Here is a 118,939-nt window from a genome sequence, read left to right as displayed (position 1 = left end):
AGATGATCACTGGGTTGCATTGAGCAACTGATTTTGCTAAAACATAAGGTCAGAAGAGATGGAAGTGAGATCACATCCCTCTGATAATAAAATAAAAACAGCTGGCAGAAGGGAACAGATTTTATATTTACACAGCAAACAGGATGAGTAGCATCAAGAGGTCTGACTTAGTTAGTTGAAAGGCCTGAAGTTACAAGGAATAAGATTATGTAGCCAGATTAACTGCTATGAGGTTGTACCATAGACAGTATAAGAGATGGATGCAGCACCATGACAACACCCACTGATTCTGGGCTATTAATTTTGAAGTTTCAACATTATTTGAAGGCCATGTTAGTGTTTTAGAGCCAGACATGACCATATTTGGATGAAAAAGTGGAGTGCTAAGTTGTCAGTTAATGGTAGCTCTCTCACACAGTGTGTTTTGTGTCCTGTCTCCCTCCCCTCACCCTCAACTGGTCGGTCACAGCAGATGGCTGTCTGCATAAGGTTTCTTCTTGTTAAAAGGGAGTTTTTCCTTCTCACTGTCGCCAGTTTGGGGTTTTCTGTACTTTGTTGTAGAATCTACAATCTAAAGCACTTTGTGGTGCCTGTTATCGTTAAATTGAACTGAATTGAACTAGGAATCCTAGCTAGCAAGCCTCATCCTGTATGAGACATGGTATGGTATTTAGTAACAGTGTAATAAAATACTAGAATATAAATCACTGAGACTGAATGGACTATATTACAAAGAAAGCCCTAATCTTAGGCATTAGATAACTTTTAAACAAGTAGGTCATTCAGTTAGGCATCGTTCTGGATGTAAGGGAAACCCATAAATAACTTGAGCTGACAAAACTTATGGAGCAAATTTATTTGGAGTAATGAGACAAAATAATGAGAGAAAAAAAGTTTTTAGCCACAACCTTAAAAACTACGTTTGGAGAAGAGTCAAGGTTTGGTGTGATGAAAAGCACACCATCCCTGCTATGAAACTTGAAGGTGGATCACTGACAGTTTAGGGATTTGTTAGCTACACAGGGAACTTGGTTAAAACTGATGGCAAGATAAATGGAGAGTGTTATCCGAAAATACTGGAGGATAATTTACACTCATCAGCCTGGAAGCTGCGCATAGGACGTATTTGGGTGTTCCAACATGACAATGATCCAAAACACAAGGCCAAGTCGACCTTTCATTGGCTACAGAAGAAAAAAGTTCTCGAGTGGCCATCTCAGTCTCCTGACCTCAATGTCATTGAACCACTTTGAGTTAGGAACTGGAGGCATTTTGGCAAGACGAATGAGCAGCTTTACCATCTGAGAAGATAAAGTGCCTCATCCACAACTACCACAAAAGACTTCAAGCTGTCATTGATCTTGAATGAGGTAATAATAAAATATTTGGGTAGTTTCTCATTATGATTTAAAGACACACAGCTGTTTGTTTTGGGGGAACCCGATATCACGGCAAACCATGTGATAGACACGCCGCTCCACTCCAAAATGTGAAATGTACACGCATGCAGAAGTAATTTGCAGTAACAGTAGAGGGAGATATTTTATTTGAAGCACAAAATAATCTCAGGAAAGCCTTTAAACAGAAATTACTAATACATTTACATGTAAATACACATTAGCTGCCTAGCTTAATCGTTCCTGGGAATTAAGGGACGGGGAATGTACTTCATATGTTTTTTGCTCACTACCGACTTTGTGGCTTTTAATATATTATCTCCCCCTGCTAGTAAAGCATCTTTTGCATGCATGGAGATGCAAAGCGTGAAATGGACACGGTGCACCGGCATGTCTATTTTGTTGTGATATTGGGGACATTTTGTTTATGTCATATCTGCTCTCTTTCTACATTTTTCCCATAAAATGTTTCTTGTAAAAGAAAGACAAAAAAAGAAAGAAAGAAAAAAAAAACTCTTGTAAACCTTTCTCTCAGTGCTTCAAATTATAACCCAGTCCATGCATGTCTGCTTTTCTAGAAACTCAGCCTCAAGCCTTTAAAGGAAAAGTTCTTCAGTGAAGCCTCCGGAGAAAACATAAAATATGAACGAAGGGAAAATTAGGCCAAAGCAAACATAAACCAAGGGCCCTGTGGTTAGACGGTATGGGGGTATTACATGTGGTTAGCTCCGCTGCCAACCTCGTCTCCTGCACTTCCTCCATGACTGCCCTGCTGCCGCCCAGATGGGCCTGCTGGGCTCGGAAACATTTAAACTTAGCAGGGTGGCTAAATCAAGCCTGAACAACTGCCCCATCAGCACAGAGACTGGAGTTTGTAAAATCTAGCTCAGTTTATATTTCTCCTGACTAGGAGGTATCCTGTTTTCCATCTTTTTGTGTGGTTTTCTTTGATCTCCTCTCATTATCAGCAAGGCCAGCAAATAATAGGCAAACATGTGAGTCTCAACCAGCGTGGAGAAGCCATGATGCTACAGAAAGCTTCATTACGCAGGCTGCCTTCCTACTGAGGGCAGCCTGCGTTACTTGGAAGTGGCATTTTGCTCCAGTGAAGATGCTGTAATAGCTTTCCAGAAGTCTTTTTTGTCTCAGCATCCTCATCCGACCTCCCTTGTGTGTTGTGTGTACTCCACTGTGCGCGGATGGCTGCCCCCTTGCTGGAGAGTGATTGACATTGTTTGTCTGTTTGGTGAGGCGCCTGACATTTCTAAAAGTCACAGCTCACATTAAGGATGAGCCTTCTTCGGGCTTGCGTGTGCATGAATTGCCGCCTGTGTCCACCACCACAGCATATCTGTTCTCTATGACTGTAAACTTTAAGCAGAGCCAGACTCAGATGTCTAGTTTTGATTCCGACTATGAATAAATATAATTTGATATATTTGGTCTTTATTGCATCTCCTCTCCTGCAGCAGAGTGGCTACGAACCAATCAAAAAACAGCACAGGGCAAACAGTTTAATCCTGCAATGTTAGTTCTGGTGGGATGATCTTACACATGTTCAGAGCTCCCTGTAGCAGTTCCCAAAGGCATCTGCAGTAAAAACTCTCAGAGCGGTGCTTCTGCGGCTCTCTGCTCCTCCTCCTGTCATGTTTTGAGGGAATCTGAGATGCCCTGAGAGCTTGATGAATCCCCCACAGTTTAGCCCGTCTCTATTTTTCCATCAGTCTCGAAGCGCTGATGAGAACGTCGAAAGACTCGTCTATAAATGTGTCCGCTTGTAAAATAAACACACCAACTGGATCAGGAGTTTATTTTATTTTACTGGATGTGTGTAAGTGTGTTTGTGTATGCGTGTGAGTCTGACTGAAATTTCCATGCACTTTCTCCTTCTGTCTCATAAATCTTTTACAAAACACAGCATTGTGTTTGAAAGCCACCATGAGTAAAGCCAGGAACTAACACGAATGCAGCCACGTGTACACTCTAAACCAGATTAAATCTGACTGTAACACGGCTTTTTTGTGGAGATTTTGGAATTTTATTTTGTATTTTGTGCCCTCCTCGTGAAACAAACAAACAAAAACAAACGCGTGGGCATCAAGAGAGCATGACGAGGTATTCGATTGGCTGAATGAACTCACATTTGCAGGGCTTGTTGTCACGTGCAGCGCTTCTGCTGTAGAGTTCTGTGTTGACAACAAAAAGGAAAACCTTTTGCATCAGTCCGGGAAGGAGATGCAGAAAGTGCCCCTGCGTTTTAAGACTACACTGTTCAACAAAAGCAATAATTTCATGTTATTTGGAGCTCCCTTGCCTCTGTGGTACAGCCGTACTGTGTAGATCTAAAGTCGGCTCCTGTTCCAGACGATCAATTTGGGGCTGACACACACATCTCTCCTTGTACGCTCATACACCTTGTTTACAGCTCAGGCAGCTCTGAATTCCTCAGTGTTGGAAGTATAAGTGGAAACACACGGAGGCATAAACTGTAGAGTCATCTCTACGCAGGTGTGAAGTTCATTGCAAAAGCACCGCATTATATTTCAAATGACTCGTGTTTATGCATCACTACCTTACCATCTGATGTTAGGAAGCACCGCTTTCAACACATTTTATGGATGTTTAATCCCTTGACATCCAAATTTATCCCTATTTCCCTTTGAAGGTGCTCCAATTAAAATTTGATAGGAACAATAGATGAAAAGTCTTTGTGTACTTGAATCTGCAGTCCCCCCGAGCACCGTGGAGTTTTTAGCATCTTTCAGCTCACTGTTTTGGTTTACTCTGTCATTCCCAAACCTCTGATCAGTGTCATTTTCAGAAGCGGTGGTAGACGGCTGTTGTTTCTGTAAATGATAAAAATACCTAAAATGATATAAATACGGCCCCCGAGGCGAAAGACACATAAAAGCCATCTGACCCATTCATCTAACCACCTCGCCAAGTGATTACTTAGTAACCGTGATTTGGCATTACTGTATATCGCCGCTTTCATTGCCAGCAGAGTGCTTCCATTCTAGATTTAGGGGCTTTCACCCGCTCTTCCCTCTTCTTCTCCAACTCTTCTGATGAGGTCGCAGGTAACGTGTCCTTCTGATGACTCCTCGGTGTGGGTTCTGTTTGTTTGGTACAGTGAGCCAGCCAAACGTTCATCTCCTTTGGAGGCATGCTTTGTTTTGTCTTCCTGCCCAGCATACATCCAGTTTTCTCTGAAAGTTTTCTCAGGCTTCCAGATCTCGGTTTTGACTTCACAGTTCCCTTTAACCGACATTTCTCAGTGACATTTCAAACGACACTTTGATATCTTTTTATAGCGCGTCCCTTCTTTGTAGACATCAGTTAGATTCATTTTTAGATCCTCCGTCAGAGGAACCGGAGGATGTTGAGTGTTAAATAAGGTTAGAGAAGTTTATCTCAGAGTCTGGGACTGTAATCAGAGGACAGTTCCTAATGACAGGTACATTACACTCCAGTAGCTAATTCATTAAGGCATAACAAGCTCCTAAAGCCAAAACTTCACAGGCCGCAGCCGTTGCTCATGCCCACAGACTTAACATTAAAGATAGACATCACTATGATGTCAACCATTAATGGAAAACAACTTTGAAACATTGGGCTTTGCATTTATGTGCGACAGTGAAAATGAGGCATTATCAGCTAAAGCTAGAGCTTCCATAATTCATTGTGTTATTAAACACAATGCTTTTTTTTTTGGCTTAAACCAAAGAAATTAAAAATGAGTCCTTCGAACTTCTTCTTCTTGTCCTCCTTCTTCTTCTGGGAGGGGGGGGCAGCCTCCTGATTTCACATTCGGTGACCGATTGCGCTTGCAGTGACCAACAACAACACAATTGTGGTCTGACTGCAACCACTCTGAAACAGACTGACAAACGAAACTGCGTTAATGTATTTGAACCGCTTATCACAGCTCAGATTCTTTTATTTTATCTGTATAGTTTTCTTTTTTAAATCTTTTATATGACTGTTGTATTTCTCATACGCCCTTTTTTATAATTGCTGTTTAAATTGTTTTTAATTATCATTCATTTTTCTATTTTATATGTGAATTGTTTTCTTTTTGGCATCTATTGTGGACAGCAAAGAAAAAGTTTGACTGCACAGAGAAACGTGATTAATTACTGCACATATGACAATAAACTTTGAAACTTTGAAACTAAAAATACTTTGAGGTCTAATTTATAAACGCAGACAGATTTTCAGCAGGTTGCAATCAATCTGAATCAGATGAGCGCAACTCATCTGTCATACGTCTCGTTGCAGGGGGCTCGACTCCGCTGGTTGCCAACTGGTTTTATTCTGTTTATATTCTTATGAAAGTAAACCTGCTGAGCTTCTGTGGCATTTGTTACATTTTTCTGACCTGCAGCAACTACGTCACAATTTGCGGAGTTTCTGAATTTCTGCTTCACATCTATGAGGTTCTGGTTGGACTTTGAATGTAATCAGGTTTATGCCATTTCTGATTTTTACCAACTGATCACAATTAATCATCACAAACAGATTGCATGTAATTGCCAAAATGACCTCATTTGTCGCAGACTGATGGCAGACTGATTCTGTCTTATTTATTGCTGTCTTGATGCACTAAAGTCACTTTGAAGATGGCGGCTGACTGTTAGTGGTTGCAGACTTGGTCTTCATCTGTGAAGCAACCATTCTAGAGGCAGCAAGATTTCAACAGTTTTGGTTATGCTGTAGCCTCCAGTCAGTTTTACCCAGTGTGAGTGTAGCACACTGGGCACCTGTCACTCCTGCCAACCCCTTACTTATGCTTAACCTCGAGCCTTTTATTATTTCCCCCTTAATAATAAAAACCTTCATTTAGAAATGAAAAGTTGTTATCTTTATCTAATATTTAATTTAATTTCATTCCCCGTACAGTAGTCTTGAAATTTAAAAGACAGACCAAGTAAATAAAACTGCTACTTGGACAAGATTTTAAAAATGTCTATTTCTGCTGTGAAATCTGGCAGTTTTACACTGTGGGGTGAGGAACTGTGGGTTTGACTTAGTTTGGAGACGGGCCCAAGTGTAACTCTCATGAACTGCAGTTCTTGGGACTTTGAGTTGGCTTCATTTTTCTTTTTCTTCTTTTGTGATTTTTCCTTTCCTTTCCTTTTCTTTTCTTTTCTTTTCTTTTCTTAAAACTACCCCCAAACAAATAATGCAACATTTGAAAAAAAAAAATCATTTTCACATTTACTTGTGTTTGTTTGCTATCACATCAAACTTAGCCCAAGGCTAAAAACGGCTGTTGTTAAGTATTTATCAGTTACAGAGTCAGATATATTCTTCAGGAACGGGTGGAGCCCAAACCACAAATATTAAACTTGCATTCATTATGTGGTTGCTGGACTCTACATGAATGCTGATGCTGCTCCATGTCTGCTGGCTTTGCATGTTTACTTATTATTGCAATAATCTAATATTACAATACATTCATGGTGTGTTTACTGGCGTTTGCTATCCCCAAGATGCCAGAACAAAATTTGATTTATTTTAAGTAGTTTTAAGCAGGTAGCACAAACTCACAGGTGAAATATTTAAACTCAAAAATCAAAACAGTCGTTATTTCTGCACGGTCAAACTGAAACACGCTGTTTTACACAATCCCAAAAATGCATTGTCGTATCTCCACTTTAATAGGAATTTGAACAGGTCTGAGCAAACTTCAACACTATCTAGTGGCCAACAGGTGAGCCAGCTTTATTATATGAAGGTAAAAATTAACTCATATTCTTTATTACTTGCTTAATGCTCTAATTTAAGGCCTCAATTCTACGCAGATAAATCTGAAATATGAAGTTTTTGTGCGCACGCCAGCTCCGTAAATCCCCTCAGTTCTCCAAATCTTATTATAAGAATAAATGAATGAAATCAAACAGAGTACATACAGAATTTTTTCGCAGTCATCGTGATTATCGTGATTAGTGGCTCGATTAAGATTCGAAAACCAACTCCTGCCTGTATTACACAAGGGAAGATGCATAATTCAAAACCATCTTGAGCACGGAGCAACAGACTGCAGCCCTACAGTATGATGAATAACAAAGAGGAGTGAACTGCTCTTCTCACTTGATCACTGTCAGGAATCAGTGTAGGAGCTGGACCTGTGGTCAGACAGCCCCAATGGCCAAGAGCTGAAATCAGCAACAAACCGCCGACTGCTGCTGGGTTTGTGCTCACCCCGTTGCAGCAGTGAGATGTTGCCAGGTTGGGAGATGCGTCTGATGCAGCCGGTTAACAGTTAACATTGCTCAGCATTAAGGTCAAACCCTGCAAACGTTAATTAAACGGACAAGAGCCCCAGCTTGTCTATAATAGGTGGCCTGGGGGTTATACGCGTAAGCACACAAGTTCTTCCATTAAATGTGTGGAAACACGAGGTGACACGAGGGTGTTGGGGTGGGTGGGGGTTAACTGATGGTCAGACTGTCACTGTGAGCTCACGGGTAAATTTAATTCGCAGACCCCGGATCAACCTCGGAGGTTTATATAGGAATCGGATTATGGTCACATAAACTACATCCCTTCTCCTCTCTCCTCTTTTCACCCCCCACTCTCTCCTCAATCCCTCCCACCCACCCACACCACCACCCTATCCCCACTCTTTGAATGGGGGGCGCTGGAACCGTCTGCCCGTCACTGCTTGCCTCTTTGTTTAGACCGATTCCGCTTCTCTCCCTCGGCGTTGCTGCTGGCGAGGAGGGGGGACGGAGGGAGCACCTTGCTGTCTCTCTCTCGCTCTCTCTCTCGCGTTTTCTCTTTCTGTGTGAGTGCTCCTGCTCCGATCTGGCACAAATCGGCGTCTGACGGGATGACCGGCGCATAGGCTGCTGCTCAGTGAGGAGAGGATAATGTTGAAGGAGTGAAAAGTAAGATCCGGAGCGCTCGTGCAGACACTCGCCCTGGTCTCTGTTCTGCCTCTGCAAAGTGCTGTTTCACCCTTGTTCCGTCGTTCGCCGTCTCTGCACCCCTCGGGGAGCTTTGGAGAGCACCTGATCTGAGGCGCAAAGCTTTGCTTTCCCTAGGACTGCACCACTGAGGCGAACCTTGGTTCGGTAGACACGGTAAGAGAGAGAGAGAGAGAGAGAAGGCAAGAATACAATGTTTTTCGCTTGCATGCTTTATGAAATCAGTCATTTGGTCAGTGTGTCATGTCTCAAGTCGCCGGGTAGCCGGAGGCGGCTGAGACCGCTCTGCTGCTGGAAGATGCTTTGAAGTGTGCGTTTCTTGGCTTAAAAACGCACTTTTAGAGCAGCTAGAAGAAAAAAACCGAAAAAAAACATGGGTACATTTTTCTCACATTGCTCTAATTATATGCAAATGCAATACCAGAAAGTATTAAAGTATTTTTTTCTTGTGGACCAATCAATGCCTTCCTGTTCGATCACACCGTCAGCTTCTGAGAGGCGCTCAAATCGCACCCGTTTGGGATATCTTTAATTATTTACAGGTCAAAGCTTTTAATATTGGTCTATATTTACAACCCATGTATGTTCATGCATAAATCATCAACTCAGCGAGTAACCTCGTTAGCGTGCCCATTACATGGTTTCATCTCAGGAGAGCTTGTCTTCATATCACGAGAACTGGTTTACACGGGCGCAAAAAACCTTCTTAAATCTTAATCTACAGATGTCAGAAAGAAAGGAAACCAGAAGGTGAAGACGCCTTCTGCCGGTGATGCAATTGTAGAAGCGCATCCGAGCTCTTGAACAGGTGTTTGTGAAATCTATTATGTAAATCAGAGGCTTTTGGTGAGCAAACAACATGTGCTGAGTGACTGCCAAAATCAGATCTCGTGGTCCATCTCCAGAGCTGTCACCTGCGCCTGACATCAAAGATCCTCCGTGGAATCTGAGTTACTAATGATCACAGGGTCTGCTTGTCAGTATGTTATCTTTACACTGAAGTACCCTGTGCCAACTTTGCTTTGCTGAAAATATGTGAGAAGAAAAATGAAGCAACAAAAAAAAAAAAATGTCGGTAAAAAGATGGATTGCCTGGTGCCAAGTAGGTGAACAGATCTTAGAAGGTTTTATATTGATGAGTGCCCACTCTGTAAACAAACACTGGCATGTACAAATCACAGTGAAGGAGGAGAACAGTTTAAGTCACCTTGACGAATGAGCTGTATTGTCTGAGAATATGAGAGCCCCTGCAGCCCAATAAAGCCCATTCTGTTTCCATTCACCGCCTCAGCCTGGAGGAGTCCAAGTCTTTTCTTCTTTTGCCTTGTTAGTGCGCCCACCACCAGCTGTGTGTCAGTGCCATAAAGCAGGACGAGGTTAACTAGGCAACGACACGTTATAGAGGAGCTCAGGAAAATGTTTGCAAGAGGCTACAGAGAGGCAGAGAAGTGGTGCTTACAGGGCGAGAAGAGAAAAGTGAGGAATGAGGCAAAGAGGCTCAGCTGAAAGTTTACAGCATGCATTTTTCATCCTGTCCGGATCTGTGTGTGTGTGTGTGCTTGAGAGATGGTGTATGTGTGTGTGGGTCATCCATGAGCCCCGGCACGCATGCAGTAGTTGCGTGTATGTTTGCGTGTTGAAGTGTGTATGTAGATGAGTGCACTCATACGAGCAGAGGGATCAGAGAGCGGTGTTGTGAGGAAGAAAGGGGTCTGATTCTAAAATAGAGTACGAGCTCAGTTCAGCTGCCTCGCTGTCTATTTGCTGCACACTTTGCACTCATTCAGCCTCTGTATTGTTTATCGTGCATCTCTCTGTGAGCAGTCTGCAATTTAAGGAGCCACTTTGCATCAGTGGAAGATGGAAAAAAAGAGGCTCGTATGCAATGCTTTTAGAGATGCTAGAGTGTGATTAATCATTGCATAAAACTAGTTCCAGCTTTATGTGAGCATTTTTCTGCTTTTTTTGTCTTGTGTATGAACATGAGCTGAGTTTCTGTAGTTTGGCTGGAGAAAATAAACAATCTGCAGAAGCATTTCAATGTTTTTCTGCAGTTTCTGTGGAGACAAAAATGAATTATTGAAACAATCACTAAGTTATTTGTAGCTGAGTGACAAACGTCACTGTTTTTCCAGATGTTATAGAACTGCAGAGTCAATATCTTCAGGTTTCAGTGGGCAATCAATGAAACTGCTGTGTTTCTTTTTTTGTGTGTTATTTTCTGATGAAAATAATCATTAGTAAAAGCCACGCTGGTCTCAGCTCATGTGAATTTGTTTCAAGAGCCTTGCTGCTGGCATATTTGTCAGTGAAAGCCAAAGGTAATTCTCAGTCAAGGTTTGATTTTATTCTCTATGGTTAGAAAGTGCCAACTCTAATATGTCACTTAGGTGATTATGGGTTCTGTTCCCCACTAATACAGTGTTAATAGCTAACAGAATGGGACTATATAAATGCAAATGAGCACCAGCTTTGCGCTTATAGCGGCTTAGGTATGATCAAAATAAGCTTAACTTGGAGAGAGCCACGGGCTTGTTGCTGTATGATTGTGCATCTATTAAAAGGTTCTGATTTTGTTTGGCTCAGAATGTGATGGGCAGTGTTTTAAACCTCTTTTTGATGTTTTTTAAACTGGATTTTATAAGCAACGGGCTCATCTGTGATCTAAGCTGTGAACCAAAATGGGAGCTTTAACGATCTCTTTGGGCTTTGTGGTCCGTGTGGAGCCAGGAGGGGAATAGGTTTGTGGACTAACAATGACTTTACAGTGAATGTTGTAAAAACTGTCTGTGTTTTCAGCACTGGACAGCTCCCAAATCGCAGAGCTCAGGGACCTAACTGCAAACACTTGAGAAATAGTGCAAGAGAAATGAATACTCAGTGTTTTGAGGTCCTTGGATTGGGATATTGTCAAACTCCGTCACTCTGCGGAATATTGAAACCCTCTCGCAGCCTGTGCACCCAGCAGCCAAAACCCCAAGGGGGATTGGGCAAGCCAATCCATCAATCAAATTCAGTCTATAGACTGGGAGGGACTAAAGCAACCCACGAAACCAATCATTACAAGCCTAGATGGGACCACAGCTGAACAGCTCACCCACACAAAGAGAAGGGCCCTCTCTTTGTCTTTGGCCAGGGGCTCTCCTCGAAGGTCTGCTGGAAGACAAATGTTTGGTTTCACAGATGGATGAGGAGAAGGTCTTGAAGGCAGCACGGAAGTTTTAACAGCCCTGCAACACAGAGATTAGAATATTTTCCACACGTTCGCTGGTTAATGCAGTTATGTTGTGATGTGTAATGTCCCCCCTGTTTGAAATATGTCCATTCAGCAATTCTTTGCTGTTATTGTTAAGTGCTGATGTGAGAATAAGCTGATGGCTCCAGACTCTCCAGGCATTTGGCACTGGTGACAAACACTTGGAGGACAATACTCTTCCCTTCTTCTTTCCTCGCCTAGTTGATATTCCACAGACTCAGCACATCATTAAAGACGAGGAATCTTCTTGGATGATGTCCCACCAGCGTGTGGGTCTATTATTCCATTTCATTTCATAGCTACTCACTTTTCTGACCACCTCTGGCTGCAGAACTGAACTGTGGTCATACACGGCGGTCTGTTTACATCATACGATCCGATGATGCAAGGCGCACACAGAGGGCGTGAATGTGTGGAGGTTCAATATACTACAGAAGGTAGCACCTGATCCTTTGTTAGCATTGTTACTCAGAGCCAACCTCAGAGGCTTCACCTTTGACCTGTGCTCTCCTTCAGACACAGCAGGCTTCAGCATGCTAACAGCCTTTCGATGCTTATATTTGACCTTTGACCTTTAAATCATTACACATTTGACTTACAAAACATTTCCGTGTGTAAAGGTGCTTCTTTCTTTATGATAAAACGGAATAAAGGACTGTAACGTGAAAGGTGCTGTTTGCAGCCTATTTTAGCTCATTGTTTTGGTTTTGTGCCTGTGTTTTTATTTTGCTTTAATCTCAGCAACAAGCAGCAGAGAGATGGTGTTATTAATGGAGGATTAGCCTGATAATGGACAGAGATGGACAGAGACTGAATATCAGAAACATGAGGAAAAAGTAAAAAGTATCAAGTTAGCGCACTAGCAAATGTTACAAATAGCAAAAAATGATAAGATTTCAAGCTGAAACTATGATTCAGTAAGTTTTATTTGGTACAGCAAGTATCTAATTAGTACCAAGTACAGCAAAATGTAATTATTTAAACTTACTTACTTAACTGTACAAAGCCTTGAACCACCCCTCATTTCTGTGCATTTTGCTTCCAAGCATTTAGACTTTCTCGTAGTTGTATAAAGTGCTCTTGAGCAATAGTTCTGCAGGCTTTCTGAAGGTCATTCATTCAGTTATTCTTTGGCTGCTTTTTCACTCCTTTTCAGTCTTTGTACGTGACCATTTTCAGAGGAGTCAAGCATAAAAAAGGCACCTGACTCAAGGGATGAATCACTGTTGCTCTTACACATAGATATAGACAGACAACTTAGCAACAAACCAATTTAAGATTGTATCTTTAGGGACTATTTTTACTAGAAGCCTGTCACCAAACATGTAATTTGTTAACGTTTCTTAAGTTCAATCTACAAAAGATAACACAGGCTTGACACGGTACTTTTTGGAACAACAAAGTGATTTCCAAAGAGTTATTAGCTGAAAACTTGGCACTGTGTGCAACGTGCCCTTAAAAAAATATGAAAACTCCGCCATAGCAGATGAACAGTATTTCCAACAAAGACCTGACACAGAACCTGAGAGATGCATCTGGCTCTTCAGTTGATTTGTTTTCTGTTCACTGAAGCCTCATCAGCAATGGTCTCAATATAACATCCTTCAAGAATCCTGGAGAACTACTCCTGAAAACTACAGACAAATCTGTGTCGAAGAATAAAAGTAGTCAGACCAAGTATTTACTTCAGGCTTGTTACAATTATACAAACTCTGTTTTTGTCTTCTATGCTGTAGATTTGCACGTTTTAATAAATCAGCACAAATATTCCCCCTTTTTCTAACAAAACATAAAGAAATAAGAGGCGACTCCAGACTTTTGCACAGTACTGTAGCCAGAGAAAACTATGAAATATTTCACCTAGATAGTGAGACAGTGAGATTTGTACCTACAAATCTTGAGTCTCAATCTCAGGATTTTTATTCATTGTTTCATCATTTGGCCTGAAGTCTTCTGGAATCCACAAGCAAATTCTTCTCCATTATTTACAGACTTTACAGTCACAATATTTCTCCTCTGATGTTGATATATTTTGATGCATTTGCTTCAGAGCAGTGATTGACTCTACACAGAATCTGCTGTTTGCTGGTCTTTATTTTCCTCTGGAAGCTACCTTACAATGCTCCACTCTCACACACTTATAAATAATGCGTCTCCCTCGTATGTTAATCAAATGCATTTAAATGGACTTTTTTGTCCAACTCGCAGCTGGCTGACCAAATCTCTCTCTCTCTCTCTCTCTCTCTCTCTCACACACACACCAACACACATATGGCAGTGACAGAAAGAGGCTGAGAATGAAGAGGTGGAGAGAGAAAATGAGCATATCTGAGATCATCTGCTGCAGGTCTGTCGAGTGCAGCTCCACAGCAGCTTAATAACACTACAGGAAGGTAGGAAACAGATGGATGGTATAAGAGCTGTCAATCTCTCTCAGGTACCTACAAATCACTGGCGACACATACATTAAACATCACGACAGTAAATTTCCTCTTTGGTACCTGCTGCATGTTGTCTCACTGAATAATTCACACATACAGAAAGAGTAAAGTTGTTACAGCTTGTAACCTACTTACACTTGTGCAAAGCCGAGCCCTGACCTAAGTCATTACACTTCTCTGTGTCTATCTCACTGGACTTGTGCGTCAAGGATCCTTCAGATTGATCTAAATTGCCTTTTCCCACTTTACTGGATACACATCTAGTCAGATTTTACCTCGGCCTCTCCTGAGCGTGTTATCGAGCTGTTTTAAATAACCCCCGTCCCGGCACCCAGTGAGATCAATGGTGTCAGTGTGAGAGGATGGAGTGTGTAATCTTGAATCGGAGGGACCAGCAGCTTTCCAGTGTCCTCTCTGCAGCTGAAGCCCAGGCCAGAGCTGTGAGTCATTAGCTGCTCTGAGTATAATCAGTGACCACACAGGCACACTGAGTGTGAAGGCTTCTGAATACTTGATCCAGATTTTCTTTTTCTTCCTTGTCGTTGTTTTAAATTCTTGAGTAATTAATGTTCATGCTCTCTGGTTTTATTGCCTCTTTTATGGTCCGACATCAACAATGCAATTTGGATTTTTTACTCTTTTCTCTGCAGTTACTTAGGAAAAGTTGGATTCAAGTGTGCAGAGTCTCCAGGATAGACTGGCCTCAGTGTTTTTTTGTTGTTTTTTTGCACAAACATTAAATGAAAAAGACTTACAGAGTTACTGAGGCAGTTTTTAGACCTTCCACCGTGGCAGTGTGTTATTGTCATAATGCTGATAAAATGACCTTCCTCTTTCGCTCTTCTCTCCTTCGTCTTTTTCCTCTCACCACTTTGTCTGTCACTCATCCGGAGCTGTTATTCCGCTCCTCACTCGGCTGCTCTCTGGAGGTAATGGTTTTGTGAGATATGATTAAAGAAGAAGGGGAGAACAGGAATCACCTTTTGCTGTCGGTTCGCAGTAGGAGACACGCGGCAGACAGTTTGACTCGTTTCTGTAAAACTGCTTCAGTTTCTGTCCTCGGACCAATTCTTAAACTATGTTACGTTGCTAGACATTGATTGTGCTGCTTCCTCTTGTCATCTCAAGATTTTGCAGATTGCTGTAAAAAAAAAGGAAATAATATTGACGCCTGGATTTTACATCACTCAGAAAGTGAAAGAAGAGCTCAAACCCTGAAGGTTCAGTCAAATGTTAAGCATGAAGTGATTTTTTTACTGTGAAAACAAATATGAACTTCAAATTTTTCATAACACAAACACAGAAATCAATTGCATTAATTGGTTATACGGTGTATTATTGACAAGCTGCATGCAGCTAGCTCTCACCCTGCTGCAGTGGAAGAACAATACTTCTGTTTTGTTCTGGAGTTAGTGAGACATGTTCATACTTCTCCAGTCTTAAATTCTATCAACTCGGTCTCATCAATGTGAAGATAGATTGTTAAAAATATACAAAGCTATGAAACTTATCTTTACGTTACTATAATCAGAAATCAAACAGAGTTATTTCATGGAACATGTTACATTTATTATTTGCTCGTGAAACAGAAGGCAGACTTTTTGTACGGTACCCTTATTTTCGCATGCTAAATGATGGCTATTATTATAGTAAAGTACATGATGTTGCCATCAGACATATTTTGGAGTTTTACAGTTTTAAAAAAAGTGAGCTGGAAACATGAGAAAGTCTTCTGGAGACATAATTTCACCGAACTCAGTGTTCAGTGATTATAGTCCAACTATCTGTTACATCACTCGATAAAATGACTTTGTTTTTCCATTCTCTGTCAAGATGATCCCACACTGCTGTAATAATGTTGATGTCTGGGCTCTGGGGAGGCTAATCCATGACTGATAGTTTTTCACTGTGTGTTTTTCTATCCAGCTCTGCTTTTCCTGCTTTGGCAGTGTGTTTGGGATCATTGTCAAGCTGACAAATTAAGACGTTGCCATTCAGACACTTTGCAGATGGTACTGCACGGTGGGATCAAAATCTGAACATACTTTTCTAATTCCATCAAGTTTGGCAAGAGTCCCAACAACCACTGGCTGAAATACAGCCCGAAACCAAGACAGAGCCTCCACCATGTGGTACAGATGGCTGTAGACACATACTGGTGGACCTCTGTCCTCTTCTCTCCTGCACATATTGACAAAAGATTATATCAAAACCTTCAGTTTTTAATTCTTCAGTCCTGTTGCCACTGAATTTCAGACCAGTTCATATGTAATTTGTCATTTTCTCCCTGTTTCCTTTCCTAATGAAGGAACCCATGATAGCCAATCCTCCACTGAGAGCATTTGTCATGAGGCTTCAGTGAAAGGTAGATCAACTGAAGGCCGAGATACTTCTGTCAGGTCCTGTTCAGGTCTTTGCTGGCTTTTGTCCTATTTTTAAAAGTTATAACCCTTAGTTAAAAATTCCAGTTTTCTTTTGTCCCACAGTTGTTAAGTTTTTGATTAATGGCTCTTTGAGAATCACTCTTTTTTATCCTTTTTATCAAACTGCATCATCTATCTTAAGACTTTTTTTTGCAGATTTAACTAAAAGTTCATTGAGATAATATCTTCTTTATGCACAAATAAGTCAGTATTAAGTAGTTTAACAAAGAAAGAAAACAAACAAATAAATTCCTCTGAAAATGGTCGGGTACAAGGACTGGACTGAAAATGAGTGAAAGACCTTTTTAGAAAGCACGGAGAACTTTTGCTCAGATATGACAGACACTCTGGCTGCCTGGAATCATAATATAAAAAAATAAGTGCTTGCTCAAGACTTTTTTGCAAAGTACTGCACTTTGTGCAATTCGTGATGTGGCGCACATGTTCATGACCGTCACGCTGGTCCCAACCTGGCCTGATTAAGTAAACCTTTGGAGCATATGCAGCATGTAGCATGAAGGAGGTGCGGCAGGCGTAAAGTTGCCACGTTGCGCTTGCAAACATTTATATGTAACTGCAGCAGGAGCTGATATTTTCCTGCTTTTTTAACAACCAAGTGTCCTACCAACTGAAAACCTGAAGGAGATTTGGGACGGGGGGAAGGGGCCCTTCCTGCCTGCATCATGATGATCATGAGTGCAGTCAGCAGACTCACATGATGTAGGTCTGCCAGGCTCGCCTGTTAGCTCCCTTTGCATCTCTGTCACTCCCCTCGCTGGCTCTTACAATGCTCTGAGAATGCATCCTATTCAGACAACATCGGGAAAATGTGTCAGCTGGACATCCACATTGAAATCCACTGAAGCATTTTAGAGTCTTCTGGCTCTTTTCTCCTCAAGACACAACTGTGCCTGTTAAAGAAAAAAGGGGCAATTTAGAGGGAGGCGCTCACAACATCTGATGTCTCATCCTTAACAAAAGGTGGTACTGGTTAGCATTCACTGCTGTGATTGGATGACCGGTTCACTGTATGTTGTAAATCCCCTCTGGTAACACTTTGAATGGCTGCTGTCTATAGGCATACAGTGTTGTGTGTCATGTAGCACCCATACAGACTGAGCTCTGTATTCTGCTGGTGTGGGTAGTGACTGTTGGGCCCCTGCCAGTCCCAGGCCCTCAGATACAGCGCTCTCCAATGCTCTCCGTTTTCAAGTCTGGGCAATCTCCTCAGTGTCACGACCCTCTCCAAGCCTTTAGAAATCTCTTGTCACCCACCCAGCCAGCTCAACCAATGGTTCAGGCCTTAAACATGCAGAGAGCCCAACGGCTCGACCCCAATCTGTCACAGCCCGTCACGAGGGCCTAACCCACCTTTAGAGATGGGATGCCTCAAAGTGTGTGGCGCTGCGGGGTCTGTGCTTCTTTTCAGTCGTCCAAAATGGAAATGGTTGCCCACTATTAAAAAATTGCACACTCAATAGTTGTTTAATGACAGCTTAGTTTGGCAGGTGTCACTGAGTCCAAGAGGAAGGTTTTCTTTCCAAGACCTACACGCTCCGGTTTTATACATTTGAAGGTTTCACTCAGCTTTTCTCATGGTCAGGACACAGCGCAGCCATTATTCCTGTAATTTATTAAGGCCCGAACTGGTGTTACACAATCTTCTTTCTAAGCATGAGGGATGCTGTTGGCATGGGTTGCTGTTACCGTGGTAAATGCAAAAAAAGCCTTTTGATTTCTTGGATAAATAATTTACTTTAACTGAAATCAAGATGTGTTGGACAAATTTCTCAAAACAATTTCACTTTCTTCAAAGAGTCTGCTAGGAAACCTCAGTTAAAGGTGTTGGTGTAGTCAAGAATGTTTAAAGAGACAGCTTTGTCCACAAGTGAATTAATAATTTAGATTTACCCGTGCTGTTTAACCCGTCATAAAATATGTATATATTTTAAAAACACAGAGTTGCTGTGTTTTCTTCAAACTGCACGCACTTCTCTTCATCTCCATTTCATACCACATAGGTCCATCTCAGACATCTCACCATTGAGCTGAGAAGCCTCGGGCACCAAGCCAAATCCTCTGGCAAAGTCAGCAGCTCTTTTCCGATGTGTGGTAGGATTTCCTGAATGTTGTGCAGTAGGACTGCACCACAATCGCCTTTTTACTGCAGTAGTAAATGTTCACCCAGTCTAACAGCAGCTTTTGGAGCGATGCCATTGGGTTGTCAGAGAATTCAGTCCAGTTTTCTACATTAGATTTCTCTCTTACTGCGTCTGGTACATCAAACCAGACTCACAAAGCCTTAGCTGTTGCATCAAATCTGTTTGTATGTGTCAAACAGGAAGTTGACGCTCAGGTGGAAGAGAAGCTCCTGGGCAAAAAATGTAAGTTGCTGTTGGCAAAAGCATTTAGTGAAGGTATCAAATAATGCATCCATAGTGCCTCCTACCATTTCTAGGAAAGGAAGGGTTCAAAGGTCTCCTTGTCTCATCGATTGAAAGCAGTTTACAGGCTCTCACACACAATAGCGTTTCTTAGGTCATTGTCTAGACAACACGTGGATGCAAGCTCTAGTGAAGTGTGTTTGTAATGCAGTATTGCTTTTTTGTTATAAATAAAATCGATCACCTAAGGTTTTGTTTTCAGCGATTCAGTGGCTGAAGTTTTTTTTACGTTGCCACTGGTAAGCTGGAAATGCAAAGGAGTGAATAAAGGATCAGAAATTTGTACATTCAGAAACATTGTGAAGGTCAGCATTAATTTTTCTGGCCGTACTATTTGATGCTGCTCCTTGTCGGGGCTCCACAGGTTTGGTTACCTTAACTTATGGATGTATGTACAATACTGTGCAAAAATCTTAAAGAAAAAAATGAAAATCTGAAAATCTTTCTTTATATTTTGCTTCCAAAGAGTCAGACTTCTAGTTTTTTAACATTCTTTTGAGCAAAAGCACACCAGGCATTCTGAAGGTCTAGAAAAATCTTTTTTGGACATTGCCTTTCTGACTTAGTCCGGTCCTTGTACCTGACCATTTCCAAAGGAATGGGGTTTTATTTGTTTGTTTTATGATCTTTCAAGCATATAAAAGCACCTAATTCATGATTTTTTCTCATTTATGTAGTCGAATCTATGAAAAATATCAAAGATAACACAGTTTGACAGACATAAAAATATGTTCACACCAACTAGGTGTTTTGAAGAAACGGGACAATGGGTGAACAATAGATGAAGTGATATGCTTTAAAAAGCTACCTACAGCACATGAACATATCTGAAAGTCATGTCCTTACGGAACAGGGGACAAAAATCCAGCAGAGACCTGACACAGGACCTGAGAGATGGATCTACTATTCACTGAAGCCTCATGAGAAATGGACTCAGTGGAATGTCCTTCAAGACGCCTGGAGAACTCTTCCTGAAGAAAACTTAGAGACATTAGAAGAAAGCTTGCCTGGAAGAGTTGAGCCTGTGTTGAAGAATAAAGACAGTTAGACCAAATATTTAATAACAGCTTGTTACTCTGTTTTTGACACACATGTTTCTATTTCCACTGCACTCATTTCCTGTTTTCTAGCAAAATAAATGAGGGATGCCTCAAGACATTTGCACAGTACTGTACTTGTATTGGAGAGTGAATGAACAGGATGCTGCGAGTAATTTCCTTTTTGCTGTGTTGAAATGGCACAAAAGCTTTAGATTTTACATACTAGATATGCAGCCCTCTTTTGCCACAGTATTACTAATTTCACTTGGTCTGCTTAGATTTGAAGAAGGTTTTATAAACACCGTCACCTGGTTTTTATCAGGCACACAAAAGGAAACGCAAACCTTCACTTCCTCAAACAATGAAAATGACCAAAGTCTTTCACCTCATAAAAATCATATTCTAATATTTTAGGACTTTTATTCAAAGTGCTTTAAAATTGGCCTCATTTCCTGCTTCACACACTCACACTTACATGCTGGTAGCAGCAACCTGCCATACAAGGCATTACCGCTGGGCACAATTTGTGGTTGAGTGCAGCAGTAAATTGGACCCCTTCAGGGCTGTTATTTTTCTACAGCCTGAAGGGGTTGAGAAATCAAATTTTAACCAGCTTACTTTTGCTTTTCTCTAGTATATAAATATCTTTCTTCATTCTATTGACCACAGGCTCTGAAAGCATTAGAGCTTTAGAGTTTCAAGATGATAGAGAGCTCTAATAAGATCTAATTCAGCACAATTTCAACTATAAAAAAGGTGGCACGTGAAAATTTCCTTTGGTGGTTTTGATCAGAATTACATTTTAATGCCAGCAGTCTGGGAACCCGCTGTTTATTGCTTGATGGCTTTGTTTCTGGAGATGGGGGGATATTTCCTAGTGTATTTCTGGTGTTGTCAGAGGTGTTGCCTGAGGCTGAGACTTCCTCTTCTGTCCACTAATCATTGCCTATGTATGCAAATAGTTATTTAAAAGCTAATGGGTTAATTTGGCAAATGCTTTCCCTCTTTAATGCGCTACTCAAATGGCTTACTAGGATGGTGTCAAAGTCTGCTCAGAGGTGATTGGTTAATAGCACTTAAACTACAAGTGGAATCCAAAAAGTTTCCTGTATCCATAATACAGGAACATTCTGCAAACATATTAATATGCAAATATGAGTTTCTAGAAATTAAATGTCATGTACAGCATCAGGGAAAGATGTAATGTCTGACTCGACCAGCTTTGTCTTTGCTTTTGTATACATAAAGAAAATACTGGACGCAGATATATGCACAACTCTGTCATTTTTTTATGATCAAAATCATATTGGAGTCAAATAATGAGGAGACTCTAATAGTTGTGTCAAAAATCTGTGGCTAAAGTGAAACGGAGCAACTAAAAGACTTTTGCACCAAGGATAAAACCTGAAGTTTCAGTTGTACAAACACACTAACTTTCAAAACATTTTTACCTCCGATTCAGAGTGATCTTCACTCCCATATCATCGCTCTCTCTCACTACTTTCCCTCCTCCTCCTCTCTCAGCAGGTCTAGGATGGGGCTCGCTCTGTGTGCAGCTGGGCGGCAGATCCTCTTTCCTCTGATGCTGCTGCTCTCTTTAAGCTTGGGTGAGTTCTCTGTCTCCTTCCTGCACATTCTGCTCTGCAGAAACGAATCATCGCAACAACACAAATAATAATAACAATAACAACAGACAAAGTCAACATACAGTTGGGGATAGAGATACCAGAGATAACAGGAAAGAACAAAGGGAGGTGGAGTAATCGTAGCAGAATAGAAAAGAGCCAACAACACACACACACACACGCACACACACACACACACACACACACACACACACACACACACACACACACACACACACATATGTATATAGACCTTGACCTAGACAGGTCTGTAATAATTTGACTGTTTTAAGTGAGACCTGACATGTTGGGGATGTTTGCAGATATGCTCAGAGGGACTGAGCTGGAACCGCTCCAAGCCCATTTATGCAAGTTTAGCCGACCATCTGTTTCATTACAACTATGCATAAAATTCACAATTACAGAACAAAAGAGAAATCATCCCCGAGCTGCAGCTCTCTATTGGATAGTATCACAGGTTTCAGGTCCCACACGCAGCCAGCTGACTGCCCGTACTAAAGATAAGTTTCTCTCTTTAATTACTTTCACTGCAATTGGCATGCACGGCAGTGGTCAGCCTGGATTTTCATTAAAACGAAAACCTGCATTGCACATTTCCAGAATCAGAGCACTACTTTACTAGTCACTGCGCTCAGACAACATACCGTTTTATCTCGCCACATTCAATAGTGTTTTGTCTGTTTTTGTTGCACAACGAAGAGTTAAAAATAAACCTGAAAGATATTCCAAGTGTTAAAAAGAAACAACAGGATTTGAGCCTGTGATTTTTTTCAGAATTGAAGGGAGCAGATAATCATCTCTGAGTTCATCACCATAAAGTCATCCTTGTGCATATAACAGAGTGTGGGCTAAACAAGATTTAAAACTGGGAAACAGAGAGAGCTATATTAAGGTTATATAAACTGTATGAACTGAAAAAAAAATGGTAAACAGTGTACAGAGTTTAGAGTAAAAACTTCACCTCAGTAGTAATGTTTTATTTCAGCAGATCTGCAACAGATACACATGATCACATTATGAGTTGATGAAAATCACAAGCAAATGCCAAAAAACTACCTTTGGCTAGTGCAAAGTGCTTTGTTAAATACAGATTTCCTCAACGCACCTCTGCAAGGTTTAACTGCTTGCATAACACTGGAACAGCCTGGGATTATTATATACCAGCCTAATGATGGATTTCTCTATAAAGGAATAGTTGCACACTTTGGGGAAAGCATCATGTTGTTGGAGCATTAGATAACAGCGTGGTTTGGCTTAGTGTGAAGGCTGAAAACAAAGCACGCCAGGATGGAACTTTCCCCCTGATGTTGAACACATTTTAAAGATTTTGTGTTGATACAGAAAAAAACTTTTGTTTTGTTATACATGGACTTAGCACAGCTTGCTGTTTCCTGCAGTTTCCAATCTTTGAAGTTAACCTGTAGCTTCACACTGTGCAGACATGTGAAAGATGATGGGGCTGGTGAAACTAAATTCAAGTACAATATGACAAACTTTTATGATATTTGGCAATTAAATACTCCAAGAAAAGTTCACATAATTTGTGAACAATATCAAGGCGCTAAACCCAGACATTTCCCAACTGACCTCAGCGTATTGGGCACACTAGGTTTAAATTTTGGCTCATAGCATTTCCATTTGAGCTATTCCAGTAAAACAGAGTGAGGAAAAAATAAAATACAATACAGTGAGCATGCATTACTTTAATCTCGTTGATTCTGCTGTGATAGGCTCAGACTTAGGCTGTTGGCCAGATTGTGTTTTTGTACAACTGATTAGCATGAAATACAATCTTTCATTTGTAGCATGCAACATTTCAGGTGTGATTTTATGCTGTTTTGTCTACATAATGAAGGGTTTGCTTGAAATTACTAAAAATTAAATCTTTGGAAGCTGAGCACTCATTTTTTAATTGATGGATTAGCAGTTACATTTCTGGGACTGCCCTTTTCAGATTTAAGTGTATTTGTGGGAGTTTTTTTATTTTTAGAAAGCATCCCTGGTGCTGACAGATCAGCTCTGACCTGGTGGGAAATGTACATGGGACCTCTGGAGGGCTGTCAAGACAGCTGACAGCACCCATGTTGATTCTCAAATGTTGGCAGCTGAACCTTTAGATCCTGCAGGTTACAGAGTGAGTCCAGTGGGGATTTTGCTCGACCTTGGACCTCGGGCTCTTCTCTGTGGTGCGGTGTGGCTCACTGGCCCGCAGTAGAGGCTGGTGCCATTGGGGAGTGCCACTGATGGGAAGAATCAGCTTAACTAAAATAATGTGCCTGTCAAAGTAACATCCACATGGATGTCACGACCTAAGGCCTCTGGAGCATTGCAGTGTAACAAGATGAGGAGTTCAATTAACTCCTGTCTGTGGTTTTAATGCACAGATAGATGTACAGTACCTGGTGATCTGCTGCAGCTGGAATGTGCTCTGATTGGTATCCTACACACATGTGACTCTTAAGTGGTAAATGACAGCAACATAAATAATTTTAAATTACACTTTACACTTAGAGCTTTAAAGTCCATAATAGTTGGAACAATATTGACCAAGAAGAAAAATTTATTTTTGGAACTATAGATGGGTCTGTTCATGACAGAGAGCATCCTTTCATGTCACTTCCAGCTCTTTGCCTGGGGTTTTCTTTTCTCCCCTCCCATCACCTCCAGGCTACGAGGTACACTTCCTCCATTCAGTTTGTTGGATTAACTATTTTCCTTCATCCCTCTCTCATTCCTGCTCTGCCTCTTGTTTGAGCTCTCATTCTTTTCCCTCGTATTTGTGATTCTGTGATTACATCTGATTGGGGGGAAGGCAGCGGGGGCGTCCTCTGCGCGGAGTTTCTCTCAGGGGGTTCAGTCTGTGAAAGCCGTCCAATCTAAATGCAGATAGAAATATCTTTCTGGGATTCTGTTCCTCTGTGTGCACTATTCCAAATAAAGCAGTTTTTTTCTTTTTCATACATGTGCTCTTTTTATGCCCCTGATTATTTTCTATTGTACTTGACTAACTGTGAAAATTTTAATGGTGAGCGAACAGAAAAGGCTTATGAACAAACAATGAAATACAAATAGGTAAGCAGCAGTTTATTTTTTTTTAACTATATTAAAATATACCAAAAATAAATAAATGAATGAACTGAGGGTCCTTCTGGAGACTTTAGATGTATCCTAAAATCTTCACTAGTAGTGGATGGACAATGCTCAGTCATCAAGGCAAGTGTTGGCTATCATTATAATTTATCTACATAGGTTCAACCCTCTATAAATATATAGATATAATACAATAACAGAAGTCTGGGATGTTACAGTAAGGTGCATAGTGTGGCAAAAAATGTCAGACGAATGTAGGAAATAGTCATATCTGTACAGGTGATGGTGTTGTCATGGTTACATTAAACCTGTATGTCATGGCAACCAGACTGAGTTAGTTGCTGATATCAATCTGCAGAACTCTATTTTGTGCACAGAAAGTGGCATTGCTTCTTCTCCAGAAATCATTTTTTGAATTCTGATTAAAGGAGTTTGAGTGAAGGATAGGCTCATAAAAATAATATTATTGTAATAACTAATACTTATTGATTTATCTTAATTCCATCCTGTAACTTTGCTGGAACAATAAAACATGTGAGTGTGAAACAACTAATGCCATATCGCGTTAGTCAGTTTGGTTTTATAAATTTCAATACAGCCTAAACCTCCTGTGTACGTGCAACTTTTTATGCGTATAATGACCAAAATCTACCAGAAGACATCATTCATGTATGTACAGTAGTGTGCAAAAGTCTTGAGCCAACCATCATCTCTTTATATTTTGCTGGAAACATGGGAACTAGATGGAGTGGTTTATTGAAACATGTGCAGACATACATGGAAATACAGTATATGAGGCAAAAACAGAGTTTTCGCAATTCTAATGAGCATCAAAGTCAGTAATTGGTAAGAACACCTTTATTCTTCAGCACAGCCTGAACTCTCTTAGACAGCTTTCTGTTAATTTCATTGTTGGCAAAGATTTATACCAAAATGTTCAAATTTGGATTCCCTCCACAAAACCTCTCTCCCAACTTCCTCTGTAGGTGACCAAAAATTCAAATCACTCCATAAGACCTGCTGACCTGTTGCTAATTTTTCAGAACATGGCACATGGCATTTGGCATTCCTCAGCCTTTTCTCTCTGTTTCCCTTAATTAAGAATGGCTTCTTGACAGCCAGCCTTCCACTGAGACTATCTATCTATCTATCTATCTATCTATCTATCTATCTATCTATCTATCTATCTATCTATCTATCTATCTATCTATCTATCTATCTATCTATCTTTTAAATTCAGTTGAAGATTTTTTTTAGAAATCCTTTTTGTTTTGTTTTTTAATTTTGCCAGTTGCCAATCTATCTATCTAGATATAGATATAGATATATTCTTTCCATTGTTTTCATTTCTTCTAAGCTAAATTTCCTTGAACACATTGCATAATCATGTTTGTTCTCTTGTTCATCCTCTCCAGGTGCAACCTCCTCCATTGTGAACATGCGTAGGATCACTCATCCTACAGTGCAACAAATGTTGGCAGGCAAAGCCACTCTGCCTTGTGTCTTCACCCTCCAGACCAGCACCTCCACTGGGCCTCCTCACCTCCTGTGGACTCGTACTAGGCTAGCAGGGGGAGGACAAGGTGCTCCTTCGGAGCAGACTGTGCTTTCTGCTAAAGGTAAAACAACAACCTAATGTTCCTGTTTCACTGAGTCAGCAGTATTCTGACTTTATTCAGTCAGAATACCCAGTGAGACTTAAAGCTACACTAATCAATAGTTTTGTATCAACAACAGATCAAATGTGTATGTGTGAGGTGTTGTTCACAGATATTAGCTGACTCAGCTGGCCAGGCTGCAGTATTTATAGAATTTATCTTAAGGCCACAAAAGAAAAAAGGGGAAAATATCTTAACAAGCTGATGGTAACAGCTCCTGGAATAAAAGTGAAATAAACCTGCGCTTCTAAATGTCCAGATCTGCTTGAGCAGTGCTGATTAAATCCATCCACAGGGTACCATACAGCAGACAACTTAACATTTTATCGGGCACAGCTGCCAGCTGTTTTCAGTGAAAGAGCTCTTACAACGCACTGTAGAAAATTGCTAGCACATAGCATAAAGCATTCAGCAGCAAAAAAGTCACATTTACCTCAGAAATGTGCAGAGATCAGGTGGAGAAAGAAATATAACACAAAATTAATGCTAATGTTGTTCCGTATGTGTTTGATATGCAAACGTGAAACTGTTTGCTAACATGTTGTGCAGTTTATAATTTTGAGACTCACGGGGTTAACTAAGTGCTGCAACGCTCAACAAGAAGTATGCAAATACTAGGAGGGAGGCAAAGACTACATTTGCCCAGGGCAGAACAGGGGCACAGGTGCATACAGGCAGGAAATAAACAAAGGCAGGAAGTGGAGGACCTGAAATTAGAGACATAACTCCCAAAACAAAACAGGAAGCAGAGAAATCAAGGACAAAACATACTTCCTTTAAGATTGTGGATCTGTCTAAATGTCAGATCTCTGCAGCAAACAGTGACTTTCTCAAACAACTGGTGAGAAAAGACTAAAAACCAAAAACCATGTCAGGGGGGTAACTGTTCTAACTTTGTTGGACAGTTAGGTGTTAGTGGGTCGCAAACATGTAGCAAAGTTTATTTTCTACCTCTAAAATCTCTTTAATGATGAAACCTCTCTTTCTGTGCCCAAGGCGATGTAATCAAGGTGAATAAGGCTTTCAGTGGTCGCATCATGCTGCCAGGATACGCTGCCAACCCTCTGAATGCTACCATGGAGATCTCCAGCCTCCGTACCAACGACTCAGGCACTTACCACTGTCAGGTTGTCATGGGCAACGACTATGAGAAGGACACTGTTCCCCTGGTGGTGTCCGGTAAGTGCAGCAGCCGCCGCCGAGACATTTCTGTGTGAGGAAAGTTTAGGGCCCCGAAGGAAACATATAGGCTAAGCACAAGTGATGCACAGAGGTAGAAGTGCATTAACTCGAAGGGCTTTAAAATTCCTCTTCCAGCTTAATTGATTTTGGTGTTTTATTGCAGCCAAGCCTTGTTGTGCTAATGTAAAACAGATAATGGTGGCTTTTAAAACAGAAGCACCTCATGCCCGCAAACCACTTTTTTTTGCTTTTTTATTTAATTAAGCATTAATAACATTGATTCACTCTATCGATATTATAATGACTGCTTTAATTAATGTAGCGTCATGCTTTCTGTGCTTGTTTTGTTTTTGTTATCTTGTTTTCCGCTTGAACAATTGTGTTATTCGTTTAATTAAAGTGTTTGCACTGAATACCAAAACCGGTTTCTCTCGTGTCTCTTTTTTTCTTTTTCTGTGTGCTCATGTGTGAAATTTCAGGCGAAACTAGAGTACCTTTGCTTGATCTGTTTGTGGCCCCTAATAACATGTTCGCTGATTACATTCCCCCAATGTATTGATTCTGACTGTGTTGGTATATCTGTCAAATTAAAAGGAATTAAAACAGTTTGCCACCTGTCTCTGGGTCTGTCTGTGTAGGTGTGGTGTTTCACTACCGGTCTCCCAGCGCTCGTTACGCCCTCTCGTTTAGTGACGCCCAGCGAGCCTGTCAGGAAAACTCGGCTCAGATCGCCACTCCGGCCCAGCTGTGGGCAGCGTACCATGACAACTTCGGCAGCTGTGCTGCTGGCTGGTTGGATGATCAGACTGTTCGGTGAGGAGACGATCAATAAGTTCTCTTCTCTTGCTCGCTGCTTGCACTTTCTGCAACACTGTGGCGCTTTGAAGGACTGAAACTAATGACTATCCTGTTTGCTTCCTCTCTTCTTGGATCATCTGCTTTCTCTATTAATATTCCTCAGTTCTTTTTGCCGCTTCATCTACTTTAAGATCGTGTTCTTTTCTGTTGCTGTTTCTTTGCTATTAATTTTATTCTAATTTATTCTAATCCCCTACCCTTTAAAAGAGAATGCAAATAGGAATTTATTCTTTACTGATATTTAAAGTCTTAATGAAAAGAAACACTTTGATATATGATCTAACACATTTGTCACGCAGTAAAATGTCCAAGTTATTATTATTTTGAAACAAAAGCAAAAAGTTTCTTACATCACTCCCAAATGGTTTTCTCCACAGATATGCTGTCCAGGTTCCAGAGCTTGGCTGCTACGGACATAAGGAGTACTCTGCTGGAGTGAGGAATTATGGGAAGAGGGACCCAAAAGAGCTGTTTGATGTGTACTGTTTTGCAAAAGAATTGGATGGTACACAAACACACACTCACATTTATGCACACACAAACACACACAAGAGAAGATATAAAACAGCATCAAGAGCTCTCACAGCTTTTGGCTGGTTTGCATCATATTCTGCTACAACATTAAAGGGATAAGTCAGGACTTTTATTTAAGTGTTTTTACTGTTCTCACCAAATCAAGTGAAAAGACACAGACCAAACCCACATGTACACATGTGAAAGAAAGTCAGCAATCCAAAATAACAATAAAAAAACACCATTAAAGTTCATGTGCTACAAAATCATGGCTCCCTATTTTTTATTATTTGCGTTTTTTTATATGAAAATATTCACATTTTCAATACTTTCAGTAGGAATTTTGGCCTTTAAGCCACGCGTGCTGCAGAAACTTAAAAAGAAACAACAACGTAAAATGATTTTACAGATCTACAAAGAGTCCTGTGAAAAACTAAATACTGCCCTCAAAGGAGTAAAAAAAAAAAAAATTAAACAAAACAAAACACACACACACACACACACACACATATATATATATATTACTGTGCATGTGCCAGTCTTCCTTATCCACTTTCTTCTCCTCCACCTCCTCTGTAAGATATATACAGTCTTGTGAAAAACTAAGTGCACCTTACTGTTTTCATGGGAATTAAAATGGTAAGGTACAGACAGGTGCAGCTAATCAAACCAACTTGATTAACTGATCTGAAGTGTATAAACGCATAGGTTTTCTTCAGGTGTGTTCTCACAATGCCTCTATCTTCTCAGGAGTGAAGGTCCCCGCAAATTCAGCCCAAAGTCAGACCGTGCAACACTCGGAGAAACTGCAAAAACCCAAGACTCATGTCTCAGAATCTGCAAGCCTCAGTTAGCATGTTAAATGTTTGCGATAGTACAATTAGAAAAAAGACTGAGCAACTTGTTTGTGAACAAACCACGTGACTTCTTGAACAATGTCTGTTGTACAGACGAGACCAAAGTGGACATGTTTGGCCACAATAAACAAAATTCAAACGCAGCTTATTAGCTCAAACATCTCAAAAACAGGACCTGGACACCTGCAGTTACTGAGTTGAACATGAACTCATCTTTATACCAAAATGCTTTAGATTATAGAGTCAAATGAATTTGTCTGTCCAATAGCTAAAGTTGGGTCATGTGACAGTACAATGAGAAATTAAGAAAACAATCAAAGGTCAGACCTCAACTTCATTGAAATGCTCTGGTGGGACATCAAGAGAGCTGTGCATGAATGAATGCCTGCAAACCTCCATGAAACGAAGCAACATTTTATGGATGAGTGGGCTGAAATTCCTCCATAATAATGTTAGAGACTGAAAAAGTCATACAGATAACGTTATTGAGTTATTGCTGCTAACGGTGGTTCTACAAACTGTTAAATCATAGGGTGTACTTTACTTTAGAATACCACCAGCCTCATTATTTTACCTCGAGCACTATTATATAACATTATGTGGCATTTCAGTTATTTAACCTATTAGAAATTTGACAGGCATCATCTGCTGTCTCTTTTGTTTCCCTGCTCCAGGCGAGGTGTTTCACTCCTCGGTCCCAGGCAGACTGTCACTTTCTTCTGCCTCCGACCGCTGTGTGTCCCTTGGGGGCCAGCTGGCCACAGTGGGGCAGCTGTACTTGGCCTGGAGGGCCGGCCTGGACAGCTGTGCCCCAGGCTGGTTGTCTGATGGCAGCGTCCGCTACCCAGTGACCTGGCCTCGTGCTGACTGTGGAGGGACAGAGCCAGGAGTCCGCACGGTCACGCCCAATGACACCGCTGACAACACTACAGCACTATATGATGCCTACTGCTACAGAGGTATGGTGGCCTAGGGGGTCAAATGATGTTTGTTAATTAAGTATTAACACAGCAGAAAACATCAATACAGTGAATTTATAGTATGATAAGGTTATGTAACATAGAATATTGTTTTATTTCCCATACAGGAATTAATAATGACTACAGGCATGATTACATACACAGATGTGACTAACATATCATTCCCAAACAAAGCCTTGAGTGTTATTAATGCAGGAACAATGACAATAAATGTCACTGCCAATGTTGTAGCTATGGCAACACTTGTTTCTGATTCATATCTGAGAAACTGTTGGATTGACAGAAGCTGTGGGAGAGAAAGAGAGAAAGAGAGAGAGGGAAAAGACGGCGTATGCTTAAGTTTAATATCTGGATGCTCAGCTGTCAGTTCAGGCTTTTGTGCTGACTAATATCGTCAAAATTAAAACTCGGTAAAGCTTTTAGAGGCAAAAACCTTCAGTGAATGTCATACAAACAGCAAATCTCTTTGCCCTGTTTCCTAGGTAAAGTGAAGAACACAGGCTCCATCTCTCAGATCTACACCTCCCTGTGGAAGCCCTGGAGCTACCTTGCAGGCTCGAGCGATGCTGACTCTACAGGGACAGCTAGTCCCGACGTGACTTCACAACAAACCACCACGATCAGAGGTGTTACATTTATCTGCAGTAGGCACATGAACCAGTCACGCCAACCATCTGGTTAACCAGAAAATTTGCTCATCCAATCAGTCGATGTAGACAGTGAGAATTAATGTAACATAGAAGAATTAAAAGTGTATTTTTCTTTGCACAGAGTCACCAGATGACAGCGAGCTTTCACCTTCCAACTGGACAGGATTGGTTGACCTAGAAGAGGAGGACTCCTTTCACAGTGCTGATGCCTGTAAGTACAAATGCTAATACTGACTCCCGTAAGAAAGAAAACTGGGTTTGATGGGCAAAGACAGCACAAATGAACATTCACATCATTGTCTCAAGCCTCAGACCCCTGGTCCTCAGAGTCCTCGACAACATATGTAACCCTTCAGTTAATCCCGGGACAGAACTCCTTTGACTGGGGAGAGTCACTGGAGCCTGGACCCGACTCTGAGGAGTTTCTCCTGCCCCCAGTCCATTCAACTCCTCCTGAGAAGAAGGTTGGTTTTAAAATTCTGTTGGGACACTTTAAACACTGAAACAGGGACTTTGTATTGAAAAAAAAACTTTAATTTTAGGTTATTTCCAAAATCGTCAAGTCCATTTGGAAACCTTGGAACTATCTGGTGGGGACTGAAGATGAGGAGGGAACCCAATCACCGAGTGGAGAGGAAGAGAAGATTGTGACGAAAAAGGTCGACGAGGGTTCACAGGAATCCATTACAGCACCATCAGGTGAATGGATGTGTCCTGTTTAAAACCAGTGAATTAAGATTAGCCAGTGAAGTGGGATTTACTACATTAAAATGGTTTTATTACTGAATCAACTCCTCAAAATGTGTAAACAGATCTTGATGTATGTCTTACTTGGAGATTTCTATTATTCTGTATAGTTTAAGAATAACAGGACAAAGGGGACATGCTATAGCTCTACAGGCTCTATATGGCATAAGTCTATTGCACAGGGTTGGGTTTCTTCTCCCTGCACTCTCTCACAGCTTATTTGTCTACCCTCAATTGTCCTCGTATCATAATAAAAGCTAAAATGCCACCAAATACTTCAAAAAAAACATAACAAGAGAAGAAAGAAAGGACACAAATACTCAAATTATAGACCTGAATGCACACATGGTCATTGAGTCTGTCGAGAAGACTAATTTGCGATCAGGTTTTCTATTGAATTTTACTATTACATTAAAAGTATATATATTTTTTTAGACAAATAAAGATCAAAACTGTGAGAAATTGAGTATTTCAGATTCTAAATTGGGATCTAGCTGAGACAGGAGGAAGGCCATTTCTTAGGAGACACATTTTAGAACTGTGAGAAAATTGTCAAAATCTGATCAAAAGATGTTAAATCGAGCTCAGGTCTGTGTGGGAGAAATGGGAAGAGGAATAGGATGAAATAGGCCATAAGGAGACATCTTATTTAGATTTTTCCTTTTTTCTTCAGAACCGCAGCATCTGTGTTATGAAACACTGACAGGGCTTAATGCCAGTGTATATTTATGAGCATGTATTTGGAGAATATTTGTTCAGTAACTCGCACAGTGTGTGATGTTAGGGATGAGCAACTCAACAAGATGATGCATTAAGCTCCTGGAACAAAGTTTATTAAGAAACAGTGACATTGGGGGGAAGCAGACGCCTTTACTGAGGAGAGCAGAACTCCTGAAAGAAAAGCAAACTCTGAAGTCTGGAGAGAAATTAAAGTCACACTGTCATACAGTAGCTCAGCTGCCACTCCCGCAGGACTGCTTTCAAGCTGTGGTTGATACAAAGTGTGACAGCTGACGAGTTCTAGCTTTAAGCGGCGGCTTTCTTCACACTGGGATACAGTCTGTAGCAGAGGTTCTCAAACTTTCTGCGGTCAGTAGGGTCACTGAATTGTTTCTCATTTTTGTCACTCAGATTTTCCTTTGGAAAAAAATGGCAATGATAGGTGATAAAGCTTATGCTGGCCACCATTTTCACTCTAAGTAACTGTAAACTGGGCTCCATGACACCTAGACTGCCACTGAAACTAGTTTCAACTTCAACTTGTAAAGCGATGCAGTGTCTCCCAGTGACATCAGGTATTCTATTGGCCAACATGTCATCATAACAATGAATCAACATTGCAACTGATTAATGATGCCATCCATTAGCCAACAAGTTAGCTAATACTTTAAAAACTGTCACTAGCAAACCAGCATGAGTAGCCTAAATTTGGCTAATAGTAAACCTCACTTGATAATGTATTTATTATATATTATAAGTTACTAAAGAAAACACTACACATGCAGACCATTTGTTCCAGAAGAGAGTTTTATAATGGAAAACATTATTATCATGATACAGGAACGGCACCTCTGTAGCACATCTATACATATGGACATTATTATACGAATAAATGTATTATACTTTTCAGCTAACTCTTCTGGGGGACCCTTTGACATGACAGCTTTTGTTATGTACATACTGGGTACCATATGGGTTGAATGTAATGGTTTGCAGAGTAAAGGATCCAATTTCAAGACACCCGAGCTCAAAAACAAAATGTGAGCTTTAATTCTGAAATGCAAGGATATAGTTGAAACAAAAAGTCAGTCTGGAAAAGCAAAGGGCAGAAACGATTGAAGGCTGGAGACAGTAGAACAAGGCACTGAGCAAACATCAGCAGACTGAAGCAACACCACAAATATAAATACTAAAACAGAGAGGTGTCTGTGAAGGTTCTCAGTCATCCAGGTCATCGCGCTACAAGCAAGTTCAGCATAGCTGGGCTATCCTTGCATTAGTTGGCTTGAAAAAACTTAAAGCTCCAGTCAGAGATAATGGGTATCACACCAGAAAAGGTAGTGTGTGCCCACATAACATGTTCTTATGTTTGATACTTAAGAGCCAGGTAAAAACAGAACTAATTTCGTGACTCAGAATTTAAGCTGAAAATAGCTCATTAAAACCAAGAATTGCTCCAGTGTACACACACTCACTGATGGTTAAACAGGACACAAAGACACAAAGACAAAGACACACGAGAGTACTAATCATCAAAGTAGGACTGGAACTCACAACAACCGCCCCCCCCCCCCAAAAAAAAAAAAAACCAAAACAAAACAAAACAAAACAAAAAACTTACACTTAAACAAAGGAAAAAAATAGTCAAAACAGGAAAGAGAAAAGATGTGATAAACACAAATGTAAAAAGAAACACAGACCTTTAGTGTGCAGCTGGAGGAAAATAAGAAATAAGAATTTATTATTTTTTATACCTATGCTTGATTGGGCGACTCATTAGTGTTTCTTTAATGTTTGGTGGTTTTACATTAGCTACAGAGTAACAAAGACAAGCAGACACTCACTTGTATTTGTGACCACTGTGCTGCTGTACTATACTCTGAACCATTTCCTGTGTGATGCTGCTCTATTAGCACATCTCTACCAGTGTATCAGTGGAACAGGGATTTGCACCTTAGACATGGGAACCAAGTTTGGTTGCGAATGTGAGCAGACAACAGAAAAGGACTGAAATGGAAGTCATCTTTTTCCATTTCCAACATGTCAGTGTTCAGCAGGTTCACAGGTCTGTCTGTGTCCACAGTGGATGAAAGTGGTTTTGAAACAGCAGGCATCTCTGTTCAGTGTGTGTTTAAACTATGTTGGAGTTACTGATTTAATTTTGAGGCTTTTTGTCCAGAGCTTTTCAGTTTGATTCTGTTTGGATTGACTGAATCTTTGTGTGTCTGGTGTCTATTTTAGCTAACAGCGACTGTTTTTGAGGTAATGACACAGGCATCTATTTAAAGTTCTAAGTAAAGTGCAATGATTTAGTGAAACGTGTACAAACATACATGGAAATACAATATATAAGAAACAAAAACATAGTTTGCACAATTGAACTCTCTTAGACAAGCTTTCTTTTCTAAGAGACTACTCATTTCTTTAAGTAATCTTCAGGAATAGTTCTCCAGAGTTCTTGAAGGACATTCAAAGCTCTTCTTTGGATGTAATCTGCCTTTTGTTCTGTTCTGTCAATCCTATACTGCTTCAGTAATGTTCAAGTCTGGGCTCTAGGGAGGCCAGTCCATGTCATGCCAATAGTCAATGTCACTGTCAATCAGACCCTTTCCATCTGATGGTACTTTTCTGAATTCATAATTCCATTTATTTTGGCAAGGTCCCCAACACTACTGGCTGAAATGCAGCCCCCAAAACAGCACAGAGCCTACACTGTGTTTTACAGATGGCTGCAGACACTCACTGCTGTACCCCTGTCCTCACCTCTTCTGTAAATATTGACAAAGATTTATATCAGAAATCTCAAATTTAGGTTCATCACTCCATCAGGCCTGTGGTCACTGACTTCCAGTCCAGTTCTTGTGTAATTTGGCATACCTCATCCTTTCCTCCCTGTTTCCGTTTCTTAAGTATGGCTTCTTGACTGCCGTCCTTCCACTGAGACCATTTCTGGTGAGGCTTTAATGAACAGTAGGTGGATCAACTGAAGGGCCAGATGCTTCTCTCAGGTTAAAAAGCTGAAAACAAGTGAAAAAGCAGCCAATGACCAAAGAAAAACTTTGAAAGGAAGCCCCGAGACTCTTGTTCAAAATCCATGTTTGCACAGTACTGTAAATGTATTTGTCCAAAATTTCCATAGTGGATTCATCTTTGTTTTGAAGATTTTAATTATAGTTGTTTATTTTTTGAGTATTTTTGCCATGACGCAGAGGTAATGGGGCCCAAATGAAGACTCAGAGGGGAGGTGGAAGTAAACTGAAAAGGAAACTTTTATTTCAGGCTGCCACAAAGCCTCCAAATCAAACATACATAGGAAAGACAAAAACAGAATATCACTACTGGCAAGGAACATAAGGGGAGGAAAACTGCACGTAGGAAACAGACACTGAAACAAGAACTGAGGGGAAGATAACACTAGGGCTGGGTATCATCACTCATTTCTAGAATTGATTTGATTCCGATTCGATTTGATTGGATTAGATTGGATTCGATTCAATTTGAATCGGGGAAATTTTGCCTCAGACAGTCAGAAATATTATAATTCAGATCATGCAACAGTACATTTCTATATTTAAAGAAAGCTGACACTTGCGAGACATAATCAAAGGTGTAAGCATCACAGCAGATGCCTTTGTGTCAAAGTAGCTGAGGATAAAACACAGAAAAACATGAAGGTGATTATCCTGGCCTGAGATTTTATAAAAATATTCTGCAGTAGATCAAAAACGAAAGAAAACCATTAATGAACATCTGAACAATACCTGATGCTGCTGAAGTGAAGCAGAGCAAAGTTACAGAGGTTTTATTAGAGACACAGCGTTTTGCAATTTTGCAAAGATTCAAGATTTTAATGAATCGATATCACGTTATCCAAGCAAGAATCGATTTTAATCGATAAATCGATAATCAAAACCCACCCCTAGATAACACTATTTATACACATGAGGTATTCAAGTGAAGTGGACAGGATAGAGTAATAAGAAAAAGCTGAAACTAATGACAATGAGACAAAGGAAGTAAAACTAAACACAGTAACACAGGAGCAAATGAACTACCAAAATAAAACAGGACGTAAATAATAACTGGAAAAGGAAAAGACAGGAAGAGGGCAAAGGAAACACTGAGGAGAATGTTACCAACATTATTAGACTATAACCAAAACTGAAGATTCAAAACACGAGATAACCGTGACACCAAAGCCAAACAATAACACTGAAAACAGAAGACTCCTAATAACATCAGTAAACACAAACGTCCAGAATATAACCCAAAAATCCCATAACAAAACCCACAGACCGTGACAAGTTCGATATTGTTCAGCACCAGCTCAGATATTTTTCCCATAGAAAAATCTTGGTTTATTCTTTTCATGATTATGTCTTGTTGACATTTAAAAGTCAAAAAGACACAAACACCGCTTAATATTCTGAAGCTTCACTCTAGACTCAGACAAATGAACTGCATCAAGTTTGAGTAATTCTACCCAGACTTCTTACTTCTTCTTATGACATCCAATGTTTGACAGATAGAGGCAAGCACTATTGAGGCTTCTTTTTTAATGGCTTCTCTCGGTCTCCTGCTAGATAGTGTTGTTAATATTGAAGTGTAGGGAGTGCAGCTACAGTTATGGAGGAAAACAGCTGATGTAAAGCTCACACAGCTTAGAAGTGTTTGTTTTATCACCCTTGGCAAAGCTGAGAGAATCCATAAGATGAATTTCACTTTGTAACTCCCTGTCTGGAGTAATTGCACTGCTGACTTTTATTTTGCTTCTCTTTTTCTTTGCCTTATGCCCGGCACAGGTTTGCTTTCTTTGGGAACGCCATGGTTCAGCAGTCCCCCAGGAGAGAGCACCACACCAGTGAGTGAAGATTCACCCACTCATCTGGCATCTACTTTGGCTGCCTCCAGTATATCTATGACTACAGAGAGCAACAAGAGCTGGGAGAACTCGGAGACACCTACGTCCACAACCTCCAGGCCTGCACCTGAAATCCCCTCTTCCAGCGGAGACGCCTGGATCCGTGTCGATGCCGAGACCACGACTCAGCCTGTAGACAAGAGGGGGGAGACGGTGACCTCCAGAGCCAGTGGGAGAGGACGAGGAAGAGGGAAGAAGAACAGAGGGGAGGACAGGAGCAGGGGAGAAGAGAAGGGGAGAGGAGAGGAGAGAGGGAAAGCAGAGGAGGAGGGGAGTGGAGAAATCACCGGGGCAGAAGCAAAAGGAGAAATACAGGTCTCACGCCGGCCAGTCGGAACAAGCAAGCCAAGAGAAAGATCCAGAGAAAGATCCAGAGAGAGAGGTCACAGGAGAGGACACTCCACGACTACCACAACCACAACTACAACTGACACGGCCTCAACCACAGATGACACGACCACAACTACAGATGACATGATCACAACCATAGCTGACACAACCGCAGCCATAGCTGACATTAGCACAACCACCACCATCACCACTGACAGACCTCATGAGCCAACAGACATGACCACATCTGGTACACAAAGTGACTTTCCTACTTCCAAATCCTCCCCTGCTTTACCAGAAGCAGAAAAGTCATCCCTGTCAGTCTCAGATGCCCCATATCAGACACTATCTTCATCTCCATCTGCACCCCCATCCACCATGCCATCCATATCTTTCTTCGAGCCATCCCAATCTGAAGCTGAGTCTCATTTTCTCCCCTCATCTATCCCCTCTTCCTTCTCTCCAACCCGAACACCTTCCTCACCTCCACTCCATCCCCAAACCCCATCTTTTTCACCTTCAGTCCCTTCTAACATCCCATCAGAGACTCAAACTGTTGAATTGGGAGACAAAGCTACGTCACCTCATTCAAAAAATCAGGAAAGCTCCACTGACGCCCTAACGCCACTTCACTTAGTCCCAGTGGAGAAGGTGGTGGTGAACGGCTCTCTGGATAACCCTCTGTCCCTGTCGGGACCCCCAGATGAGGAGGAGCCTGCCTGGTCTCATTCTGTGGGCTCAGGGGCCCTGTTACCCGTCACTATGGAGGAAGAAAGCAGCAGCACAGGAGGAGGAATCAACATCAGCACCACAGCGCTCAGTCCGACATGTAAGCATCTTATGTCTGTTTTCAGATATTTTGTTATGCCTTTGGTTGCCTTTACCTTTCGTGCTTGCTCATGCAACTTTTGTTAGTAATCCACAACTATTTTTCTTGTATGTGATTTAAAATTAAAAGAAGGAAAATGGGGCAAAGAAAACACAAACAGTCAGACAGACACATATCAATGAAAGTTACTGTATCTGGAAGGGAAAACAAAGGCAGGCTTTAAAAGGATGAACCCAACTTTCTGAGATAGCTGTTCATCACAGTTTATGTTCTCTTTCATCTTTGACCTTTTGTTCTCACCATTACAAGCACTTTTTGTGTTCGGTGACTTATTACTGAGGATGTTGGCAGTTTGCAAATGTCTTTTTTCCCACCCACATAAAAAACCTCGGTAGGAAGCTCAAAGATTCACTTTAGAAATGGGACCAGGAAGATCTGTTCTTTAAACCTGCCATGACCATAGTCTGTATATAAAAGAAACACATAAATCAGCCAGTTGTCTGTGTACCTTTTGAAACCAGACGTAACAGTCGAGCAGTGGTTCTGAGAATATCGTATGGTAGCAACTCAATCACAAGGTGGCCAATACCCCTAAGGCTCACCCTGCTTTATCATCTACTCTAATCTGTACCATGAAACTAGTGCTTGAGTTGTCTTTATGATCATTCATTCACTTTTTGGGGGCTTACGCTAACTCCTGAGGTAAATATGAGGCTCTTTAGCAGCTAAATCCTATTCTATGTTCATCAGTTGGTCGCTGTCTTCTTAAAAAGACGTGAAAAGTAGACGTGGACATTAGAAATCTTTTTTTATGGGTGTTGAAAGCAGCTGTCTGGAAATCCAAACAATGATGCTATGAGTTAAAGGTAATCTTTTGTATGATAATCACCATGAATGGCATGCTTCACATTGCATTGTTGTAGTAAATATCATATCTGCTTTAATGGTAGCTCCAACTGGCTGGGCAGCATAAGAAAGTTAAGTAATGCATCGATACTAATTAAATTGTCTTCAGGGTCATTTGCAAAGCAAGATAATACACCGTCTATCCATTGAGAAATATAGAAGCAACTTCATCCTTCAAGTAAGTACACGCCTGTGTTATGTCCTGTTCCTTGGAGTAAAGTCTGAGGCGTTCCTGTGTAAGCTGTTGTCCCAGAGAAAACTGAAAAGTAAGACGTGAGTTGTTGGATTACAAAAAAAAAAGAGGGAATTATCTTTCAAGGCTACCTTTTCATTACTTTCCCTCTGACCTTGCCTCTGGCTTATTTATTCAAAAGATGCGGTTTGTTTTTCCTGGCAACAGAAGATGAGCCCACCATGCACAACTCATGATTAAGTCCGCAGCGCAGTGAAGCTGCTGGCTGGCCACCTGGCTTACTTCTTATTTTGTGCTTGATAATGAGAGCGCACACAGAAAGCGTCCTATCGCTGAGCATTTCAAAACCCCCTGGGCATCATGCTATCACACATTTCTATGGTGATTTATTTTTGCTCTGTGAAAGCTGCTCTTGTCTGTGGCAGGCATGGTGAGGAGTCTGCGGATGGAAAACAGCTGTAAACTGTATTGACAAGAAGCCGAGGGCAACCATCTGGGCCGCTGGTGCGCAGTATGAGGGTTGATTGATTGAGTGAGAGACCCTAGAGTCATGCAGGCAGAAGGCCATAAACACACAGTTATATTTTTTTGCTATACAAACAGTAGAGTGGATGAAGTCACTCGCAGCCGATTGGACCCGAATAATAGCGTTCAGCTTCACACGTCTTTCTCGTGTACACACCTCTGCTCGGGCTCGGTCCCTTGTGGTTGGGTTTCATGCTGGTGGTCATTATTTGCTCTCCTGACTGGATCACAGAGCACTTCATCAGTCAGCTGAATCAATGAGAGAGAGGAGGAAATAGCCTCAGGTTTGCTTTAAGGACCTTTAGTAAAAGCGCATTGTTCCTCAGAGGTGAACAAACACACATGTGGCTCCACATTCAGTGCACAAACACGCACGTCTGATCTTTTTAGGCAGATTCGTATCTTTCTGTGCCATTTAAATTGCAGCCAGCTGTCTTGTTTCCACCTTTCTATTTGCGAGTGCTTATGCACAAATCATATTTTCAAGATAACCCGTACTGTTGCTGTGCCCTTGGCTATGATTACTAGATGCAATGCATAATCTGTGGATTAACTGTCCTATCTCTGTAGACATATTTACATGAGTACAGTTTTGCTTTTGCCAGTTTATTGTTGATGTTGGTACCCGAGCTGTCAGCCTCTGTGCAGAACGAAGGGGCAGTCCACTCTGTCAGCTCCCACTACGGGCTATTGATTTTTCTGCACCACTCGCTTTAATGAACGAGCAATCGCACAAGGTTTATCTTTCACACATACATATATCTATCCACACACACACACACACACACACACACGAGGCGTAAATCTGCTTGTCAAAGCAGTTGATATTTGTCAAGATGTGCCGTGACCTTGACTGATGCAGAGGGTGCAAGTGCACGTTAGCCCACACTGATGTACATTAAATGAAATGCATGGCTGGGTTTAGCACCTGACTTCAGCGGAATTCAAAGCGTGATGCGAGAGGAGTAGCTCGCAAAATTCATCACAGAGCTGAAGCTATTGACAGTTCTTTCTCTGCGTTCGGGTCCTTGTGGTTGAAAGCTTTCAATGCTCTTTTGTCCTTTAACCTTTAGCTGGCAGCGTTAGGATCATTCAGAGGATGTGTGCTTCTGATCAGTTATTGAAGAATCTCACCCTGAGGGCTAATCATAGCCAGAGTATTGATTTTAACTCATCGTACCATGTAAATACACAAAGCCACACACCAAGACATTCACCGTCAACCTCACAAACACACACCACCCCCACCTAAGCAGCCTTCGGTGTCAGGGAGAGAGCTGGCAGAACAAAGACTCCCACAGCCGAGCTTTTGTAGCCAGGATGAACGAGTGGTGGTTTTCAAAGACCTTAACTTGCTATAACGAGCAGCTCAGGGGAGAAACACGTGGTAGTGTGTCAATTGATATGGAAATTTTTAATTGTGGAAATGGACCACACACACGCACACGTTTAGGGGGTGAATGGCAGGGACGAGGCGCTCAGCGGGAGGTCCCCTCATTTCTGTTGAGGATGGCTAATGTCTCAAGTTCTCACGCTGCCCACTATGCTCAATGGAGTGAGCGCAGGCTCGCTTTCCATATGGTAACCATGACAACTGTGGCTGTGAGTGGATGGCGAGGTTGAGGCTCTTCGGCTTCTGATCCCTTTGAAAAGAGACGGAGTGTGAAATGGATATGCATCTGTTGTAACCGCTGGTTATGACTGAGCTGCGCTGATGGAAAATTTAGAGCGCCGTGTCTTTTTGCTTCTTTTTTCTTTTCTCAGAATCATACATTGATTTTATTGAGGAAATTATGTTTAATCCGTCCATTTTAAGAGGATTAACACAGAAATCTTTTCACCGCCTGCGAGATTAGATGCACCTGCTTTTTCTTGGAAAAATAAATGATATCTACAAACACAAAAAACATTCTCTTTTACAATGTTGCCAATTAACGGTTCCATTTTTCCTCCCTTCACCTCCCTCCATCCGTCTGTCTGTTTTAGCTGAGGTGGAGCCCTGCATGACAAACCCATGTCTGCACGGAGGGAAGTGCCTTCCTCAGGGAACGGGCTACACCTGCTACTGCCCACAAGGATACACTGGGGAAAACTGTGAGATTGGTGGGTCACGGTCACACATGCACAACACACACAAACATACACAGTGATATAATGAAGTCATCCCCGTGTCTGTCTGTATTTAACAAAGTAGGGCTCTCTAACAGCCCTTTAGAAGGGTCAAAGGTCAAGCTGTCCATCACTGTGGGAGATAAGGCCAATGGGAGCCAGAGGTCAAAGGTTAAGTTCACACTGTCAGGCTGATGGTTACAGTCCCTCAAGGTCAAATTAAGTCAGCATTTGCATAAAGAACTTTTATTTTAACTAAAAAAAAATGTGAAGGAAAGAAAAGAAAAATGCTCCAGGACAGAAATGACAAATCTCTGCCAATGAAACAGACTTCCATCATTACAGCCTCTTGAATTTTGTAAGCTGAATTGATTTCTTGTCCCTTGAAGAAAAAGATTAAGGTTCTGGAGTCATGTCAAGGCCGCTTAGTTTTACCAGGAGTTAAAAAACAAAACAAAACACCCCACTAATAATATCAGAACTCACTGACTCAAATTAGCACAACAAATGAATGATTTGTTTCCCACCCGAATGGCTTCATGTGCCTTAAACTTGATTGATGAATCTTTTCATTGAATAGATTTCTGTGCTGCTGATGGACAGAAACGAAAAGCAGAGCAAAGCTAATCTACTTTGCAGAGGTATAAATAGAGTTGAAAGCTGCTGTTCTCTGTTATTTGTGACTTTGCAGTCAGTGATGCTACAGATAGAAAGAGCAAGGTCAGAAGGCCCAACCGGCTGCCGTGTTTTACAAAACCTACTGACGGTGACGCGAAAAAAACTATAAGACAGAGAAGGTGTCGGTTTCACCATTTATTTCTCAGCATGTAAATCAGTCCCTGACTTTGAGCTACTTATTATTTCAGCTTAAAAGATGAGATCTAAATATAGATTGTATTGATACCAGCGCTGGTATTGGATACTGGATATAGAATACTAGTGCAATACGCTCGATACTTTGTTTCTCTCCTCTAAGTGCAGTATGTAGCCCACTGAATTATGTTAAATAAAAGCTTTTTTTGGAAAAGAATAGTATACCACAAACATGCTGAATGAAAAATGTCTGAATCTTTTTGTGTTGACTGTCACGTCTATTTTATTTATAGCCTAGAGCACATTAAAAACAACAGATGTTGACCCAAAGTCCTTTAGAGACAGGCACATTTACATCCCAGGTCTAAAAAAAAACCCCAGTTTACATGAAAAGCTCAGGGTTGTGCTTTGTTGTGTGTATTGTCTAATTATTGTGGAAAGTCATTAAAACCTGTTCAGATTTTCCATGATTCATCTCATAAATCATGACACACAGCTCTCCCCTACATAAACTCCATCTACAGGTTAAAAGGATCACTACTGGTATTGACAATACTGGCCCTGTATTTACATGGTATCGGATCAGCACCACTGGTGGTATCAGGAAATCAGATTGTGTTTTGATACAAAAACACACATCTGTGTAGATTCAACTATGGATTGCATGTGTCTTCATAGAAAAACAATATTTAAAACTGCCAATATGAACCCCAAATACAAATGTGTCCAACACACCATTGCTAACGATCCGATTTTCACACTAAAATGATGTGTTGGATTTTTTTTGTAGCATTTTCAAAGTGTTGCAGCATATCCAGTACTGTGCCAAGTGCATAGGTTGTCCAGGAGTTTTAGAGTATGCAAGCAATAACACCAGCAAAAATATCCCACAATGCAATGCATTCATGACACACATAACAGCCACTGCCAGCTGGTGTTCAAGTCAGCTGAGGCCCATAACTCTGCAATTTAGGTGTTAAGGTATTTAAATACAGCTTTCTGGCATATTTTCTTTTTAATTTGTTACTCGGTTCTCTCAAAATGAGGTCAGGTTACCATAGAAACACTCTTTAACCGTTTATAGGTGTATACTCATGCACTAAATATCTGAAGCTGCTGTTCCCTTGCTGCATCATGTGTGTGCAGGAAAGTCTAAAACAAAGCCGAAGTCACGTTCTCTGTTAATGCATCTGTTAGTGTCAGCGTCACAGTATCATTACACCAGAATATAAGGTGTTTCCTGAAAAATGTATGCATATGAAACGTTTTCAGGAACTGTATCAATGCTGTGAATACTGATAACATCCCAACATACTGTACACATTAACTTGACTGGCTCCCTAGCATAGTAATATTTCAGAAGAAGTGCTTACAAGCCTCATTCTGTCTCTGCACGTCCCAAAGCAGACACCAGCAGCACTTTTGCTTCGGGACTGTGACCCTTTGAAACCGAGATATAAATCTGCCTTGAGGGTCCAGATTTGTTACTTAACACATGCTCTGCTTATTAAACAGCAAGTCAATCAAGGAAGCGAGTCAACAAAACAAACCGCACACACACAATTGCATGCACAGTAGCACCCTGTTCTTACTTTTTGTGCGTTCAGTCACGTAAAAATGGACGGATGGACAGGCAGACAATCAAACTGACAGCCAGCAGCCGATGCGTGGGCATGATGCAAGGCTTTGTTGTGGATTTGCAGAATTTGCAGTATTATGTCTCTGAGGAGCAGCATCCCCTCTGCATAATGGATGAGCGGGACAATCGGATCAGACTTTTTATATTGAACAACAAAGAGCTGCACTGATTTTAATGGGGGAATGAGAGAGTTAGTGGTGCGTGTTGAACTGTGTGTGGTTAACAGTGCTCCCACTGATCCCGAGGTCATTCAAAGTCAGGCTACACATAACGAGACCGGGGGGTTCGCATGCATTTGTTATATTTAGGAACAGGTGCCTGTGATTTTGATGATTTGAATCATGTAAGACTGAGTTCAACATTCAGTACATCATTTAATTTGAGTTCCAATTAAAAAAAATAATGTCAGTTTGGTGCCACAGAAGCCAAACCCTGCACATTGTGCCTTTAAGGTAGTTTTTTCTTCTCAATACAACATGTGAATTTTGATAAACTTTAGGAATTTGTGCTCTCTTGAGTTGATATTTGATTTTAGGGACAAACAACATTGTTTGGTTGATTAAAAGTTTCCACACAGAAGAGTGGGAACTCTTCCAAGAAAACACATTAGCATAAAACTCTTGATATCAGTCATTAAATCCATCCTCAAAAAACAGCCTAATTTTATTTCATTCTTCTTAAACGAGCTGCACATTTTTATAAACAGATAAACGACCTTAAACTGAAGTCATAAAAGGAAAAAAAAGACCCAGAAACAAGCTCACAGTGCATCCTGAAACACACACAACCGCAGGTTAGCCCAGATTAAAAATTAATCCTTTTGCAACATCACACTCAGGCTGAAGTGTGAAAGTCTCGCATGAGGCTAAAGGTCATTCTGGGCTGATCTGTCGCTCAGATTTAGCTCTTCACAGCCACTGGCCTTTTCACTGCTTTTCACTGGAACTAAGCAGTCATTAAGCTGAGAGGAAATACTTTGAAGTTAGGTTGAACTTGAAAGTCGCCTTCTTTCTACACTCTTGCTGTGAGTTTTAATAGATTTCTGCAGTCCTGGGGAGTATCTGTTATTCTGTGTCAAATAAAACCCCACACTGGTGAAGGAAGATTACATGCCCTCCATTTATAATGATAAAGTGATATTTTATTGATCTCTGCAGAGAAACGTTCTCTTTGTCTGATTTAAAAAAAAACCCCAGAGAGGTTAGAGAGCATAAGCAGCTGCAGAGAGCTGGAAGGGTTTCTATTGTTGCTTAAGGCCTCTTAAGGTTGGGGGCAGGATTTGCTAAAACAAGAGCTTGAACCTAGATCTTTTGGTCAGACTCTGCCTTTCTGCTGGGTTATCCATCAAATTTACGCCTGTTCTTTAACTGCATTTAAAGAAAAGCATTCCACTGTGTACCCTACTACTTCTCGCTCGTGCAGTTGTTTGTAAATGGAGACAATGCAGAGAGAGAAAAGAAGAGAATAGACACATGAAGTCAACCTTGGATTCGGTAAATGCATAAAAAGAATGTAATAACACTAGAAAGGCTTTTAGAGTGCCTTCCTCTGTGAGAGAATGAGGATAAATAAGGAATGTAAGAGGAGATTAGACTGTCTGTATTCTCCTCACACCCCGTCTGAATTATGATAATGTACTCAGCAACATGGACACATTTCAGTGTTTAAAGCAGGACTAATAACCAGCTCATCTTGTGTCAGAGCTTGAGTGGCAGCAGACGCCCACGCTGTTTTATTTTTTTTGGTTCTGAACAGCATCACTTCAGCTGAATATGTCCTATTAATTTGAACCCTAATGAGATCTGCAACCCATCTGTTCTCACTGCTTTTTCCCTTCACCGCAGACGTTGACGACTGCCAGTCCGAGCCTTGTGCAAATGGAGGCACTTGCATCGACAAGATTGATTCCTTCCTCTGCCTTTGCCTGCCCAGCTACGGAGGAGACATGTGTGAGAAAGGTGAGAGGCTGGTGCACGCACACAAAAACACATACATGATTAAATAACAGATTACTCCGAGCTGTGCGAAAGGAATTATTTTGCAGTCTGTGTTTGAAACGGTGCTGAACTGTAATTCGGCACATTGTTGTGTACTGGCCTTTTCACCGTTGTGACGCTTGCGCTGAAAGGTTTGTTGCTAACTGTGCTGGTGGAAATAATCCTGATCAGTGTGCAGCATCTGTTACTGCCGTGTGTCATACCACAATATCACAAGGGTGCGTCGCTTTGCAGATATCAGACAATGTATCTGAGCATCACAGGGCTGCAGGGTGACAGATACTGACTGAATTTGGCCATGCACGTAAATCCACAGACTATTTTCAAAGCGTCAGTTAATATTTCCACCGTTTTTCGTCAGCACCACACATCCACACTTCCACAGGTTTGTGTAGCAGGTGATAAGAATCAAAAAACCTTCTTCTACTGTGTGTGACGTGAAACTAATGTTGATTGATCATTTATGACTAGTAATTGTCATAAATGCAGTAATTGTTTTATGTATGTTTGCATAAATGCAACATTTAAAATGGGAAACTGGCATTTTTGATCTCTCTTGGTGGATATCATCTGTGCCTTACTACAGAAGATATTCAATTCAATTCAATTTTATTTATATAGCGCCAAATCACAACAATAGTCGCCTCATGGCACATTATATTGTAAGGTAGACCCTACAATAATTGCACAAGACAACTCAGTGGATAACTGTCTTGCAATATTTTTGCAGAAATATTTAGATGCTTTACACTGAAATTAGCAATACAACTGTGTAAAATATGCACAAGTTACAAGCATCATTCAAAAATCTTCTTCACGTAAAGTACAAATGTGTTAGCATCAAAAAATGTCTAAAGCAAAAGTCCTTCTATTACACATTATAAAATCATATACAGTATATTATTCATAATTATGAATACATTAATAATAATCTGGGGAGAGGAATACCATTTCCTGGTACTTTAATAGTTACACCTTGCCATGTTATGTTAAAAAGAAACCCAAACAGTTCCTGATGATTTGAGCTAACAACCAGTGTTATCCAGCTGGAAGAAGTCGTTAAAAAACAGGTACACTGTGGTCATAAAGGGATGAGCACACCCAGCAACAATACTCAGGTTGGCTGTAGTGTTTAAATGATACTCAGTTGGTAACAAGGAGCCCAAAGTGTGCTAAGAAAATATCTCCCACTCCATTTACACCATTATCCAGCAGCCTGAACTGTTGATCCAAAGCAGAATGGATCCATGCTTTCATGCTGTTTATGCCATAAACTGTAAAGTTGTTGTGTGTGAAAACTCTAGCACATCAGCAGTTTCTCAAATACTCAGACCTGCACCAACAACCACGCCAAATCAGCTTTCGTCCCCATTCTGAGGCTCAGTTTAAACTTCAGCGGGTTGTGTTGAGCACGACTACATGCTTAAATGTATTGAGTTGTTGACATGAGACATGAGACATGCCAGCCTTAACAAGCAGATGAAGATGTGTAGCTACTAAAGTACTTTTGTAGATAATAGCCCGTTTTTAATGACCCCAGGAAGAGTTGTTGTTACCTCAGAAAAAAAGATTGCTGATCTGGATGCACGCAAGAAAACCTTATTTATAAAACACCTTTGAAGCATAAGTTCAAAGTGCTTGAAAAAATGAATGTGGGAACAAAAAAGATAAAGGAGACTGAGAAGATGATATACAGTATAAAAGTAAAAAGAATAAAGTGGACAGCTGACAAAATGTTTTTCAATTCTTAAATAAAAAGTCAAAGGAAATGGAACAGCTTGTTCAGTCCAGAGGTTCTCCTTGTTTCCAAAATTTGTGTTGCAGCCTTGTGCAGGGTGGCAGATACTGAGTGAGCACACACACACAGACACACACACGCGCGATTTTCTAAGCTTCAGTTAATAATTTCATGAGCATGTGCATCATGAAACATTGGGAAAAAATCTTAGTGTTTGTGTGGTACATGGTGCTAATCACCCACATACAACTCTCTCAAACTCACACACACACACACACACACACACACACACACACAGCGCTGATTCATCTCTGCACTGGTCTCGGACACCTCCAGCTACAGATCCGTCCTCCTTGTGTGTGTGTGTGTGTGTATGTGTGTGTGTGTATGTGTGTGTGTTTGCCTGTGTTCGTGTGTGAATGTCGTGCACTAGTTGTAATGAGGATTAATGAATTTCTAACCTTTGCAGTTATAAATGATTCTACGGGCCTTGGTGTTATTAATGAATACCAATAGTGCAGAGAAAGAGCCACGTGTGCCGAGAATGGAAAAGAAGCCTGTGTATAATTACAGTTTATGTATTTTACTTCTGAAGATGCCCGAGTCATATGTTTTAGTCTTTATTTGCTAAATGGAAGGGAAAAAAATGAATTTCTGCTTCCTTATATAGACTATAGCATCTCACATAGCTTGCTGTATTTGACTATGTTTAAAGAAGAAATGATTTTAACTTCCCTTCCTCTTTACAGATGTTGAAGGTTGTGAGCACGGCTGGAGGAAGTTCCACGGCCACTGCTACAGGTAAGAATCATGGAAAACGTAACCAGCTTACTTTACTGCTCTGTGCCAGTTTACTCAGGAAAGACTGAGAAAATTAGCAGAGAGAAGTTGTAGGAATGACTGGATCCTGACAGAGTCTCGATGCTGCTGGTGATGGACCAGAGTGAGATGCCCTAGATAACATGGATGAGCTGGAGGGGAGATTCAAATCAATTTGTATCAAATGATAACAATAGTTGCCTCAATGTGCTTTATATTGTAAGATAGTAGAAAGAAAACCCAAAAATCAGATGACCGCCTGTAAGCAAGCACTTGGTGAAAGTGGGGAGGAAAAACTCCCTTTTAACAGGAAGAAACTGCTGGCAGAAGCAGGCTCAGGGAGGGGCAGCCATTTTTAGCCAAGTAATACTTTAACCATACATTAATATAATACTTCATTCTGCACCCCAGACAATTCGACATCCATGACCAGTTTAGAATCACCAGTTAACCTGCATGTCTTTGGACTTTGGGATAATCCAGAGAACGTGGAGGACACAGCTGGAAAAGAGAACATGCAAACCTCTATTAGCATTAAAAACAGAAGCCTTCTTGGTGACAGTGCTCCACTCCACAGCGCTGGTTGCACATTTTGAGCATCCTCAAAGTTTCATATAATGAGGTTAGAGCCCGATGAGTTAAAAGGACAGGTTTTGGTCACCTTCTGACACTTTTCTCCACTCTTGGCTGTTAATGGTGTCACTGAGAGCAGATAACCTTAATATGTTGATCTCAGGCATACAGCAAAACTTCTTTCTGGCAGTGACAGCTAAAACAACTCTAAAACAACTTGTTTCAGGTAAACAATGAGCAGAGGAGTCAAGTATAAGACAAACAAGGATTGTTATTTTGAACTGTGAATTATGCAATGCTACTCTGGCAGAAAATATTGTGCTGGAAATGAGCACAATAGGTAGGCAGATTAACTTGGAGCGCGTGGATCATTAGCGAGGAAATCTCCTCCAACGTGCTAACGAGTTAAAGTAGAGACTGAACACGGGAGATCAGATGTCTCGTTTTAAAGTTGAACATCATTTAAATCTTTTGGGAAGCATAACATGTGAATCAAATCTGCTTTCACCGTGTCGTCCCACAGGTACTTCACCCACAGACACACCTGGGAGGATGCAGAGAAAGACTGCAGAGAGCACAGCGCCCACCTCAGTAGTGTCGTCTCTGCTGCCGAGCAGGAGTTCATCAACGGTATGTCTGACGGGTGATTTTGATTTATTCAGTCATAATCTTTTAAAAGAAAAAGAAGGAGACAATCAAGACAAATGGCACAAATTAAACCCAACACTCTTAGGAAAAAAATATTAAAGCAGAACAAAGTATTAATATCATACATCACAAACAAGGGGCATGAAATCGAAGCTTGAGGGATAAAAACAATAAAAGGTAGAGTGTGAAAAAAAAACAAGAGAAAGCAGCAAGTCACAAAAAACATGATTCACAAATTCGATTAAACGGAAAAGAGGGAGAAGGTGGCGGTGCGATGCTATCAGATACATAAATAAAGTTCTTACAGAAGCAGTTAAATGAAAGGAAGCCATGTACTGTTCGTTCCAGGTCTCGGTCACGACAACGCCTGGATCGGTCTGAACGATCGCACAGTGGAAGAGGACTTTCAGTGGACCGACACCAACGATTTGGTCAGTGATCGCTTTTTACACTTCCTGTTTTCAGACTGTGAAAAGTCATCATAATAAACCAGCTCAATAGGAAACACACATTTAAAGCTCACAAAATCACATTTGTGTAAAAATACCACGTTTTTTTTTCTTTTCACTTAAAAATATGACAAGAATCCCAGCCTGACTACAATTACAGATGAACTCAAATCCATCTGAAATCTGGTGTTTGCTGCCGTGCAGGTTTACGAGAACTGGAGGGAGAGCCAGCCCGATAACTTCTTTGCAGGTGGCGAGGACTGCGTGGTGACCATTGCCCATGAGGACGGCAAGTGGAACGACGTGCCCTGCAACTACAACCTGCCCTACATCTGCAAGAAAGGCACAGGTACTGTAACAATGCTCAGCTCGCTAACAAAACTGAAAAAGGTCTTTTCAGATTGTCGAACAGGGAAGGACGCTCCCTATCAAAGATTCTCCTGTCTTTACATGATTGGGTTTTCTGTGTACTTACCAGCTGGTCACCAGTTCTCATGCAGAAAATCAGTAGTTGGCTACACTTCACAAGTTGCTTTTTTGCTCTATAAAAGGTCATCGCTGCAGACACTCCAAAAATTGACAAAATGCACGAGTGAAAGCTGAGATTCAGGCTAAAACCTGTATTGATTTTTGAGAGGAATATCAATCTAAATCTTCCTCTCATTGGCAGCTCTTTTTCCCCTGGCCCCACTTACACTTGTTCAGGCAGAAGAACTGAAACTGCAGTTATTGTCCTGTTCTCAAACGCCATGTGAAATTCCTACAAGCTGTTTTTTGTCAGGTTTTCTTGATATTTACTGTACCCAAGCCTTTCCTCTGGGATTCAGTCAACCTAAATGTGAAAGCAATGAGATCACATAGACTTGGGGGAAAAAAAGAAAGAAGACATGGAAGACCATCAAGAGGCCTTAGAAAAGGACGGGGAAGGATAAAGGAGGACAGGGGGAGAGGGATTAAGTCATTTGAGAGTGTTTACTTGTCTGGCTGTGGTCTCATGGCTCTGTGGTTTGGCTGTAGTCCCTGTCTACTGCAGAGACTAGCCCCTTAAAACAGCTCTTTCTGTCAGCAGATACAGCAACAAGGCTGCCATCTAGAGGCAGCGCACTCCTGCAAATGACGACCTTCATGAGTTATTGTTGTGCATATTGTGCGATGCATTCATTTACTATACATTAGCACTTACATAAAAAAATATGCGATGACTGCTATAATGGGTAATTATTAGTGTGTCTGTTCTAATTAATAACAAATAAACTCTGGATGTCTCTTCAGGAATTCAGCCTTTTTTGTATGAGTGATATGAGGCTTCTCTGTTTGTTTGTAGTGTTATGCGGGACCCCACCTGCGGTGGAGAATGCCCATTTGATAGGTCGGAGGAGATCACATTATGATATCCATTCAGTGGTGCGCTACCAGTGCTCTGAAGGCTTCTACCAGCGCCACATCCCCACCGCACGCTGCCGGGCCGATGGGAGCTGGGAGCGACCCAGGATCATCTGCACAAAGTGTGAGTGGTCGCTTTAAACTGAAAGCATCATGTATGAGGAGAAAAAAAATCCCTATAGACTGAGTAGAAGTTGAGATGTGAAACTCCTTTTTACTTTTTTATTATACCATAACATTGCAGCATTGTAGTGACTTTGGAGCTCTATAATAGTGACTGTGCCACCAATACAAGTTTTTATTGATTATTTTCACGCCTTACTCCTCACTTACAAATTCAGACGGTTCTGCCAGGTTGTTGTTTTATTGAGTTGTCATTAGTTTATGAACTGGTTGGGCAAATTTCATGAATCAATTTTGTAGTTCAGATTGATTTATATGCATATATGCAGCGAAATGTTAAAGCAGACACACAAATGAGTTTAACACATTGAAAACCTTTAATGCAGGTGTCAAAATGAGGTCATTGTGTCAGACACATTAGTGTAACTACAAAGGCAAGCCCATTCGATGGTGAGCAAAACCCAGTGGTTAGATTCACAGTGGACTCCTTATCAAAGCTTTTTTCCATATACATCAGTATATCACAGTAATGAAACATCTTCTCACACACGTCTGTTTGGTCACAGTTTCTTGTTGAATGCATATCTCTGTGTGTCTTGACTGTCCTCTGCACTTTTACGTTTTCCTATATCGCATCATTTTTCTCCCGCTACACATCCTTACTCCCCTCCGAGCGGAACGCTTCCGCCCTTATTTGTGTCTGAGCAGAGTGCTCCATGCTCACAAATCATGTCTGTGGCACTTTATAAACGCTATAAATGTGTGTGACAATACTCATAATGCCTGTGATCGTATTTTGGCAAGTAGAGCCCGTAAATGATGACTTGCACAGTGAAATCATTGAAACAGACTTTGGAGAGTGAAATTCATAGTTGTGAGGCAGAGACAGAAGATTCATTGTTAAAGTCTGAAAAGAAATGTTCTCTTTCTGTTGTGCACAAGGACACTAAGTCAAAGCAACTGTAAAAATCTTGGATGTAAATATGACCTCACACACACACACATAACAACGCAGTAAGATATGATTCATTAAAATCAGTGAAATTGCAATCCAAGCAGCTCCTTGACGATTTCATCAAACCCGATAATTAGCATCAACCAACCTCAGAGCTTTAAGTCTGTTAAGTATCATTTATTAACTCTTTCCCATCTTAACAAAGGTGACTCACTAATAAATAATGTATCAGCTCATATTAGGCTTTTGTGTAGCATTGAAGAGTCAGCTGATTAGCGATAGGAACCTTCAGCAAGGAAATATATTTTGAGTATTCGAGTATTTATGGTTCAACTACACACTTAAGGTTCTTTCAGAGCAGATCATTTAAGAGTAAGAAAATATATGCAGAGATTTAGGCAGTGAATATGGGGTTTTTGTGTACAGTGCAGTAATTGTGCACAGTGACAAGTGTGTTGTTCATCTACTGCAGCTCATATACAACGTGTCACCATTTCCTCCCCTCTGCAGCTCGACGACTGCACCGGTACCGACGCCATCACCGCAACCAGCGCCACGACCGCCACGGCCACAGGAGACACGGAGGAGAGGGACACAAGGCCAGAGAAGACGCACACAGCTACTACTGAACCAAATAATACAACATCCACAATGCCTAGGTGCTAACCATGGCCCATAAGGAAAGACAGTAGATCACAGCAATTTCCATTTGCCCTTCCCGCTTCTAACCACTAACCGTGCTCTCTGCTTAGCTTTACTCCCCCAGTGAATAAGATTATCCCCATAATCTAACTTCCATGCTTTTTGATGCTTCTTTTTATTTTCTCTCTGCTTTCTTTAACTGAGGTCCATGCGAACACTGACTTTAGCACCGCCCTAACATCCGCCCTCCCAAACAGTAACTCCTCCACTCGTCTACAAACTATAACCTTCTTTTGATCTGTCAGCCTGACAGCAGTGTGTGAACGTATGCATGTAAGACAGAAACTTAGAGGAGTGCCAAGTCACTTTTTTTGGAAAGGTTTGCTTGTTCTACATGAAAAAAGTAACTCATTTTAGTATTCTGTTTACAAAGCACAGATGTAATTGATGCAAGATAGTCCTGGTATCCCAGCTTTTTGTACGTGTACTGTAGCTGTTACTTTTCCATAGAGCACCTGAATAGCTGGTCTCTTTTATTCGACTGACGTGCTTTTTTTCTAATATCTGTTTGTGTAATGTTACTATTTATTATGAATCATTTGCTAGTGAACATGCTCTTTTTCTTACTTATCCTTTAGAAAGCTGACGTAACACCATTTTTCTATACCAATATGTAAGTCCAGCAATCAGTCGATAACAAAATTAATCATTTGATTGCCTCTAATCTCTGTACTGTAAATATTGTGATGTGTGTTATTGGCTCAAACCTGATCAATAGCTGGACCTTGTCCAATCCGATAGACTCCCCAATCCCCTTAAGCACTCTCAGCTAATGTATACGTCCCATTGACATAGTTTGTGTGGGTGGGATTACAGAATAATTTGAGATAACCGCTCGATTGTACCTAATTTGCACGGCCATATTTACACGATGGGTAGAATGTCACTCTTTTTTCGTCTCTTGTCTCTTTGATATTTGATCTGTTATCCACTTTTTTTGGTGTTATGACTTTTTGTCCTGCTGTTGTACTCCATTCTTAATAAAGCGAACAAAATGGACAAAAGTTCTGCTTTTCATTCATGCCATCAGCTGTATTTCACTTTCAAACTCAGCGTAGTTTTGCCACGAGGTCATGCTCGACCCAGAACCTGACCAGATCAGTTAATCTGAGTCAGGGGTTTTCCCCCTACTATTATCTCTCTATTTTGTTTTAGCTCCATAGTGTAGTGCGAGCTAAACCTCGGTTCCAGCTAGAGACAAAAATGCCCTGTGGGGTTAAACTAAGAAGAGCATCTGGTGTAAAACTTTGGAGCTACTCGCTGTGGTGACCCCTTGCGGCAAGGGATCATCTGACTGTAGCGTCTGGATTTTGTCAATAAGAAGTTATGCTTAATGGTTAATTTAGGCAATAGATGAACTGAGAAGCAACATCAGGACTCAGCATAAGATGAATACAGATCATTTCAAGTGAATTATGCATGCTATTGAGTTGAAAATGATCATAAGTTTTTCACTTTAAAATACTTTAGCCTGGGTAAAGTTACAGAATACTGCAAGCTACTTTGCAACCCACCTTCACAACAGCTCCCTGTCATGCTACATCTGACTTAAAGTGCCTGTTCTCTTCTGTACAGTGCTTTTGTTGATGCTCTACTCACCTGAAGCGGCAAAATATCTTCTTTGCAAAGGTGGCCTTGATTAAAGTACACATTCAGGAGCAATTTAGCATTTTGAAACACATACTATGAAGTGCCCAGCGGGAAGTTTTTGGCGTGATGTTGATGCTATAGGAGGTTTGGAGCTGTGCAGTTATTGATTCAGCAGAGCATGAAGACTTTTACATATGTGCCTCAGGACTCGGCTTGTAAACTTTATATTGTCTGCCACTATATTTGGCTGATTTGCTGCGTTTCCCAAACATTTCTGCTTTGCAGTATCATCACTTACACTGGAATGTCAGTTTCTTCCTATTACAGTACCAAGCTTTTTAAAAACGACCCACTGCTTTATTTACAGAGCCGGACGGTATGGCTCTACCCTAATGACTGAGAGTCAGTTGGTGGGTCCAACACTTTATACCACACTAAACTGTTTTTAATGGACACTCATGTTGCAATAAGATAAAGCCTAGAGGGTTAGGGTTGCGTTTATTTGCACTGTGCTTTCTAAAGTGTGTAAGTGGGTTATAAAATACAAACTTAATCTGAGTCACAAATTCAGTGATCAAACTTCTTGTACTGCATCTTACATTCAGCTCTGTGTCCTGCATATCCTATTGTATGTACACAAAAAAGGGAAATGTTCTATTTACCAAGTCAAATGACACTTTAGCAGCCAAAACATGTATTTTTTTGCTTTTTGAGCCGTTTCCTGCAGTAATCTGTGTGGCCGCTGTGTCTGACAGCTCACCTAAATCCAGGGTTCACCTCTTATCAGTCTGATAACTTGAGCAGTGCAGTAGGGCACAATGACATCACCAGCTGGAGAAAACACTGACAGCTGCGGAGACGTGACTGCTGAACCCGTAAACCACTTGGTTCAGGGAGAAGTGCGTTTAAGTTTAGAAGCTCAGACGTGATATGCGAGTCATAAATATTCTCAATATTTAGCGAAGGAAAAGGTTAATGAGAACGTAATTTAATCAAACACTGACATGCACAGCTAGCTGCAAGAAATCTGTGTCCCATTTTTATAATGCAAAAATAGCCACAGTTCAGCGCTCCAGTTCTCAAACTGTAGATAGAAAGAATGAGTGTGGTTTGAGCATTTAAGTCGTTTATTAAGCAAAAACAAATTCTGTGTGCTCCCTTTCCCCGTTTCACATGACTGTAAACTGAATATTTAACTTGAAAATGACAGTCTGGACTTGGAGTGGACTGGAACAGCGATTAGTATCTGTCTGATTTCTTTATACGCTCCAGTCACACGAAGGCTAGACCACAACGTCGATCACCAGGTGGATTTTTTCTTCTCCAAGCTGTCAGCTCGAGTGAGTCATCTCTCTTATCAGCAACTCTTAAGTTATTCAGCCTACAGAGGATTCAGCTGATATTCAACATTTAATATACAGTTAGCGTGGGGGGTGCTAAAAATCACAGGTGGGTGAAAGTTGCAATATTCAAGATCAAAAAAATGAATCTTCAAATTTTGTAGCTTTGGTTTAGATTTCTGTATAGAAAAAAAAAAAGGGACTGAATCATTCTCCGGTGCTGCTGCTGGGTGTCTGCATGAGTCACCTGAACGCTGTGCGATCTGATCACGGTCCTCACCTCCATCAACAGCCTCCTTATTAGGGTCCAGAAGTCCATACAGGAAGTGCTGGGTGAGGTGACTGATTTTTTTCTAACAGTTGACTCAGAGAGAGCAATGTTTTTTAGATTTCCTCTGGGTTTTAGGGATGAAAAATGTGTGCATTTAATTCAGTTCGTGCCCCAGTAAGCATTCCTCACCAGTCCGTGGCTTGCGTGTGGTCTAGTTTTCCTTTTTCTTGCTGTTGGATTGTCCCGCAGGAACAGGTTTCATAAAATAAGCGGGGTTTGTGTGGCAGCGCAGGGCCAGCAGCGCCGGTACAGCAGCCAGCAGCGCATTGAGAGCGATAACAGGCAACCGTTTGTCTGCTGGGACTCGGTACGTGAAGGGAGTGCGGGAATGCAGAGATGCTCCGATATGGCACCACTGGGTCTGGAGGGAACAGCGAGTGAGGGGGAGGGAAGTCAACATGAAGCTTTCCATTTTTCCTTTTGTTTAAACGAATATTAATCACAGCACAAGATGAGAAAACTAAAATTACCTGAGCCATGGCGCCAGCAAAGAAGATGGTCCAGTCCAACATCCAGCTACATCCAGGTGTTTTCAGACCGTAAATGAAGACCGTTAGCAATGGCAGTGCGTAGAATAAGTACACCAGCATCTAAAGGAATTGTGCACCAAACAGTTAAACAATAAACTACATATTATATTAGAGTTAACTCAGTTTCTGAGTCTTCGGTCTCCAGACTCACCATAACCCTGGGAAAGCCAACTGGGTCTTTGAGGTACGGCTCATACTGATAGATGTAGGTGAAACAGGTGTCCAGAGAACAGTCCAGCACTACCTGCAGCACAACACGAAGAGAGTTAAGACTGGAGCGCGAACAGAAGCGCAAGTACCGACACGCAGAAAAGGTCTTGTGATGTTTCACTTACAAAGCCTCTAAACACGGAGAAGGCCATGGATCCCAGTAACAGCAGTGAGAGAAGCAGGTCAAAGGGTCGAAACAGCAGACTTTTCTTCTGCTCTGCAGCGATCTGCTCGACACAGAAATGTTCACAGTTGATGGTGGTGCTGTTTATTTAACACCGTACAGGTTATTTTCACACGGGCACCGGAAAACTGAACGTGTCTGGAGATTACCCAGCGGAGCTGCCTGTGAGAAGACAAATGTCTAACACAGTCAAACTGGATATTAAAACAGCTCTCAAACTGCCTGCTCCCCAGTGGGAAGCCTGTGTGATGTCCCACTGAGCTCATGTGGGAATAAATAAGGTAACTGTGTGGAAAATTCACAGCAAGCAAGAGGGTATTACGTATCCTCCAGCACCTCCTGAACCTAACAGAGTTTTTCCAAGTACTAAAAATGCATTTCAGGTGGAATAAATATTATTGTGGGTACAAATTAAAAAGGCCAACTGTGAAGAAATGTCCCCAAATGATTTTTCTTACACCATCTGGAGTTCATATGCAAAAACAACAATTTTCTTCTCCCAACTTACATACATATACATACACACACTTTTTTTTAAATGTATAATTTAATGTCATTTGGATCCTTGGATCCTGTTCTATTCAAATTTAAATCAATCCAACTGCCATTTATGTAGCAACAACACTCAGCTCAAGGTGCTTTATATTGTGAGGTAAAGACCCTAGAAACCCATGAACCATAACAGAAAGAAAACCCCAACAATCAGATGACCTCACACGGTCCACAAAGGTGCATATCAGCTTAACTGATGAGTCTCAGTTGGGTGTGACCATGAGTGGGAATAGTCTGTCTCTGTGCTAGCCCTGTGTCCCGGTGTACCCTGCCTTTTGCCCTATGACAGCTGAGTTAGTCTCCAACCTTGAGCATGACTCCTAATTAGAAAGCTGGCTACAGAACTTTAAAGTTTAATGCACTACAATATATATGTATGTAGATGTATGTAGATATGTAAGCTGTAACCAGATTCTGGCTAGACTACTCTCGGAGTATATAGTGTATAATGAACACATCCTAAAAGCGAGAACTTTTTTACCTTATCTGCTGTGATGATTTGCATCTCTCTGGGTCTGCTAAAGAGCAGCGAGGCTGCCCAGAAAGGTGCCAAAAAGAAGGGGATATTCCTCCAAAACGCCGGTCGAATGTTGGACCCATACTTGCCTGAACAAATGAGAACTTCATCAATACACGTGGTCACAAACAACTGTGCCGATCTGACCAGACTGTGTTCGTGCTGCTCTCACCAATGACCACTCCTGGGATGTGAACGATCTGATGAGCGATGGAGGAGCCTGCCCACAGCAGGCCCAGGCTACGATACGACTTCCTGCACGACAGAAAGTCAGAGGTCTCACTAAAGCACAAACACGAGAGACTGTGACGGCAGCGGCAAAACCTACCCAGAGAACATGCGGTGGATGATAACGAGGAAGAGGATGAAGTGAACGATGCCCTCCCAGTAAGACATCATCAGTGCATAGGCAGTGGTTAGATGAGGCTCACCCTGAAGGGAAACAAACATCCAAACTTTAACATTTAAACTTATGAAGTAAAAAAACAACAACAAACTGATCAGTCTTGGAGAGAAAAGCAAGAGGTTACCATTTTTATGTAGAAGCCCATGAAGCCAGAGATGAACCCATCCTGCTCTAAAGCATTGGTCAGACCCACCAGGCAGGTGAAGGAAAACTCTGCGAACACTGCAAACATACAGAGAAGGAAAGAGAAATAACAACCGTCCACCTGGACTTTACTCATTTATATGAAAGCATGTATGTTTGTGTGACTGTACCATAGAACAAAGGGTCCACTTTGGCCTTGTGCCGCACAGTGAGGAAGAGGAGGAGAAGCACAGACCCCAGTATGACCGCTCCCATCCCCAAGATAACCAGAGGTCTGAGGACGAGTTCAGACACAACCAAGTTATTCTGGAGAACATTAACCAGTAAATCAGGATCGATGTAGCTAATTAATTCTCTCTAAGCTGCTTTATTATAAAACGACAAGTCTTTGAGTAAAACTTAAACTTCATTTTGTGCTTTATAAAAATTAACTTAAGATCAGTGACGATCGACGAGACTTTAAAATGATCTAATTTTGCGAAATATCGCAGCTTTCGCCACAAAAGGAGGACGTTTAGATAGAGGGTTCAAAAAGATTAACATTTCTGTTACTCGATTATTTTCAAAGCTTTCTCGGCTCTTTAATTGCCAGTTTCTCTTTGGTGAAATTCAAAAGCTCGGAGCAGTGTGGGGATGTAACACTGATTGATTAACGCTCATTATCGTGGGCGATATAGCCTTACACTCCGTTAATTTAGATTTAGGCCTACGTTTTAAGACTTTGTAACGGATCTCTTAAGTTCACAGCATTCGATTTTCCAGCCTTGGTGAATCTTCCCTTTCTCCTCTGGGTAAACACGGCCTTTTCCCTTCAGACTGTGGGCCGCTTCATAAGCCTATTAATATCGGCGGCTTTACCATGCCTCCACACAACAGGCCGAGATTAGATTGAAATGATCCGACTACACACACACTTACTCTTGAAGCGCTGGGATGTTGTTCATTGTGTATAAAACTCCAGGTGCCAGAAGAGAAAGGAGAAAAACGCTGATTTCCGTCGGTGGCCTCATTCTTGTAAACGTGTTGTTTGGCCTCTAAGGTGAACTTTAAAAATGTTCCACATAAAAAAGAAATCTGTCCCTCCTAAGCACGTTTCAGAGCTGTGCACCGAGTCATGTTAAAGCAGCGCCCTCTGCGCTGCCGCTGAACGCAGGAGATGATTTAAAGCAGCGTCACGTTGCCTTTTGATCTGTGATGAAACCTTCAGCTCCAATAAGCCTGCTGCTGTCCTGCAGGTGTCAAAGTTCACCTCGGGCAGGAGGCACCTCTAATGAGAGAACATTTAAAGGGAGAGTAATGCAAAGTTCAGATAACGGACCGCTGAATCGCCCATCATGCGCAAATATCGCTCTTTTCCTTCACGTTTTTTATTAAATTCTCTGATCTGTCATTAAATGCGTCTTTTAAAACATTGACTCAGTCTTTGTACAGACTGCCACCTGGTGGAGGATGATTCCCATGTCAGTGTTTCCTCCCCTTGAAGTCCTTTTAAGTTCAGTTTTCTGTCTTTTTGCTTTCTAATCATGCTGTTTGTAGATGTTTGTAGATACCCTGCACCAGATGAGTCTGTACAACCCAGCTATTCAAGTCACGTGATGTCAGGGCAAGTGTGGTCTTTAGGGTCCGCTTGCACATGGGGTTCATTTAAGGAGCCATCTGTGCTGTTTGGTGTAAGATTAACTCCTCCAGCTGATGTCTCCAGTCTCGATTAGATTGTGGATTAGATTTGATATCTTACAGAGAACATAAAGTTCAGAACAAAGATTATGTCTTTTAGGTCAGGTCACTGTTTAAAACTCACAATCAGTGTGACATTTTTACATAGCTTCTGTTTCTTTGTAAAGCACTGCCTCATAAAGCTCATTGTGAACAATGTCTACACCTGCGTTACACAACACCATCTCATGGATGAACAAGGGTGGGTAAAGCAGGTCTACATCCAGCGCACCCTTATCTTCTGTAACAAAGCTGCTGAAGAGGATTATGCTGCTGTTGCCTCAGAAACTTAGTCACCAGTGGAAAGAGAGCACAGATAGGGGTGGGGAGTCCACGCAGAGAGTAGAAACAGACAGGCAGGCGATACTACTGCTACAACCCTTCACACACACACACAGCACCAGCTTTTTTTTTTCTTTCTTTTTTTTTTTAAGGCTGACACAGATTTTTTCTAAAACCTGCCACCATGTGGCACCCTTTGATTATCGGCATCATGACAGTGAACACCTCTCTAACTGTCTTCTACTGGGCCTTCATCCTGGGCGATGCTTACTACAAGTGGCTGATGGAGCCAGAAGACAAGCCCAAGAAGGTGGTCGCCCCAGCTTGAGGGAGCCAGTATGGATCTACCTGAATGAGTGACTGGATGTTATTTGCTTAGGAATACTCTGCTCAGCTAGTAGTGCTTACAGTGAATTTCTGCTTCTTTTTTTATGTATTGATTTATTTATTTTTGTAACTGAAAAAGCCTTGGATTCCTGTTTTGAATTGAAAAAATAACCTAAAGCAATCTGCAAGTTGATGAGAAGAATCATTCTTACAGGTAAAGTGTCAATTTATCTTAATATTTATTTTGCATCATTTTATTGTGTGTTAGCTACATTTGTTGCTTGCAGTGTGAATCAACACACACTCTTCACACACCATCCGCAGGCAACAGGTCCTTCAGGTGACACTAAATGAACCGTTTAAGCTTTCTGCTGACTCGGTGAAAAGGTCTTGGTGGTGACACTGGCATGAGTCAAGCAAATCCTGTTAGGATTACTAAACTACTAAACACCACCTCTAAACTGGCACAGTTGGTGTTACTTTCGTAACAGCTTCATCCTGAGACACATTCAGAAACCCTCGTCTCATCTCTCGTTTGCATCTCTCCTGAAAGCTTATTTTTCACTCTTCCTCCTTTTCCTTTTTCTCTCTATTTTATTTTATTTTTTACATCTCTCCACAACATGTCGCACGTCTTCTACTGGGGTATGCACCCAGTCTCGTGGTTCATTCTTTTCGCCAATATAGCCGTAACGGTCATTGAATGGAAGTTTCTTGTCAGTCAGTTTTACAAACTTAACTGGAAAAAGGAAGAACAACAAGCCAATGCCTAAAATCCTGGCGGAAACCACATCCACATCCTGATGCTGCACTGAGAATATTTGTGAGGATAAAAATATCTCTCTCCATATATCTGTACATATCTATATATATCTATATCTATATCTATATAGACATATAGATATATATATATATATCACCTGTTTACCTGCCCACATGTACAGAACAACAAGATTGTGTAGCTTTAGGCTTGTTATCAAAGGGCAGCCACTATGCAACGCTAACCTTATGCTGTGTTTTTGTGGTTATTTCCAGAGCTGCTTCTGTACAGTTCACCCCAGAATTCAAAAACGAAAAACCAGAGGAATCGTCTCAAGTCCTTGCTGCAGGCAAGTTCATTTTGTTTCCCTGTGACACTCCAATGCAGTGCTGTCTTCCATGTCATCTGTACCATTTTCTCATCTTTTGTCATATGAATGGAGCTGCTCTCTGGCTCTTTATCATTTTTACAAGAGTCATTTATAAAGAAAAATACGTTAAGATGTGCACCTTCTCTACCTGCAATGATATCGTGCTCTGTTAGGGAGCAAGAACTCATTCATGAAAGCATTGTTTCATGTTAGTGAATTATGTGACATGTCACAAGTGCCAAATTGTGTATAAGATCATTTGAAAGTATCTATAAAGTGATGCCAGTCTGGATCTGAGTGAAAGTGGGTTCACTGTAATATACATATCATATCTTTATGCAAGGGGGACCATAAGCCTCTTTGGCATATTACTGTCCACCTCTCCTCGCTCATATCTCTAATCCCCACAGATGGAAAGCTGATATTGCTCTATGACAGACTCAATCCTATTAACTCCGTCTGTCCTACATTCACTTCTCCTCTGTCTCGCTCTCCTGGACCGAAGACCCTCTGTGCAAAAGATGAGAAGGAGGAATTCTGGGATTCAAGTCTAGACCAAAGATTAGAAGAATTGGCACATGGGTAGTATCAGGCTTTACTTGTCAGCTGAACTACATTTCTGTAGACCCATTTTGTGACAGGGAGCTGTCACTGCTGAGAAACAGTACTCTCAGTTTCAAACCATCCGCACATTTCCACCTGTCACTCATCCTTCCGACACCCAGAAGATGTTGAAAATGTTCTAATGCTTAGTTTGTTTCCCTCCTCCGCCTCCTCTTCCTCCTCCTCCTCCCCGGTGCACCTGTATCACCTGTTCTCCAAACATTCACAGTGCAGGAGTGAAGGAGCGCAGATCTGCAACAAGACAATAAATCTGTCATCACCCAAAGAAACAGCCCCGAAGCTTCAACGCTTTCTGTGAGCTGACAAAACCATAAAAAGAGTTTCAAAAACCGGCCAAGACAAAACATGAACCGGCAACCAAATGTGTCCCTGAACGCCTCAGGAGGAGCTCTGCTTTCAAACTTCACACAGTCTGCGTTTGAGCTCCGGCAACTCCTCCAGCTGTCTAGAAGGAAGGAGGAGGAGGAGCAGGAGGTGTATTTTGTGGACTACATCCCCCCTGCAAGAGATGCTATAACTCTCCCACCCAATGTAGTCTATGTAATAGTTGGGGTGGTGGTGATCATAGTGGCCACCTACGCCATAGTGGGACACCTCATTGATGACCTGTTCCATGACCTGGCAGGTAACCCCAGGTGGACACATCCTGAACTGATGCCACCGTGTCCACTCTGGCATCTGTGTTTGTGGTGTCCTTTCTGTCCCTGAGCTCTCGTGAATCAACATTTGATCTTTTCCTTGTTTTGATGACAGTTTCCTTCATGTTCACCCTCTGGTTTGTGGATAGGATAACCTTCCCAGTGGTGTCTGTTATTCCTTTAAGGTGAATGTCAATAGCTGATCAAATGGGTGCTAAAAAAAAGCCATCTTAAAGGGGCGGTCAATGTTCAATTTGTGCAATTCCACAAAGTTCCTGCTTTGGCTATTTAATAACCCCCCAAAAGAAACAGCATCCTCTATGCTGCAGTTTGTCGTGCATGACATGACAACTGAAGTGAATCTAAACCTGGTGCAATGCCCCTTTAAAGGATACACAGAGAAGACATAAAAATAAATCATTTTAATTCATTTCCAACATGTTTCCTCTTACAGACTGGATATTTGGCCCCAAACCAGTGGAGGATGATTCAGAGGGAGGGGATGCAGAAATAGAGGAAGAGAGGCGACTCAGCGTTTCCAGCAAGCTGGTGGAGAAAGATGAGATCAGAATGGAGGAAGAAAAAGAAGGCCAGCTGCCTGGTTTCCACCAGGGAGACGCAGGCCGCTGTCGTCCATCCACCCCTCCGCTGAGAAGCGCCATTGCTTCGTCATACCCTGGAGAAAAAAGGATTTCCACACATAGTGTGACCTTCGCCTGCCCCGTGGCCCCTTACGTCACTTCCCTTTGAGTTTTTTCATCTCAGCAGTTTTTATTACGTCTTAATCACAGTGCAGTGATCAGTGATGTCCTCGCTGTAGTGATGCAGAGGCTGAAGCACTTTTGTTTTATGCTGGTGTTATAGTTAGCGCGCAAAAAATGTACAGGAAAATGTTGTTAGTGAGCACGATCCATACTGTCAGTCTGTTTCTACTGCACCATGCTGAAAGTCGCTGTCCAATTGCTCGTGGTAAAAACTGTAAACAAATTAAGTTTCAAGTAAAAATATCAGATATGTTAATAACTTAACTTTACATCTAAAAATGTTCATTGGAAACACACTGTGTCCAGTTCGTCCACAAGGCTAGACAGAAAGTGTTGTGAAATTGCAAAATCAAAAAGACCTGTCATGTTACATGTGCTTGTAATGTGTTTCTGAAGAAAACGTACATCACTTCTCCTGGTGTTGGACTAAGCTTCTCCCCAATAAACAACTCGATAATACACGCTCGTTCCTCCTGTCTTGTCTGCTTTCATTAATCCATCTTACCTTCTCATAATACCTGCTTGTGTCCAGGGTGATGACCTTGTTTATAAATGCAGAGGATTATTGCACTTGAGCATATTAAATACAGCTGAGTGATGTAAGATAAATAGATAGATAGATAGATAGATAGATAGATAGATAGATAGATAGATAGATAGATAGATAGATAGATAGATAGATAGATAGATAGATAGATAGATAGATAGATAGATAGATAGATAGATAGATAGATAGAGACAAACAGGAAGTTTGTTCACATGAGATACAGCTTTGCATTTATTTTAAATCTTACTTTAGCAGTCATTAGTCATAAGGCTGAACAGCTGTGAATTAGAGGATCTTCACAGCTTCCTTGATTCATGCAAAGAGTTTCATTCACGATTTCCTGAATTTTGAGTAAGTTTGCTGTTGTTACAAAGCTGACATTGGAGAGTGTGATATTTCCTCCTGATCTCTTTGTATTTTGCACAGAACGTTCTGTGCGATTAAATCTTTGTGCCGGCTTCTTAATACAGCGATGACCCACAGATATTAACTGGACTCGCAGGCTGACAGCAGAGGCAGCCAGACAGCAATGGACAGCGTAAACGTTCGTCACAAAGAGGAAGATGGCACAGTGTTATTTGAGTCATATATCCCTCCTTCTCGGGATGCTATCCACCTGCCCACCTACGTCCTCTACCTGCTCATAGCCGTCTTCATCGTGTTTTCGGTTCTCTACGCCATCACGGGCCACCTCATCAAAGACCTCATCCATGACTGTGCAGGTTTGTTACTGTACCGCTAGCTTTTTAAAGACCAGAATAATCAAACCACAAGCTACTGGCAACGCTTCTGTCTGACATCTGTCTCCTACCCTCTCTTTCTGTACTCAAGACTGGCTGTTTGGGGAGCAGCCTGCAGAAGTGGTGGTGAACTACTGTGAGGCCAAGGATAAGTTCATGGCAGACTGGTCCCCACAAACCAGCCCTGAAGTAGAGGCAATGGCCCGGGAAGAGGAGAACAAGGTGATTGACAGAGACTTTATGAAATCTCCTGCCATCTGGATCATCTCTACAGAACCACGAGGGACAAAAACAGGACCCCGCGTGGTCTTTGGGAAAAGGACTTGAACCCATCAGAGACTTGCTGTCGTTACAGACCTTCTTTATGTGATGTGAATGTATAAATATCTAGATGGATGATGAAGGTAAAGAACCATTTCTGTGTGAGGCTCAAAATAGATTATTAGATTTAATTTCAATATTATGCAAAATAAGATTAAAAAGTAAGATTAAAGATTTTAGCATAAGCCTTTGTGTGGATTTTTTTAAAATATAAATGTTTTGTGGAACATGTGCATGTAGCACTGATCTATCATGTGGAGTAGTAAACAAGTATCTTGTGAAAATAGTAGTTCTGAAAAGTCAGGCCATGAAAGTAATGGTACAATTACATTCTTCTCAATAATAATGATGATTTTTCTGTTAACAATAATTATCATTATTATTATTTTTAGGTAGCCTCAGTCGGTCTGCTGCTGAATTTATTTATTGATTATTTATTTTCAATTTCACGTTTGGATAAGGTGTAACTTTGTAACTACTGTATAGAAATGTACACCTCGCAAAAAGGACAAGGCAGCTAATTTGGCAGCAGACATTTATGAACAGAATATAATGCTGCACAGTAAACAGGACCACCCCACTTGCATTTGAAATGCAATGGTAGACGAGAAAAGCACCTCCTGTGAGATGCATGGCACTGCATGCTGAGACAGTGACGTGGTCTTATGTTATTCCAAACTTGCAGTTTCTCATTAAGTTTCTTCATTTAAATGTGAATGTAACTGCCTTTTGTAACTTTGCAACTCTTTTTGTGTATAATGGCTGAAGGCTTCAGCGGTCCTATAAGGACATCTAGTGTCTGCTGTAGTCATTGCAGCTGAATATTATTTCAAACTGGAAAACCTCTGGAAATAAGGTAACTCATTTTTAAAAAATGAGAAAATATGAAGATGATCTTCAGAATCTTCGATTTCAACAATTAATATTTTATATCTTAAAAAGGTGGTTCTACATTTCTCCTTTACTTTCATGTATTTATTTATTTATTTGAGAAAGCTCTAAACTCACTCCACACGCTTTAGAGTTTTCAGACGTTTTCACAATCGTATTCTACATTTCATAGACTATTTAATTTCTCATAAGTCTAAAGATCAGTCGTAGATTTCAATGCAAAATCAATCAGTAAATAAATAAATAAAAGCTTTTCCCGTTGTCTGTAAACTCTCTGTGTTCCTCTTTTATGAGACTCTCGGTTCCCTGCTATAGGGATCAATGATCAATTTGAAGCTTGGCTGCACTGTTGTAGGTCACAACCAGTTTTAATGCGTCAGTGCACACAAAGATCCACCGAGCACTAAAGCCCAACCTCAGTCCAGGAGAGGGCGCTGTGGTAGAAACAGCCCTGTAAACTGCGTGCTGCCACGTGGAACTTGATGGCTGATAGAGGTGGGGTGTTCTTCTAAGTGACATGGACAGAGGCTCCTGATGAGGCAGTAAACAATAAACATCTTTACTCTCATTTTTGTTCCCCTATCAGCTGAAATTAGAGAGCATTTGTCCTTCAGCCTGGAGCTGTCTCCATCTCTTTCTGTCCTGATCATTTTTGAGAGCAAATTAGCTCCACATTAGTTCCGTGACTCCTAACAAGATTACCAAAGCTACATCCGCTCCTCACATCCACTCGCAAACAATGCCACAATCTCATTAACTCTGTCCCCCCTAATCCCTTCACCCTTTCAGAGCGCCCCTCCACCACCATTCTCCTTAAACAGATAAAAGTGTGGCCAGTCTCTGCAGCTGTGTGGAACACACAAAGTCTAAATTTGCTTTGTCACTCAGGTTGAATTAAAAAAACAAAAACAAAAAACAAAAACCCAACAATCTTATAATAAGCCGTAAAAACAGAGCTATAATCAGTCCCAGCAGACTTGAAAGCATCCTGAAATCACTTTACTGAAAATAACTGAGTCACTGATGAGATTATTGGTTCTGGGATTAATATAATCTGAAGGTTACAGTATGGTTAGTCTATAATTTAGGATTCTGATCTGGAAATCATTTGAATCTCTAACATTTATTTCATGCGTTCCTGGAAAATACATTTGAGATGGAAAAGGCCTGCGCTGTTAAATCTGATATATTACATCAGATAAGTGAGTGAAAGTAAACTCGCTTCCAGCCCATCAGTAATAAGAAATCATATCATCACTTACTGTTCCAAAACGACTTCACATCAGAACCAAAAAAGCTGTTTTATTGCTATTTATAGTGTCAAATATCTACTGTTTTCACCATTGTTCTCCAGAGTTTATTATTCGTATGACTGCATGACAAAGAGCAGGACTATAGCATAATTAATATTTAACACAACTACTGGGCAACAGTTTTGCTTTGAAAACAGGGAAACCTGCAATTTCCAATTAAATCAGTAATGTAGGCTACACATTACTGGTAAAGAAGGCAACCCAACCCTGTGGTGTCTATATCTTTAAAAGAGTGGGTATATTCCTGCCCGCAGCTGCTCTCCTGGAGGGCTGAATCAACATTAGTGGCACTCTCTTGTGTGGGCTCGTAGCATCCTTTGCTTTTCATTTTCAGGGCGCGCATCCTCTCTCTCACACACACACACGCACACACACCCCCTCCAAATCTGAGCGGTGCGCGATGCCTCGGCCGCTGCGGATAGCGTGCTCCTGTGTGGATGTGGCTCATGTACTCCAAACAAAAATGAGTGATGTACGGCTGATTTGAACGCAGCGATGCTTTCCGGCATGGATGCCCGTTAAATAACGGAATAGCCTTTATGGAGTGGAGCTCATCGTCGCCGGAGCAAGTCTGGGGAGAGTCAGAGAGGTGAGGTGGCTGATTGTGTGCGGGGGGACACCGCAGCGGAAGACGGATGCTTATTTGGCATTTTTAACAAAAACACGACTCCGGCGATACAAACCGCGGTTTCAATCAGAGCACTGACTGCTGCTACAATCAGGCCATTTCAGTTATTTTCTCTCACTTGATGTTCACCCATCATCCATCCTGGATAAAAGGCCGTTTTTCTCTCCTCACAGGGCTACTCTATCACACACAGTAGCCGCGGATCGGAGAATAAAGCTATCGGGGGCGATGCAAATGTCTCTCTGTGATTGCGCATGTGTGTGCATTTGTCCTTACACGAGCTACATTTGTAAAAGGGTTTCTGATGGAAGATGCAATTAAAGACGCGGTGGTTCTGACCTACTTTGCAGGAATAAACATAAACTGCATGCACCAACTAGGCTGCTTAAAGGGCTCATCGGTGCAGGTGGGCAGTAGGGCCCTGGAGGCGCTCAATGCAGCTGTCCTAGAAGTGATAACTAAGGCTGAATTCCTTCATGTACGCCCACCAAGTGCTTAAGAGATGAAAGCTTGACTTTCATTAATAAGGGATGGTTTTTGATAACCACTCATCACATAGCTCAAATTCTCCATGGTGACCACACCATCTGACCTATATCTGCATTAAGGGAACAGTTGTGTAAGACAGTTGTGATTTGGATGCGCTGTTTACCAAAATACTACAGCATGTATACCATTTGTCCACCTGGTGAACTTTTAAAACCCTTTGGCATGCATACAGCTGTCTTTACATTTACTGACCCAGCAGCTGTCAGGGGCATTCCCCATGAAGTGGGGGAGCACTGATGGGGCAGTAGCAGTTGGCCTAATGTTGGGCATATTTGTCTGTATACTGTTTGGGTGTTGACCCAGACTGTCTGCATCTTACTGCCGTTATTTCTAAACTGATTAGGGGTGACTGTAAAGGCAAACACCCCCTCCGTTGGTAGTGAAACTCAGTTGAACTTTGACCCCGTGGCTCCTCTCTTATCTCTTCTCTCCCCTGCTGAGACTCCAATACAAAGGTGCAAATGACATCATGCTGTTATACTGAAAGGGCTTTTAGTGGCTTTTAAATCTCAGGAAGAGCTCTTTGTTTTTAAGGGCACGCAGTAAAACGGAGAGACCGTTACTTGGCTGTTTTGTGTTGGAATGGATCTACTTGTGCAGGTTTTCACTCACTCTTGTCTTGTCTGTTTATATTCATTCAGAGCTGACTTCACTTTTTTGCCATTTCTTTCACAGTACTCAAGATCCTTCATCTAAGATCACAGGTCACATGACAGGTGTGTATCCCCCCCCCCCACACACACACACATACATAACTTAATATTTCCATATGAGTTTTCAGGTTTTTTGAACGCACCTTTTCCTCTTGTTTAGATTTGTGCAGTGATGAAACAGACAACTCTCCCCCTCTCCAGCTTCACACGCTCAAGCAGTTCGAACAGGTGAGAGCTTTTATTTTTAGATATCATGGAGTTTTATGTGAGGGACACTTCTTCATCCCCATCATGCTACATTTGAATTAATTATGTGCCAGATGAATACATGCTTCATGCTGCCATCTAGTGGCTTCATGGACTCACAGAAAAAAAAAAAAGATAAAGTCAGAGATCAGTATTGAGGAAATAAGGATAGTCTAACCCAGGACGCACATACTCCAACCATCTGGAGAGGATGTTTTAAAAATACCGTACTGAAAAGGAGAGCACCTGCGAGTGGAGAAATGTGGATGGAAAACACCCAGAACTCTCCTGGTATTTTAAAAATCTGCCTCTGGCTACTGCATGGCCCACTTTAGGTTTCCAGTGTCTGCTGCACTATTGCTGGGCATTGTAGCAGTCACATTAGAAGAGAGTATATTAAGTATTCCTTTTAATGTCTGGCAGGGTGCTGTTCAGAGCACTCAGAATATCACTGACGCAAACTCCAAGCCAAAGTCATAATTAGCATTTTAATGTTTTCTGCAGTTTTTTTTTTTTTTTTTAAAAAAGACATTACAAATAAAATGTTATTTGCAAATGAATGTTCCCTTGCCTACACAGTTAGGTTCATAAACTGCATTTTTTTTGTACTTTTCCCTCTGTACTGACATGGATAAGCAGAAGAAAATAGATATGGATTGTTTTTAATACTTGGATGCAGTCAATGACTGTCTGAAGTCTAAAACCCATGGACATCACCATATGTTGTATTTTTTCCCTGGAGATGCTCTGCTGGATCTTTACCGCTGCCATTGTCAGTTGCTGCTTGCTTGTGGGTCTTTCTGCCTTCGGCTTGTACTGAATAGCCATAAAAGCATGCTCTGCACAGTTGAGATCAGGTCACTGGCTTATCCATAGATAAATATCCCATTTCTGTGCCTTGAGAATCTGTGTTGCTTTGGGTCATTACCCTTTTGAACTATGAAGCACTGTTTGATCAGTGTTGCAGCATTTGTCTAAATCTGAGCAGAGAGTCTAATCTGATGTCCTTTAGGGGCTCATATATAAAATTACAGTGAAAAGCTATAAAATACAAATTCAGCACTGAATCAATTTCAGATATTAAGGTCGATTCATTTGTCATGAATTAACAAGGGAAGTGGCCATGAAACTGCTTGTGAGTCCAGTGTCCAATTAGTTTTGAGCCTCTGAAAATGGGCAGTTGTGTATAAAAATGGTAGCATTTCCTAAAGAGTTGTTACATACTGATTTAAAATTGATTTAAAAAGCACTGTGGTGGGGTACAGAGGCAAAACTACAAAACATGTTTCTTTTCCAACAAATTATGGCCCTAATTGTACATGTAGAACTCATTTATTTTTGCCGATGCATTACTAAAGTGAAAACTGATAATAAAGAGGGGATGAATTGCAGTATATGTTTTTCTGTCACTTTACACAAGCACAGAAAAATCGCCCCCATTTTAATGAGATAGATGGACAGTTTTGCCATGCTTACGTTCCTACAGGGATTTCATTAAAAAAAACAAAACAAACAACAACAACAACCTGAAACTAAAAAACCTATCCAGGCCACATTACTGTCAGAACTGTTGAAGCAAAACATCAATTAAATTTAACCCGTTTAGTAGGTTAAAAGATCTCAAAAAGCAGCAAATCACACCACGATCTAAGAAAACAGCTGAGAAACAAAGTCACTGACATCTATCGGTGTGGAAAGGGTTACAAAACCATTTCTAAAGCTTTGGGACTCCGTTGAACTACAGTGAGAGATATTGTCCACAAATAGAGAAAACTTGGTCGACCACCTTCCCAGGAATAGTCGGCCTACAAAAATTACTCCAAGAGCACGTCAACATCAGAAATCATCTTGATGATCCCCAAAACTTTTGGAAAAATATTCTTTGGACTGACGAGACAAAAGTTGAACTTTTTGGAAGTTTTGAGTCCCGTTAAAGCTGCATAAAACTAAAGAGCATTTCACAGAAAGAAAATCATACCAGCATTCAAACATGGATGTGTCAGTGTGATGGTTGGGGGCTGCTTTGCTGCTTCAGGACCTGGTTGACTTGCTGTAATTGATGCAACTATGAATCGCCTCTCTACCAGAAAATCCTAAAGGAGACTGTATGGGCCACCAGGTCATGCCCTGAAGCTCAAGCACACCTGGGTTATGCAGCAGGACAATGATCTGCAACACACCAGCCAGTCCACCTCTAAATGGCTTGGAAATAATCAAATGAAGTTTTTGAAGGGACCTAGTAAAAGTCTTGACTTAAATAAGATTGAGATCCTTTGGCATGACCTTAAACAGACTGTTCATGCTGGAAAACCCTCTATTGTGGCTGAATTAAAAGAATTCTGCAAGTAAGAGTGGGGCTAAAATTCCTCCACAGTATTGTGAAAGACTCATTGTCAGGTATCACAAACACTTGATTGCAATTGTTGTTGCACAACTAGTTTATTAGGGTTGGGGAGCGATTACTTTTGGATAGGACACCTTGGGTACGCTTGGATAGCTTGGATAGTGTGACAAATATGCCAAAAACTATGAAAGCAGAAAGGGGGGGAAAGGGGGGAAATACACAGCACTGTACATGCCTCCATATGCATGCTACTGCAAAGTCTTGCCCTAGAAGATAACAAATCAGCACAGGGAACCCATAATGTTTAACTGTTAGTGCATACCTGGTCTCACAGAAAATATGAAATGATATCAATTCAGTGAAGGAAAAATCAGAGAAAAATCATCGGTATTTAAAAGAAATGGGAGAAAATTCATGTCCAGCAACACAAATTATTTCATTAAACCTTGTGACTGTTTCTGAACTGCATGTTAGAGCAATCATTTGCTCTTTTTTACTTTTTATTTGGGGTGCCAGTGCAAATAATACAGTATATCGCTCATTTGCAATGTACCCAATAATAACATCAGCAACCTAAATTCTTCTACTACTATATTCAATTAAAGAGACTGTTATAGACCAATAAACTGATCCCCAGGTTCTCCACAGTATATGACATCTCCGTTCTTGTCTCTAAAAATGTGTGTTTTTGGACATGCACTTTATAAGAATAAAACCTGCTGGAGGAGCTGATAAGCCCAGTTAAAATGGGATCAGGGACCAAACAGTCACGAGAGCTGAGGTAATTTCTGAGAGAGTGTGGCTGGCACACTTACACCAAACAGCACTTCAAACAACACAGTGCAGACTTATACATACACACCATAAATCCAATTTATTTCTCTTTGATGAAGAGTGGACACATGTGTTTATTTATGAGGATGCGACTATATTGTGTGCAGAGTTTAAATGTAGAGGTAGATGATGTCATCCCTGATGTCACGTGGAGACTCTGCTTGGCGCCCAGCCTATCTTTGCTCTGAATTATTTAGCAACAGCATGTAACCTGACACTATAATGGACACACTCACTGAAAGCATCATGAACTAAAAATGATCTAATTGTCCTGTCTGTGTCTCCTTATTATCCAATCTTTTCACACTTGGTTTCAGCTTAGGCTTGTATTGTTAGGATATGTAGAACCCGTTTTTCCTTTTTCACTCTTGAGTTCAATTCTTTCAGTTTGCTAGTTTCTCTGAGGGACATTCAGGGATTCTCCACAGTAAGATTGAGGACAGCTACCTATTAATAGCACTGTGGCTCACTGCTCCCAGGTTTCCTATTTCTTTAACTTCTTTCCACTCACCTGCCTGTTTCACTCCCACCAGTGTCTCTTCTTCATTCCCAGAGCTGATTGTGTAGCTATCACAGGCTATGGTAAAATCCATCTTCAACATCATTATTAGTGTAAGAGGAGAAAAAAAATGACAGCATGTTCCAAAAGATGCGAAACAACATTAGCATCGACATATACTCATATTGCTTCCAGTCAGCCATATGTCCCATATTTGCTTTTCCTGTAGCTCACTCTTTACAAAGAGCTATTTAGCTAATTATTGTTAAGTGGCTTTAGCTGTTTGCTAACTTTGTTTGCACTTTAGTGCTGAAAGGAAGAATAGATTTTTCTGTTGTTGTTTTCTTTATCTGAAATGTCTCCTGCTTCTGCCACAAACTGACATTTCTGTCAAAACCATAAATAAAAAATACATTTTCTAATAATGCAAGAGGCTAAAATAGCTAATGCTACTGCTAATTTTCCCTACTGGCTTCTACATTTATTTAACTCACCGTTAATGTTTAGGTTAAGACAATCTGTACCCTGAGTAAGATATTGAAGACAATATTTATATTCTATTTTTAAGAAAAGGAGCTTCAGAAAACCCCCAGAATGGGATATGACAGGTACAAATTTGGTTGTGAAAGTTTAGCTACTTAAACTATAGCAAAGCTAAATAAAAAATAAAGCAGGTGTTATAGAGAAATTGTTATATCCCAAGTTAAGCAGCGACTGATTTTGACAGTTGTTTGAATCCATACTGAAAAACAATGCAGACAAAAAGAAAAGATCAGAAAGTGCCTCACATCTCATCCCCTCCCCTCCCCTCCCCTCCTTTTTTTTTTTTTTTTTTTTTTACAGAGGTGTGAGATTTCCTTTCATATCACAAGTAACTGTGAGTCTTTTTGACTCCCTCCTCCCCTCCTCTCCCTTTCCTCCCATCTCCCGTGGCAGTCTGGGATTCCAGACATGTCTCCCCCCAGTAAGATAAGCTCCTGTCCCCTTCCTGTGCAGACCACAACACACCATGGAGCTCGCACGGCTGCATCTCTGACCGCCGGGCTGCAGAGTAGCCCTCTGCACTGCAAACGCCCCTGAAAACCTCAGCGTGTGTGTGTGTGTGTGCATGTGTGTGTGAGTGTGTTAGATTTAGTATGTGTGAGTGATTTTGTAGCTTGTGTCCTTATGGCCTGTTAGATGCAAGAATGACACTTTGTAAATATTCTTCTTTTTTTTTTTGAGGAAGGCATATCTGTCAGTTCCTGGACTCTAACAAAAGGGCATGCTTAAGAGCTGCTGTCCTTTGAAATGGACTCCTTTTCTCCATGACATGGAGAAGTCGAGGACAGCTATTCATTTCTGATCTATGATGGACATCATGTCAAGCAGTGTGGATGCGCTTTGACAGTCATGTCTAACGGTTACCGTACTTTATCACAGCACCTGAATGACCTGAAGAAGGAGAACTTCAGCCTCAAGCTCCGCATCTACTTCCTGGAGGAGAGGATCCAGCAGAAGTATGAGGAGAGCAGTGAAGATGTCTACCGCACGGTGAGTGGGACAGCTCTCTAATTATTAGGAAAGTAGTGGCAAACTACTTGACTTTTGGTGATAGCTGATTATGTGTTTACAGTTAATTAAATTAATTTATTCATTTATCAGTCCCATGTGGTGACTGTCATAAACCATTGCTTTACTGAGACATGTTTGTTGATCCAGCTGTCGCACTGGTTTGGTTGAGGTGATGGGACTTTACCAAGTGCGTGTTACAAGAAATTGGCTGCTCAGCGAAACACTAACCTCCAACTACCTCTTTTTGTAGTATTTTTAATGCAGTACATGTTTCTGGCTGGTTTGGCTGGCTTCTCTTTTCCTATCCAGGGTGCTTCATACTGGCATTTGGGGTTTTGTGCCCATTGGTTGATTCACAGCACAGAAAAACTCAGAGACATCCAAGGCTGCATAAACATGTAGAACAACACCACAATGTCAGAAAATAGCTTATAATAAAAATCAAATGACTCCTGTCATGAAAAAATATTTATTGGATGTGTGTGAGCTGTAAGTAAAATGTTGAACCTTATTACTTTTTATTGCAACTCAAAATGAAAGAGTAGCACAAACGTTATCAAAAAAGATATTAAATTGGCATTGAAGCTCTAGTTGTGTCAGTAATAATACTAACAATAACTTGTTTTATACAGCGGTTTTCATGACAACCTGAATCTGGATACCTTATTTTATTTCGCAAATACATTTGCATTTGTAGATACTGTAAAGGTTTATATATAAGATACATTGTAGATCTTATAAGATTTGTCTTATACTGTAATTTAGTTATGTAAGTAACACAATTAACATTATTTTATAAAAAATGTGTATTTTATCTATAGTTAATTCTTGTAATTACATTGCTTGTAATGGCATTCATGTTTAAATCCGAGTAGGGCTGGGCCATATCATACCTTTCACGGTAATACCGGTATAATGTTGGGCAATGATAAGAAAATGAAATATCGTGATAGAATATGGGTAAAACACAACAAAGCACTATTTTTGGTAGTGCATGCTAGCGGGCCGTCGTTATTTTTTTGGAAAATACGGCACACTTAAAATCAATCCTTTGATTTTTCTGAAAATCGACAGTGCCCCTTATAATCCCGTGTGCCTTATGTATGAATTCTGGTTGTGTTTACTGACCTCGAAACGATTTTATGTCGTACACGGCGCTCGAAAATCTGTCAAATGTTTTAGTACGACTTTGCTAAGCTACGAAGCCGCACGCTTGATGGATTGTCGGAGCATTACGGCTATCGTAGGCAGGAACCTCGCGGAGTGATACGTACTGTGCTTCAACAAAATATTACCGTATTGTGTGTGTATACCCATATGGAAAAGAAATAGTAAAAACTTATATGACTTAACTCATGAAAGTGGCCACTTTCATGAGTAAATCATATAAGGCTTACATGATTTACTCATGAAAGTGGCCACTTTCTCATTACTTTCATATATTGTTTTAGTAAGTATCCAAAACATACAAGTTTCATTATATAATTTTTCAAGGGATCTTATATCTGTTTTTACTCTTGTATGCTTTTCATACAAGTTTCACACAAGACAGATACAAACTTTATAAGATTTATATATATCTTTTCCATATGGGTAACCTCTTTTTAAGTTTTGTGGATATTATACATGGTTATGCTGAGGATATGTCGGCCAATTTCCACTGGTAATGCCTTTTGGTTAAACTGTCAGCAAGGAATTTGCACTGTTAATTTTTTATATAACTTTAATGCACATAAAAAAAACAGCTGCTTGTTTAAGTGAAAATACATTGATCTTTGGGGTTTTGTGCACTAATAAAGTTATGGAGTTGTAAAGTATTTTGTCTAGTGTCAATTATATCGTCAGTTATATCGTTATCGCAAATTTTCAAATGTATATCGTGATAAATATTTTTGGGCATATCGCCCTGCTCTAAATCAGAGTATAAGATGTAAAACACATGCTTAATTTTTTTTTATTTGCCTTCCATTTGGATGCTCATATTGCATCTCATATTTATTTGCTCTGAACTGATTTGAAGTGAAGCAAAACAATATGCCTTATACATTAATTAAAATAATTGGTGCTTGGAACAGAGTAGCATTTATTTAGAAACGTGGTAAAGCTTCTGTCCTGGAATCAGTATTTTGGATACGTGAATTGATTCAAAACTTGAAAATGTCAATTTTGATTTACATTTGCAGTGATTGCGTAGATTGCATAGCCATAGTTTTATGCAAGAGCCTGAATTTTGCAAGGATCTAGCTGATTTTAATAGGAGCACAACCCCCCAAACAAATCAATTAAATTAAATTAAAAAAAATCAGCCAACACCATATCTTCAGATATTCTCGAAATATGGACTATGTTAAAAAATAAAAGGAAGATTGCTTTGACTGTATTTTCATGATCCCTGGCTTGATTAATAAAATATTAACACGACAGCACCAGTGTTATGTAATACTCCAACAGACTAGGTTATTGAAGTCTGTTAGGATTCGGTGCTGCTTTAAGGGGAGAACATCTCTGGAAATGGTTTTAACGTTGGTTTTGTCCCAACCAAAACATTTTTTATACAGAGTGAAACTGTGAGAGCACAAAATAAAAGATACAATCCACAACTAGTTAAAATATATATAGTAGGAAGTGATCCAGACAGCACATCCTCCACCAAAAACCCATAACCAGTTGTGCAGTTTTAAAGATCGTGCTCCACCTTTTAAATGTATTTACATGTAGTTTTAGTTTAATCTTGACAAACAGACAGACACAAGTGTAGCTAGAATCATAAAGCTAAATATAGTATCAGAAAAGTGGTTCTGCAGATCACCTGTTACAGTGTCATAGTTGGAGTAATGAATGCTTGACTTTAAATCAGTGCTATAATCAATAATTAATTTTAAGATCAACAAAATATAGAGAATATATTAAAATATTAGATTTTTAAATAGATTCATTCATTGACAGTGAGAATCTTCTGCTTATCTGAGCAAAGCAAGAAACTCACAGATGTAAGTAATAATTAGTTGCAGATCTAAAAACAATAGTCTTTCTCATAGAGTCTCTATGAGGATGCTGTTTCTGTGAACATGCTGCTTTGCTCTGCTTCTAAAAGTGTTTTCTGCGTCCATCTCTGCATGCAAAGTGTGCACCTACAGTAAGGTGACCCAGTTCAGCTGTTGTCTGTTTACAAAAGCCAGCCGGCGTCTCTTCATCACTTTCGTTCTCCCCTGGTTCTAATTCCTTTTTGATCACCACCGACTCTTTGATATGAGAAATTAATGGCTGCTTAATCCAGCCAAACAAGACCTGAGCGTTGGTCCTCTTATCCTCCACTATTACTGCATACCAGCAGTGATTGGGTAAACTCGATCCCATGTACAGACATGCAGCTGGAGTTTAATCCATGTGCCTCACAGGCCCCACTCTGTGTGACTAAAGGCTAATCAGTCAAAGCACTTTTTATTTGGAGACTAAATCTTTGTTCTGTGGATGCTATCTGACCTGAGCTGCTCGTGTTGAATATCATGACAGAGTGATAATGTTCCCATCTTTCCTCCGAAGCATCTCTGTGTAATACAGTACAGGCTGGCGTGTTAGTCCTGGGTACATAGTGATCTCTCTGAGAGCCCAAGAATCTCTATTTATAGAGCCGGCTTCAGTGCACTGATTTATTTATCACATGTGTCATCGTAACACGTGCTTGTATGTTTCACTTTCAGTCACATCTTAAACATATTTGAGAAACATAGTGTGGTTTAAATATGTAATTTTATATGGTAAAGTTAAGAAAAAAAGTGTTTTGTGCTTAAAGTTAAGTGAACCAAGAATGGATGAGTTTAAAGCAGCCAGAAAACCCTAAATATCTACCATTGTTTGAGAGAGCCAGGTCAGCTCTGTTAACAGCAGCACAGCATTCCCACACAGAGGTACCTATACACCTGTACATCATAGCCTGTAAAATAGCTTAGCACCGTGTAACTGTCCCAAGTACATGATGGGTACAGGATTACAATAATTAGTAGGAAAACACGGCAATATACTACAAATATACACAGCATTTCATAGTATAATATCACAAGCAGCCAGGATCTACAAACCTAATTCCAAAAAAAGTATTTTCTGAAAAAACTAAATAAAAACAAAATGCAACTTTTTTCAAATCTCATAAACTCATATTTTATGTGCAATAGGATGTAAAAAAAAAAAAAAAACCCCAAACAAATTGTATGCGTAAAGTGAAAAATTTAGCATCTTTATGAAAAATTTTGCTCGTTTGAGTTGGGACTGTGTCATCCTCTCTTCTTTTAACACCAGTCTGTAATCCGTCTGGGAACTGAGAAGACCAGCTGTCAGACGTATAGATAGGAACATTGTCCTGTGATAGTCTGATATAGGATTCTAGTTTCTCAACTGGACTGCAGGAAAGTCAGTTCAGCACCTGGAATCTTCTCCTTTGAAGCCATGCTGTTGTAATAGATGTAGTATCCAGTTTGTCTTGCTGAAATATGCAAGGCCTTCCCGAAAAAGACTTTGTCTGGATGGGAGTTCATGCGATCTAAACCTTTATAAAGATGCACGCTTTTGAATTGAGCATTGACACCAAGCCAGACGGTCCCTCTCCTCTTCAGTCCAGAGGATGCAGCATCCATTTTTTTTCAAAACAGAATTTTTGGGAAACAGAACAGTTTTCCTCCCATTAGCAGATGGCTGCCCATCCCTGGTTTCTTCCTGTTAGAAGGGAGATTTTCTTTCCTACTGTTGCCAGTGCTTGCTCAAAGGGGGTCGTTTGATTGTTGGGGTTTTCTTGGTGTTATTAAAGGATCTCTACTTTAAAATATAAACTGCCTTGATGAGAACATTTCTGGATCATGTTGACATGTGGCTTCTTCTTTGCATGATAGAGCTTTAACCAGCACTGTGGATGACACAGTGAACTGTGTTCACAGAAACTGATTTTGGAAAGTGTTCCTGAGTCTATGCAGTGACTTCCATGGCAGAATCATTTGTGTTTTTAATGCATGTCCTGACTGAAGGCCCAAAATCACAGGTATCCAGTACTGTTTTTTTGACCTTGTCCTTTGCGCACAGAGATTTCTCCAGATTCTCAGAATTGTTTGATTATATATTTTTCACAGATTGATGAACCTCTGTCCATCTTTACTTCTGAGAAACTCAGTCTTCTATACCACCACATACTTTTCTGACCTTTTGTTGTCCGTGTCCCAACTTTTTTGAAAAATGTTGCTGCTGTCAAACTCAGTTATCTGATATTTTTCATAGTAAAATATTGCACTTTAAACATGTTACATTTTTTTTTTTATCTTCTATTGTAAAGAAAATATGGGCTTAAAAATTTAGATATCGTTGTATTTTGTTTTTATTTATATTTTACAGAGATTCACAAATTTACTGGGTGGTAAAAATGTAGGTGGGTTTATAAGGTACATGTTAAAATTTGGATTTTAAAACATTTATTTCTATAGTTTTCATCAAGCTTTTTGCACTGTGATGTCAAGTATGTTCTTAAAATCCACAAAGATGTCCAGAGTCTTTAGTCTGGAAAAGTGTGGAACTTGGGGAAGTTATTGAAGGACCTTAAAATTAGAATAGAATACAATAGCATAAAATAGACTACCCCTTTATTGTCATTGTACATCTACATTGAAATTATGGATTTCTAAAGAAATTACTCATCTAAAAAGCTGTTGTCAGTATAATTAATGGTATCGATACTACCAAACCATGTAAATCTTTGGTATCAGTTAAAACAGGATGAGCAGGATAATAACTCCAAGAATTGAAGCTGAGTGATGATATGTGATAGCACATCACTATTAGTTGATCACTCCCCATGATACAGGTGTGTTCAATTTCTGTGTGGTGAGCCTGTCAAGGTTCGAAGTGCAGCCATCCCCCTACCCTTAGTTAAAAGTGGATGTGTTGCTGAGGGCCGTCAGGCCAGGAGAGGCCAAAGTAGCAGGTGCACGGTGATGGGTGACTATATATAGAGCTGTTTGCGAGACAGTTCCTGTAAACCATGTTGTTGTCTCATGCACACGCACACACAAACACAAACATGCACACACACGGGAATACATGTTTGCTATTATCAGAGTCTTTAGACAGGCTTCATATCATCAGGAATCTGGAACCCATTTATCACATATTTATTGCATATGTTACAGCTGCTGTTGCATGACTTAGTAACACAAGTTGAAAAGGATTGTTTATCATAAGACATTACGCTGAACAACGGCAAAACATCTACTGGTTTCTGAAGTTTTAAGATGAGCGTTTCCGCTGTTGCCAACTTGGTTTCAAAAAACTGGATTCAATGGGGATTGATTGACTTAATTTTGTATTTAAAATGACCCAAAACCAGTGACTGAGTCCATGAACTCATGAGTAAAGTGTTTTACAGAAGTCAGCTCAGAAACCTGTTTTCCCAAAGACTTCCAATGGCCTGGAAGCCCTCTTAAGGCTTTTTGTCAATTTTCGACCAACATTTCATTGAGTTGACCTTGAAGACTTTGATGTAACCCAAATTTTCACGAATTGTTAACATGATCTGACTCTACACCACTACAAGGTTTGAATACAAAGTTTGATCAATTCATTGAAATATTTTTGAGCTGTTTACAGACAGAATTACCCCACACATGACGTCCAGGACCGAGGTAATAATTGTTATTTTAGATATTCAATCAGTTTTCTTTTGATCAGTAATTTGATAGTCAACTAATACTTGCAGCTCTACAGCTGCAGAGCCCTGCGGATTTAAGCACTCATAGTTCATGAATATTGGTTAGTTTCAGGGTGATTGATTTTGTGAGTATTTCTGGATACTCTTAACAGGAGAGCTCTCTAACAGCAAAGAGGAAAAGGTCAACACACATGCTTGAAGGGGGAATAAAACTGAACATTTAAATTGCTCAGTACCGACCACTGAGAGCTGCATTTGTTCAGCCTGCAGTGGACAGACAGAGACAGACAGATAATCCGTCCTCTCTGGCTTTGCTGAGGTCAGAATGGAAAGAACGATCCCCACGATTAAATTGTCAGTCCTCTAACTCCGTGTGAGAGCTCCGATTGGCACCTAAAATGTCCCCTGTGGACCTCAGCAGGTAAACAAACTGTGGAGTTCAGCTTTTGGCCACAGCGAGCGAGTATCTGAGCTGCTCTGAATTCTCCAGCTCTAAATATACCAGTCGTGACAGCTCGGTCAGATACTCCGCACTGATGACACACAACACCCATGAAGCCTTGATTCACTCAGCAGAGACGGGGCAATTACAGCCTGAGATGTAGTGGTTAAGGACACTGAACAAGGACCAAGACAAATGAGTGCTAAATATGTGACAGAGATTTACACAAACAGCAAATCAAATGCAGAGAGAGTGATGAAAACTTAAAAGCTTTTCCACATTTTATCATATATATATATATATATATATATATATATATATATATATATATATATATATATATATATCCATTCTGCACAAAAGGATCAGCAATATTTATTACCTAATTTATTGTCTAACCACCTGTCGTTTGTGAACTCATAAAGTTTTGCATTTTGGCTGTAGCCATTTTCTTTGGATCCTAAAGTGACCATCTTTGGAACAGAGTGTGCTAAAGCTAGCAAGCTTGGGTAATACACATAATTTTACAGACTTAAGACAGTTAAAGCGGCTTAGAAGCCATAAAAGGGTGAATATTAGTCAAGGAACCACAACTGTTTTTTGTTTTCACCACGTCGTAAATAAGAATCTAAAAAATATCACATGTTTTCCTGTAGGTACCACGGTTACTTAGCAACTGAGGCCACATGAGGAGGGTTTTATTTATTTATTTATTGTATTAGTAGATTAACAATAATGAAGCTCAAATCAATTTTTATTACTGATGAAAGATTTCACATGATATAGTTTTTATTCTTTATGCCTCACATGTTTTGTTTTTAAGATAATGCAGAGGAGATGGTGCACCGAGGAGTGAGCTTGTTTTAAGATAACACGATGTGTTAACTGATTATCTTGATGCTCTTCATCTGTTGCAGAACATCGAGCTGAAGGTGGAAGTAGAGAGCTTGAAGCAGGAGCTTCAGGAGAAACAGGACCTTTTGGACAAAGCCCTGTAAGTCCACAAATATTCATCAGAATTAGTTGTTAAAGTACAATAAGGTAAATACTACTAACAGATTATAACAATTAGACAGATGAAATGCCAATTGGAAACTAAAGATCAATAACAATCAAGTTTAAATATTCTTCAGACATGTTCTGTGATTATTAATAATCTATATTGCATTTCTTCTTCTGTGGTCTTTTCTCTTTTCTTTCACTGATGTACATGTTACCACAGCACTTGGTTAACTTTCTTTTCTGATTTGGCTTTCATGAAGTGGTGTTTTTCTTTTGGAGTGTGTTCTTGCTCGATATTAACTGTAATGCTCTACATGGTCCTGTTTTAACTATGGTAACACTTCATATGACTAAAAGCTCATATGCCATGCAGCTTCTGTTAGACACACACACGCACACACACACACAGTAAGCCAAAGTGTAGATCATTAACCTTTAAATCTGTGTTCTCCATTTGTGACCACTTTATTTATCTTTTATCTTAAACAATTAAAGAACTGAAGGTTGGGATTTTGCTGGGATATGTTGAGATTAAATAGTGGTGTAAGAGTAACATTTAAAGCATGGGTGTCAAACATTGGGCTCAGGGACCATCAGCATGACAAAGAGCCCAATCCTGTCACGGCTGAGCAGCCATTGTGTTAGTGGAGTGGACCCAAGTGCAGACATAGAAGGAGATGGAACTGAATCTTAACAAAAAACAAGCTTTTTATTTGGCCAAAAACATGAATACAAAACAAGGCAAAAATGAACCAGGGCAAAACTAAAACCTAAACTGGGAAAAGCTAGGCTGTACAAAACTATGACAAGGAAAACATGATTCTAAGCAGGTGTATGAGAGTAACTATGACAAGAAAAACTGTGAACATGAACATAACCTGACCAGAATCATAAGGTACCTGGGATCCAACATGACATAAGGAAAGGAAAACAGATACGCTGACAGAGAGAGACAGAGGACTTAAATACACAGGAGGGAAAAGAGGGAAGTGGAAACACCTGGGGAGACACAGCTGACACCAATGATTATGACCCAACAGGGAAAAGTAAAACTGAGCACACTGAACATAGAAACAAGACTTTCAGAATAAAACAGGAAGTATGGAAAGACATGAATTGGGACACGCAAACTTGACACAAGAGAAAGAGGGAGCGAGAGAGGGACACAGAGGAGAGAGACACAAGGGGAAGCTACATAGACGAGGAAGAATAGAAAAAACATAAACCAGACTAAAACTCAACCAAGACAAATCAGTAATAATACTAAAACTCTACCTCAACTTAAGAATAGCACATGAATATTAACATAAGAAGTCAACAGTATAAAATAACACAAAATGCTGGGTCACAGACCCAGCACCTGACAAATCCAGTGTGAAAGAAAGCATACATTTTGGAATTTCAACTGCACTTCAATAGGTTTTACAGCTTTTGCTCTTGGTAAAGATTTCTCAAATGGCCTTTTATAGATAGTAATTAAGGATCAGATGAACAATTCAATGCCAGAAAAGTTTCTGTTTTTTCAGTATCTATTATAGGATTAGGATACACATTTCTTTCTTAGAGAGAACAAAAAACAATCCATTCACATCCTCCTCATCCTATGGGTCAGGTGCAGAGCCCAAAAAATGGGACTAAGGTAAAACAGAGTGCAGAACTCCAGAGTCCTAATTTATTGCATGGAACAGCTTTTCGAGCCCAGCTGCTCTTCATCAGACATGAAACACCAACCATAGTGTTGTTTGTCCTACAAAATAACTGATTTTTGATTGGATGTAATTGGTCATGTGACCATTCACAGGTGATTTACGAGGGTGCTGTTTGGTGTTTCATTGTCTGATGAAGAACAGGTGCGCTCAGTAAATAAGGACTCTGGAGTTCTGCAGCGTGTGCATTCTTTTTCTCACGCTGGCAGATTTCTTTAATTTACTGCAGTAGAAGTTTTTTATTATCATGTAGAAAAACTGAGGCATACTTGTGTATTTTTAAATCATTATTATGTCTGGTTGTACAGCATATGTTGCAACAGAATATGGTAGTTTAAATAGTTTACATTGATGACCCACCAAGATTATAAAAGAGATGTGTGGGCTGTCTGAACAGCCTGAATGTCCACTTGACATAAAGAACACTTGTCCATGAGACACTTACGTTGCTCAGATGGGTTCAGAATATCCCAGTTATCTGAGCTGCTGCATGTGGTGGATAAAGTTAAAAATGTATGTAGACAGGGTCCAGAAGAGGACTCGTGGCGTCAGGGTGGCGTGTGCCATTCTGGGAGCAGGAATTCTGGGATACCGCTGTTGACTCACTAAGTGATATAGAGAGATGCTTGCACAGCTGGAGTCCAAAGGAGTCAAACGTTGCATGACACACCAAATGTGCTGGCACAGAAATATAAAGTATCAGGGCATGTGTGAGAAATTTCAGATTAAAGTTTAAATTGTTCACGTTTGGTGGACGTTTACCTTCAGCTCAGTGTGTCAGCTAAGTATTTTATCGCACACATCTGCAGGTAACAGCAGGTACAGCAAATTGACATCCTTACGATACAAGCCTCTAGTTAACGGTGAAAGTCCAGGCTACTAATAAAAGGGATACAATTCTGCTTTTCATGCACAACCCTACAAATATCAACCCTTTTATATTATGAGATCATCCCTTCTATGACAATAAACACCACAGGTGGTGTGCTACTTAATCTCTGCTATTAGTGGAAGGGGCTAAGGAAATCCCATGAGCACTGTAGCAGACAGAAAACCTATGACATCATATTATGTCTTGGCTCTCACTAATATTTCCCTCATGCTCTAAAAATGACACCCCCCAGACAACATTTAGATCTGTGTGTAAACTGCTGCTGGGGTTTTAAATCCCTTATTAAATAAGCTGCTACTCAATTCAAAGTGTAAGATTAGATATTTTATTAGGCCTACATGTTTTTGCATAATAACATTTATAATATGTGTTGTAAGCCTGATTGTCTGACTGTGTTAGCATTGCAGGAGAGGGATGACTTGGATGTACCCTGCATTTTAGACTATGACAGTTTATTCAATTTATTTTGACCAGATCCAAATGACCTGGTTATTGGAGTCCAAACCTCATATACAGTGGGCTATCTGCTATCTGATTGATTTTGTGATTAGACTGTGATGTCCTTTTCTTCTTCAGCACAACAGCAGAGAGCCTGACCAATCACAATGAGGCAGAGCTACAGAGACGGTGTCAAGAGAGACAGCAGGAAATTGACCACATGCAGCAGGTGCTTGAGGCAAAGATTCAGCTCCTGCAGGAGGTTGGTCTGCTGCTGTAATACTGACACTTGGGGATACTCGGTGATAGTGCCCAATCTTCCCAAATCTTAACTGCTTTGGTGCATGTTTCTTTCAGGAGGCCCAGCTGGCTCGCAGCGAGGCCGAGCGAATGGCCTCGCTGGCTGGATCACAATCCCATGCTTCCCTCCTCTCCTTAGATGCCGCGATGGAGGAAATCCCAGAGGATGAAAGGCCTCCAAATATCCTGTCACCATCTAACAACAAAGACAGGTAAGAAACTACTCAGTTCTTGAGAACATGAGAAGAAATCCATCTTTCTATGTCACTGACTGGTCCTCTTTCTGCTTTCAGGTTGATAGAGGAGCTAACTAAAGAGCTTCGCACTAAGGAGGTCTGCATCACTGAGCTGTGTGGAGAGAAGACAACACTCACACTCAGGGTGGAAGAGCTGGAGGGACAAGTTCATGAGCTATCTAATTCCCTGCTGCAGAAGGACAAGGATGTTGAGGTACATATGAGTTAAATTTTACATAAAAAAAACTCCTCTGAAGCCAGGTCTTAAATTTCTTACTGAAATTAAAGGAACACTTTGAAGACACGTCTCAGATGGAAAAAAACATGCTGGACATCTATCATGACCTGGACTGGGTAATGTTTTAAGAATGAAAATATGCCATGATGGAAAAGATGATAGAAGTGAAAGTTATCAACCTGCAGAGGTCTAATTTCAAAGACACAGTGAAAAAGTGCAAAAATTATGTGACAGGTTCATCCTCGAAATTTTGCCAAATTTCATTACGACAACTCAAAGTGGTACTCAGTAGTTTGTTTGACCCCCAAATGGTTGTATGCATGCCTGACAACATCAGGACATGCTCTTAATGAGATGGCAGGTGGTGTCTGTGGGGCATCTCGACCCCAGATCAGAAGGCATCACTGAGCTCCTGGGCAGTCTGAAGTGCAACCTGGCAGCATCATATGGACCAAAGCATAATGTCCCAGAGGTGGTCTACTGTATTTAGATCACGTGAGTGTGAGGGCCAGTCAAGCGTATCAATTCCTTCATCTTCCAAGAACTGCCTGCATACCCTCACTATATGAGGCAGGGCATTGTAAGAACCCAAGACCCACTGCACCAGCGTAGGGCCTGACAATGGGTACAAGGATTTCATCAATACCTAATGGCAGTCAGGGGGCCGTTGCCTACCCTGTAGAGGCCACACTAGTGGCCTGCTAGAAGTCTTTTTCTAGCTCTGACAGTGCTCATCCCATTTCTCCTTGAACAAAGGAGCAGATACCAGTCCTGCTGATTGGTTAAAGACCTTCTACAGCCCTGTGCAGCTCTCCTAGAATAACTGTATATCTCCTGCATGCTCCTGAGACTGTGCTGAGAGACACAGCAAACTTTCCATCCTGGAGGTGTCCAGGTATCACCTTATGTTACTGACTTTAGCCAATGCAAGACTAGTGATAAACGTCAGAAAAGATGATGTCAGTAGCCTCCACCTGTAAAATCTTTTGGGGGCGGGTGTCTCATTGTTGTCCCTCTAGTTCAATTATGGTTAATTCCATTAAGACCAAAGGAATTGAAACTGCTTAACAGCCCCTCTGTTACTTAAATGACCACATCAATATCCTAGAAGCTTAACTGAGTTGATGATTTATGCTGATTAAAATGTGTTCCTTTATTTTATTACATTTTTTAAGTATTTTTGGAGCAGTATATTATATTTTATATTATAATGGACCCTGAGGTGCATGTGTGAAATGCAAAACCATGGATACTTTATATAAGCCGTCTAATGTTACTGCATTCCTCTGGACCACCATGTCTCCTCTGGCCAGACTTCTGTTCTAGAAAGACATCCTTAAAGCAGCATGTGTTCATGCCTCAGCCATATTTTACCAGCTATTCGTGTGGTCGCAAGAGCTGCTGCATGCACCAAATAACACTTAAACACATGGATATGATTAAAACAGCATCACAAATACAAAAGAATATAATATAGAAATATATTAGATGCAAAATTCTCCTTCCTTTTTTTTGTATGTGTATTCCTGAATTGGCTGGAGCTATTAGTTTTTTCTCTAGATAATTTTAACCTCTCTTTTCTTTTACACAGTTCTATCAGGAGGAACTTGGTCAAGAGAGGCTGCGCATAGAGCAGGAGATGCAGGTATGTGGATTTTAGTATTTAAAACAGTGCTGGATCATTAGCTTTCAGCTGTTATGTTCTATCCAAAGTGTGAGAGCAGTTTCACACAGCAGACTGAGTGAAGAATATTTTGATAGACTCTGCCTCCTTATGGACAAGTGACACATTGCATTGATATGACTAGCACAGACACACAGCTAAATTATTTGTAGGCAATAAGAAATGATCTATAGTATTTAAGAATTTTTACAGTGCGTACAGTGTGGGTGTGTTTGTGGTATAGGACCACATTTTACCCGATTTTTATCACTGAAAAAGGTAAAATAGCAGCAAGACATCCTCATAACCAAGCTCAAAGAGCGAGCTCTTAACAATATCATGAGTAAAAATAAGTAAAATACTCTGAAACTAAGCTGAAACTACATATGTGTAGAAGAAAGGGACCATGAGGCAGAAAAAAGAAAACTACTTTGCTTTTTGAGGCTGTAATGTATAGTGTATTGCTTAAGGATTCTAATGGTAGCGAGAGCCATCTTACTGAGGGCTTATCTCATCACGAGAAGTGCCAGAATCTCATTACATTTACAGGCTTCAGCTGCAGTGACATCCTCAAGGGCACAATTCTCTCCTGATGCATGATGAAACTACAAATGGAGAGGGACTATTACTTGAACAGCAACTCACTGTAACCTGGACAGAATCTCTACCCTGTTGAGTAGAGATCTTGTAGGGATTAATACTTAAGAACACAGTGTGCGTTTAGCTTATTGAACCTGTGCAGCGGTGCTTCTCTGTATTTGAATGTGTCAGCATTTGCTGCAAATATATTTGTTGTCAGGCGAGTTTTGTTTTCAGGGAGGCTGTGCAGGCGTTTTAACTTGTAAATCATTTCTGAATGAAGGATGCAAATGTACTTGTTAGGCAGGCTCTCTGTTCAGATTTCAGACGGGACACACGTATGGGTAAAAGCATGTGTGTATGAGTGAGTGTGTGCCTCGGTCAGTGTGCAGTGAAAGGGGGAAAAAAGCTGAGGCAGCAATGGCAGCTGCGCTACGGCACAGCATTTAGTTACTAGGGTAACAGTGGAATTTGCATATGATCAGCAACCCTCTGAGTGTGGCACGTGGTACATATGAAAATTGTTGGCTGGATTCAGACTGCTCATGTGTTTAAAAGCTGATATTCAAATTTTCATGAGGCTGTTTGACTTTGTAAAATCAGAAGAAGATGATTGTTTTTGAAGTATAAGTACAGTATATATGTGCAACTGTATATAATACATTCTATATATATTATATGCCTCTTCCGTATTGCTGAATTGGTTTCTAAATCAGTGGAAGAAACTGTTGTTGTGTGTTCTTACCACAGCTTTGTTTACATGTCCTCACAAACATCAGAAGAGAGCATGTCAGAATGAATTTAACTGGGTTTGTGTGTGCGCACGTTTCCATGAGGAGTCATCCTTCACGTGCGTGTGTGCATGCAGGCGTCTCACTGGTTAGCAGTTTAGCAGTTCTGGTTTCAGCCAAACTATCGATAGGTCAGATTGACCTTTGAGTGCTCGGTGACCCCCGACACTGATATCAGGTTGTGTTGTTTCAGACAGACACCCGCCATAAGAGCTCATAATTAGCTCCCCAGCCACCACAGGCACTTAGCCAATAATTGTCTGCAGAGAAGAGCAGGCTGGACATGAATATAATCTGAAACCTTGAAACATATTTATTTCCAGGATCTCTTTGTCTGGAATAACATGCATCAGTGTAGACCTCTGAAGCAGTTAAAAAGCGAGACGTTTCATGGTAGTTATGAGCATTCGAGTTCTCATTAAATCTGAAAGAAAAAAATCTTCGGTTGCATCCTTCCCACATATGGCTCTCTGCAGCTAAACCTAATTTTAGAGAAAATGACTCAGGTTCAGCACTTAGTCTTCACAAAATCAGCAATCAAAGACTTTGAAGCACACATTAGTGAGGATTTCCAGTCTCATTCTCTGCTCTGATGCAGTACGGCTGCTTTCAGAGAGAAAAATGGTACACGGCAGGCTTCACACTGCATATATCTGCTTGGAACTCACAGTGTGACCATCTGTTTGTGCACCCTCGGGCAAACAAAAATCATAGCCGCTGCAGAGCTGAACTTACACAGTCAAATGCGGGATAAAGCTCTGGTTGTTTGGTCATTACAGTCCAACCATTGTTAAAATATCAGCACCATGGCAACAGAAAATAATTGTAATAATATTGTGCTGGTCTAACAGGACACTATTTACAGACTAAAGCCACCATGTCAATCGTGTTATAATCATATAATGATGTTTGATACCTTTGTTAATAGCACGGCAGTTAATTGTGTTTTTAAGTGTGTCAGTGTATCTATTATTATTATTATTATTTTATTATTAATTAATAAATTATTAATTTAGTTAATGACAAACAATTTGATTTCTGACAAGAAACTCTATTAAGAGTTTATTTTCATATGCAGCCTCGCTGGCTCATTGCAACACAGGTGTTTTTTTGTTAACTGTATTTATTGATTAGTATGTGATATCTTCTATTTTTACTCTGCAAAGCATCTGCCTGACGACTGAAGGAATAAAGGTCAGGAAGGGGACTCTGGAAGAAACAGAGCATACATTTATTAACCTCGGAGGTCTTTTCTGTAGTTTATAATTGCGTGTAGTGGTCTTGTTAATTCTAAATTATTAATGCTTAAAGAAATGTAGGCTACAATAGTTTTACGCGCGCCCGTGTGTGTGTGAGAGAGAGAGAGAAAGAGAGAGAGAGAGAGAGAGAGAGAGAGAGAGAGATGGGCTGTGTCATAATATTTATGAATGTGTGGAGTGATTTGAGTCCCCAGGTTGACTTGCCTTCGCTGATAATTCAACTGGTTATTAGATAATATTACATTTTATTTTATAAAATGCAGCTGTTTAATATAAATGTGTGCACTGTTGTTCTTTTTCATTCATCCTCAATAAAAGCCCACTTTAAGGGTTAGCATGCGACCATGCTAATACAGCTAATGTGAATTGTATAAAACAAATATAACTTGGAGACGTTTAATTTTATAGATTAGCGTCATGCTACTAGGCTTTTCACCTGTTCAGTCAGGCGGACGGAGCTTAGCAAACCGGGTAGGAGGAAGTAGCAGACACCCGGGGGAGCGACTCTCTTTCCTGTTTACAAATAAACCCAAAATAGAGGAGATGTTATTTAGGGATGAATTTAAATATGCGTTTTAAAACGAAAGTGTCTATGTTTTGAACCGGTATCTCAGCGGGAGTTAAACTGCGAGCATCCCTGAACATCTTAACCGGGCTTCTCAACTCCCCCTCGTTTTCCCTGAATGGTGCGCTCCGACGCTGCAGGTCTGGTTCGGGCAGGCGCTTCGTTATCTGACTGGAGGACATCCGACTGGAGTCCGGTGTGTCGTATCTCTGCCTGTAGCTGCTGTAACAGCTCTGAGATGAACAGACAGCCTTTGTTTGGGACACAGACGCCTCCGGAAGAGTCAGAGGATCGTCCTCGGACGGCTGTTACTGCTCGGTGTCCGCGTACTGGGCAGTAGATCCCGTCGCTTCCCGGTCACGATGAACCTGTCGTCGTTCGGAGCGGCTCGCGCCTCCGTGATGGTGCAGAGGCACGTGCGGCTGTGTTGGGAAATGCGAGATACGATGATTGTTTTTTTGACAGCGTGAGGACACTTTAAAGATAAATACTGCGTCTGATTCACGAGACATTACCTGACCAGTGTGCGCCATTGCGATTCACCTGCCCCTCCATCAGATGAACGGGGATCCTGGATGTCTTTGGATCACAGCTACAGTATAAACTGATCTTACAAGCTCTTTTTTTGTCTACCTCCTTTAATTTATCATGGACTTAAAAGTCATCGCATGGACTCGGGGAATGAGGAGCATTACACTGTCTTGTTTATGTTATTGACATCAGTGCTTGCTCTGAAGCTGGACATGGTGCTCTTCTTGCTGTTTATAAAGCAGCACAGTCATTCTGAGGATCCATGTATCCTCACATCCTCATGTTAGAGTAAATAAGATGTTCTGCTCCTCCCTGATAACTATAATACTGTGTAATGTTTGATCTCAAGATGAAGGAGGTGTGTCGTATTTGTGGAAGGGAGCTCTGTGGTAACCAGCGAAAATGGATCTTCCATCCTGCTGCCAAACTCAACCTGCACGTGCTGCTCTCTTATGCTGTGGGGCGGGAGCTGACCCGGGATGGCAGAGGAGAGTTTGTCTGCTCCAAGTGCACCTTCATGCTGGACCGCATGTACCGCTTCGACACAGTCATCGCTCGTGTGGAGGCCCTGTCCATCGAGAGGTTGCAGCGGCTTCTGCAGGAGAAGCATCGACTGAGGCAGTGCATCAGCGGGCTCTATCGGAAAACCAATTCAGATGAAGGGGCTGTAACATTAAGTGGAAGTGATGACAGACCAGGGGATGGGATGGTGGATATTTCAGGGCTAACTCATGCAAAGTATTGCGCCCTGCTCCAGGAGGATTTAGTCTACTCTTTGTATGAGTCCTGGGCAGATGACAGCCTGGACTGCCAACATCACCACCATCCTCAATGTCCTGCTGCTAAAGGGTCAGAGGTTGCAGTTGAAGGCTCACAACGGTGTACGCCCAGCACTCCCAGAAGGTGCCGGGGATGTTCTTATTGGCGGGTGGCAGACTCTGATTATGAAGCTGTCTGTAAGGTGCCCAGAAAGTTGGCCCGGAGTATTTCTTGTGGGCCATCAACCAGATATTCAGCCAGTGTGGTTGGGGGAAGTGTGACTGGAGGTGGTGCAGGTGGAGAAGGAGAGAGGAAAAATGTGGAAGATTCAGAAGACATCACCTCCTCTCAGACTCTAGTTCCTGGATCTCAGGACCCCTCGAGGACCTCAGATAGTGATCGCACTTTAGCTGGGCGAGCCAGCTCAAGCCCCTCTATAGCATCCTTGGAGGCAGCTGAGGAATATATTCAGCCTGGAGCCATAACAGATGGATCCCTGGGCTCCCCAGTGGATGCAATAGAAGACCAGATATCTGACTCCCTCTCTGAGGAGCACATGGGAGCTCCACTTGGCCAAGCCTCTCCTAGACGCACTTTCTCTCTAGCCCTCTCTTTGCTGCAAAGCTGTGCTGTCTACCGGCCAGTCCGGAGCACAAAAGGGAGCAAGCTCCCAGTCTTTCTCAGACGAAGTTCCAGCAACGGGGGCACAAGGTTGTCCTTTACCGATCCCGTTATGGGAATGCCTTATGGAAGCCCAAACGGAGAGAGATACAATCACACGCCAACACCTGAGCTGGATACCCCTCTGATCAGAGTGGACACTGGACTGGATCAGGATCTGAACCTGGCAGACTTGGAGAAATTGTTTGAAGATTTGTACAAAGAGTATCCTCCTCCTCCTCCCCACCAGGTACAAAACCTTGATCGGAATGGGGATGTCGGCGAAAAGACGAATTTCGTTAGTGCAGAGTGACGGCGCTTGGTACAGTAATGAAGTTGGCCTTTGATGAGCAAACTTGCTACATCTGCAGTAATCTGCCTGAACCAGCCTGACAGGCTTTGATGTTTGACACCGCGGCCTGCCCACAAAACCATTATCACCACATTTTAGCTTAACTATCCACATAACCCAGCTACACACAGCCTCTGCAGTTAGCTCTCACCCCAAAGGACCTGAGCTTCAGTAGCGTGCAGCCATGTTTAGTTGTGTGGTAACACTATACATTACACAAGCAGTCAGGTGTGGGTAGCATGGCCTAATTAGCTAGTCTGTGTGCGTGAGTGTGCACACATAAAGAACTAATGACGAAGCAAAGCATGGCACATTAGCGTATTTTAGTATTAATATCTGTGTTCTTCCAGCCTTTAATTTGTTACTCCTTATCTAATTTAGTCTTTATGATAAAGCCGAGTGTTTGCAGTGATGATACATGAACACAGCCTTTAGACAGATGAGTCTTGCAGTTTTTCCAGCCTTGCAAAACAAGATTTTCCGCTCCAATATGTAAAGATAAATGTGTGTGGATGAGTTTTTGTGTGTGCTGTAGTTAAAAAAAGTCTAATTTCTCTTACTCATTTGTAATACCTTGTAGGGGGTATGGATTTGTCTGAAGCCTGTGTTTTTCCCTTACTATGAGCATGTGATCGCCGAGCGGGGAGTGCTCAGTGAATTAGGTTAGATATGGGGAGACGTTAAGACAAAGTGACTCCACTACTGCCCTATTTTCACTCAGAGCCCTTGAGGCAAAGTGATCCACGCGATGTCAGACCACTCTGTCATCTCAATACTGGTTGGCTACTAAAGTCACACTATTTCATCATAATACCACCTTCTATCTTAATGTGAAAACTCTGAACTGCATCACCCAAACGACAAACACATAGTGATATTCTTCCTGTAGTGAAAGTTAAAATCATTTATATGCTGGTTATGTATGTATGTATGTAGCAGGAGCACAGAGCACTTTGGGTAAACTCACTCATGCATGCAGATGCTCATGAACCACTCGAGTGGTTCTTTCCTTGTCATAGCACACACACACACGAATGAACAGAGTTTATGTATCTTGTGCACAAAAAGTATTACGTAATATGCTGTGGTGGTTATGAAGGCTTTCTATTTTTTATGAATTTGAGAAAAATGTGTTTTCTAAAAATAATTCAGCTAAAAGATATTGTGAATAGATTTTATAAGGTTAAACTCTGACGTCTTAACCTTTTCCAGAGTCTTGTTGAAGAGCAGCAGAGCCAGCTCAACCAGTATGAGTGTGCGGCCGGTCAGTGTGTCAGCGAGCTGCAGAAGGCCCAGCTCCAGGTCCAATCCCTGCAGGCCAAAATCCAGGAGAGCGAGGCCAACAACATGGTGATCCTCATTAAAACACATAACAGCAGCTGGATATGTTCTTTTATTGTGCATCGGGCTGATGGCAGCCTAACCTAACCTTTCTGCCTCCGTCTGTAGAAGCTGCAGGAGAAGCTGAGTGAGATGGAGTGCGAGCTACGTTCGCTTCGCCAGGCCTCTCAGAGTCAGGAAAGAACCATTCAGGGCCTCACAGAGTCTCTCAGCACCAAAGACAGCGAGGTGTGTGTCTGTTTGTACCTAAACAAGGATCGCTGTGACGTGATTTGTAAACCTGTTGTAAATTTGCTGATTCTGCTCTAAGGCCCAGGAGCTGTACCAGCTGATTGAAGGGCAGAACACCACACTTTGCAAGCTGCAGGAAATAGCCCATCACAGCCAGCTTGCTCAAAGCAAGGTGAAGATTTTGACCTGTTTTTTAATCAAAAAATGTAAATGTTGTCCTCAGTGTGAAAACATGTTGTCTTTTTGTCTTTTTGTCTTTTTGACCTTGGTCTGTGGTCGTTCCTTTCTTCAGGCTCCGGCAGGAGTTAGCGAGTCCTTGGCGCTCGCTCAGCTGCAGGGCGAGCTGGTCGGGGTGCAGAGCTCCCTGTTCTCTCTTGGACTGGAGCTGGAGGCCAGCCAGAGGAGTCTGAGACAGAGCCAGAGGCAAGCCGATGACCTGATGAGGTTCAAGGAGAGACTAAACTCAGATCTACAGGAGGCACTGCAGCACAGAGAGGTCACCGAAAAACACAATCAGGTCAGTCTGGTTGTGACAGTGTGAGTAAACCAAACATGTTACACAGCACGTTTAACATACTTTCTTTCTACTGCAGGACCTGCGCTGCGCCCTTCACAAACTTCGCACTGAGCTTCAGGCCAAAGAAGCAGCTTTAAAGGAGAGCGAAGCAGAGAAACACGCTCTGACGCAGGAGAAAGACCGGAGCGTCGCACAGCTCAAAAGCGCTCTGCAGGACAAGGAGCAACAGTTGCAGGTGACGTGCACAATCCCAGTCTGCTTACATAATATATATACTGTGTATATTCATACAGTATAGATATATATATATATTAGGCACACACACACTTCTTTTTTAGCCCATCTAAAAATATATTAATCTGTAGGAGTACTCAGAGATGGTGGAATCAACGGGAAGCTCCAAACCAAATCCAAGAGACGCCCTGCTGGAGAAACTGAGGGAGCGCATTAAAGAAAGAGACAGAGCTCTGGAGGTAAACAAGCACACAGATTCACAGCAGGGATTGAAACTTGTGGCAGATACTGAAAACAACTCATTTTAGCCACGGCTACATTCGCCCCAAATACACCATGTGATTCATGAACAAACTGATGTGCATTCATTGTCGGGACAGTGGAAAGGCTTTTAGTCACAAAAGAGTGTCAGTCAAGAGTCATGGGCACACAGCAATACAGACTCACAAACCAAAAGGTCAGTGTGCAGTAATGTTTTAGTGCAGTGGGAAGAAATATATGAATTAAAAAGGTGACGATGAAAAGCATGTGTTAAATCTCTCGGTGTTAGCTACTGCATAGCTAAACATTTTATGTAGTAAACTACAAAACTATGAAGTGCAAAGAACACGGTGAAGGTTGAGGATGCTTTTCCATCGCTGCCTGCAGCAATCTATCGATGACAAGTTCCACTGTGTGGAGGAGCGTGAGGGCCAGGTGAGGAGGCTGCAGCTGGCTGTGAGAGAGAAGGAGCGAGACCTGGAGAGACTCCGCTGCATTCTGTCCAACAACGAGGAGACCATCACGGTACGCTCGCGACACGCAGCATCATCATGTCCGAACTGTTTGGTGTGGAAACACTAGAACATACGTATTATGCAGATTAAAGCTCACAGTTTAAAACAAGCTTGAACCAACAAACCAATAAGCCAAGTGCATCATATTTAATATGATCAGGTTTTTCAGGTTTTATAGCATTAAACATATTACTCAGTATCTAAAGTTATGCACTGATATATTTTTGGTGATCGTGACCACCAGAGTCTTGACGGTTTGGTGCGGGGTAAAGAGCTGGAGCTGGAGCAGGCAGCAGAGGCCTACAGGAACCTCCAGTGGTTGAAGCAGCAGAGCGACGAGAAGGAGAGAAACTCCCTGAGAGAGAAAGACACCATCATAACCCAGCTGCAAGCAGCACTACAGACACGCAGCCAGGAGGCTCAGGTACACACTGACATTTACAACAGGTTTCTGTTTCAATTATTCTCAGTTGTTTGCGATGTAAATGTTCAAAGCTTTGAAAAACCACCCCATGTTGACAAACCTGTCTCACCAGTTTCTTACTAATTGCTCTGTTTGTTGTGTTGTGCGTGTGCAGGATCTCACAGCTGCCCTCGTCGCCAGAGTTCAGGCCGGTCCCACTGAGGTTGTGGAGGAGCTGAAGGCTCGGTTGGCTCTGAAAGAGAAACTCTTCCAGGAGCTTCTGGGAGACCGCAGCCGGCAGTCTAAGGAACACCAAGCACAGATCCAGGATCTGCTCAGCACTCTCAGCTCCAAAGACCAGTATCTGCAGGTGGGCGACATCGTGGCATCGAAGTGCAGCTGGTAGATTACAGGTTTGGGCCGTACAAAAAGGCGGTTCAGGAAGATAAAGTGTAACCTGATCTTTCTCTCTCTCAGGACTACTCCTACAGGCTTTCCTTAGTGATCAGTGAGCGGACTGGCCAGCTACAGGAGCTTCGCAAGCAGCTGTCAGAAAGAGAGCAGGAGCTGCATGAACTGAGATGGGACAAGGAGAGAGACACGGGAGGAGAGACGGAGCATCTGCAGAGTCTCCTTAAAGAGAAGGAGGCTTTTATCAAGGTACTTGCTCCGACATTTTGCCTTGGCTGTTTGTCTTTCTATAGATCCTGTACACCTGGTGTTCACAGGCTACTTTATCACACTGTCAGGAGCTGATGAAGGCCCAGGAAGAGGCCATGCAGCCGTTTTCCAAGGAGAGCGAGGCAGAGATTAAGGCTCTGAAGGAAGACATGCAGCTGGTGCTGAAAAAGGAGGCAGAGGCTCAGGTATCAGTGAAGCTGATCAGTGAATCAGTGATGCACTAAAATTTCATGTTTTTTAATCTTTTAGTGACATCTTTTGGTTCTTTTTCTGCAGAAGGAGATCTCTGCTCTACGTTCGTCTTTAGCTCACCAGCAGTCAGAAGGAGATGCCACAAAAGACAACACTGATCACAAAGTATGATTATTGCTTCATTTCGAGTCGCTTAGACAGTGTTTAGACATTTATATTCCTTAGGAAATAACCACTTTACTCCTTTTTAACCCTCCCCGCCACTGTGATTCAGCATGTGCTGGAGCAGCTGGTATCAGAGTACAGCAAGCTGAATGACGCCTTGAGGGCAGAGAAGAGGTTATACCAAAATCTCACTCACATTCATAAGAGTGACAGGTAGGAAAATTCCACGCAGGTCTTGTGACACTCTGGATTCCTGCAAAGCTTTTTTTTTTGTCCTTTCTTCTTTTTTTTTTTCAAAAACACCATTTTGTTCTGGTCTTTTTGATTTTGCAGCAGCTCAGAGAAGATCCAGGCCCTCCACATGGAGTTGGATTCAGTTCAGGCACTCCGCAGACAGCTGGAGGAGGTCCTGTCTCGGACCCGTAACACGGCCCTGCTACTGGACAGGGCAGCTAAAAGGCAGCCTGACTTTGGAGGTGGGAACGGGCAGGGTCCAGCCTCCAAGGCTGCAAGCACCATTGTCACCTGATGCTCTGTGTGACCACAGCACCACTCAGTGACACTCTAAATGTGAGATGGAGCTGTCTCCAACCACTGACGGTCAGGTTTATGAAACATTGCGTTCCTGAAGTAAGAGAAAGAGATCTATATTAAAAAAAAAAAAAAGCCAAAATCTGACCCTCAGTGTGCAGGCAGCTTTGTCCAAATAACACAAACACCCCTCTTAATGGTATGAAGTGAAAATGTGCAACTCAGAGTTTAATTTATTAATATATTTTGTGAGTGTGGTGTGAATCTGTTGGGTTTTTTTATATTGTTTTTTTGAGGATTGCCTGCATATTGCTTTGTAGCTCGATTGTTCTCTATTGCCATTTCTGTGTACTGTCTCTCACCGGTGTCGCTCTTCCAGCCTTACTGTCACAGTGAAGTCACGTCTTGTGGAGAAATTCAAGCTCATGCCTTACAGTGAAACGTCTCACCATCCATCATTTGTTTTATATCATCTGTTTGTCAGCAGGATTGTGCACGCTTAGCAAAGGCCCAGGAAACAAATCCAAAAAAGATGGCCTCGTACTTTCCTTTAGTTCTGTGTTAGCTCTGATTGATATGATATGATAGAGTAGGCTAGTCATTTTAGATATAAGCTGGCAGATGCTTTATGTTGTAGTAATTTGATATGATATGCATATTTTTAGCAGCTCTGCTTCTAGATCCAGCTTTGTACAGAGATAGGATAATCTACAGTCTAGACAGTGCTCTCTATTAATGACAGGAGATGTGAACACCAGAAATAAACCTTGCATATGAATTATTTATATGAGGTAGAGTACATTTTCTAGGGATTTTGTGCCCCCGATCTTTTCATCTAGCCTCACAGATGGAATCACCGTCAAAGCTCCTTCTACTTCTTCTTCTTTTTTTGTGTTTTAAATGCATCAAAAATAAACATGTGCTGGCTTTTTGTCAAAAGCACTTCTGGTATGGATTTCTCTTTATTGTGTTTAATTAGGAAACCTGAAATCCTCCACTTATTCCTTGACATACCTTCCGTCTTTCCCCTCAGAGCAACCCACAGTATATATCATCTCTCTGAACCTTTACCCAGAGTAGAAATATTATTTACCCGGCCTCCTCAGCCTCTCAACTTTGCCTTTTTTTGTCCTAAAGTGTAAATTTAAACCCATATGAACACGTGCTAGAACTTTTAATGTATAAATACAAAGGCAACAAACAGCAACATGTATTCTTAAAACAAACTCGGTCCCAATTAATGTTCCTTCATGTCCTTTCTCCCTCATGCATGATAGTGTGGCATGGTTTTCATGTTTGCATGGCTTCCACTGTAATGCCCAATGAGATATTCATAAACACAAAGCCCGTGTGACCAGTCACTCAGTGTCCTCACGATCTAGCTTGAATAAAAATACAATTCAAGTCCCTCTTCCTACACCTTCCTCATATGTGGTGACATTATGTAGTGTCACAATGTGTAAACAGGGTGCCACATTACACCAGTTAAGCCTGAAGGGACACATTACTCAATCCGTATTGCCTCAGCAGTTTTGCTGAGTTTCCTGCCCTCTCGCTAACAACACAGAGACATTTAGTGCTGTATGCTTCATTAAAGGTGGACACATTCTGATAATTAACACCCGTTAAACTTGCTCTGACTATGAAACAATCCTTTAATATGTCCCCACAATGCAGTGAGCAACTCTAGACACAAACCCACACCTATGATTCACATGTAGCTCTGTGCAGTGCGTGCGAAGGCCTATTATGTAAAACAGTTTCCCTTAGAAATTCTTTTCAGTCACTTTCCTGATGTTCCTGCTCTCTCTGTGAGTGTGTATACAATATTAAAAACAGAACAGAGAAGAGAGCATGCAGTACTCGGTCACAACAACCTCCTTTAATCCCTGCAAACAGTCGTTACCCTTAATCTGCTACAGTTGTGTCATTTTTAGGTGTTTAAAGTGGCCCTCACACACACACTGTTACTGAGTGCACCGGTTTTTTGGCTGGCTTGCAACTTATGACATAACATTTCCCTTAAGTCCCATGACTTCCAAAGTGGTGATTCAGTGGAGAGAGAGAGAGGACTGTGGAAAGAATGGGATAGAGTGGATGCCAGGGAGGGAGAGGCTTAAAAACTACAAGACTGAGAAGAAAACCAGGGGGTTTGAGATTTAAAGAAAAGAACCAAAGCAAGTGGATACTTTCCCTAAATGGTCATTTTGTTTCCAGAGCTCAGCACAGAGGAGGAAGAGGGAGACGATGAAGACGGCAGCAGTGAGGAGTTCACAGACAGCATAGAGGAGGATGACGATAGCGTGAATGCCAGAAGTTTGACCTCCGGTCAGGTAAAGTGCTTTTACTAACACTTCACTGTGACCATTAAGAGCATCTCACCTACTCCCATGACTTAAAGGGTAAGAACTAAGAAGTATTATTTCTAACTCTGTAGGCTTCTGTTAAGGCTCAAGGACCTGAGTGTGTGACCCGAGGGCTGGTGAGGGGGGCACAGTCCCAGACAGCTGATGTAAAGCAGCTCGATGAAGCAAAGAAGACACTCGAGTTCGAGCTTGAAGAAATAAAGTCACAGCTGGAGAGGGATGGATACACCTCTGTAGCTCAGATGAGGTGTGTAATTTGCTTTAAATGACTTACTGTTTACCTGATCGTGCTGTGTTTGATGGCACCATTATGCTTATTCGTCCTTCTGTTCGACTTTTGCTAGGAGTGCCCTGCAGAAGCTGCAAAGGGAGAACCAGGCCCTGAAAGAAAACCAAGTACGAGCTGGAGTGGTGGGGACAAACACAGAGAAGAGTCTGAGCCCAGAAGAAGAACAGGAAGAAGAAGAAGAAGAGGAGGAGGAAGAAGAAGAAGAGGAGGAGGAGGAAGAAGAAGAAGAGGAGGAGGAGGAGGAAGAGGATACTGAGGAAGAAGATGAACTGGAAACATCTCCGGTGCCGGCGGGGAAGCGAGGTCCTCCATGTGTTAGTCTGAGCAGCGAGCCAGGGAAGAGGCACTGCATGAGGCCATGCTCTCTGAACCTGGGCACACTGACATCTCACCATCTCACACACCAACCTGAAGCGGTAACACATTATGTCCTCATTATCTGATCATTATTACAGATTTAGTGTGATTCTCTTTAGTGTTAGAGAGAATAAAATGACCAGACAATTTAATACCAGAAAAAGTACTCAGATCATTAAATGTAACATATACAGTTTAGATGGGAAAATATGTTAGAAACATTTGAAGGGCAATAAAGTGTCACTAGTAAAGTTTAATTTAGAAAGTTAGCCTGATACTGCTTATAATTGGATCGTCAGTAATCCAGGTGTTCTAAATAGTTGTACTAACAAGTTTAAATGTAATCATATTATTTGTCATGCTTTACATATAAACGTAGCTCTTAAAAAAGAATCAGAAACAGTCAGTTAATGTCTTGTTATATGTGATATTTCAGTGCAAGAGATGCTGTATGACTAAATAATTAAATGATGTGCCTGTGAAGATTACACATCAGTGTTGCTTAGATGCTTTGCTTTTGCAGGAGACAGCAGTCGCCGGTGACAGCTCTCAGGTCAGAACGCTCTGGCGAGATAAAGAGGATGGCCTCCGTGAACAGGCGTCCCGTCTGCACGCTGATCTGACTCTGAGCCAGCAGGAGAACAGAGAGCTGCAAGAGAGGCTGATGGTGTCTGAGGCCACGGTCCAAGCTCAGGCCGAACAGCTGAAGGAGTACAGAGATCTGCTCAGTGAGTCACTCTGAGGAGCATGTATAAAGGAAGGCTGGGATGAGTTAGACAAATACATTTAAACATATTTAATTATTTGGTATAAAGAAATGAAGTAAGTTCTGCCTCATGTCTGTGCAGCCGAGACGTCTGTCCAGCAGGCCAACAAGCAGGTGCAGGTGGATCTTCAGGATCTGGGTTATGAAACTTGTGGCCGGAGTGAGAACGAAGCAGAGAGAGAAGACACCAGCAGCCCAGGTGATGAACAAAGATCTGATTCACTTTCGACCAAAAACATGCTCTCTAAGATACTCTCATTAATTATGTCTCACCTCTCCTCCTTGCAGAGTTTGACGACCTAGAGATGTGCACGTCGCTGTCCCATCCTCAGGACTGTGAGGGTGGTGGCTGGTACGCTGGAAGCTGCAGCAGTAACAGAGGCGCTTATGAAATGAGGGATGAGTCGGCGTCTCTCCAGCATCTGGTCCAGGATCTGCGCTCACAGCTGACTCGCTGTCACAAAGTGATCCGTGGACTGCAGCTCCGTGTCCGGTCTTTGTCTGTGACCAGCGACTACGCCTCCAGCTTGGAGCGCACCCCCCGCAAGGTACTGACTCACCAACAAATACTGTACTTTAAATTTATTTAATGTTAAAGAAAAAACAATTCAAAAAACAAGGGTTTTTTTGCTTTTCATCCTCACCCTTTAGGTAAACTGGGCGCTTGAAAGATCACCAGCCCCGAGTGGTGTGGATGAGGATGAAGGCTGGTTATCTGATACCCAAGGGGCTCGTCCAGGGTCCAAGCCCAGCAGGGAGCTCCAAGAACTGATGGAACGAGTCGCGTCGCTGGAGGCTCAGTTGAAAACTACCAGATCGGAGGGCAAAGGCCAAGCAGAAGAAGGGAAATGTGCCACCTGGCCTGGGTAGGTTAGCAGCGATAAAGTGGCAGTGTTGCACATTTACTTTTTATCTAGAATCAGTTGATGTATGCGCATAAGAGCGAGACTAATCTCCCTTAACACTGCGGTGCATTTTGTCCCTGTGGCGGCTGATTGTCTTCCGCACTGTGCAGGAAGTACAACTCTCTGATCCAGGCTCAAGCTCGTGAGCTGTCCCACCTGAGGCAGCGGATGAGAGAAGGGCAAGGAGTCTGTCACATCCTGACCCAACACCTGGGAGACACCACCAAGGTGCTGCAAACACACTCACTGATTCAGTGATATTTTCTACATTTTATCAACATGGAGAGAGAATAAAGTTCTAGCAAAGTTCATAGCAGATTCTCACAGATGCACTAAACGTCAACAACTTTCAGGCTTTTGAGGAGCTCCTGCGGGCCAATGATATTGACTACTACATGGGTCAGAGCTTCAGGGAGCAGCTGGCACAGAGCACTGCCCTGGCACAAAGAGTGGTCACCAAGATTAGTGGACGTAAGGAACTTTTTTTTTTAACTGTTTCTACTGTTATTTAAAATCTCACCGCTCCATCTTTCCTCTTTTCTCTCCACAGGAGAACGTGTAGAGAGCCATGATGACAAGACAGGCCACGAGTTACTCGCCTTGCGGTAAGTGAGCTTGTTCATATCTACATGTGTGATGTGAGAATATGTAGGAGATTAAACTATTTTAGGGTGGTAGCAATTAAACCAAGGAGCGATCTTTGCTCAAAATCAAGCAACCAGCAACATCTGGGGATGAAAAGTGAAGCCATCACTGTTCGAATAATTAGTTGAGCCTGGTTCCAAAATCAAGTCAGTCCCCAGAAACTGACACAGACCACAATTTAAGCAGAAGCATGAAGATCAGTTTTGGTCTTTATCAAAACTGCAGTGTCACCTGCAGTTTTGTGATCTGTTGACCCCCACTGAACTTAATAGCTCACTTTGCAGCACTAAGTCTGTCCCGCTGATTAGTTTGCTCTGTCATGTGACACGCTGTGAGGAGCTGTATGCATAGCTACTTATGTTGGAGAGAAGACAGAAGGTCTGCTGTTAATCCACACGCGGGCCACCACGCGGATCGTTTAAGTTACTCTAGCTGAACAGACAGCTTCCCGGTGTCCACCCAGACAGGCTTTAAAATGCTCAGTGTTTCTGTATCCTTCACAGCTTGGCACACTGTTTCTGTTGGATTCATGCTAAGTCACTTATTCGTGGATTTCTGTTGTATTGACGCTTGCTGCTGTACTGATAAATATTTGTTTTGAAATATTTTCCAGCATGCAACATTTTTAAGGGTCATCAGGAAAGCTGGTGAAATAAAAAAACAAAGACACTTAAAAAAAAAAAAAGATGCTGTCAGAGAGCCAGGGGACCCAAAACAGCAAGAGAGACACAAATACATAGCATGAGGGTCTCTAAGGCCTCTAGACCCACTTGTGACTCACTAGAAGTGATTTCTCATCTTCTATATAAATGTGTCTGCATGGTCAGTTTGTCTCATTTAATTTCATTCGACTATGGTTGCAATTCTTTTGGGTGTTTACACAGAAGATGTCCACACATCGTTGCATCACACACATTATTGATGCAAGAACAGAACAGGACATCATGTGATGTCTCAAAATTTTGGCCAGCCAATGAGGATGGATGATGACAGTGCATAAATTTACAGTAGTCAAGAACATAGTGTGGTAGCTATGCAAGCCTTTGATTTAGTAGTGATTTTAGAACTGTATAAAAAGTACCTAAAACTACTGTAATCCATGGCTTCCTGGAGCCATAGTATGTTGTTGACAGGCATGAAGGCACTATTAACATAAAATACACATTAATAGGCATCTTATTAGGACTTATAAGCACCTCACACCCTATTAGTTAATGCTCTTTAAATGGGCTTTAATATAAAGTGAGTTATCCTGTGCTCATATAGGGAAGAAGAGCTCTTTTTACAGTAACAGTGTTGTTTATGTTGTCTAATATTACTGGAATATTTCCTTTCCTATTTCCCTCAGTGTTGATGAGTTTTCTGTTTTCTGTGCATCCAAATGAAAAAACTGGCAAAGAAGCAAATGTAAAAGCCTTTACTTCGATTCGAGGAGGAACTAGTTAGACTTTCATCAGAACCTTGAACTCAAAAAACATTTTTTTGATCATGACTCAAGAGTTCGGAGGCTAATTCCTACAAAGAACACACAAATGTGTAATAGAATGAAATGAAAGTGATTAGGTTTAATATCTCAAAGGTCAGAGTTCAGTTTCACTGTGATATCATGACCTTCTGTCCACGTGCAGGTTAAGTAAGGAGTTGCAGCAGAAAGATAAAATCATCGAATCACTCCACACGAAGCTGCAGCACCGTCCCGAGACCCCGTCCAGTTGCCACGCCCTCTCTGAGACTACGGACCAATCAGATAGGACCTCCTTGGTGTCCGATGAGTACCAAACCAATGAAGACTTGGAGCTGTGCTCTGATTTGGACACCAGGGAATATCAGGAGGAACACCGACTCCGGCAGCCAGGACTCGGATCAGATCCGGAAGGTATCGTTGATGTTAATCTCTCTTTCTGTGAAATGCATCTTTCTATCATTTCACCTTCCATTCCCCTCTTTTAGTCCGTTCCTCTATCCCACCACCTCTTCCTCCTCCTCCTCTTCATGGCCTCCTCAAGTCTTCAAGCAGCTGTCCCAACATGCTTTGCACAGCCGCTGTGGGTTTGACCAGAGGTAGGGGAGTCACAGATGGCTGTTGACTTGCAAAGATCATTTTCTTTTTTCCTCCTCATCCTTTCGTCTTCTGTATGTGTCCTGTCATTCTCCTCCAGCCCTTTTCAGTGAGCCTGTCTCCTCCTCCCTCTCTATCCCCTCTGGCCCTGACGGCTGGGGTCACGAAGTTATCTTTGACCCCCGGCCCAGAGCTCTCTCTGTGATGGCTGTTCGCCCAGAGCTGGACACGCTGTACAAACAGATGAATGAGCAGAATAGGGGTGAGGGGCCAAAGAGAGTGTGCCATGTGTGGAAAATACTCAAAACCTGTCTGAATCTACAGTCACACTTGGAATTGTATAGAATGTTTGACTGATCTCTGACAATTTGTGTGTGTGTGTGTGTACATGTGTTTGGATGGCTGGCTACAGGCTTCCCAGAGCCTCATGACAAGGCTCTGTTCACCCTTTCATCTGATCACCACAACCAGCATGGCCTGTCAAGCTACAGCCAGCTATCCCATCATGCCTTTCAACCCTACCAGCTGGGGGGCATCCCTACAGGCCACTTAATGAAGTCTGACTCAGGTTTAATGTCAGGGGGGCCTTTGTGGGACATGGAAAACTTTGTCGGAGGTTATTCTGGATCATCTGCGCACCAACCAGGAAGCAGCCAAACAGGTGTGACACACAAATGCAGTGAATTTATTTTTGGAATATTTATGTAACTTAAGAGCTTCTTTTTAAATGAACCGTGCATGAAGAAGTTGAATGAACAATACAACATTTTTATTATATGACTTTCTTTCAGGGGTAAATTTGATAGAGGAACACCTGCAGGAGGTGAGGTGTCTTCGCCAACGCCTGGAGGAGTCCATTAGGACCAATGAGAGGCTTCGTCAACAGCTTGAGGAAAAACTGGCCACCACTGGACGTGATGGAGGTAATGCAGCTTTCCACACTTGAGTAACAACAAACATCGGCGCATCTTTGTCTCTAAAAAATGACACAATGTGTTTTTTCCAGGGGCTCCAACCAACATTTATATTCAGGGACTGGACACAGTCACTCAGCTGTCCAATGAGATCAGAGTCCTGAAGGAAGAAAACTTGGGTCTGCAGTCCCGCTTGCAGGCCAGCACAGGTACTTCAGTATAAAGGCAACAGACATTTAAGACAGTTTGTTTTGTTTTTTATTTTTTTAAATAAACCCATTCAGTCTCTCCTATGCTCTCAGACACAAGTGAGGAGGTGGTGCAATTGAGGGAGGCGGTGTTTACAGCACGCGCTCGCCTGAAGCAATCAGAGCTGGAAGCTGAGCAGTGGAAGGAGGAGCTCAGACGGCTTCAGGCCCACAGTCAGGAGCAGGGACAGCAGATTCACACATTAAGGCAGGAGCGGCAGGCGGGGCAGGAGAAAACCAACAGGTGTGTGCAGATAATGGCTGTGTCTGTCTGCGTGTTCACATCATCGCTAACTGTTTTATTACTATACCGTATCTGTGCATTAACAGGCTCCAGCATGAGGTGTCACTACTCCAGCAGCAGCTATGTGAGAGCAGGGAACTGATCCACTCCCTGCAGAGCGAACTACACGTCTATGATCGAGTGTGTTCCAGCACAAAGGCCAACAAAGGTCAGTCTATCAAATTAGCTATACACAACATCCTACCATAGATATATACAGTGGCTTGCAAAAGTATTCGGCCCCCTTGAACTTTCCCACATGTGTCACATTACAGCCACAAACATGAATCAATTTTATTGGAATTCCACGTGAAAGACCGATACAAAGTGGTGTACACGTGAGAAGTGGAACGAAAATTATATATGATTACAAACATTTTTTACAAATAAATAACTGAAAAGTCGGGTGTGCGTAATTATTCAGTCCCCTGAGTCAATACTTTGTAGAACCACCTTTTACTGGAATTACAGCTGCCGGTCTTTTAGGGTATGTCTCTACCAGCTTTGCACATCTAGAGACTGAAATTCTTGCCCATTCTTCTTTGCAAAACAGCTCCACAGCTGCTCTGTGACGGCCTCAGAGGTTGTCTAAGAGAATATTGGGAGCAACAACATCATGAAGTCCAAAGAACACACCAGACAGGTCAGGGATAAAGTTATTGAGAAATTTAAAGCAGGCTTAGGCTAAAAAAAGATTTCCCAAGCCTTGAACATCCCACGGAGCACTGTTCAAGCGATCATTCAGAAATGGAAGGAGTATGGCACAACTGTAAACCTACCAAGACAAGGCCGTCCACCTAGACTCACAGGCCAAACAAGGAGAGCGCTGATCAGAAATGCAGCCAAGAGGCCCATGGTGACTCTGGATGAGCTGCAGAGATCTACAGCTCAGGTGGGGGAATCTGACCATAGAACAACTATTAGTCGTGCACTGCACAAAGTTGGCCTTTATGGAAGAAGAAGAAAGCCATTGTTAACAGAAAACCAGAAGAAGTCCCGTTTTCAGTTTGCCACAAGTCATGTGGGGGACACAGCAAACATGTGGAAGAAGGTGCTCTGGTCAGATGAGACCAAAATGGAACTTTTTGGCCAAAATGCAAAACGCTATGTGTGGCAGAAAACTAACACTGCACATCACTCTGAACACACCATCCCCACTGTCAAATATGGTGGTGGCAGCATCATGCTCTGGGGTTGCTTCTCTTCAGCAGGGACAGGGAAGCTGGTCAGAGTTGATGGGAAGATGGATGGAGCCAAATACAGGGCAATGTTGTAAGAAAACCTCTTGGAGTCTGCAAAAGACTTGAGACTGGGGCGGAGGTTCACCTTCCAGCAGGACAACAACCCTAAACATAAAGCCAGGGCAACAATGGAATCGTTTAAAACAAAACATATCCATGTGTTAGAATGGCCCAGTCAAAGTCCAGATCTAAATCCAATCGAGAATCTGTGGCAAGATCTGAAAACTGCTGTTCACAAACGCTGTCCATCTAATCTGACTGAGCTGGAGCTGTTTTGCAAAGAAGAATGGGCAAGGATTTCAGTCTCTAGATGTGCAAAGCTGGTAGAGACATACCCTAAAAGACTGGCAACTGTAATTGCAGCAAAAGGTGGTTCTACAAAGTATTGACTCAGGGGACTGAATAATTACGCACACCCCACTTTGCAGTTATTTATTTGTAAAAAATGTTTGGAATCATGTATGATTTTCGTTCCACTTCTCACGTGTACACCACTTTGTATCGGTCTTTCACGTGGAATTCCAATAAAATTGATTCATGTTTGTGGCTCTATCTATCTATCTATCTATCTATCTATCTATCTATCTATCTATCTATCTAAGTGTCCCTTACTTTGGTGCCATCTGGTGGTAGATGAACAAACAGATAAATGGGCTATAAAAAGAAAAAAAACCCAAATCACTGGATGTTTTTCTGTGAATTCCAATTCACAGAATTCTTTGCAGCTCAAGAAAAGCTCTAATGTATGACAAATATGAAAGGAGGAAAGAATAAAACCCTCTAAACCCCTCGCAGCACCTAAGCACAGCTGTGCCTAACACGTTCTCATATTTGTGCATTTCGTCTTTCGTCTTCAGGCTACCTGTGCGAGGTACCAGTTCTACCAGTAGAGCTGGGGGAGTTGTTGGGAGAGGTGAGGAGTCTACGGGCTCAGTTGCAAAACAGTGTCCAGGAGAACAGCGCTCTCAAACAGCTGGAGCTCCACAAGCAGCTGGAACAAAAGCTGGGCGTGGGCTCACCTCGGACTCCCTCGCTCTCTGCTCTCACTGCCAGCCCTCAGAGGGAAAACTTCTACAGACGTCAGCTGCTTCATGGTGAGACATGACTGGGCGTGACTCCATCACGCTACAGTGTAAAATGCCTGTGATGTTCAGTGTGCAGTGGTAAAGTTTGCAGTGTGTCCAAGCCTGTTTGCCTATCTGTGTGCTCCGCAGACCCAGCTCCATCTCCACCAGTCAGGGACATTGGTCTCTTTAACTGTGGATCTCCTGGTCCTCCATACTCAGACTTGGATGACAGCCATAGCACTGCCAATGGTGTGACTTAACTTCAGTTACCGCAACTTAATTTGACTTAATATGAAGAAGGTTTATTTGCTTTCTAACAATAACTGCACTTTTGGTTTGTGTAGTTTGAAGGAATTCTAATTTCCATAAAATAAAAATTAAAAAACAGCTTCATTCGAAGTCCTTCCACAATACAATCCAGCTCTTTTGTCTCCAGCAGACCCTCTTGATCCACACTCTGAGCTGGAGGGGGATGCGCCCGATGGATCATTCGCGAACCGTCATGGTCGTCACGCCATTGGTCACGTGGATGACTTCAGTGCTTTGCAGCAGCAAGTTCTCGAGGGCCGGAGCCTCGTCCAGCGCATGGAGATGACCCTGCAGGCCTGCCTCGGTCCACCAATGCTGGATGTAAACCAGAAACAGAGCAGCGAGCTGGTGTGTTTTCACCATCCTAGCAGTCGGCGACAACTGAAAATAAAAAGTAATGAGCATAGAGCACGAGTAACTAACTGAGCTGTGTTTGCAGATTATGGATTACGGATGTGTTAGGAGTCTTCTTTCTAACACCAAGACTCTGAGACAGATCTTGGAGGAGGCAACGTCTCTGCTGAAGATGTTCTGGAGAGCAGCTCTTCCCAGCACGGATCCCTCCATCCAGAACCTTAAGAAGGTTTTAAAATTACGCATTGTCTTATTTGTTTATTTGGCCTTTAATAGCATCAAACAACTTATGTTAAAATAAATGTTAACAGAGTATATCTGTATGTATTTGTGCATGCAGGAGCAGTGCATGCAGGAGGAGATCTTGTCCTTGAAACTGCGAGTGTCTGAGCAAGAAGAAGTTCTTAAGGGGACAATACAAAGACTGAGGAGCACCAGCCGCACCAAGGAGAGCATGGAGCACTTCATAGTCAGCCAGCGTGAGTGTTTACGTGCATGTGTGTGTGTGTGTGTGTGTGTGTGTGTGTGAGAGAGAAACAGGAATGTGGGAAGGTCAATTGTACTCATCCCTTTACTGATGCCTAATAAGGTATGAGTAAAGGGAAGTAAGATACAGAGAGGTTCTCAGCAGACAACAATGCTAGTCCCTTCTCGGAAATGTCGTCTGTTTAGAGTTCAGAAATAATAAAGCAGGTGGTTCATGGTCCCTTGGGATGCATGCTTCTGCAGATTTTGCACAAACATACAGTCCTGCCTTTCGTGTCCCACGTCCAGATGCCACCAAAAACAGCTGTATGGAATAACATCATAAGGAATTCCTTACCCCCTGACCTCAGAAATATTAGTTCATTCTCTCTTTTTAAGTCCACCCTCAAAACTCATCTGTTTAAAATTGCTTATGTTTAAACCTCTGTATGCTCTTAACTTTTATCTGTTATTCTTATTATTGTGTATATTTCCAGTTTTTTGTGTTTTTATTTGTTGTACAGTGTCCTTGGGTGCTTTGAAAGGTGCTATTTTTTAAATAAAATGTATTATTATTATTATTATTATTAAGTAATACAATAAAAACAAAAAAGAAACATTGTCCTTGTTTTCTACAGTATCAAGGACTCGTGATGTGCTGAAAAAAGCAAGGACAAATTTAGAGGTAAGCCATGTGCGCAGCCTCGGTTACATCACTTACATATTCTTAGCTTATCTGTGTTTGTATTCCACAGGTCACAGTATTGTGTTAATCAGGATTATGTGTTGTGATGTGTGTTGTAAATTCATTACTGCTGGCTTTTCTGTCCCACCTGTTCCTTCATCCTTACTTTGTGTCTTCTCTCCTCTTCCCTGGTCTCCTCTCTTCCTTTCCATGACCCCCCCCCCCCCCCCCCAGACGAATAAGCTGAGACTTTCCTCTCTAAGTTCCTCCTCTTCCTCTCCTTATGCTGGTAATTGTCTGACATCCTGTGCGCTTGTAAATAGGTAGACGTTGTCCCAGATACATGTTTTATTAGATAACATAGTTCGTCCCTCCTGAAGTGACATTGATCATGTAATCTGGGGCAGCTTTTACCTGCGTGTGGAGTTTTGCTTTTTCTAATCATCACAGCTTTACCATCCTGTCTAACAGCAAACTCCATCCCGACTTGCATTTTTAGCATTTAATTACATTTTTCATTAAATATAACAGGAGATATAGTGGAGGTGATTCTGGTCCAGAGTATAAAACAAGCTGACCACACACTGCTTTGTTGACTATAGAGAAAGTTGGAGTTGGATGCCAATTGGATGTATTTTTTAAGTGATGATGGTTGTGGAGGAGTTTTAAAAGACCGTGAGTCGTTCCCGAGTCGTTCTTGAGTTGTTCTGAGCGCTATTTTACGTCAGCGTGCCTCTAGTGTTAATGCTAAGTCTATTTACAGCTTCCAGTGTGAGTGCAAAAATAACTGCACATACTCATAGCTCCCATTCTGTATGTATGCTGCACGAGCGTCACTGAATGATGTGCACACAAACTTGTGTGATGACTTTAAGGAAGTTTCGATTGCTTTGTTATTGCCAACAGACATGCAGCTCTCAGCTGAGATTGTGTGTGTGTGTGTCTTTGTGAAAGATGTTTTAAAGGACAGCATTTCTTTTTCTTGTATCATTCTTCATCCTCAGCTTTCCATCTGCAAGGAGTTGGGGATTTTCTCTTACTGCTAACATTTTACACAGCAATCCCCTCCTGCTTTTGTTTTTAAAAGAATAGTGGGACATTTTGGGAAATAAAAGTTTTATCTGTAAAATGGTGCATACACATCACATGGGTATCCAGCACATCTGTGATGATACCTTTAATTCTGATTAATTAATTACAGTACTTAAGATACCTCTCATTTCCTTATATTTTCCTTTTAGGGAGTCAGACTTTATTGTTGATTTTTTAAAGTGGTCTTCAGCAAGTTGTTTTCCAGGCTTTTTGTAGGCTTTTGGCTACTTTTTCACTCATTTTCAGACCAATATTTCACCTGACTGTACTTACAGGTCAGGACTTGCTGCTTTTTTGTTATGTTATGTCTCTCGACACTGACCTATGAATCATCCAAGGCCAAAAAAGACACCTAAACTCAGTGGATGAATCAGTGTTGTATCTACACATAACAGACAATATCTTCAGTCAATTCGTGACTAGCAGCTTATCACAAAAATACTTCATTTGTTTTCATTTCTTTAGTTGAATCTATATAAAACACAAAGATAAAGCAATGTTATGGGTGTGAAATTGTATTTTTGCACCAACAAGGTGATTCCCACAGAGCTAGCATTTCTTAGCATTTCTCAAAATGCTGTGCAGTGTGGAAACCGGACAGAATAAGAGAATAAAAAAAGTGGCAGGCCTATAAACCTATCCACAGCAGATGAACACCATCTGAAAGAAATAAGTCTGTCAAGGAACCAAGCTTAATTAAAGGAAACACTGAGGACTTTTTACAGCTTTTCTCAAAATGAGGTTTATGCATCATATTTTACAGAGCAGTCTAAAAAAAAGACTCGCCAGAAAAGACTGCAGAAAGTAGCAGTGTGCAGTTCACAGATAGCATTTTTTTTTTATCAAGCTGAATGTTAATTTGTGAATTTGAGAGTTCTGGAAGATTCATTTTTAAGTTCAGGTTTAAGTTGTAAGCTAAAGACTGTACAATAATAGAGTGAAAACTCCAACAATCTGAAAATCCTCTTTGACCAAGCACTTGGCAACAGTGGGAAAGAAGAACTTCCTTTTAACAGAAAGAGACCTCTGGCTCAGGGAGTAGCGTGTTCCCCAAAATGTCAAACTATTCAGTCAACATCTCACCGCTCTGGTCAGTTTTATTCACCTGTATTATGTATGTAAGGATTGTTTACTAATAACATTCCCATTTCCTTCTTGTTCTTTTCCTCAAAAAAAATAAAAAAAAATCCAGCTGAAGAGCCAGGAAGTGCTGCCAGAGAGCGGCCTGCTGATCGCAGTTTCCTGAAGACCGGTGGTGCTTCTGGAGTCACAAGGGCCAGTCAGCGTACGGCAGCGAGAAAGCGCAGCAGCCAATGCCTGCTTTAGACTTTCAAAGAACCAGCCTAAATGCTACGACCTCTGACCTCTATGCTGAAACAGCCAAGACCCACAATCCCACCTTTCCCCTCACAACCCCTGCTCTTTACCGCCATCCAGCCATAGATGCTTCAGTCCTTTCCTCCTCCAGGCACTGTGTACACAGTGCAATCTGCACCTGGAGGCTTACCTGATTCCCCTCGCCCACTCCACTGTTTGTGACATCCCCCACCATCATGTGTATTATTGTCTTTGAGTGATACAGTCAGCAGTTTGCCTTGTAGTGTGTGTGTCAGAAGAAGGTGTTTAAAATGTGCCTATGAAGGCTTCAGTGATGTGACGGAAGTGGTCGAGGATGCCTTTAGATGCCGGGTTACACAGAAAGAATTTGGGTATTTATCAGGTAAAGATTTTACATCACTGGACAGCTTAAAGATGCACACCGCCTTACCTGCGTTAAAGGCATCCCTGAGAGAGAGCCAGACAGCCTGTGGATGGAAGAGATGTTCATGCATGTTTAAAATGGCTTGTGAAAGGAATTCTGCACACACATACACACACACACACACACACACATATGTGTGAGTGTGTGTGTGTGTGTGTGTGTGTGTGATGGAAGCCAGCCCACTCAAAGACAAGACAGCTTCAACTTTGACTGCCACAGAAACTCAAGTACTTATTCTTGTGGCATTCTAATTAAAAAGGACACCTTGCAAATGCAATGCAAAGAAAAATGACACTGACAATGTATCATTACACACAGTGGAGGAATGTACAGTAGGTAGTCGATCACTGCTATTAGTTTGCTACTAGCTATATCTGTGTTTGTGGAGGAAGCTCATGAATGGTATGACAGACATTAGCCGAGGCTTAGAAACAGCTGAACAGGAAGGTTCCATTTCAGTCACAAACGTCCTCTTTTAGACCCCAGAGGTGCTTTATTGGCATCCAACTCCAAACTGAAAAATGCTAAACAAGTCACAGAATTGTGAAGCTGGCTGATTCTGATTTCCACGCTGGACTATAGTTTGTAAAAAGAGGTTCGAGTACTCAAATGGAACCAGGCTAAACACGCGTATTCACTCCTCTGCAGGAGTTCTCATACGAGCATGTGCAATAACGATATAGTTTCTTGAATGATTATGCTGCACTGGGTTATTACTTCTTCGCCCAACACTGAATTATTATCATTCACGCTCATACTGATGTTAGGTGACAAACGGTGTTACGATTATACTTATTTTTCTCGAGTGTTTATGCATGACAGAGATTGTAAATGTTGAAAATTTAGGCTATGGAACAGGGGTTCGCCAAAACTTGCCAAAGTTTGAACTTTGAACTCTGTACTTCACTCTGACTTGCCTTATCCATGCGAATGGCGAAACCCCAGTTGGTTCAGGTCGGTGGGGTTACACAAGTGTTAAGTTATTGGGTGGGCCTGTTGAACCACAGAGACGGTAACCGTTAGACAGCTGTGTTCATTTAATTTAGAACTGTGTGACAGAAATGAGCTCCTTTATTGGACCAAAAGAAAAAACTCAACCAAGTGGCCATATGCTATTGTCTTTGCTATTTCTCTTGGTTCAGGCCATCCTAGCATTCCCATGGCAACGGCAATATGGATGATGCAAACTTTGGCAGGCTGCTGGTGGGGTCGTTGTTCCATAATTCACTTACTTCACATTTAGTTTGGCATGTTTTCTTGCTGTACATTTGCCATTTTATGCTGATGTTTTGTGTGAGTGCGTGCGTGGAAACATTGAACATTTGCTTTTTTGCAAAGTTGATTACCTGGGTAGCTGTGCAATAGCTTGATATGTTTTATTTTGATGTTAAACATCATTGAATTCTAAGTGTGTTTGCAATGTATGATTTCCATGCAGTGTACGTTAAGAGGTTTGTGTCACTTTGAATCACTTAGTCATATATAGGCTGTCTGCTAAGTAAACTATGCCTTCGTGATATTTACGACACTGATCACAATGCCATCCACCTGTAACGAAGCTCTGATTGATGTTGCTTTACTTGCCTTCAAATTTTAGCTCGAGAGCCTCTTAAGTCTGCTCTCAGTGGTAGAAATGGCCTTCGACAAGCGTCTACCTGAGTTCTGCCAAATTAGGTTTTGTTTGCGCTCGAGTCTTCAGAAAAAAAAGAAAAAAGTTGCCAAGTTTTACAAAAAGTGGTAAAAAGTTTTGAAGATTTGTGTACTGTAAATAAAATTAAAAGCCAGTGACTGGAAAGATTATGAAGTGTTTGATTCACAGAGCACCTTATAAGAGCGTAAACAAAGCCTTTTTGTTGAGGAGGGAACCAATAATACTTTGTTGGTGCTGAGTTGCATATGTATATTGTGCTCTGATTGGTGCAGCTTTTTTTCCTGAGTTTGTGCATAATGAACTAGAAGGCCGATGCAGGACTCTTCAGGATCCTGTCTCTGATGAGTTAACCGTGTGTTGTGTTGGCAAAAGTATTACCACTGAAAGATTTTGGGAAACAATAAAATTTTAAAAAACAC

At 41.5% G+C, this 118,939-nt stretch overlaps 4 protein-coding genes across 14 annotated transcripts; 3 read left to right on the top strand and 1 right to left on the bottom strand.

Moving 5' to 3' along the window:
* Positions 1-8,051: 8,051 nt before the first annotated feature.
* On the top strand, positions 8,052-55,493 carry LOC102791396 (neurocan core protein-like). The gene is made up of 20 exons (XM_087832230.1): positions 8,052-8,488; positions 21,464-21,543; positions 26,088-26,291; positions 27,327-27,509; positions 28,151-28,325; positions 28,748-28,875; positions 30,415-30,699; positions 31,203-31,346; positions 31,492-31,581; positions 31,677-31,834; positions 31,913-32,069; positions 37,640-38,917; positions 42,528-42,644; positions 46,947-47,060; positions 49,587-49,638; positions 50,753-50,859; positions 51,226-51,308; positions 51,531-51,675; positions 52,651-52,833; positions 54,298-55,493. Exons 2-20 carry the CDS (start codon positions 21,471-21,473, stop codon positions 54,414-54,416), a joined length of 3,795 nt encoding a protein of 1,264 aa, XP_087688356.1. The 5' UTR covers positions 8,052-8,488; positions 21,464-21,470; the 3' UTR covers positions 54,417-55,493.
* Positions 55,494-57,651: 2,158 nt separating this feature from the next.
* On the bottom strand, positions 57,652-61,481 carry tm6sf2a (transmembrane 6 superfamily member 2a). The gene is made up of 10 exons (XM_006786611.3): positions 61,212-61,481; positions 60,464-60,567; positions 60,274-60,371; positions 60,072-60,175; positions 59,916-59,998; positions 59,708-59,832; positions 58,616-58,717; positions 58,432-58,524; positions 58,221-58,340; positions 57,652-58,111 (listed from the first exon to the last, which is right to left on the bottom strand). The coding sequence occupies exons 1-10, from the start codon at positions 61,301-61,303 to the stop codon at positions 57,902-57,904; spliced, it is 1,131 nt and encodes a 376-aa protein (XP_006786674.2). The 5' UTR covers positions 61,304-61,481; the 3' UTR covers positions 57,652-57,901.
* Positions 61,482-66,418: 4,937 nt separating this feature from the next.
* On the top strand, positions 66,419-67,567 carry LOC118453935 (uncharacterized). Of its 2 annotated transcripts, none has more exons than XM_035906173.2 (3): positions 66,419-66,672; positions 66,805-67,043; positions 67,153-67,567. In XM_035906173.2, exons 2-3 carry the CDS (start codon positions 66,851-66,853, stop codon positions 67,386-67,388), a joined length of 429 nt encoding a protein of 142 aa, XP_035762066.1. In that variant the 5' UTR covers positions 66,419-66,672; positions 66,805-66,850; the 3' UTR covers positions 67,389-67,567. The 2 variants fall into 2 exon arrangements, with proteins under 2 accessions (XP_035762066.1, XP_035762065.1); XM_035906172.2 differs by having other exon boundaries at positions 66,792-67,043.
* Positions 67,568-69,908: 2,341 nt separating this feature from the next.
* LOC102782713 (myomegalin) lies at positions 69,909-118,664 on the top strand. Of its 10 annotated transcripts, XM_087832538.1 has the most exons (49): positions 69,909-70,175; positions 71,439-71,479; positions 71,577-71,644; positions 76,762-76,872; positions 84,938-85,014; positions 88,197-88,320; positions 88,416-88,570; positions 88,652-88,808; positions 90,424-90,477; positions 97,204-97,341; positions 97,441-97,560; positions 97,643-97,735; positions 97,856-98,080; positions 98,157-98,315; positions 98,446-98,553; positions 98,963-99,100; positions 99,335-99,514; positions 99,669-99,863; positions 99,971-100,153; positions 100,243-100,359; positions 100,451-100,531; positions 100,641-100,744; positions 100,865-101,007; positions 103,280-103,395; positions 103,500-103,675; positions 103,773-104,133; positions 104,598-104,802; positions 104,923-105,039; positions 105,129-105,388; positions 105,492-105,706; positions 105,856-105,973; positions 106,099-106,216; positions 106,296-106,350; positions 108,019-108,266; positions 108,341-108,451; positions 108,550-108,711; positions 108,862-109,110; positions 109,241-109,372; positions 109,456-109,572; positions 109,648-109,855; positions 109,942-110,063; positions 111,993-112,229; positions 112,350-112,451; positions 112,639-112,859; positions 112,951-113,094; positions 113,206-113,344; positions 113,969-114,015; positions 114,250-114,304; positions 116,300-118,664. In XM_087832538.1, exons 1-49 carry the CDS (start codon positions 70,126-70,128, stop codon positions 116,431-116,433), a joined length of 6,990 nt encoding a protein of 2,329 aa, XP_087688664.1. In that variant the 5' UTR covers positions 69,909-70,125; the 3' UTR covers positions 116,434-118,664. The 10 variants fall into 10 exon arrangements, with proteins under 10 accessions (XP_087688664.1, XP_087688663.1, XP_087688665.1 ...); XM_087832539.1 differs by lacking the exons at positions 69,909-70,175; positions 71,439-71,479; positions 71,577-71,644; ... (4 more) ...; positions 88,652-88,808; positions 90,424-90,477 and adding an exon at positions 93,859-95,889 and having other exon boundaries at positions 100,868-101,007; positions 109,666-109,855; XM_087832532.1 differs by lacking the exons at positions 69,909-70,175; positions 71,439-71,479; positions 71,577-71,644; ... (4 more) ...; positions 88,652-88,808; positions 90,424-90,477 and adding an exon at positions 93,859-95,889 and having other exon boundaries at positions 100,868-101,007.
* The last annotated feature ends 275 nt before the right edge of the window (positions 118,665-118,939 follow it).

This window comes from Neolamprologus brichardi, chromosome 18 (assembly GCF_056152115.1).
Source record: "Neolamprologus brichardi isolate AB-2024 chromosome 18, ASM5615211v1, whole genome shotgun sequence".
NCBI lineage: Eukaryota > Metazoa > Chordata > Actinopteri > Cichliformes > Cichlidae > Neolamprologus > Neolamprologus brichardi.
Note: the sequence above shows the minus strand (reverse complement) of the source record. Positions and strands in the feature narration are given on the sequence as shown.

Coding starts and splice junctions, on each gene's coding strand:
- LOC102791396 (XM_087832230.1), top strand. CDS start 21,471: ATGGGGCTCGCTCTGTGTGCAGCTGGGCGGCAGATCCTCTTTCCTCTG. Junction 31,582..31,676: donor CTTTCACAGTGCTGATGCCT/GTAAGTACAAAT, acceptor CATTGTCTCAAG/CCTCAGACCCCTGGTCCTCA. Junction 32,070..37,639: donor ATCCATTACAGCACCATCAG/GTGAATGGATGT, acceptor TGCCCGGCACAG/GTTTGCTTTCTTTGGGAACG.
- tm6sf2a (XM_006786611.3), bottom strand. CDS start 61,303: ATGAGGCCACCGACGGAAATCAGCGTTTTTCTCCTTTCTCTTCTGGCA. Junction 60,176..60,273: donor TGGGCTTCTACATAAAAATG/GTAACCTCTTGC, acceptor GTTTCCCTTCAG/GGTGAGCCTCATCTAACCAC. Junction 59,999..60,071: donor ATCCACCGCATGTTCTCTGG/GTAGGTTTTGCC, acceptor TCTGTCGTGCAG/GAAGTCGTATCGTAGCCTGG.
- LOC118453935 (XM_035906173.2), top strand. CDS start 66,851: ATGGACAGCGTAAACGTTCGTCACAAAGAGGAAGATGGCACAGTGTTA. Junction 67,044..67,152: donor CCTCATCCATGACTGTGCAG/GTTTGTTACTGT, acceptor TCTGTACTCAAG/ACTGGCTGTTTGGGGAGCAG.
- LOC102782713 (XM_087832529.1), top strand. CDS start 94,555: ATGTTTGATCTCAAGATGAAGGAGGTGTGTCGTATTTGTGGAAGGGAG. Junction 99,101..99,334: donor ACAACGAGGAGACCATCACG/GTACGCTCGCGA, acceptor CGTGACCACCAG/AGTCTTGACGGTTTGGTGCG. Junction 105,707..105,855: donor AAATGTGCCACCTGGCCTGG/GTAGGTTAGCAG, acceptor CGCACTGTGCAG/GAAGTACAACTCTCTGATCC.